This window comes from Panthera tigris, chromosome E3, assembly GCF_018350195.1.
Source record: "Panthera tigris isolate Pti1 chromosome E3, P.tigris_Pti1_mat1.1, whole genome shotgun sequence".
NCBI classification, from domain to species: domain Eukaryota; kingdom Metazoa; phylum Chordata; class Mammalia; order Carnivora; family Felidae; genus Panthera; species Panthera tigris.
The window spans coordinates 6,961,356-7,075,101 of NC_056675.1; the positions used below are offsets into that span (position 1 = coordinate 6,961,356).

General features: G+C 40.1%; 2 protein-coding genes across 2 annotated transcripts; one reads left to right on the forward strand and one right to left on the reverse strand.

The window, feature by feature from the left end:
- Positions 1-25,862: 25,862 nt before the first annotated feature.
- Positions 25,863-88,709, forward strand: LOC102972460 (cytochrome P450 3A12-like). Its single transcript, XM_015537097.2, has 9 exons — positions 25,863-25,969; positions 26,463-26,551; positions 27,566-27,714; positions 35,029-35,156; positions 36,791-36,855; positions 40,498-40,657; positions 42,622-42,848; positions 44,883-45,045; positions 88,671-88,709. The coding sequence occupies exons 1-9, from the start codon at positions 25,877-25,879 to the stop codon at positions 88,707-88,709; spliced, it is 1,113 nt and encodes a 370-aa protein (XP_015392583.1). The 5' UTR covers positions 25,863-25,876.
- Positions 88,710-110,771: 22,062 nt separating this feature from the next.
- LOC102959245 (olfactory receptor 2AE1) lies at positions 110,772-111,731 on the reverse strand. The gene has a single exon (XM_007074029.1). It carries the CDS (start codon positions 111,729-111,731, stop codon positions 110,772-110,774), a length of 960 nt encoding a protein of 319 aa, XP_007074091.1.
- Between the last annotated feature and the right edge of the window lie 2,015 nt (positions 111,732-113,746).

A 113,746-nucleotide genomic window follows, 5' to 3' on the forward strand; every position in this document is an offset into this window, starting at 1 on the left:
TTTTCCCAAATAACACCCTTGTATGTGGTCAAACAACTGGCAGTTTTCATTTTAAAAGCTAAGAGTCATCACAACTAAGCATGGATGGTCTTGAGGGCAGGTCTGCACTGCAGTGACAGGAGGGAAACCTTCCCACTGCATTCAGTGGGCTTTCTCCAGTCCTCCCTTAAGATTGCTTTTCTGGTGCCAGAGTTCCGACCAGTCTGTCTGGTCATGTCCGGGCTGTTCAGTGTCCAGGATGCATGAAAAGCTAGGATGAGATGTGATTATCTCTTCAGGGGTCAAAAATAGGCAGGACCTGGAAATGCCAAGTCAACATTAGCTAATTTAGAGATTTGTTTTCTCTCCTGTGACAGACTGACTTCTGCAGAGTAGGTGAGTGTCCATGGGGCTGGAAAGCCCTGTTGAGTATGTGAACTTCCATATTCACTCCTTTAGGCCAAGAATTTTTTCAATCCAAGTAATCTTGTGTGAAGATGCTAATACATTTTTTGTAAGTGTAGTATTATAAGTCTGTATGTAAGTATATAGGATTCTATCTATCATCTATTTACCCGTTATATCTCTTTATCATCTATCCATATGTACCTATTTATCTGTCATGTGTATCTATCTATTCCATCTATCTATCTATCTATCTATCTATCTATCTATCTAATCTATCTATCCCATCTGTCAATCATATCTATCTATCTATCTACCTATCATCTGTGAATGTATCTATAAAGAAAGAAATGTCTGAGGAGCCTCTGGTATTCAGCCCCCAGCTGTTTGAGTCTCTCCAATGCAGATATGCAGATGTATGAACAGAGCCTTCAGGATGACTTCAGCACCAGTCTGTCTGCAACCACATGAGACCCCGAAACAAGAGCTGCCCACCTGAATCTGGTCAACCCCAGATTCATGGGCAAAATAGATTGTTTAATCCTTTGGGGTGATCTGTCACACTACATTAAATCATTGGAATATCCCTCCTTCACTACAGTGGAAGAGAGATGACTATTGTGGGAATCTAGAGGAAGTCACCATCTTACAGTTCCTATGAATTGTGGAGGCAACTGTGGGGTTGTGGGTGAGCTCAGAGAAAAAAGTGATGAAGTCCAAGCAGGGCTGGCCCTTGGAGTCCCATGGGTCAGGACAAAGGGAAGAAAGGAAAATACTGACTTTACTGAGCCCCTGTCACATGCTGGGCCTCCTGGGCACCAAGGCACCAAGGGCTCCAGCATGCCTCTCAGTAGGGCAACATTGTAGCTGTGGGGGGTAGCCAGCTTTGAAGAGTTCCCCAGTGTCTCCCTCCTACTGGTGTGTAGTCTCTGCCCCGTGAACAGGGCTGGCCTATGAAACCAGGAGGATATTGTGGGGCTGAGGGTGTGTGGCTTCTGGAGCTGAGTCATAAGAGATGAAGATGCTTCCACCTTGCCCCTCTCTCTAGGGAACACCAGCTGCTATGTTGTGAGGATTGTTAAGTGGCCATGTGGCATGGACCTGAGACCTGCCACAATCAGTGCTGACCAGCCAGCCTCACAAGTGAGCTACCTTTGATGTAGGATATCCAGCTCAGTCCAATGTGTAGATGACGGCAGCCCCAGCCAACAGCTTGGCTGTAGCCTCATGAGAGACTCAGGTCAGAAACACTGAGCTAAATCACTTTTGAGTTCCTCACCCACAGATTCCAAGATAATGAGATCATCATTTTATGCCACTGTGTTTTAGGGTAATTTGTTACAGAGCAAAACTAATACAGAGATCGAGGAGCTGGAACATCTTGGATGGTTGCAGCAGGAAACTCTGCAGACTGTCCAGGAGCATGACTGTCAGCTGGGTTTGCTGGGCAGGGAGCAGGTGGTGGTGGTGTGGTAGTGGTGGTGGAAGTATGTCTGTGTCCATATGTGTATGTGTGTGTATACAGGTATGTATACAGGTATGTGTGTGTGTGTGTATGTGTCTGTGTGAATACATATGTAGTGTGTCTATACATATATAAAGAGTCAGGGTCCCAGCAGTTGTTCTCTGGGAGGCTGAAGATTACTGCTGGCATTAGGCTGTGCTGATTGAGGTGCAGACTCTCCTGGATTCATTAGCCATCTCTGCCACCTAAAGTTTGGAGGATCTAGTTATTCAATGCTGGGGAGACTCAGTTTCCCCACCTGTGATGCAGTGATGCATCTACCGTGGGGTTTTTGTAATGATCAAAGATGTTAAGGCAGATGATGCTCTGACATGATACCAGACATGAGGTGAGCCACCTACAGTGCTGGCCAAGGTCACTGAGATTCATACTTGCTGTGCAGGCTCTTTTCAGCTGGAGAAGCGATGGAAACCGCCCAGTTTAGCACAAATCTATTTGCTGAAGAGCCAGCTTGCTGAATGACTCAGTCACTAGATTCCTGAAGATACTGAGTTTCAGTTCTTCCTCTACCCCTAAGCCTATGATATGAAGAAGAGGGTTTTCCTGTAAACACACTTCACTAATTTATATCAGGACTTATGCTGTGCCATGACACCTGCCCATCTCCTGCATTGTCCTTTCTTTGCCCCTCCCCCCACTGCCCCGATTCTGCGGGCACATCGGTGCTGTGGTGGCTTTCCCATAAGCCCACACTAGTGTTCTCTCTATTTTTATTGAACTATGTCTCTGTCTCTGACAGAGAAATGAGAGTGATGGAATATGTGAGGTCTAATATCTTGCTTTTTGGCAAATTGACTTATCTTGAATTAAGAGCAAGAAAGAAGCACTGGACTAAAAGCCAGCTCCTCCAGGTGTCAATGTTGTCATGGCTGTGGCCACATTGGCTAAAGCTTGACCCTTCCTTTTCCAGTGACTTGAAAGGGGTTTACATCATTAAGCCTCATGACCCTTTGTGTTATGCCACAACAACTGGTGCTCATGATTAATTAATTGGTCTATTTACAGAGTAATACGAACTTTGCACTCTCCACCTTACTGAAATTTGAAGGTGTTTGTTCAAAAAGATTATTCCATAATTCTTGTGTTGCTTCAAAATTACACCAGCTATAACCCTCTTAGCCTCCAAAAATATAGAAATAAGGAAGTTATGGCTCCCTTTCAGGAGGATCTCATAATTCCATTGGACATAGAGACAGAAACATAATTACTGTATAATCAGTGTGCCCCAGATTCCTTGTTCAAGCCCAATGAGATTGGATCAGTATTAATTTGCTGGGCTGTTGCAACAAAATACCACAGACTGGGGAGCTTCAACAACAGAAATTTATTCTTCCACAATTCTGGAGGCTGGGAATACAAGATCAAGGGGTCAGCAAGGTTGGTTCCTTCTGCAGCCTCTCTCCATGGATTGCAGATGGTCAACTTCTCCCTGTGTCTTCACATTGTCTTCCCTCTATGGATGTCTGTGTCCTGACTTCCTCTTCTTATAAGGGCACCAGTCATGTTGGATCAAGGCCCATGCTGGTGACCTCATTTAACATTCTTTTCCTTTTTAAAGACATTTCCAACTATGGTCATGTTTTTAATTGCTAGCAGTTACCACTTCAACATACAGAGTTGGAGAGGATACAATTCAGCCTATACCAGGATCTGTGGACAGCCTGTGGGCCTACAGGTGCCTGTCACAGGAGGGCTAGGGGCTGAAAGCAGTGAACATACACTCTCATTAAAGCTGGGTTGAGGGTGGGGCTGGGTCCTAGGTGTCAGTGAGAAGGGCCCAGGTCATCAGGGGCAACTCCCAGGCCTGATAGAAGCATGGACACAGCTGCAGACCATCAAGGACCCTCTGTAGAACCAGGGCAGGGAGCAGGTGTCACCGGTAAGTCCCAGGCAGAGAGAGGGTTTGAGGCCTACTTTCCCAGTCCAGAAGTCACACCCCCAAACATCCTGAGCACATTCTGGGAGGAGCAGAGAAAGGGCTATGGGAAGCAGGGTCAGAAGACTGAACTCAGAAAACTTGTTACTCAAGTGACCAAGAAGTTGTTTTATGGTGGCAAGAAATTCTCCCTCCCCAATCTTACTCCAGGAAGGGTCTCACGGTGTTGATGCTGTCATCTCAGAAAAATTAAAAAGTTACATTTTCTTTGAGCATTGTGTATTTTCAAAAGCACTGTGTCTCTCATATCTGCAGTTGGAACCATAACACAATTTATTGATTAACAAAGATGAAATGGAAAGACTGTCACTGTTGGAGTTCAAGGCTTTAGTTTTACAGATTTCTCATTAATCTTCCTAACATCCCTCTGAGTAAACTGACACACAGAGAGGTTAATGACTTCCTCAAGATGAGAGGGTGGAAAAGGTGGAACCCTATGACCTGTGGCCTCACTCCTTATGCTGTGCTGCATCCAGACAAGCTCATTAGTCTCACTGATAAGATGGAACCCCCAGCCCACAAAAGGCAAAGATGACTGTGAGGATAATGTTGGCCCCATTGCCTTCCTCTCAGGGCCTACACACTGCTGAGCACACAGTAGGCCTTCAGTAAAATATCTTGAGGCTGTTTGGGAAACACGTATTGGAAATAGCACATGGACTCCACCAGTACCTCTCATTTTTTTTTTTTTGTCATTTGGGGATTTCCCAACACCTGCTATCAGGAGGTTCATCTGAACCTCAAACATGCCTAGAAGGTCAGCAGGAAGGACTGGTCCTGGCTTTTCTTTAGATACACAAACATTTCCTAGATACTGCTCTGCATCAGTCCAAGATGTGCCCTATTGGTGGGGAAAAGTTAGACACTTGAGTAGACAGATTTAATGTGGCAGAAGGTCAGTCTCAGTGCTTTAATTCAAGAGAAGGAGCACTTGTCCCCAGTGGTGGTTGGGAGGAGCTGATACTTGATGGAGGCTTCTAAAAATTTATCTTATTCAAAACTCAAATTTATAGATGTACATGCTTTAAAAAGTTGAACAGTACTATGGTAGTTTTAACAAAACTGGTTTTCTCAGCCTGATCTTTCTTGGTTTTCTCCCTCATTTCTGTAGAGACCATCTCCTTGTAGCCTTTAGAAGAATGCTGAAGAGTGAAATTTTTTTAAGAATGCCATGTCTGAATATATCTCTGCTCTACCCTCATGCTTGATGGATGATTTGAGCATAGAATTCTAGGTGGGCTAGATGTTTCTCCATGAACTTGTAGACATAGAGACTTGTCTGTACTATCACTGCTGAGAAGATTCCTGCCCTTCTGGTTTCTGATTCATTGTATGTAACCTATGTCTTGCTCCTCTCACTCTTTCTGCAAGAATTTGGGGTTTTCTTTTTGTCCTTGGTGTACAGAAATGTTATGATGGTGTGCCTTCATGGATCTGCTGTCATCCATTATTCTAGGCAGAGTTGTCCAAGAGACCATTCTGCAATGATGCAAATGTTCTGTATCCGTGTTGTCCAATATGGTTGCCTCCAGTAACATGGGGGTATTGTGCACTGGAAATTTGGCCAGTGTGGCTGAGGAACTGTATTTCTGATTTTATCTTTTTTATTAAATTTATAGTGAAATCTAACTCACCACATTGTGTTCAAAGGCTGTAGTGAGTGGTGCAGTGCATTGGACTTTCAATCTGGAAACTTTTGCTCTTCAGTTGTGGGAAATTTTCTTGAATTATTTCATTGTATGTATTCTCTGTTCTGAAACCTCTATTGGTCAGATGGTAGAATTCCTGACATTATTCTCTGGTTTTCTTATTTTTTTCTCTCCCATTTTTTGGGGACAATTACTTACACAAAATTAACCTAGTGAAAAAAAAGGAGGGAGCACTTGGGTGGCTCAGTTTAGCGTCCAACTTCAGCTCAGTTCATGATCTCCGTTTGTGGGTTCAAGCCCTGCATCAGGCTCTGTGCTGACAGCTCAGAGCCTGGAACCTGCTTTGGATTCTGTGTCTCCCTCTCTCTGCCCCTCCCCTGATCGCACTCTGTCTCTCTCTCTCAAAAATAAATAAACATTAAAAAAATTAACCTAGTGAACATGTCTTTATTTTAAATTATGTTATTTTATCCTTTATTGATTTCTTTGCATTAATATTGATTTTATGTTTTTATTTCACTTATTTAAATTCTAGTTAGTTAACATATAGTATAGTAGTGGTGTCAGGAGTAGAATTTAGTGATTCATCACTTACATATAACACCCAGTGCTCATCACAACAAGTGCCCTCCTTAATGCCACTCAGCCTTTTAGCCCATCCCCTCTGCACTTCCCCTCCAGCAACTCTGTTTGTTCTCTGTATTTAAGAGTATCTTCTGGTTTGCCTCCCTCTCTGTTTTTATCTTATTTTTCCTTCCCTTACTCTATGTTCATGTTTTGATTCCTAATTCCACCTATGAGTGAAATCATATATTTGTCTTTATCTGACTGACTTATTTCACGTAGCATAATACACTCTAGTTACATGCACATTTTGCAATTGACAAGATTTCATTCTTCGTGATCACCAAGTAATATTCTATTGTGTATATATATACCACCTCTTGATTATCCATCCACCAGTGGATGGGTACTTGGGCTTTTTCCATAATTTGGCTATTCTTTGTTTTGTTTTTTCTTTCTTTTTTAAATTATATATTTTTAAATTTACATCCAAATTGGTTACCATATAGTACAACAATGATTTCAGGAGTAGATTCCTTAGTGCCCCTTACCCATTTAGCCCATCCCTCCTCACACACACTCTACAGTAACCCTATGTTTGTTCTCCATATTTATGAGTCTCTTATGCTTTGTCCCCCTCCCTGTTTTATATTATTTTTGTTTCCCTGCTCTTATGTTCATCTGTTTTGTCTCTTAAAGTTCTCATATGAGTGAAGTCATATGACATTTGTCTTTCTCTGACTGACTAATTTCATTTAGCATAATACCCTCCTGTTCCATCCACGTAGTTGCAAATGGCAAGATTTCATTCATTTTTATTGCCGAGTAACACTCCATTGTATATATAGACCACATCTTCTTTATCCATTCATCCATCAATGGACATTTGGGCTCTTTCCATACTTTGGCTATTGTTCATAGTGCTACTATAAACTATGGGGTGTATGTGTCCCTTCAAAACAGCACACCTGTATCCCTTGGATAAATGCCTAGTGTGCAATTACTGGGTCGTAGGGTGGTTCTATTTTAATTTTTTGTGGAACCTCCATACTGTTATCCAGAGTGGCTGAACCAGCTTGCATTCCCACCAACAATGCAAGAGATCCTCTGCTCTGCATCCTCATCAACATCTGTTTTTGCCTGAGTTGTTAATGTTAGCCATTCTGACAGGTGTGAGGCGGTATCTCATTGTGGTCTTGATTTGTATTTCCCTGATGATGAGTGATGTGGAGCATTTTTTCATGTGTCTGTTGGCCATCTGGATGTCTTCTTTGGAGAAGTGTCTATTCATGTCTTTTGCCCATTTCTTCACTGGATTATTTGTTTAAAGGGTGTTGAGATTGATAAGCTCTTTATAGATTTTGGATACTAACCCTTTATCTGATATATCATTTGCAAATATCTACTCCCATTCCATCGGTTGCCTTTTAGTTTTGCCGATTGTTTCCTTCACCATATAAAAACTTTTTATTTTGATGAAGTCCCAATAGTTCATTTTTGCTTTTGTTTCCCTTGCTTCTGGAGACGTGTTGAGTAAGAAGTTGCTGCAGCCAAGGTCAAAGAAGTTTTTGCCTGCTTTCTCATCGAGGATTTTGATGGCTTCCTGTCTTACATTTAGGTCTTTCACCCATTTTGAGTTTATTTTTTGTGTATGGTGTAAGAAAGTGGTTCAGGTTCATTCTTCTGCATGTCACTGTCCAGTTTTCCCAGCACCACTTGCTAAAGAGACTGTCTTTATTCCATTGGATATTCTTTCCTGCTTTGTCAAAGATTAGTTGGCCATACGCTTGTGGGTCCATTTCTGGAGTTTCTATTCTGTTCCATTGATCTGGGTGTCTGTTTTTGTGCCAGTACCATACTGTCCTGATGATTATAGCTTTGTAATACAGCTTGAAGTCTGGGATTGTGATGCCTCCTGCTTTGGTTTTCTTTTTCAAGATTGCTTTGGCTATTTGGGGTCTTTTCTGGTTCCATACAAATTTTAGGATTGTTTTTTTTTTTTAGCTCTGTAAAGAATCCTGGTGTCATTTTGATAGGGATTGCGTTGAATATGTAGATTGCTTTGGGTAGTATTGACATTTTAACAATATTTGTTCTTCCTATCCAGGAGCATGGAATATTTTTCCACTTTTTTGTGTCTTCTTCAATTTCTTTCATAAGCTTTCTATAGTTTTCAGTGTGTGATTTTTCATCTTTTTTTGCTTAGGTTTATTCTTAGGTATTTTATGGTTTTTGGTGCAATTATAAATGAGATCAATTCCTTGATTTCTCTTTCTGTTGCTTCATTGTTGGTGTATAGGAATGCAACCGATTTCTGTGCATTGATCTTATGTTGTACAACTTTTCTGAATTTATGGATCAGCTCTAGCAGGGTTTTGGTGAAGCCTTTTGGGTTTTAGAGTATCACATCATCTGCAAAGAGTGTATGTTTGACTTTCTCCTGGATGCTTTGGGTGCCTTTATTTCTTTGTGTAGTCTTACTGCTTGAGGCTAAGACTTCCAATACTATGTTGAATAACAATGGCGAGAGTGGACATCCCTGTATTGTTCCTGACCTTAGGGGGAGAGCTCTCAGTTTTTCCCCATTGAGGATGATATTAGAGGTGGGACTTTCATATATGGCTTTTATGATCTCCAGGTACGATCCTTCTATTCCTACTTTCTTGCGGGTTTTTAACAAGAAAGGATGCTGGATTTTGTGAAATGCTTTCTCTGCATCTTTTGAGAGGATCATGTGGTTCTTGTCCTTTTTTTAAATTGATGTGATGAATCACATTGATTGTTTTGCAGATTTTGAACCAGCCCTGCATCCCAGGTATAAATCCCACTTGGTCATGGTGAATAAGTCTGTTAATGTATTGTTGGATCCAGTTGGCTAGTATCATCTTGAGGATTTTTTTGCATCCATATTCATCAGGGAAATTGGTCTATAGTTCTCCCTTTTAGTGGGGGCTCTGTGTGGTTTTGGAATCAAGGTAATGCTGGCTTCATAGAAAGAGTTTGGAAGTTTTCCTTCCATTTCTATTTTTTGGAACAGCTTCAAGAGACTAGGTGTTAACTCTTCCTTAAATGTTTGGTAGAATTCCCCTGGAAAGCCATCTATCCCTGGACTCTTGTTTTTTTGGGAGATTTTTGATTACTAATTCTATTTCTTTACTGGTTATGGGTCTGTTCAAATTTTGTATTTCTTCCTGTTTCAGTTTTGGTAGTGTATATGTTTCTAGGAATTTGTTCGTTTCTTCCAAATTGCCCATTTTATTGGCATATAATTGCTCATAATATTCTCTTATTATTGTTCTTATTTCTGCTGTGTTGGTTGTGATCTCTCCTCTTTCATTCTTGATTTTATTTATTTGGGTCCTTTCCTTGTCTTTTTGATCAAACTGGCTAGTGGTTTATCGATTTTGTTAATTCTTTCAAAGAACCAGCTTCTGGTTTCATTGATCTGTTCTGGTTTGTTTGTTTGTTTGCTTGTTTGCTTGTTTGTTTTGGTTTTGATAGCATTAGTTTCTGCTCTAGTCTTTATTATTTCCTGTCTTCTGCTAGTTTTGGGTTTTATTTGCTGTTCTTTTTCCAGCTCTTTAAGGTGTAAGGTTAGGTTGTGTATCTGAGACCTTTCTTACTTCTTTAGGAAGGCCTGGATTGCTATATACTTTCCTCTTATCACCACCTTTGCTGCATCCCAGAGGTTTGGGGCTGTGGTGTTATCATTTTCATTGGCTTCCATGTACTTTTTAATTTCCTTTTTAACTTCTTGGTTAGCCCATTCATTTTTTAGTAGGATGTTCTTTAGTCTCCAAATATTTTTTACCTTTTCAAAATTTCTTGTGGTTGATTTTGAGTTTCATAGCATTGTGGTCTGAAAATATGCATGGCATGATCTCGATTTTTTTGTACTTGTTGAGAGATGATTTGTGTCCCAGTATGTGATCTCTTGTGGAGAACATTCCATGTGCACTGGAGTAGAATGTGTATTCTGCTGCTTTTGGATGAAATGTTCTGAATATATCCGTTAAGTCCATCTGGTCCAGTGTGTCATTCAAAGCCACTGTTTCCTTGTTGATTTTCTGTTTTGATGATCTGTCCATTGTTGTAACTGGGGTGTTGAAGTCCCCTACTATTATGGTATTATTATCAGTGATTTCTTTATGTTTCTGATTAATTGATCTATATATTTGGGTGCTTTCACGTTTGGAGCATACATGTTTACAATTGTTAGGTCTTCTTGGTGAATAGACCCCTTAATTATGATATAATGTCCTTCTTCATCTCTCATTACAGTCTTTATTTTAAAGTCTAGATTGTCTGATGTAAGTATGGCTACTCCAACTTTCTTTTGGCTAGCATTAGCACGATAGATCGTTCTCCATCCCCTTACTTTCTTTTATTTGTTTGTTTGTTTGTTTATCTAATATAATTTATTGTCAAATTGGCTTCCATACAACACCCAGTGCTCATCCCAACAAGTGTCCTCCTCAATGCCCATTCCCTTACTTTCTCTCTGAAGGTGTTTTTAGGTCTAAAGTGAGTCTCTTGTAAACAGCATATAGATGGATATTGTTTTCTTTTACATTCTGGTACCCTGGTACCTTGATTGGAGCATTGAGTCCATTGACATTTATAATGAGTACTAAAAGATATGAGTTTATCTCCATTATGTTGCCTGTAGAGTTGGAGTTTCTGGTGGTGTTCTCTGGTCCTTCCTAGTCTTTCTTGCTTTTGGTCTTTTTTTTTCCATCTCTTCTCCCCTCAGAGAGTCCCCCTTAAAATTTTTTGCAGGGCTGGGTTAGTGGTCCTTTAAGTTTTGTTTGTCTGGGAAACTTTTTATCTCTCCTTCTATTTTGAATGACAGCCTTGCTGGAGAGAGAATTATTGGCTGCATATTTTTCCGATTTAGCACATTGAATATATCCTGCCACTCCTTTCTGGCCTGCCAAGTTTCTGTGGTTAGGTCTGCTGCAAACCTGATCTGTCTTCCCTTGTGGGTTAAGGACTTTTTTTTTCCCTTGCTGCTTTCATGATTCTTTCCTTGCCTGAGTATTGTGTGAATTTGACTATGATATGCCTTGTTGATGGTCAGTTTTTGTTGAATCTAGGGGAAGTCCTCTGTGCTTCCTGGATTTTGATGTCTGTGTATTTCCCCAGGTTATGAAAATTTTCTGCCATGATTTGCTCACATAACTCTTCTCCTTTTTCTCTCTCTTCATCTTCTGGGACCCCTATGATTCTGATGTTGTTCCTTTTTAATGAGTCACTGATTTCCCTAATTCTTAAAACATGCTCTTTTGCCTTAGTTTACCTGTTCTTTTCCTGCCTCATAATTCCCCATAAATTTGTCCTCTATATCGCTGACTCACTGCTCTTCTTCATCCATCTTTGCCACTAGGGCATCCATTCGAGATTGCAGCTCTGTTATAGCATTTTTTATTTCACCCTATCTTTTATATCTTTTCTCTCCAAAGAAAGGGATTCTAATCTAGTTTCAACACCAGTTAGTTTTCTTATTATCGTGAGTCTAAATTCTGGTTCAGGCATCTTGTTGTATCTGTGTTGCATAACTTTGGCTGTCATTTCTTCCTGTTCTTTCTTTTGGAGTGAATTCCTTCACATTGTGATTTTAAAGGAAGGAAAGGAATTAATAAGGTAAAAAACAAAGTTAAAAAATTAAAAACAACACAAAAAAATCAAATGATGCTATGTCCTAGGTGTGTTTTGGTCTGGTGTTGGAAGGAGGTTGAGAGATTAGAGAAAAAGGGGAAAGCTAAGAAAAGAAAAAAAGGAAAACATTTGAAAATTTGAAAAAATGAGTACACTAAAATAGAATAAAATGAAATGATGGAAGCAAAATAGAATTTACAAAGTTTACAAAAAAGTAAAAAATATAGTAGAAAAAATTAAAGGAAATTATTTTTAATAAAAATGGGAAAAAAATTTTCTCTTTCTGTATTCAAGAATGAAAGAAAAGAAAAAAATTGAATAGATGGACCAGTGAACAGACTGAAATACATTTGAAATTACATGGTTTTCGACTTGAAGTCAAACTATGAAGCACTTTATAATCTGTAAACTAAGCAGGCAAAGAGACTTGTAGTTTTCCTGAAGAGCGAGGTTGGCCCAGTGGGTGGGGCTTAGTGTAACATCTCTGTTCTTCACTAGATGGAGCTGCTTAGCTTACTGGGGTGGATTGTTGTGGCACACGTAGGTGTGTATGTGCATGCGCAGGAAGGGTGAAAATGGCGTCACCCAGCTACCCAGTCTCTAGTATCAGAACTCTGTTCTCCCCAATCAGCAATCACACACCCATCCTTTGTCTCCAGCTTCCATCCACTCCATGCTGTTATACTGTCTGTGACCAAGCCATCAGGTTGCCAGGCATCACCTCCCTCCTAAGTTTTATCCCAGATGCGTCTGTGTTTCCCAACTCCTCACTTCTGAGGGACTGTGGCTTTAACCTGTTTTGACCCTCTGGGGGTGGGTCTCACTGAGCAATGGTTGGGTGCCAGCCTGCCCCAGAAAAAGTGCACGCGATCATGTAACAGGACTGTTTCGGGGATTATGGTAAATCACAACACACATCTGGCACCAGGCTTCCCCCTTAACTTCCTTGTCCCAGCACTAGCAAATGTGGTTGTTCTCCAGGGTCCACTGGGACCTTTGCTGGTGGCCACACAGCCTCTACCAGTTGTCCTCCCAGCAGGGAACCACCTCTCACCGTGTGGCCCAAAGACCCTTCAGAACCTTCTTTCTGCTCCCAGGATTCGCCCTTTCCACCAGAGCACCACCAGGTATCAATCTGTGGAGTTTCAGACTCTGCTCTCCCTGTTTATAGAGTCTTAATGGAATTTAAACCTCTTCTTTCTCCTTTCTCCCTTTTTTGTTCAGTCCCTTGCATACTTTCTTTTCTCTCCATTTGCTTTCAGGAACGGTATGTGTGTGGATGCTTTCCTGTACTCTCCCCACTGGCTCTGTCCTCTCTGCAAGCAAAAACAGCTCCCTGCCCTCCACAGCTTCTCTCTTCCCCAGCTCACCTCTTTGCACCACATACCTGCCAAGTTCTGTGGTTCACGTTGTGCAGATTGTTGTGTTAATCCTCAAGTCAGTTTTCTAGGTGTGCAAGATGGTTTAGTGTTGATCTGGCTGCATTTCAGAGCTGAGAGATGCAAAAAAAAATTCCATGCTGTTGCACTGTCTTGGCTCCTCCCAGAGTTTAGCTTTTATTGACCTATCATGCACTCTACTTAGGGAACTGTTTAGAGACAAATTATGCCCACTAGGAGAAAGAAGACAAAAGGGATCCATCCTAGTGGAGCTTTACATCCTGCAAGGATAGAGAAAAGTGAGGTGTGGTAGTCTTGTTCCCCGCTCTGTATTTACACAGCTGAAAGATACTACAGACTCCAATTAGAATCCAGGAAATGAAGTCTCTAAACATTTATGTTCTCAGACTCCTCACAGACCAAGTGATAAAAAGAGCCATTTAAACATAATAGGTAGGAAGATGGTGGTGTAGGAGGGCGCTGGGCTCACCGCGTCCTACTGATTGCCTAGATTCCACCCACATCTGCCTAATTTACCCCCGATAACCACCAGAAGACTAGCAGAACGAACTCTCCGGAGCCAAGTGTAGACGAGAGGCCCACAGAAGAGGGTAGGAAGGGTGGAGAGGCAGTGTGCGCTACATGGACTGGCAGGAGGGAGTCAGGGCGGTGGAGGGGCAGCCAGCCCACCTGGCAAGGCAGAGCCCCCGAGTCTGGCTTGCAAAAGCAGAGGGGCTGGATGGAGTGTGTTCTGACAGCCAGTGGGACTTAACATCTGGAATGTTATAAGTCAACAACTCTGCTCAGAGAGCGGGAGGGGAAGTTGTTGAGCCCCAGAGGACAGAGCTCAGCTTGGCGGGGAACAAAGGTGCTGGGAAGCACCATCTCCCTCGCCCATCCCCCAGCCAAAATCCTAAAGGGAACCAATTCCCGTCACGGAACTTGCTTGCACTGTGCAAACACGCAAAACTGTGCTTCTGTGGATCCATCCCTCCCACGGGTCTGCCTCCCACCCGGTGCCACAGGGCCCCTCCCAAAGCGGACCACCAAAGGCAAAGTGAGCTGAGCCTGCCCCTCCTGCCCCTGTGCACCTTGCGGATCCACCCCTGCTAATACACCAGATCCCATTGAAGCAGTACCACAAGACTGGCAGTGTGCAAGTAGCCCAGACAGAGGCCATACCACTCCACAGTGAGTCCTGCCACTGGAGAGGGGAAGATAAGGTACACACCAGTCTGACTGTGGCCCCAGTGGTGGGCTGGGGCAGACATCAGGTCTGACTGGGGCCCCACCCACCAACACAAGTTACTCCAGACAGCACAGAGGAAGAGCCCTGCAGTTCCCCACCACTCCAGGGACTATCCAAAATGATGAAACTGAAGAATTCTCCTCAAAAGAAACTCCAGGAAGTAGCGACATCTAACAAACCAATCAAAAACGATTTAAGCAATATAGCAGAAAATGAATTTAAAATAATAGTCATAAAATTAACCGCTGGCCTTGAAAAAAGTATAGAGGACAGCAGAGAATATATTACTACAGAGATCAAGGGACTAAGAAATAGTCAGGAGGAGCTAAAAAATGGGATAAACGAGCTGCAAAATAAAATGGAGGCGACCACAGCTCTGATTGAAGAGGCAGAGGAGAGAATAGGTGAATTAGAAGACAAAATTATGGAAAAAGAGGAAGCTGAGAAAAAGAGAAAAAAATCGAGGAGTATGAGGGGAGAATTAGAGAACTAAGTGATGTAATCAAACAGAATCATATCCGTATCATTGGTATTCCAGAAGAAGAAGAAGATGAGAGAGAGAAAAGGGCTGAAGGTGTACTTGAACAAATCATAGCTGAGAACTTCCTGGATCTGGGGAATGAAAAAGGCATTGAAATCCAAGAGGTACAGAGAACTCCCTTCAGGCGTAACTTGAATCGATCTTCTGCACGACATATCATAGTGAAACTGGCAAAATACAAGGATAAAGAGAAAATTCTGAAAGCAGCGAGGGATAAACAGGCTCTAAATGTAGACACATAAGAGTACTGGCAGAACTATCTACTGAAACTTGGAAGGCCAGAAAGGAATGGTGGGAAATCTTCAATGTGATGAACAGAAAAAATATGCAGCCAAGAATCCTTTATCCAGCAAGTCTGTCATTTAGAATAGAAGAAGAGATAAAGGTCTTCCCAAACAAACAAAAACTGAAGGAATTCGTCACCACTAAACCAGCCCTACAAGAGATCCTAAGGGGGATCCTGTGAGACAAAGTACCAGAGACATCACTACAAGCGTGAAACCTACAGACATCACAATGACTCTAAACCCATATCTTTCTATAATAACACTGAATGTAAATGGACTAAATGTGCCAACCAAAAGACATATGGTATCAGAATGGATAAAAAAACAAGACCCATCTATTTGCTGTCTACAAGAGACTCATTTTAGGCCTGAGGACACCTTCAGATTGAAAGTGAGAGGATGGAGAACTACCTATCATGCTACTGGAAGTCAAAAGAAAGCTGGAGTAGCCATACTTATATCAGACAAACTAGACTTTAAATTAAAGGCTATAACAAGAGATGAAGAAGGGCATTACATAATAATTACAGGGTCTATCCATCAGGAAGAGCTAACAATTATAAATGTCTATGTGCCAAATATGGGCGCCCCCAAATATATAAAACAATTAACCACAAACATAAGCAACCTTATTGATAAGAATGTGGTAATTGCAGGGGACTTTAATACTCCACTCACAGCAATGGATAGATCATCTAGACACACGGTCAATAAAGAAACAAGGGCCCTGAATGATACATTGGGTCAGATGGACTTGACAGATATATTTAGAATGCTGCATCCCAAAGCAACAGAATATACTTTCTTCTCGAGTGCACATGGAACATTCTCCAAGATAGATCACATACTGGGTCACAAAACAGCCCTTCATAAGTACACAAAAATTGAGATCATACCATGCACACTTTCAGACCACAATGCTATGAAGCTTGAAATCAACCACAGGAAAAAGTCTGGAAAACCTCCAAAAGCATGGAGGTTAAAGAACACCCTACTAAAGAATGAATGGGTCAACCAAGCAATTAGAGAAGAAATTTTAAAATATATGGAAACAAACGAAAATGAAAATACAACAATCCAAACGCTTTGGGATGCAGTGAAGGCAGTCCTGAGAGGGAAATACATTGCAATCCAGGGCTATCTCAAGAAACAAGAAAAATCCCAAATACAAAATCTAACAGCACACCTAAAGGAAATAGAAGCAGACCAGCAAAGATACCCCAAACCCAGCAGAAAAAGAGAAATAATAAAGATCAGAGCAGAAATAAACAATATAGAATCTAAAAAAACTGTAGAGCAGATCAACGAAACCAAGAGTTGGTTTTTTGAAAACATAAACAAAATTGACAAACCTCTAGCCAGGCTTCTCAAAAAGAAAAGGGAGATGACCCAAATAGATAAAATCATGAATGAGAATGGAATTATTACAACCAATCCCTCAGAAATACAAGCAATTATCAGGGAATACTATGAAAAATTATACACCAACAAACTGGACAACCTGGAAGAAATGGACAAATTCCTAAGCACCCACATGCTTCCAAAACTCAAACAGGAAGAAATAGAAAGCTTGAACAGACCCATAACCAGCGAAGAAATTGAATCAGTTATCAAAAATATCCCAACAAATAAGAGTCCAGGACCAGATGGCTTCCCAGGGGAATTCTACCAGACATTTAACGCAGAGATAATACCTATCCTTCTCAAGCTATTCCAAAAAATAGAAAGGGAAGGAAAACTTCCAGACTCATTCTATGAAGCCAGCGTTACTTTGATTCCTAAACCAGACAGAGACACAGTAAAAAAAAAAAAAAAAAAAGAGAGAACTGCAGGCCAATATCCCTGATGAATATGGAGGCAAAAATTCTCAATAAGATACTAGCAAATCGAATTCAACAGCATATAAAAAGAATTATTCACCATGATCAAGTGGGATTCATTCCTGGGCTGCAGGGGTGGTTCAACATTCACAAATCAATGTGATACATCACATTAATAAAAGAAAAGATAAGAACAATATGATCCTGTGAATTGATGCAGAAGAAGCATTTGACAAAATTTAGCATCCTTTCTTAATAAAAACCCTCGAGAAAGTCAGGATAGAAGGAACATACTTAAACATCATAAAAGCCATTTATGAAAAGCCCACAGCTAATATCATCCTCAATGGGGAAAAACTGAGAGCTTTCCCCCTGACATCAGGAACACGACAGGGATGTCCACTCTCACCGCTGTTGTTTAACATAGTGTTGGAAGTTCTAGCATCAGCAATCAGACAACAAAAGGAAATGAAAGGCATCAAAATTGGCAAAGATGAAGTCAAGCTTTTACTTTTTGCAGGTGACATGATATTATAAATGGAAAACCCAACAGACTCCACCAAAAGTCTGCTAGAACTGATACATGAATTCAGCAAAGTTGCAGGATACAAAATTAATGTACAGAAATCAGTTGCATTCTTATACACTAATAATGAAGCAACAGAAAGACAAATAAAGAAACTGATCCCATTCACAACTGCACCAAGAAGCATAAAATACCTTGGAATAAACCGGACCAAAGATGTAAAAGATCTGTGTGCTTAAAACTATAAAAAGCTTATGAAGGAAATTGAAGAAGATATAAAGAAATGGAAAAATATTCCATGCTAATGGATTGGAAGAATAAATATTGTCAAAATGTCAATACTACCCATGCTATTTACACGTTCAATGCAATCCCAATCAAAATTGCACCAGCATTCTTCTCGAAGCTAGAACACGCAATCCTAAAATTCATATGGAATCACAAAAGGCCCCGAATAGCTAAAGTAATTTTGAAGAAGAAGACCAAAGCAGGAGGCATCACAATCCCAGACTTTAGCCTCTATTACAAAGCTGTCATCATCAAGACAGCATGGTATTGGCACAAAAACAGACACATAGACCAATGGAATAGAATAGAAACCCCAGAACTAGACCCACAAATGTATGACCAACTCATCTTTGACAAAGCAGGAAAGAACATCCAATGGAAAAAAGACAGTCTCTTTAACAAATGGTGCTGGGAGAACTGGACAGCAACATGCAGAAGGTTGAAACTAGACCACTTTCTTACACCATTCACAAAAGCAAACTCAAAATGGATAAAGGACCTGAATGTGAGACAGGAGACCATCAAAACCCTAGAGGAGAAAGCAGGAAAAGACCTCTCTGACCTCAGCCGCAGCAATTTCTTACTTGACACATCCCCAAAGGCAAGGGAATTAAAAGCAAAAATGAACTACTGGGGCCTTATGAAAATAAAAACCTTCTGCACAGCAAAGGAAACAGTCAACAAAAGTAAAAGGCAACCAACGGAATGGGAAAAGATATTTGCAAATGACATATCAGACAAAAGGCTAGTATCCAAAATCTATAAAGAGCTGACCAAACTCCACACCTGAAAAGCAAATAATCCAGTGAAGAAATGGGCAGAAAACGTGAATAGACACTTCTCTAAAAAGACATCCAGATAGCCAACAGGCACATGAAAAGATGCTCAACATCGCTCCTCATCAGGGAAATACAAATCAAAACCACACTCAGATATCACCTCATGCCAGTCAGAGTGGCCAAAATGAACAAACCAGGAGATTATAGATGCTGGTGAGGGTGTGGAGAAATGGGAACCCTCTTGCACTGTTGGTGGGAATGCAAACTGGTGCAGCCGCTCTGGATAACAGTGTGGTGGTTCCTTAAAAAAATTAAAAATAGATTTACCCTATGACCCAGCAATAGCACTGCTAGGAATTTACCCAAGGGATACAGAAGTGCTGATGCATAGGGGTACTTGTACCCCAATGGTTATAGCAGCACTTTCAACAATAGCCAAATTATGGTAAGAGCCTAAATGTCCATTTAGTGATGAATGGATAAAGAAATTGTGGTTTATTCACACAATGGAATACTACGTGGCAATGAGAAATAATGAAATATGGCCTTTTGTAGCAACGTGGATGGAACTGTAGAGTGTTTTGCTAAGTGAAATAAGTCAGGCAGAGAAGGACAGATACTGTATGTTTGCACTCTTATGTGGATCCTGAGAAACTTAACAGAAGTCCATGGGGGAGAGGAAGGAAAAAAAAAGAGGTTAGATAGGGAGGGAGCCAAAGAATAAGAGACTCTTAAAAACTGAGAACAAACTGATGGTTGATGGGAGGTGGGAAGGAGGGGAGGGTGGGTGATGGGTATTGAGGAGGGCATCTTTTGGGATGAGCACTGGGTGTTGTATGGAAACCAATTTGACAATAAATTTCATATTTTTAAAAATAATAATAATAAATAAAAAATAAAATAAATTAAATGTCTTAAATGAGGAAGCACATTTTAGAAAATAGGGCAAAGAAATGATTCATAATCCTACCATCACTTTTTGAACATTCTAAGAATTTTTCAGTTGCAGCTACATCTTACATATCTGTGATCAGCGTGTCTACAATTTTCATCTAATATTCTATCATATGCCTTTCATGTGTTTGATATTTCTTTAAAATTATAATTCTTTATGTCTGAGTGGGTGGACTCTCCCTCATAATCTTTTTGTTCGTAGATAATTTACTTGCCTTCATTATTTACTAGCCTAACTTTCTTTTTGATAATACATAAAAATTATTTGTAATGTCTAAAACACATCAAAAATATTTGAAATATTCTAAACATACAAAGAATTATGGAGGATGGTAGGGGAAATACCCGGATACACATTCCCTAGAGTTAACAAATGTTCTAATGTTATTTCGAATCATGATGTCAGAGTTTGGATTATGTAACACATCAGGATAAAAGTCTGGACTTCCAGGAGGGGCTGCAGCTATAGAACCTGGCATATTAAGTAATCAGTCTTTTTCTGCCACAGGTTTTATGATGGGTGACAGCCGATATTGGCTATCACAGATCCGGACATGATCGAAACAGTACTAGTGAAAGAATGCTATTCTGTCTTCACAAACCGGCGGGTAGGTAGCAGTTTATTTTTAAAGCACTTATTTATTTGCAAAATTTTCATTTTGAAATAATTATAGATTCACTGGAAGTTGTCACAGGAAATCCTATGTCATGTAGCCTTCAAACTATTTCCCCCAAGGAACGTCCTGAAGAACTACAGTACAGTTTCTAAGCACATATTGCCATTGGTTCTAGCTACAGAGCTTATTCACATTTCAGCAGTTTTGTTCACCCCTGAAATGTGTGTGTGTGTGTGTGTGTGTGTGTGTGTGTGTGTGTTGCTGTCTGAACATTTATCTTACATGTAGATTAGTGTATCCACCACCACAATCACGTTACAGAACTGTTCCATCACCAAAAGTCTCCCTCTTGCTATTCTTTGTAGGCACAGTGTGTAGCTTGTCTATTCGTTGTATCACGGTCATCAGCAGACCAAACATGTTTTTATTTTGATAAAGCCAATTTATCCTTTTTTCCTTTTATGGGTTATGACTTTGGCATCAGGTTTGAAAACTCTTCACCTATAGAGAAAGAGAAGACCAAGTGAAGAAAAATGAAAGAAAGAGAATGGGTAAAGCTCTCCTCTTTGAAATTAACAATTTAGAATTTCTTTTAAATTTCTTAATTAAAATGGGTATCTATATACAGATGCTTCTTACTTTGTAAACATATTAGTTTCTTATCAATAAAGTGTTTGTTAGGCCTATTTGTTTTTAAGTTCAAGTCCAGAATATATTTGTGTGAACTAGGTTAGTAAGTGAGTTCTTCAAAGGTTTGCATTTTTGCATATTCCATCCCAATGATGTCTCTCTTGTTAGGGATATTTTTACAGAATCGTTTACTGGTATACATTTTGTTATTAACAGTGGTAATCTGCATACTGTTATCATATTTGAATCCATAATACCAGATAAAAGTTATACTTGTGATGAAAATTTTATCAATGGTATTTTACCTGATTAGCCTTTAATTTTTCAAACTCCTATATTTCTCCTGAATTAAAAGTAGGTTTTTTCATTTAAAAAAAAAAAAAAGAAAACTCTTCACCTAGTCCTAAGTCCCAAGGATTTTCTCCAAGTATTTAATTTTATGTTTTACATTTACATGTATAGTTTTATGTAGTTTTATGTTTTACATATATAATGTAAATCTTACATAATTTTATGTTTTACATCTAATTCTATTACCCATTTTGGTTTGATTTTTTGGTGTTAATTGTAAGATGTAAAGTTCAGGTCAAAGCTCTTTCTTTTTGGTTTTGTTTGTTTTTGACTTATAGATATCTGTTTGCTCCAGCACCACTTGAGAAAAGACTGTAGTTCCTCCATTTAATTGCTTTTGCATTGATTATCATTAAATCATCAAAAATCAGTTTGGCCTACGTGTGTGTGTGTGTGTGTCTATTTCTCATTCTCTGTTCTGTTCATTGCTCTCTGTAACTATCCCTCCACTGGTGTCAGGCTATCTTGATTATTGTAGCCATATAGTACTCCTGGACATCATGTCCAGTGATTCCTCCCATCTTATTTATTTATTTTTTAAGGATTGCATTTTTAAGTAATTTCTACATCCAACATGGGGCTCAAACTCACAACCTTGAGATCAAGAGATGCATACTCCACTGACTGAACCCAGTCAGGCACCCTAAGTTTTATTATTATTATTATTATAAATGTTTATTTATTTTTGAGATAGAGTGAGAGATAGTGCAAGCAGAGGCGGGGGGGGGGGGTGGGCACAGACAGAGGGAGACACAGAATCCGAAGCAGGCTCCAGGCTCTGAGTGGTCAGCACAGAGCCCGATGCGGGGCTCGAACTCACAAACTGTGAGATCATGACCTGAGCTGAAGTCCGATGCTTAACTGACTGAGCCACTCAGGTGCCCCAGGTTTATAATTTTTTTAGAACTACTTTAGGGATTCTAACTCCTTTGCCTTTCCATACAAATTTAGAATCAGCTTATCTATGTTTACAAAAAATTTTCTGAGATTTTGATAAGAATTAATTTAAACCTATAGATCAATTTGTAGAAAATCTATATCTTTACGATATCATATCTCTCAATGCGTGAATGCAGTATTTGTTTATTTGGGTATTCTTTGATTCTTTTCACCAATGTGTAGCTCTCAGCACAAGAAAAATATACATGTTTTGTTAAATATACATCTAAAGTATTTCATCTTCTTTGAGTGATTATAATTATTTTGTATTTTTAATGTGTTTTGACATATTCCTATAATTGTATAGAAATGTGGTTGATTTTTGGGTGTTGATCTTGTTTCCTACAACCTAGCTTGGCCCATTTATTAGATGCAGAAGTGTTCTTTTTTATATTCCTCAAGATTTTCTTTAAAAAAATTTTTTGACGTTTATTTATTTTTGAGAGAGAGAGACACACACACACAGAGCACAAGCAAGGGAGGGGCAGAGAGAGGAGACACAGAATCTGAAGCAGGCTCCAGGCTCTGAGCTGCCAGCACAGAGCCCGATGTGGGATTTGAACTCATGAACTACAAGATCATGACCTGAGCTGAAGTCGGACACTTAACCAACTGAGATATCCTGGTGCCCCAAGTTTTTCTACATTGACGATACATCACCTGAAACAGGGACATTCCTATTTTTATCTTTCCAGCCTGTATGCCTTTTATTTCTTTGTTTTGTTTTATTGCACTAGCTAGGATTTCTACTACAATGTTAAATAAGAGTGGTGAGAGTGAACATTTTTGCCTTGTTCCTGATGTTAGGAGGAAATATTCAGTCTTTCACCATTTAAAAATTTAGATATATATTTTTACAACAAAAACTGTACATATTTAAGTGTGGTATTTTACTTTATATATATATATTTTTTTTGAAGTGATTATGGCAAATAAATTAACATATCTGTCACCATCCAGAGTTGCTTTGTGTGTGTGTGTGTGTGTGTGTGTGTGTGTAGTAAGAACATGTAAGAACTACTTTTTAAGCCAATTTCAAGTATATAGTACAGCAGTAATAATTATGATCACCGTGCAGTATATTTGGTCTCCATCTTTTAACTGAAAGTTTGTGCCATTTGATTAAAATCTGCCCTTTACCCTCCTCCCCAGCCTCTGATAACTACCATTCTACCTTCTGTTATTGAGCTTGACTTTATTTTTCTAGATTCCACTTATAAGTGAGATCATGCTATACCTGTCCTTCTGTGTCTGGCTTAGTTCTCTTGTCATCTTGTCCATGTTGTCCAGGTCCACCCATGCTGTTGGAAATGGCAAGATTTCCTTCCTTTTTAAGGCTTAGTAATTTTCCATTTTCTTTGTCCATTCATCACTCCATTTACATTTAAAGTAATTTTTAACAGGTTAGGATTTACTATTGTCATTTCAGTAATTCAGGTGTTTCATAGATGAATTATTCTTTCTTCCTGTCTTCCTCTGTGATTTCATGGTATTTTTTTTATAGTGGTATGCTTTGAATTTTTTCTCTTTATTTTTTCTGTATCTACTCTAGGTTTTTGCTTTGTAGTTACCAGGAAGCTTACATAAAACATCTTAGAAGGGCGCCCAGGTGGCTCAGTCGGTTAAGTGTCTGACTCTTGATTTCAGCTCAGGTCAAGATCTCACAGTTTATGAGACAGAGCCCCACATTGGGCTCCCTGCTAACAGTGCAGAGCCTGCTTGGAATTCTCTGTCTCCCTCTCTCTCTGTCCCACCCTCACTCACATGTATACTATTTCTCTCTCAAAATAAATAAATAAATTTTAAAAATAACCAGATTTAAGACAAACAAACAAATCTTATTGATATAGCATAGTCCCTTGATCTCTGTAGCAATAGATTCTCTGCTGTCCTCTATGCTTTTTTCAAGCCCAGTGATTAATTTTATGACTATTATTCTAAATTGTTGTTCCATTATGTTGCTTAAATCGTTTTTCATCAATTCATTACCTGTCGCTACTTCCTGGAGTTCCTTTTGGGGGGGGATTCTTCCGTTTCATCATTTTGGGTGATCCCGGTGGTAGCTCCAAACTGCAGGGCACTTCCCCTGTGCTGTCTGGAGTAACTTGTGTTGGTGGGCGGGGCCACAGTCAGACCCGATGTCTGCCCCCAACCCACCACTGGGGCCACAGTCAGACTGGTGTGTACCTTCCCCTCTCCCAGTGGCAGGACTCACTATGGAGTGGTGTGGCCCCTGTCTAGGCTGCTTGCACACTGCCAGGCTTGTGGTGCTGCTTCGATGGGATCTTGCCAAGGGCGTGTTAGCTGGGGTGGATCCGCAAGATGCACAGTGGCAGGAGGGGCAGGCTTAGCTTGCTTTGCCATTGGTGGTCCCCTGCAGGAGGGGCTCTGCAGCACCAGGAGAGAGGCAGGCCCGTCAGAGGGATGGATCCACAGAAGCACAGCACTGGGCATTTGTGCGGTGCAAGCAAGTTCAGTGATGGGAACTAGTTCCTTTGGAATTTTGACTGGGGAATGGGAGAGGGAAATGGCGCTTGCCAGTGCCTTTGTTCCCCCGCCAAGCTGAGCTCTGTCTTCGGGGCTCAACAATTCTCCCTCCTGGCGTCCTCTCACCCTCCCCACTCTCTGAGGGCAGAGCTGTTGACTTTTGGCATTCCAGATGTTAAGTCCCACTGGCTGTCAGAACTCACAGAGTCTGGCCCCTCTGTTTTTGCAAGCCAGACTTCGGGGGCTCTGTGTTGCTGGGCAGGCTGCCCACCACAGCACGGGCTCCCTCCCACCAGTCCGTGTAGCACACACGGCCTCTCCGCCCTTCCTACTCTCTTCTGTGGCCCTCTCATCTACACTTGGCACCAGAGAGTCTGTTCTGCTAGTCTTCTGGTGGTTTTCTGGGTTATTTAGGCAGATGTGGGTGGAATCTAAGTGATCAGCAGGACGAGGTGAGCCCAGCGTCCTCCTACGCTGCCATCTTCCATGATCTCTCCAGCCATTCATCATTGAGATGAGGTTAGGTGTAGAGTTTTTCAATGCTCATTATTATTGAGGATGGTGTCCTCTGTTCCTAGTTTGTGAGTTTTTAATATGAATGGGTGTTAGAGATATCTGTATAAACAAAATACAGTTTTGGAAGATGAAAGAAAGACTCAAGCTCGTTGGCTTGATAGGCCAGTCCCAAACTTAGAAACAGAATTCTCTCTCTTTTTCCTTCTGACCTTTTGGGGAAAGTTCAGGGGAAAGGAGTTCCATGTAACTGCATCATTTCCTCAGAAATGGCAAATAGATTCCTAATCTTTTTAGTGGTAACTACTATTTTTTTAAATGACCTTATGAAGACATCTGTTTGTGATTTTTCTCTTGCTGTAGATATATGTAAGACAGAACTGGTCTGAGGCAACATGCAGCTTGCCAGGGCTATCTGTCTATCTTCTACCAATCCAATTCTATTCTGCATAGATTAGGAGAATGAACTAGGTGTTAATCCTGTGTATTCCCCTGGAGGGGTAGTTTCCCTGCCAAATTTTCCCGTTCCATATTTAGTTAAAAAGGAGATTGGAATATAAAGGGTGGAGAGCACATCAGGTGGCTGGATGTGTCCTTCAGCTTCACAGGAAACTAGGCATTTGAGATGAATATCTATTGAGTATCTGACATTAGGCTTGCTGCTAAGTAGAGAGTCGCTAAATATTTGGTGAGTAATTTATGCCTATTTAACAAATTTTCTAATGTGCGGAGATACCCAAAACTTATGTAGGGAAAAATGTGTTTTGCTTTGACTCTAGTCTTTTGGTCCATTGGGACTTATGAAAAATGCCATTAGTATGTCTGAGGATGAACAATGGAAAAGAATACGAACAGTGCTGTCTCCAGCCTTCAGCAGTGGAAAGCTCAAGGAGGTAAGAAAAGAGCTTTCATTTAGGAAGTTAAAGAATTCACCTGGGAACAGATAGAAACTAAGATCATAGTCCATCTCTTAAGGACTATCTCAGTCTGCTAAATTTGGGTTTCCCAAAAATGGTCTTTTAGCTTCATGTCCTGGAAGAGACATGTAAGATTTGTTATTAGATGTCCCTACTGCTTCATGCTTATGAAAGCTGTGTAATTTTAGGTCTTCATTCTTGGATTTAAATCAGGTGGTGTTGGGGCGCCTGGGTGGCGCAGTCGGTTAAGCGTCCGACTTCAGCCAGGTCACGATCTCGCGGTCTGTGAGTTCAAGCCCCGCGTCAGGCTCTGGGCTGATGGCTCGGAGCCTGGAGCCTGTTTCCGATTCTGTGTCTCCCTCTCTCTCTGACCCTCCCCCGTTCATGCTCTGTCTCTCTCTGTCCCAAAAATAAATAAAAAAACGTTGAAAAAAAAATTTAAATCAGGTGGTGTTGTATTTGTGTGTAGATGTTCCCCATCATTGGCCAGTATGGAGATGTGTTGGTCAGGAACCTGAGGAAGGAGGCAGAGAAAGGCAATCCTGTCACCTTGAAAGAGTAAGTAGAGCTGCACCTGCTGGGCTTCTGGCTCTGTCATGACACTTTCCAGCTGCTGACACAGAGCCAAACTCCCACTGTTGAGTTAGTGCAGTGAATAAACAGAAGTAGGCATATGGTGCTACAAGTCCAGTGGGCCACCCAAGAAGAGGTAGCACCCCTCAAAAGGCAGGGAGGTCAGGAGAGAGAGGGTCTTCTTTTGTGTACATGAAGCAGGATTAATTTATCTGCTTGATTGTCACCTTGGATACTCTGGAAGACAAAAATACAATTAAGGATATATATATAAATTGATACTGTCCTGGGAAAACTAGTGGCATGTGATCACTTAGCTATGGCAACCTATAAATCAATTTTGGAGTGATTTAATATGTATTTTTCAACGAGTTCTTACATTTTCCAAATATGAGTGTGTCCTTAGGGCAAGCTCAGATTGCTAGAGTTGAGGAAGAGAGGGTCTTTCAGGAGCCTTAGCAGGGGGTAGAGAAGAAGGGATAACATTCCTGGCAGCACAGAATATGGTGTTGCTCTTCTGTAAAGTGCTGAAGAGGAATCAGCTCTGAGCATAGATACTGTAGTAAGAGAGGGTCCAGATCAGTTTCACCTTTCTTGACTCCTCTAGGAAGGAAGGTTTAATTATTCCACCATTTACTCTGCCCAGACACAGTGCTTATCTGGCTTCTATTGTCCATGCTCAAAACACACTACTGTAATTTGTCTGACTTTAGGTCTCTATCCCTCCATGACTGAGCTCATGGAGCTCAGAGGTGTGTCTAACTTGCCATAGTGTCACCATCACCCTTAGCACAGGACCAACTGCATCACTGACACTTCATGAGCACTTCATGAGTAGAGTGATTGTATATAGACTCTTCAGATGATCCAGCAGGTGGTTCTGAAAGTGTGGCTCTTCTCTGGACATCAGAATATACATGTACTTCTTGCTGCATGTGTTGGATGAGAATGATAAAGAGGTGCTGATTTTACATACCCATGTCTTTCATCTGTACTCAGTATTTTGGGAGCCTACAGCATGGATGTGATTACTAGCACATCGTTTGGAGTGAATATTGATTACCTCAACAACCCACAAGATCTCTTTGTGGAAAATGCCAAGAAGCTCTTAAAATTTGAATTCCTTGATCCATTTTTATTATCCTTAAGTACGTGCACTATTGTTTTTTTCTTTTTCCCCCTCTCTTACTTTTTCTTCCCTTCATTCCTTCCTCCATCACCTCTTCCCTTCCTACCTTTTTACAATTTTATTGAAATATGACTTCACATAACTTATAAGTCCCCCTTTAAAGTGTACAATTCAATTTTTATGGCCTCATTGTTCACTGACCATGGAATGAATAAAGAAAATATGGTATGTATATTCGATGGAATCTTATTGAGCCACAGAAATGGAAGGAAATCTTGTTTTTAGACAACATGGATGGATCCTGAGGGCATTACTGTAAGTGAAAAGAGTCAGCTAGAGAAAGACAAATACTGAATGAGCTCAATTAAGTGTGTGTGTGTGTGTGTGTGTGTGTGTGTGTGTATATATATATATATATATATATATATATATATATATATATATATATATAACAACAACAACCAAGAACCAGTCAAGGAGATCAGATTTGTGGTTACCAGAGGTAAGGGTGAGGGGGTAGGAATTGAATGAAAGTGAGCAAAGGTATAAACTTTCACTTACAAGGTAGATAAGTACTGGGCTGATAATATACTACATAATGACTATAGCTAACACTGCTGTATGGTTTACAAATAGGCTGTATGCATACAAATATGTATGCAGTATTTGTAAATTGCTAAGAAAGTAGGTTCTGGAAGTTCTCATCATAACAGAAAAAAAAATTTTTGTAACTATATGAGAAAATGGATGTTACTAACCTTACTGTGGTAACCATCTCTTTATATATGTACGTCAAGTAATTATGCAGTATACCTCAACTTACATAGTACCATTATGTTTATTATAACTCAATGAACTGAAAAATGGTTTAGGTGCTTTCAAAGATTTGTGCAAATTTTACTGCAGTCCATGGTTAGAATATCATCCACTCAGAAATCCTGTAGTATTTTAGTATCACATCCCACAATTCTTAACCCTAAGAGACCACTAACCTACTTTCTGTTTTAATAGATTTGCCTCTTCTGGACACTTCATACAGAGAGTTATATAATATGTGATCTTCTGGCTGGCTTTTATTAGCATAATGTTTTCAAGGTTCATCCTTGTTGTATCATACATCATTACTTCTTTTCTCTTTTTAATTTTATTTTAGAGAGAGAGACAGAGAGAACGCATGCCTGGGGGAGAGGAGAGAGGAAGGGAGAGACTTTTAAGGAGGGAGCACAGATCCTGACTCAGGGCTCGATCCTGCGTCCCTGGGATCATGACCTAAGCTGAAATCAAGAGTCAGATGTTTAACTGACTGAGCTACCAGGAGTCCCACTTTCTTTCTTTTTATGGCAGAATAAGATTCCATTGTATGGGCATACTGTATTTTGTTTATCCTTCCATCACTTGATGGACATTTGGGATGTTTACAACTCCTGGGTATTGTGAATAGTGCTGCTGTAAACATTCATATAAGTTTTTGTTTAAATACCTGTTTTGAACCTTTTTTTAATTACTCAGGGGTGGAATTGTTAAGGTATGTAGTAACTTGCTATATGCTAAGGTAAAATAAGTGTGTTTAACTTAATAAGGAACTGCCAAACTGTTTTCCACAATAGCTACACCATTTACATTCTCACCAGAAGGTATGAAGGTTCTAGTTTCTGACCATCCTTGCCAACATGTGGTTTACACTTGTCTACTGTTTTGATGATGGTCACCTTAATGGGTGTGAAAGAGTATCTTATTCTGGTTTTGTTTTGCACTTCTCTAATGGCTAGTGAGGTTGAGTAACTTTTTATATGCTTGTTGGCTATTTTGTAACTTCTTTAGATAAATGTGTATTCAAGTTTTTGCCCATTTATAGCTCAGTTGTTCATCTTTTGTTTTTGAGTTGTAAGAATTCTCTGTATCTTCTAAATAAAAGTCCCTTATCAAATATATGATTTGCAAATTTATCTCTCAAACTGTAGTTGTCTTTTCACTTTCTTCACAGTATTTTCCTGTAGCACAAAATGTTTAATTTTGATGATGTACAGTTTATGTATTTTTCCTTTTATTTCTGTGTTTTTGGTGTCATATCTTAGAATTTACTGCGAAAGCTCAGATCATGAAGGTATATCCCTTGGTTTTCTTCTAAGGGTTATAAAGTTTTTGCTTTTAGGTTTAGATCTTTGATCCATTTTGAATTTCCTTTTATATGTGGTATGAGGTAAGAGTCCGACTTCATTTTTTTTTTTTTTTGCATGTGGCCATCCTCTCTTGTCCCAGCACCATTTATTGAAACACAATTTTTCTCTATTGAGTGATCTTGGAAACCTTGTCAAAATCAATTGACCATAAACACATGGGTATAATTTTGGACTCTAAATTCAATTCCATTGAACTTTATGTCTGTGCTTATGCCTGTACCACATTGCCTTGATCATTATGGTTCATGATAAGTTTTGAAATTGGAAGCCTGAATTCTACAACTTTATTCTTTTTTTTTTTTCAAGATTGTTTCAACTGTTCTGGGTCCCCTACAATTCCATAGGAATTTTAAATTCAGTATGTCATTTTTTTTACAAAGAAGACAGCTAGGATTCTGATATGGAATGCATTCATCTGTAAATCAACTTGAGGAGTATTGCCATCTTGGCACTATTAAGTTCTAATCCATGATCTTTGGATCTTTTCCCACTTAAATCTTCTTTATTTCAGCAATATTTGTGGTTTTCAGAGTATAAGTTTTGCACTTCTTTTGTTAAACCTATCCCTAAGTATTTTGCCCTTCTTGATGTTATTGTAAATGGAGTAAAATTCCTAATTTCATTTTTGGATTTTTTTTGCAGTGTATAGAAATATATAGATTTTTGTATATTGATCTGGTATCCTGAAACCCTGCTAAACCAGTGTATTTTTTAAGTTATTGATTGATTGATTTGTTTGTTTGTTTGTTTGTTTGTTTTGAGAGAGACAGGGACAGCATGAGTTGAGGAGAGGGAAAGAGAGAGGGAGAGAGAAATCCCAAGGAGGCTCCACGCTGTCAGCGCAGAGCCTGATGCAGGGCTTGAACTCATGGACCATGAGGTCATGACCTGAGCCAAAACCAAGGGTCGGAAACTTAACTGACTGAGCCACCCAGACATCCCTAAACCAGTGTATTAATTCCAATAGCTTTTAATGCATTCTTTCAGATTTTCTATGTATGACATCATGTTATGTCTTTTTAATTTAAATCAAGTTAGTTAACATATAGTGTAGTATTGGTTTCAGGAGTAGAATCTAGTGACCCATGACTTACATATAACACCCAGTGCTTATCCCAACAAAGGCCCTCCTAAACCCAATCACCCATTAGACCCATGTCACCACCACCCCCCCACCCCCCGTCCAGAAAACCCCAGTTTGTTCTCTGATTTTAAAAGTCTCTTATGGTTTGCCTCCCTTTCTGCTTTTATCTTATTTTTCCTTCCCTTCCCCTATGTTCATCTGTTGTGTTTCTTAAATTCCACCTAGGAGTGAAATCATATATTTGTCTTTCTCTGACTGACTTATTTCACTTAGCCTAATACACTCCAGTGATATGCAGAAGAATGAATTTGGACCATTTTCTTACACTATACACAAAAATAAATTCAAAATGGATGAAAGACTTAAATGTAAGACAGGAAACCATCAAGATCCTGGAGGAGAAAACCAGCAGCAACCTCTTTGACCTCAGCCATGGCAACTTCTCATTAGACATGTCTCTGAAAGCAAAGGAAACGAAAGCAAAAATGAACTATTGGGACTTCATCAAGATAAAAAGCTTCTGCACTGTGAAGGAAATAATCAGCAAAACTAAAAGGCAACCAATGGAATAGGAGAAAATATTTGTAAATGACATACCGGATAAATGGGTTAGTATCCAAAATCTATGAAGAACTTTTCAGACTCAACACCCCAAAGGCAAATAATCCAGTGAAGAAATGATCAGAAGACATGAATAGACACTTTTCTGAGGAAGACATCCAGATGGCTAACAGACACATGAAAAGATGCTTAACATCACTCATTATCAGGAAGATACAAATCCAAACCACAATGAGATATCATCTCACATCTCTCAGAATGGCTAAAATTAACACCTCAGGAAACAACAGGTGTTGGCAAAGATGTGGAAAAAGGGGAACCCTCTTGCACTGTTGGGAATGAAAACTGGTACAGCCACTCTGGAGAACAGTATGGAGGTTCCTCAAAAAGTTAAAAATAGAACTACCTTCTGACCCAGCATTTGCACTACTAGGTATTTATCCAAAGAATACAAAAATGCTGACACAGGGGTACAGGCAACCCAATGTTTATAGCAATGCTATCAAAAATAGCCAAATCATGGAATCATGGAAAGAACCCAAATGCCCATTAACTGATGAATGGATAAAGAAGAGGTAGTACACACACACATACACACACACACACACACACACACACACACACACACACACACGAATATTATTCAGTGATCAAAAAGAATGAAATCCTGCTTTTTGCAACAATGTGGATGTAACAACATCATTTTATCTTTTTTAAATGTTTACTTACTTTGAGAGAGAGGGTGAGAGTGTGAGCATGGGGAGGGGCAGAGACAAAGGAGAGAGATAATTGCAAGCAGTTTCCATGTTGTCAGCTCAGAGCCCGACGTGGGGCTCAAACCCACAAACTGTGAGATCATGACCTGAGCTGAAATCACAAGTCAGACGCTTAACCGACTGAGCCATCTGGGTGCCCCAACAACATCATGTTATCTAATAATAAAGATGCTTTTACTTCTTTATTTCCTCTATGAACAGTTTTGTTTCTGTTCGTTTGTTGTTTGTTTTGCCTATCTTTCCTGGCTAGAACTTCTAGTACAGTGCTGAATAGAAGAGGCAATAGAAACATCTTTATTTTGTTTAATATTAGGGGAAAGTGTCCCAACTATATCTGTTAAGTATGGTGTTAGCTATGAGCTTTTCATAGGTGCCCTTTATCAGGTTAAGGATATTCCTTTACTATTTCTAGTTTGTTGAGTGTTTTTATTGCTAAATGGTGTTGCATTTTTGTCAAATTCTTTTTCTGCATGTATTGAGATGACCGTGTAGTTTTTAAAAAAGGTTTTGTGGGTCACCTAGGTGGCTCAGTCAGTTAAGTGTCCAACTTTGGCTCAGGTCATGATCTCACAGTTGGGGAGTTCAAGCCCTGCATTGGGCTCTGTGCTGACAGCTCAGAGCCTGGAGCCTGCTTCGGATTCTGTGTCTCCCTCTCTCTCTGTCCCTCCCCTGCTTGTGCTCTGTCTCTCTGTCTGTCTCTGTCTGTCTCTCTCTCTCTCTCAGAAGTAAATAAACACTTAAAATTTTTTTTTAATGTTTTGTTGTTATACTGTATTATGTAACCTTGCATAACCTCTTAGTTATAGTGTATCCTTCTTTTGGTATGTTGCTGGGTTCAGATTGCTAATATTTCAATGAGGATATGTGTATCCATGTCATAAGATATGCTGGTTTGTAGTTTTCTTCCTCTGTGATATCTTTCTCTGGTTTTAGTATCAGAGTAATACTGGCCTCATAGAATGAGTTTGGAAATGTTCCTACCTCTTCCGTTTTTTGAAGAATTTGTGCAAAATTGGTGTTGATTCTACTTTAAATATTTGCTAGAACTCACCTGGAGCTGAGATTCATTTTGTGCATAGTTTATTCACTACCAGTTCAATCTTTTTATTTTTCTTTCAGGTTGCCTGTTTTTTTTTATTTGTCACTTTCTAGTTTGTGTTTTTCTAGAAATTTTTTCATTTCATCTGAGTCATCTAATTATTGGCATACAGTTGTTCATGGTATTCCTTTTTAGTCCTTTTTATTTTTGTAATTTCTGCAGTAATCTCTCTCTCATTTATGATAATAGTAATTTGAATCTTCTCTCCTTTTTGCTCACCTGTCTAGCTAAGTGTCTTTGAAATAATGAGCTTTGGCTTCATTGATTTTTCTATTGTTTTTTTATTCTCCATTTCATAAGTTTCTGCTCTTGTCTCTATTAAGTGCTTTCTTCTACTTGCTTTGGGTTTAGTTTGCTCTTGTTTTGGGGGCATGTTTATGATAGAAAGTTGAATCATTGATTTGAGATCTTGGTTCCTTTTTTTTTTTTTTTTTTTTTGTTTTTTTTTACATTTTTTTTTATTTTTAAGTAATCACTATACCCAACATGGGGTTCAAACTCACAGCCCCAAGGTCAAGTGTTGCAAGCTCTACCAACTGAGCCAGTCTGGCACCCTGAGGTATTGGTTGTTTTTATTTATTTTGTTTTTTGTTTTTTGTGGGTTTTTTTTTTAATATATGAAATTTATTGTCAAATTGGTTTCCATACAACACCCAGTGCTCATCCCAAAAGGTGCCCTCCTCAATACCCATCGCCCACCCTCCCCTCCCTCCCACCCCCCATCAGCCCTCAGTTTGTTCTCAGTTTTTAACAGTCTCTTATGCTTTGGCTCTCTCCCACTCTAACCTCTTTTTTTTTTTTCCTTCCCCTCCCCCATGGGTTTCTGTTAAGTTTCTCAGGATCCACATAAGAGTGAAACCATATGGTGTCTGTCTTTCTCTGTATGGCTTATTTCACTTAGCATCACACTCTCCAGTTCCATCCACGTTGCTACGAAATTGTGGTTTATATACACAATGAAATACTATGTGGCAATGAGAAAGAATGAAATATGGCCTTTTGTAGCAATGTGGAGATATTGGTTATTTTTAAATGTAGTCATATATAACAGTAAACTTCTTCCTGGTCACTGCTATTGCTACATCACATGAGTTTCGGTATATCATGTCTTCATTTTTGTAATCTCCAAGTAATTCCTTAGTGCCCTTTTTATTTCTTCTATGACCCACTGGCTATATAGTAATGTAATGTTTAAGGTCCACATATTTGTGGGTTTACCAATGTTGTTTGCATTCTCAATTTATAATTTTATTCCATTGTGATTGAACTGAATGCTATGTATTATTTGCAACATGACAACACTTGCTTAAAAGGCATGATTAAAGTATCATATTATAGTTTGTTTGTCCAGAGACTCCGGTCCAAAAATAAAAATCTAACAGATCCAAGAATGTCATCCTGTTCCTCTAGTTACCCAGAGATAAGGAAGAGGGCACTGATCTCACTGCTGTAGTGGTGGTTCCTGTGTGTGATTTGTCCTGGCTCAGCGATTGGCTTGAGGTCATAGAGGGAATGACTCCTGGTTTCAATGACTCCTGGTGTCTTTTACTCTTCTGATTGAAGGGAAAGTTATAATTATTCCAGGTAAATTTTGCATTTTCACTGTGCTTTCCATTGTTCTTTTTCCTTACAGTACTCTTCCCATTCCTTACCCCAATTTTTGAACTATTAAATATCTGGCTATGTCCAAAAAGGGTTACTGATTTTTTCACAAAATCTGTAAAAAAGATGAAGGAAAGTCGCCTCAAAAATAAACAAAAGGTAAATCCAGTAGTGGTTACACGCGGGTGTTCGCTCTTGATTTTTTATTGAGTTGTGTACATCTCACGTGTGCACTTCTATGTATGTTTTATGGTAGGTAGAGAACCGTAGGGTTTAGAACAGGAGAGTTCTAACATTTTAGAAAGAATGAAAAAGGTGGAGATTAAGGAAGGAGATAAGAAAATGAGCCACAGAAAGAATTTTTATTTTTTTTAAATACAATTTATTGTCAAATTGGTTTCCATACAACACCCAGTGCTCATCCCAACAGGTGCCCTCCTCCATGCCCATCACCGACTTTCCCCTCTCCCCCACCCCCCATCAACCCTCAGTTTGTTCTCATTCCTTAAGAGTCTCTTATGGTTTCCCTCCTTCCCTGCCTGTAACTTTTCCCCCTTCCCCTCCCCCATGGTCTTCTGTTAAGTTTCTCAAGATCCATATATAAGTGAAAGCATATGGTATCTGTCTTTCTCTGCCTGACTTATTTCATTTAGCATAATACCCTCCAGTTCCATCAAAAGTTGCTGCAAATTGCCAAGAGAAAGAATGTTTAAAATTTAATAATAAGCATGGCAATTAGTGTGTCACTGCCTAAAATTTGGTGAGAGAAAAACTACCATTTCCCTTCAACTATTTGTCAAAGGGTAAAAATTACTGTGTAAAATCATTTTCCTCATAGTAAATTTCCCAGATCTTATGCTGCAAAGAATCCCTTCAATTCCAAGCCCCTTATTTTAGACATTCTTCAGTGGAAGGTACCATCAGCCACCTACCTGGTGGAGTATAGTCTCTGTTAAAATTGAGCTTGCCATTGTCTGGAGTGGGCAGGAGTCTTCTCTGGGCACTGAGGCTATAAGCTGGATAAGTCAGCTCTGCCTTCATGAGGCCTGGTGGCTCACACAAGGATGTGTGTACAATAGGGAGACAGGGCTGGGTACCCCAGGATGTCACTGAAGATTGTGCAGAGTTTTGGGAGGGTGAGACATTGGAAGATGCTGACACAGTAGCTCCCCATGGACTCTGCGGAGGTCAGAGGATTGGTCTATGTGGCCAAACATTAAAATAAGGCTGATTTAAAAAGGACTGGCATCAGAGACTTTCTCCTGAGCAAGCAGGAATGAGAGGAGAGGGAGCAGACAATTCTTTGGCCAGGAAGCTGTGTTCAAAAGCCAGAGAAGCTGAGGATCAGAGGGAGCAAGAACCAAGAAGCAGTGGGACACAATGGCTGCATTCCTGTCAGGGAAACATCTTGCTCTCGTAGATTTGTAGCTGAAAGTTTTGTTTTGTTTTGTTTTGTTTTGTTTTGTTTTGTTTTGTTTTGAGAGAGAGAGCGCGAGTAGGGGACAGGTGAAGGGAAAGGAAGAGAGTAGGCTCCACACTCGGGGTGGGGGAGCCTGAGGACCCTGAGATTATGACCTGAACTGAGATCAAGAGTCAGCCCTTTAACTGACTGAGCCACCCAGGCACCCCAGTAGCTGAATGTTTTTGTTCACTGATGACTCAGACAACACAGGTCAGACTTCTGGAAGTAAAGAGGCCATATTTTCAAGAAAGAGGTTAAGTGCTGCACCTCTGATTTATTTCTGACTTCCCAAGTAACTTTTTGTCATTGAAACTTCTCTTTCTGCTTCCAGCACCAAGTAGATTTGCTTCAGCTGATGATTAACTCCCAGAATTCCAAAAAAAAAAAAAAAAAAAAGACACCCATAAAGGTAAGCAAGGAGAGAGTCAGAAGGTGAGTGATGAGGTGACTCAGAGGCAAGGGGTGGCTCTGAGATGTGCAGGAAGGTTTTTACCAGATTTAATTTCTGCAAATCAAAGAATGACACATGTTCAGTTACAAACAGTAGCAGAAGCACTTTCCAGAAATACGCAGACACAACTTTGTTCAAAGTTTAAAGGGTAACCATAGACAAGAAAGTCAGTTCTCTGTAGATCACCTAATTCAGAACCTTTGGGGAGCTTGTTTCCAATGTCAATCCTCTGGCTTAATCAAGACCCACTGAATTTGAACCTCAATCTGGAAATTCACATCAAGACTCCATCACACAGGAGACACATGGCCCCAGAGTTGGTGACCTTAACTTGGAACACTTGGTTAAGGTTGTGTTCACTGGCTTAATATACTGTAAAGTTTTTATTTTATTTTATTTTATTTTATTTTATTTTATTTTATTTTATTTTATTTTATTTCACGTTTATTTATTTTTGAGAGAGAGAGAGAGAGAGAGAGAGAGAGAGAGAGAGAGAGTGTGTGTGTGTAAGTGAGGGAGGGGCAGAGAGCGAAGGAGACACAAAATCCGAAACAGTCTCCAGAGTCTGAGCTGTCACACAAAGCCTGACGTTGGGCTTAAACTCACGATCTGTGAGATCATGACCTAAGCCAGTCAGCCGCCCAACCAACTGAGCCACCCAGGCACCCCTGTAAAGTTTTATTTTTTATTTTTTGTAATTAATAAGTAACTTGTTCAGGATGCCTTTCTGACTGTGTAAATACTGTGATTCTCTTCAAATTTTCACATACTGCTTTTATTGTCCATGGATGATATTTGACTGAAACCATCATTACCATGATGGTTCTAGAATGGTGACTTTCTAATTCCATCATTTCTTCTATGTTTATGAGTTAATGTTTCATTGTTAATAAGCTTTTCATTCTCTCTCAATTAATTTATTTATATATGTCAGTATGATCTCATGTATTACTAATTTAGTCTCCTACGTCATTTTTTATTTAGCTCCTCAGTTCTCTCAGATTTGTCCTCTGGAAGACTTTTCAAGTCATCTCCTGTGTATTCTTTTTTTTCTTTCTTCTTTTTTTTTAGGTTTTTAATAGACTTTATTTTTTATAGCAGTTTTAGGTTCACTGCAAAATTGAGTGAAAGGCACACAGCTTTCCCATATTTCCCGCTGCTGCCACCTACAGACAGCATCCCCCATTAACAAAATCCCTTACTATGTGGCACATTTGTTACAATCAATGTCCCTACAGTTACCCATTATTACCACCCAAAATCCATAGTTTCCATTATAGTTCACTCTTGGTGTTGTGCATTCTATGGATTTTAAAATACATATAATGATGTCTATCCACGATTACAGTACATGGGGTATTCTGTATCCTTTTCCCATATCTTTTTTTGAGCATTCTGATGTGAGACATTACAGGTTCTTTTCTGTTTCCCCTGATGGAGCCCTGGAATCAGCCATTTCTTCAAGAAGCCCTGTTTCCTTTTAGTGAGAATAGTATTTAGAAACCAAAATCTGGGATCTAGGAGTGCTCCTTGCCACTATATTTATTTGCTTCTATTTCCTCCCAGTGGACCAATATAAGAACATCAAATGTATTTACACAGGACTGATAAATATAATCATTTCCATATCTATCCATAACCAGTAATGTAATGATGGTCTCTGTGTCTGAAAGAAAAAATAGCCTTCAGGGAATTTGTTTCTATGACAGAAATATTCCCATCATGGTTAATTTCAGGCTATCTATGGTTTGACAACCATCTCATAAAACTCTTGAATATTTAATAGTTGATTCTAGCGAATAAGGATGGGATTATGCCATCACACCACTAAAATATATCTCTACCTATATATACATCTCCTTCTATCCGTCTATCTCTTTCATTCTACCACTTTCTGTGATGAAGAAAATATTCTATATATACCTATTTCAATACAGAACCACTAAACACAAGTGGTTAAATGAGCCCTTGACATGTGACTACTGTCACTGAAGAACTAAGTCTGTTATTTAATTTAATTACTTAAAATTTAAATATGAATAGGCACATCTGGCAAGTGGTTACCATACTAGACAGCAGAACTATAAAATTTGATTATCATGGAGTTCATGGCAATCAGGGGAAAGAGTCTGATAGTTGAGTTTATCCACAGAAGTATCACGGAAAGTAAGTCTAGGAAATCAGAACTCTGTATACCTTTCTTACACTCATTTTTTATTATTTTGAATTGTAAATTACATGTCTGTGGCAGATGCCATGTTAACTTCAGTGCTCTAAATATCTAAAGGTCCTACTACAGTTCTGATCAAATAGATTAGAGCCTAACCATGCTTAGTTTCTGCCAGGAGATATCCAAAGGAAGGCCAACTTGTATTCAGGGTGGGACCATTCACTAAGGAAGGTGACATTCAGGCCATGTTTGAATAAGCACTGCTAATTCCACTCACTGATTCTGTTTGTCTATATTTCAGGCTGGCCAATGTCCTTCTATTGATCATTTTTTCTCCTACTGTTTTTGTTTTAAATTTTTTATTTATTTTTGAGAGAGAGACAGAGACAGGGTGTGAGTGGGGGAGGGGCAGAGAGAGAGAGGGAGACACAGAATCCAAAGCAGGTTCCAGGCTCTGAGCTGTCAGCACAAAGCTTGATGTGGGGCTTGAACTTGCATGTGAGATCATTACCTGAGCCAAAGACAAATGCTTAACTAACAGAGCTGCCCAGACATCCCTCTCTTAATGTTTTAATGTAGTTGATTAGACTAGGATCAGACACCACTCTTTTAGCTTTTTGTCTGTGTTGTAGTTTCTGTACATATCTGAGATCATCCATTGGAAGAGTTGTGCCCCAGATCTATTAGCTGAGACCTCCGGAAGGTATAATCTGGGCCTCTCAAGCTAGGTTGTGCACACAAATCCTCACATCTCATGAAACTCAGATTTTGATTTGATACTTCTAGGGTGAGGTTTAAGATTCTGCATTTCTAATAAGCTCCCAGATGCAGTAGATGCTGCTGGTCCATGGGCCACACTTTGAATAGCAAGAGTTTATCTGTAGCCCAATATTGTTCTCTTAAGTTCATGCAATGTTCCCACATAAGTTTCCTTATGTTTAGGTGAAAGATCATTTAATTTTCCTGACAATTAAGCCTTAGCATTGTAAACTCTCTCTCTCTCAAAAAAAAAAAGCTGTATTTTAGGTAGAAGAGTGTAATTTTTTCCTGGGGAAGAATGCTACTTATTGGTAAATATTTTAAGACATTACGAGGATACGCTAAACACAGTGTGCATTGGACAGAAATGCCATTTCTGAATGAAATTACCCACATCTGTTGGTGGGGGTGTGGCATAAGCAGGAACCGTTGGCCAAGAATAGTATAGGCCTTGGGAATTACCAGATCAAGACAACCTTTGCCTCTTTCTGACTCTGTAAGATAGACATCAGAGTACAAACCTCTCCCAGTTTGATTCCCAGTTGCTTTTACAATTTTATCCCTGAGGGATTTGGGCATTTCAAATGGATTTCTCATCATCTAAACTGTGATGTTTTCCATTCACCAGCTTTGGCTAAAATGTCTTTGCTCTCCTTTTAGCTCTGTCTGATCTTGAACTAGTAGCTCAATCTGTTATCTTTATTTTTGCTGGCTATGAGACTACCAGTACTTTCCTCTCCTTCCTTGTGTATGAATTGGCTACTCACCCTGATGTCCAGCAGAAACTGCAGGAGATTGATGTGACTTTCCCCAACAAGGTGAGTGGGTCACTCCTTTAGAGGGAGTCAGGGTAAGGTCAGTTATGCCTCAGTGACAGATTAGTCCTCAAATCTAGTGGGTTTTGATAACAAAGCTTTATTTCTAACTCACATTCATACATCCAACATGGGTGTTAGTGGAGGATGGGAGTCTTTGCTCAGGGATACAGGATAAAGAGGCTCTACTTTCTTATCCCTGCATTATCTGGATCTTGGGGAACAAGAACTAGAGTGTTGTTCATTTTCTTTTCAAAGTGATTTCTCCTAAGTTCATATAGGATGGGAAATATGGGGATCTATGTGGATATTGGATGAAGTGTCATCTCTAATTATCTCAATGTAACAAGACAGGAAACTGGGCTACAGAGAACAACATAATTTTCTTTTTTTATAAATTTTGTAAATGTTTGTTTATTTTTGAGAGAGACAGAGCATGAGCCAGGAATAGATAGAGGGAGACACAGAATCTGAAGCTAGCTCCAGGCTCTGAGCTGTTAGCACAGAGACTGATGTGGGGCTCGAACTGTGAACCATGAGATCATGACCTGAGCTGAAGTCAGACACTTAACCAACTGAGCCACCCAGTTGCCCAGAAAAACAACATAATTTTCTTACACTATCACATAACTAGTGGTGAAGAAGCTAAGCTAGGAGACAGGGACCCTGGATCCTGATCAACCTTTAACCTCTACAGTGTTGGCTCTTAAATATAACAGCAAGCAAGCAATGACATACTGACCACATTGTTTTCAGATCTCTGCCCAAAGTTGAATTCCCTGCTTATGAAGAGACCTGGCCTCTGGGGTAGAGTGACTCATTTTGTGTGCAGTGAAACCCCAACATGACAACTATGAGATCCTTCCAGCAACTGTGGCTGAGACTAGGGTTCTGATCCCCTTTACAACTTTCCCTAGAACTGAAATTGTGTGCCCACAATTGGTAGGATCCAATCCTACCCTTCTCTTGCCATATTTGGGTTGAAATAAACTAGTGTCTCTCCAAATTATTTATAGTTTTTACATAATATGGTGTTTTTCTCCAAATATTATATATATAACTGAAGATCTAGGAAGCAGGATATTTCAACTAAAAGAGTTTATGTGGATAGGGGATATTCTCTGTTACATGTTCTCCTTTCTTGGTACAGATGTGTGGCCCCAGTTTTAAAAAGAAACAATGCAGTCAACATATTTCACTTAAGAGTAAGGGTTATAGGGGCACCTGGGTAGCTCAGTTGGTTAAGTATCTGACTCCTGATTTTGGCTCAGGTCATGATCCCACAGCTGTGGGATTGAGCACCACAGTGGGCTCTGTGCTGACAACATGGAGCCTGCTTGGAATTCTCTCTCTCCCTCTTTCTCTCTCCCTTACTCTCTCTTTCTCTCTCTCAAAATAAATAAATAAACATTTTTTTTAAAAAAGAATAAGGGTTGGGGCGACTTGGTGGCTCAGTTAATTGCGTGTCTGACTTTGGCTCAGGTCATGATCTCCCATTTTGTGAGTTTGAGCCCTGCATTGGGTTCTGGGCTGACAGCTCAGAGCCTGGAGTCTGCTTCAGATTCTGTGTCTCCCCCTCTCTCTGTCCCTCCCATGCTCATGCTCTGTCTCTATCTGTCTCTCGATAATAAATAGACATTAAAAAAAAATTTTAAAAGAGTAAGGGTCACAGAATATTAGTGATTACTGTTCATATGAGGAAGAAAAACCACTACATGATAGTGGGAATGATTTCAGGCCCTACTTAGGTTATTATCCCATTGGTTTTCCCTAGTCATTACTATTGCACACATATCAGTGGGCCGTTGAACAGACCAAAAGACATGGTAGATACTAAAATGTTCATAAATGCCCTTTACCAAAACAAATGATTTGTAAGTGTTTCTAACACTTCAGTAGTACTGCGTACACTGAGTTGAACATTGTTCCCAAATCTCAATTTATCAAAGTATGTTTCTTTCTTCCAGGAACGTCCCAGTTACGATGCTCTTGTACAGATGGAGTATCTTGACATGGTGTTGAATGAAGCTCTCAGATTATACCCAGTCACTGGTAGCCTTGAGAGGGTCTGTAAGAAAGATGTGGAAATCAATGGCGTGTTCATTCCCCAAGGGACAGCGGTGACGGTGCCAACCTTTATTCTTCACCAAGACCTGGGTCTCTGGCCAGAGCCTGAGGAGTTCCATCCTGAAAGGTAGAGGGATCCCTGGAAAAGGGAACCCACCCTTCTACTGGAGGATATTCCACTATTGCATGGTATAGATGACAAACATGTGATTGTACAATTATTTATTTATTACAGTATGTCAAAATTTTACATACTATAGACTAGATAAAAGAATATTAAAGTCGTCCTCAGTACCAATATGTCAGGATTATTAATAATGGTATGTAATGTCCTTGTGGACATTTATCTAGGCATATATAGATTACTAAAATTAGGATGGCATTATATATTTTTTAAACAACTTACCTAATGTAACAGTAAACTAATAACTTACTGTATTTGTGTTTATCTGATTACATGAATATGCCATAATTTACTTACCACTATGTTATTGAAGGAAATAGAACTTTTTTTATCCTTTAAGTTTTTCCTGTCCTCTCTACCTCTCTGGATATACCCCCACCATATGGCCCCATGTTTGTAAACCTTGGCTGGCATTTCCACCAGCCCTAGTGGGAGAGCAGAGGCTGTGGAGCTGAGAATCATCTCCCTGGCAGGAGGAGAAACCTCATGAGATGGGGGCACACACAGGTCCTGTGCTGTCTGTGGCTGCAGTCCTGTGCCAGCTCCCACCTCTCTTGGTATCTGGGGTTAGTCCAAAGCAAAATCATCTGCTCTCTAGCCATCTGAGACATCCTCCTTGGAGAGGTCTTGAGTTTTCTCTCTGGGAATCCAGAGCAGAGTCTGACTTTGGGCACAGCTTGAATTCTGCAAAGAGTTGGTGTTTTCCTGTTTATTGTATTGGTGAGAAAAAATTGGAGTGAACTTTGTAGGGATCCAGACTTTTAGTCCTGATTCTAAGCTCCCTGATGGCAGGGCCCTTGTCTTGTTGCATGGTGCCCCTAGTGCTAGCATCGTGCCTGCATATAGTACTTGCTAAAAGAAGTCAGAATTGACCAAGTCACCTGTTTTCTGGAGCAGAAGACCTGGTGGTTCCCACAAGCTCAGCAGTCCCTGCTCCTGTAGCTTCTCAGACAGAAACCAGAGACTCCTGGTACTTCTCTGTGATTCACTCAGTCATGACATGAAGTACTTACCTATGTGTGTCAGGGACTGTGCCAGACAGTGCCAAATCCATATATTAAAAATGTCTATTATGGAGAATTTTTGACACATACAAGCATATCCTATAGACACAAGTCTGTGAAATACTTTTAATGCATCTATATGTGTCCATCGTCTGTTCAACAACCACTAACCCATATCAGCTGCCCCATCCACACACCATTACAAAACCTTGCCTGATTCCCATATTACTTTAAGGCACATCATCTGTAATCATTCCAGAATATTCTCCATAACCTAAGGACTTTATAAAATTAGCTACTGACAATGTCATTATCACTTTCCCCATATCTGCATTTTTTCTTATACAAATATTGAGGGATGCATTTTGAAGAAAATATAAGTCTAAATTTCAGGATAGCCTGATGGAACAGACAAGAATTAAGTGATTATACTGGTGATACACATCAGTGAGTATGATTACAGTGGAGCAGAATTGTGTGCCCGTGTAAATCTTCTGACAGGCTCCTCTGGGGAAGTTCTTGGGGGTATACAAGCAGGGAGGGGAGGGAAAAGAAGAGAAAAATCACAGTGTAAATCATGGGAGACATTTCTCCTGCTTCCTTCTTGAGCATTTGGCCACTGTAAGTCAGTGGAGGTAGGAACCTACCTTTCCTTCAGTCAAGCCCATTTCCTCCTTGTCTTTCAGACTGTGAACATCTCCCCCCACCCCCCACCTGTAATTCTAGTGTTTAAGATAACTCTTTCTTTTAACAACATTCATCTCATCACCTCAACAAGTCTGACCACTCCCACAGGGTAAGGGGAAGGCAGAGGATCTGTAGCTTACAGTTTTCACTGCAGAATAAGCCAGGCAAGATTTCAGTGACCAGCCCCCAAGAATGTCTTGTGCAGTCCTGTTGAGAACCCCACACATGTGGCTCTTGTGTTTTTTATGTTTCACCAATATTTTTACAACTTCTTTTATGGAACCAGGTTCAGCAGGAGGAACAAGGACAGCATAAATCCTTATGTATACCTGCCTTTTGGAACTGGACCCCGAAACTGCATTGGCATGAGGTTTGCAATCATGAACATGAAACTTGCTGTAGTCAGAGTCCTGCAGAACTTCTCCTTCAAGCCTTGTAAAGAAACACAGGTCAGACAGAGAACTTTCTGCATAAAGAATGTGGTTTTTTTAGATGAAAAGATACAGAATAGATGTGTGTGTGTGTGTGTGTGTGTGTGAGAGAGAGAGAGAGAGAGAGAGAGAGAGAGAGAGAGAGAGAGAGAGAGAGAATGGGCTCATTTATCCTTAATAACTTGTTCTATTGGCCAGAGATCTATTTGGAGCCATCTGTGAACTTTTAAGTTTCCTTCAGCTCTGAGTGCAATGTCTGTAAATTATGAAAACCCAATTATAAGTGTCATTAGAGTCAGTGCAGTTAGCGTGACATGATTATGCAGACCTTTGAACTTGAGCAATGCTTTTTTCTTTCAAGTCCACTGAAAGGAAAGGAACGTATTATGCACAGTCGTGATTTGCAGTGATTACCACAACGTGACTTTTGAATGATGCTGTTCTCTACCACAACATACAGATAGTCTCATGACCATGGTTCTCAACCCCTGCTTGTACAGTGGAATCTGTGAGTTCTGTAAAAATCCTGATGCTCAAGTCATCTCATAAATTCTAATATAGTATGTAAACCAATTTGACAATAAATTATATTTAAAAAAAAGAAATTCTAATATAATTCACCCACAGTGTGGCTTAAACATGCACCCATTGATTCTCAAGTGAAAGCAAGGTTGAGAATCACTGGTGTGAAGCATGTCTGCCAGATGTGAAGGACTCCCATAGTCCAGGACATCCTGACTACTTGGCTCCACCTTCTGCGAGCGCTGCTCCAGTCAAATTGTGCTTTCTTTCCATCCCAATCTGCCATCATGAATGGATGTTTCCACTGGGAGAGGTGACAGAATGTTTAGCCATGAGGGTGGCCATACAATAAAATGTGTAATACCCACTCAGGGTGACTTTGCATATACAAAATTCACTTCAACATATACAAAATTAACTCTGTATCATTTTTCAAATGGTTGCCATAATGGCTAAGAATCTGTTTTCAATTTTAAAGACTCATCCTTTTTACTTAAAATTTCAATCAAAAAAGGACACAAACCAACATGAGTTTGTGTCCAGCCTGGTACAGAGAAGGCACTCAATAGATAGTCTGTTCAATGAGTGATGGGTGAATGTTTCCACAGTGCAGTCTTGAAAGATTACAGAGTAAGTTTAAAGAATCAGAGATATATGATGCTAAAAGTAATATTTATATCTTTGTAGTGCATTATTGTCCTTCATGTATCTTGCCTGCTTTTCTTCTTTTGTTTGTCAGGGCTTCATTCCTGGTTCTCATATACTTGTTTAACTGTTACAGATCCCCCTGAAATTAAGTGCTCAAGAGTTTATTCTACCAGAAAAAAACCATTATTCTCAAGGTTGAGCCAAGAGATGGGAGTGTGAGTAGAGACTGACTTTCCCTAAGGACTTCCCCTTTGTTCTTCAAGAAGCTGTGTCCCAGAATACCAAAGACTTCAATTTACTTTGTGAGTAAAACCCAGAAATAAAGGTGGGTTTCATGGACCACCCATGACGGATGACTAGAGATTCTGTAGCTTTCTCAGTGTCTGTATGGAGCATTATATCTTGTGGAGAGTAAAGGAGGTGACTAATAAGTACCAGACATGTAGACTCAGCCTATCTGGTTCCCATAGACCATCCCCTGTTATACCATCTACTCCCCTGAGCACTGATCAAGAATAAAAATTTCTCAACAATTTTATCAACAAACTTTCATGAAACAAGAATTTTTGTGGTGACTGTAGTAGTGACATTTATATCACACATCTTATTTTGAATATTACACATTAACTACTACACTGTGTCAATCAACATCTCTTTACAAAACTATTAACTGATAGGGGGCGCCTGGGTGGCTCAGTTGGTTGAGCGTCCAACTTCAGCTCAGGTCATGATCTCACACTCTGTGAGCTCGAGCCCCACTCGGGCTCTGTGCTGACAGCTCAGAGCCTGGAGCTCGCTTCAGATTCTGTGTCTCCCCCTCTCTCTGACCCTCCCCTGCTCATGCCCTGTCTCTCTCTCTCTCAAAAATAAATAAAAACATGTAAAAAATTTTTAAGTATTAACTGATGCTTCCTGCACATTAAGGTGGAATCTGTAGAACTGATGAGTGAGGGACAGTGACTGCATGTTTTTGACCATCATAGTCACTGGGTGGGTGGGGTTTGTTCAGAATTCCAACATGATATGTTAAGATAGGTGAGAGTCAATCCACTGTGAATTTGCCCACCGTTCAGAAAGTATATTCATAATTTAATTCTACTGGTTTTGGGGCACATGTTTTTTATAACCCTCGACTGAGGCAGTTAGTATTATATTATTAGTTTTGATATAATGTTTTCATCTCATCTGCCCTGCTGTTTTGGTAGTTAGGGAACATGCTTTCTCTTTGTGTTCCATCCTCAGCTTTCTACTATCCTGACACAGTGAACATTGAATAAGAGATGGTTGATTGGTCAGTAGCTTGGTAAGAAGAGCTAAAAGCATTTGTCAATTTCAAGTTGGTATCAGAAGCTGAACAGGATATATCATTTTTCTCCTCTCTGATCCCTACCCCTTCTTTTCCTTCTCCTCTCTTCTCTTCCATTGCTTTTCCTCCTGGGATAACTCAGTTCTGGCAACACAGCCAGATTTGCAGCCTCACATTGGGGTTCAGTAGCAGAGAATGGAGGCACAGTGACTCTAAAGTAGAGACAGAGTAGTGTGGGAAGGGTGTCCACATGGAGGAGCAGCCTGGCAAGGGTGTGGGAGCCCAAGCTGAGTGAGAGAGCTGTGCACACAGAGGGGTGATCTGGCAAGATCCAGAGCCTAAATATTATCTGGTAAGAGCCAAGTCATATGAGGAGGGCATCCATGAGTGTTAAGGGGTGGTGTTGGGATTAGTTACATAAAGGAGGATTGATCAAATAATAAATATAATAAGAATAATGGAAGCCAGGTTTCACACTGTCAGGATGGGACTCACTGATTTGGAAATGGAGAAAGCCAAATGAAGCCTATGTATTCAGAGATTGAATCTGATTGTCAATGTAAAGTCATGCTTTTCTATAGATAAATGATAGATTGATAGAAAGAGATAGAAATGTGTGTGTGTGTGTGCACGCACACGCACACATGTGTATGTGCAAAGACACATACACCCTACCTCTCTCCACAGACAGCTCTTAGAAACAGTGACACTGTAAGACCAATTAGCACACCTTATGCCCAGAACTTGGCCTATAAACATCATTTTCCACTGAAAGGACCTAGGGCTTTTCAGAGAAAAGGCTGATTCCAACCTGGGGGAGCACATGATGAGCCTGGAACATCTTGTCCTGCACAGAGATTGGGCCATGTCCACAAAACAAGGAGCCAGCCTGAGGGGCTTCACCGACCCATCAGGCATGATTTGGACATCAGGAAAGCTAATGATAAGAAGGGATTAAGACCCAGTGAATAAAACAGGAAAACACGAGTACCCACAGGTGTAATAAATACAGGATTGATTACAATTGATGAGGACACCGACACGGTTTCAAAGTACTACCACTCAAATACTCATGAGTTGCCAGGAAGAGAGAACAGTTCACAGAGCAGAGACCTGGCAGATGAATGAGCATCATCAGGAACAGGAGTAAGTGATGGTGTATCACCCAGTAGGACTCAGCCAAAAGAATCAAGCATCACCTCTGGGATATTCTTGCCAAGGAGGCAAACCTGAAAGAAATCCTGAAAAAAGACAAACCCAAACTGAGGAATATCTACTCCTAATCTGTAACTGGTGTGAAATCTTCAACAAAGTCAAGGTCATGAAAGTTATTTAAAAAAAGAAAAAACAAGTCCAGATTGGAGTCACTTGCCCACCAATCCCACTTCAGAGCAAACCAAGACTAATGATGCTTTCAACCTATCCCAGAAAGGTGATCTTTTGAAAGTCTGGCTGAAATTTCCTGACGGGCACTAGTGAGTCATCTTCAGGATAGAAACCCTGTGGGTTCTTCCCCAGAGAAGGTGTCCTGGCCTGAAACAATCATTGCTTTTCCTTCTAAGCACTTCCTGCCCCACCCTTCTTCCTCTAAAACCCTGCATCTTGTACACCGCCTGGGATCATCTGTCTCCCTGTCAGATGGGATGCTCCCAATTCATGAATTGCTTAATAAAGCCAATGAGATCTTCAACTTGACTTGCTGAAATTTTATTTTCCAACAAAAGTCAGAGACAGACTAAGGAAGTGTTCCAGACTGAACTAAAGAGACTAAAGAGTGGTGGCATGGAAAATCAGTGCATGGATAGGGTCCTTCAGCTATAAAGGACATTGTGGGACAGTTGGGGGAATTGAGGGCCCTGATGGATACATGGCAGTAATGTGTTAGCGTCCATGCCCTGACTTCGATGGAGAATGTCTTCTTAGGTATTACAGGGGATTATGAAATATCAGGTCAGCATTTACTCTGAGATGGGTCAGGAATGTAGTTCTTGGAACAGACTCTTCTGGAAGCTTGTGATTATTTTCAGGAGAAGTGGATCGCAAAAGGAGCTTGGGCCTACACAGCTCTTCCCCTCCCTTGCCTTAGGCTCGCTTGTATGATTTAATACAAGAGGTATCACCACAGTGATTGAGAGATAGGGAGCTATGAAGCTGAGATCCTGAGGTTCGAATCCCAGCTTAGTCCAGGACTGAGTCTAGACTGACTGGTGGCTTTGGGTAAATGAGTAAAAGATGCCCCTTTGCACGGCTGCTCTCATAGTGCTTGGGCTGCATTTTGGAACCTGTATGTCCTTCAGCTGAATGCTACTGTTCACAATTAGCTCAGGCTTGATCATTTCCTCAGGTTGGGTTCCCTCAAAGCAGAGCATGAGATGGGGGTTCTGGAGGAAATGGTTTACTCAGGGAGAGGATTGACAGGAGCTGGGTAGAGCAGGAATAAAAGCTGAGTAAAGTTGTGGTCTTGGGGGATCCTGATCTCATGAGGAGCCTTGGAACCAGAATTGTATTACAGAGTGGATGTCACTTTGAGGCAGGGGGATGGCATCTTGTACCCCATCGGTGGGTCATGGACTGGCATCCCAACCCCAAGAGGCACAAACTCCCAGGTGAAATGGCTTCAGTTTGGACAAGGGTGATTCTTTTGAGAATAGAGCAATGGTAAGAGCCAGTATTCCCAGCAACTGGGGAATGCGTATGCTGCCCAGTGACAGGAATCTAGTACCTTCCTCCTCTATAGACACTTATACCTGGTGCCTTGAACTAATTACTTAACACCTTACTGCCTTGGTACTTTGTGCCTCAGAGTCTGTAAAATAAGGGGTAATGCCAATGCTTATCTGAAGCGATGGTGGAATCAGATGATGCAGGGCACAGTCCATGGGGCATGCAGTGAGCAATAATCAATGTCAGCTATTACCTTCATAGCTGTATTATCCTCAGTCCTCAGGAGGACATGTCAGTTTTTGATGTTTGGGCTCCAGCCTTGTCAACTCCATCTTCAATATGCCATTTTAGAAAGTAATCACATATATTCTTCACAGAGCTTTAACTATGAAGATAGTGGTGTGTCAGCTCTTGTTGCTTAGGAATTTTCCACAGAACAGTACCAACATCCCCATTCTAGAAGTGCCTTTGTCATGTGAACTGACCCCCACTGAAATAGAGTAGGGAGGTTTGCAGGAGATGCTCTCATGCCCTACCACTCAGACCCAACAGGAAGAGATGGACTGACCTCACAGGGACTTGATCTTTCACTACTTTACTATCCCAGCTGCAGGAAGAAGGGCTTTCCTTGTCACAGCTCAGCACCCCTTCTCCCCAACAAAAGCTCTGCCAATGAGAAGCCATAACACTTCAAAATCCCAGGTTATTTCATGGACTTTAGTTTATAACCCCCTTCCAAGCCTCCCCTTTTCTTCTGAAAAAGGTGTACCTCCCCTTCATTCTTCGAACTTGGCCCAGGTTTTGCTACAGCCTTTTTGTCCTGGATTGCAATTCTCTTTTTTACTTAATAACTCTCTTGTGTCTGGTAAAACAACTGATAGTTTTCATTTTAAAGGCTAAGAGTCATCACAACTAAGTGTGGATAGTCTTGGGGGCAGGGCTGCACTGCAATGACAGAAGGAAAACCCTCCCACTGCATTCATGTGAACTCTCTCCAGCCCTCTCTTAAGATTGCTTTTCTGGTGCTAGAGTTATGACCAGTCTTTCTAGTCACCTCCAGGTTGTTCAGTGTCCAGGATGCTTGAAAAGCTAGAATGAGACATATTTATCTCTTCAGGGGTCAAAGATAGGCAGGAACCAAGAAATGTGGAGTAAACATTAGCTAATTCAGGAATTTGCTTCCTATCTTGTGACAGATTGGTTTTTGTGGAATAGGTGAGTATCCAGGGGGCTGGAAGTCCCTGTTGAGTGTGTGAACTTCATATTCAGTCCTTTAGGCCAAGAATTGCCCTCTCCCAGGTATTTTGTTTGAAGATGTAAATACATTTTTGTAAGTGTAGTATTGTAAGTCTGTGTGTAAGTATATAGGATTCTATCATCTATTTACCTGTTATATCTCTTTATTATCTATCCATATTTACCTACTTATTTGCCATCTGTATCTATCTATCATATCTATCTATCTATCTATCTATCTACTATCTATCTACTATCTATCTATCTACCTACCTACCATCTGTGAATGTATCTATAAAGATAGAAATGTCTGAGGAGCCCCGGACATTCCAGCCCCCAGATGTTTGAGTCTCTCCAGCCCAGACATATGAATAGAGCCTTCAGGATGATCCCAGCCCCAGCCTCTCTGCAACCACATGAGATCCCAAGCAAGAGCTGCCCAACTGTGCCTAGTCAACTCCATATTCATGGGCAAAATAAAAGATTGTCCATCCTTTGAAGTGACCTGTAACCACATCCAATCGTTGAAATATCCCTCCTTTACTTCAGTGGAATCAGATGAATAGGATCCTTAAACAGATGACAATTGCAGGGAACTGAAGGAAACCATCACTTTCAGTTCCTGTGACTCACGGAGGCAGCAGTGAGGTTGTGGGTGAGCTCAGAGAAAGGAATTCTGATGCCTAATCAGGGGTGGTCCTTGAAGTCCCATGGATCAGAAAAAAGGGAAGAAGGGAAAGTACTGACTTTATTTAGCCCCTGTCACATGCTGGGCCTCCTGGACATCAAGGCTTTGTACCCCAGAATGCCTCTCAGTAGGGCAACATTGTGGCTGCAAGGGGTAGCCAGCTTTGAAGAGTTCACCAATATCTCCCTCCTACTGGTGTGTAGTCTTCACCCCATGAAGGGCCAGCCTATGAAGCAAGGCAAGGAGGATATTGTGGACCTGACTGGTATGTGTCTTCTGCAGCTGAGTCATAAGAGACAAAGATTCTCCTACCTTAACCTTCTTGGTTACTAGCTCTGGGGAGTGCCAGCTGCTAGGACAACCAAGCGGCCATGTGGCATGCACCTAGGACCTCTGGCCACAATTGATGCTAACCTATCAGGCCCATGAGTGAGCTACCTTTGATGTAGGATATCCAGCTCAGTCCAGTGTGCAGACGACGGCAGCCCCAGCCAACAGCGTGGCTGCAGCCTCATGAGAGACTCAGGTTGGAAACACTGAGCTAGTCACTTCTGAATTCCTCACCCACAGATTCTGAGATAACGAGATCATCATTTTATGTCACTATGTTTTAGGGTAATTTGTTACAGAGCAGAAACTAATACAGAGGATGAGGCACTAGAACATCTTGGATGACCATAGCAGAGAACTCTGAAGACTGTCCAGGGGCATGACTGCCATCTGGGCTTGTTGGGCAGGAAAGGAGGTGGTGGTGGTAGTGGTAGTGGTATGTGTGTGTATCCAGATGCATGTGTGTGTGTGTGTGTGTGTGTGTGTGTATGAGGGTGTGTGTGTGTGTGTGTGTGTGTGTGTGTGTGTGTGTATACTGGTATATGTACAGGTGTGTATGTGAGTATAGGTATGGAGTATGTGTACACATATTAAAGGGGCAAGATCCCAGCAATTGGTCTATGAGAGGCTGATAATTACTGCTACCAGTGGGCTGTGCTGGTTGTGGGGCAGACTCTCCCTGGATTCAGTAGCCAGTTCTGTCACCTAAAAGTTGGGACATCTAGTTATTCAATGCTTGGGAGCCTCAATTTCCCCATGTGTGACGCAGGGATACACCTACCGTGGGGTTTTTGTGAGGTTTAAGGATATTAAAGTTTATGATGCTCTGACGTGATACTAGGCACCAGACAAGTCACTGACAGCGCTGGCCATGGTCACTGAGATTCATACTTGTTGATCAGATTGTTGTTGGCTGCAGAAGAGGTGGAAGTTGGCCAGTTTAGCATGGATCAATTTGCTGAAGAGCCAATTTACTGAATGACTCAGTCGCTGGATTCCTGAAGATACTTTCTGAGGTTTCAGTTCTTCCCAACTCCCAAACTCTGTGATATGAAGAAGTGGGTTTTCCTGTATACACACTCTACTATTTTTATATCAGGACTTAGGTCCTTTCATGACACCTGCCCATTCCCTGCTTTGTCCTTTCCTTGCCCCACTCAGTGCCTCCATTCTTGGGCACTTTGGTGCTTTGGTATGATTTCCCTTGAGTCCACTTTATGTTCTCTCTATTTTTGCGTAGTTATGTCTCTGTCTCTGACAGAGAAATGAGAGTGATGGAATGTGCTGGGTCTAATGTGTTGCAATTATGGCAAATTGACTTATCTTGAGTTAAGAGCAATAAGGAAGCACTGGCTTAAAGCCAGCTCCTCCAGGTGTCAATGTTGTCATGGCTGCAGCCACATTGGCTAAAGCTTGGCCCTCCCTTTTCCAGTGACTCTCAAAGGGCTTGCATCATTAAGCCTCATGACCCTTTTTGTTATGCCACAAGAACTGGTATTAATGATTAATTAATTGGTCTATTTACAGAGAAATTTGACCTTTGCACCATCTTACTGAAATTTGAAGATGCATTTTCAAAAAGGAGATTATTCCATCATTCTTGTACTGCTTCAAATCACCACACCAACTATAGCTCTCTTAGCACCCTAGAATATAGAAATGATAAGGTTATGGCTTCTATCCAAGAGGATCTCCTAATTGAATTGGATGGAGAGACAGAAACATAATTACTATACAATCAGTGTGCCCCACATCCCCTGCTCCAGCCCATGAGAGAAGAACAGATCAATATTAATTTGCTGGGATCCATAACAAAGTACCACAGACTAAGAAGCTTCAACAACAATAATTTATTCTCTCACAATTCTGGAGGCCAGAAGTCCAAAATCAAGGAGTCAGCAAGGTTGGTTCCCTCAGAGGCCTCCCTCCATGGCTTGTAGATAGTCAACTTCTTCTTGTGTATTCACATAGTCTTCCCTCTGTGCATGTCTGTGTCCTGATCTCCTCTTCTTAGAAGGGCACCAGTCATGTTGGATTAGGGCCCATGCTAGTGACTTCATCTAACATTCTTTTCCTTCTTAAAAGCAACATCTCCAACTGTGGTCATGTTTTGAATTGCTGGCAGTTAGAACATCAGCATGCAGATTTGGAGGGGACACAATTCAGCCTGTACCAGGATCTATGGAGAGACTCCATGGACCTGCACATACCTGTCACAGGAGGGCTAGGGGACCTGCACTCATCAACACTGGGTGGAGGGTGGAACTGGATCTTGGGTGCCAGTGAGAAGGACCCAGGTCATCAGGGGCAACTCCCAGTCCTGATAAAAGCATGGACACTACCACAGACCATCAAGGACCCTCTGTAGAACCAGGGCAGGGAGCAGGTGTCACCTGTAAGGCCCACGGCAGAGAGGGGGTCTGAGGCCCACTTTTCCAGTTCAGAAGTCACACTGCCAACATTCTGAGCTCATTCTGGGAGGAGCAACAGGTTATGAAGGGTATGATGAAAAAGACTGACGTCAGAAAAGCACATTACCCAAGTAAGACCAAGAAGTTGTTTTATGGTAACAAGAAAGTTTCCCTCCCCATTCTCATCCCAGGAAGGGTCTCATGGGAATGATGATGTCATCTGTGAAAAGTTGAAAAGTCACATTTTCTTGGAGCATCTATACATTTTAAAAAGCACTGTCTTTCATGTCTGCATTTGGAACCATAACACAGTTGATTGATTAACAAAGATGAAATGGCAGAATCAGAGAGCTGGAAAGAGTGTCACTGTTGGTATCCAAGGCTTTAATTTTATAGATTTCTCATTAATCCTTCTAATAGCTCTAAGAGGAAACTGAGGAACAGGGAGGTTAATGACTTCCTCAAGGTGAGAGAGTAGAGAATGTGGAGACCTCCGACTTGTGGCCTCATTCACTATGCTGTGCTGCTTCCAGACAAGCTCATTAGTCCCACTGATGAGATGGAGCCCACAGGCCCACAAAGGGCAGGGATGGCTTTGAGGATAACGTTGGCTCCACTGCTGTATTCTCAGGGCCTACACACTGCTGAGCACACAGTAGGCCTTCAGTAAAATATCTTGTGGCTGTTTCAGAAACACATATTGGAAACAGCACATGGACTACACCAGTACCTCTCATTGTTTTGTCATTTGGGGATTTCCCAACACCTGCTATCCAGAGGTTCATCTGAACTTCAAATATGCCTAGAAGGTCAGCAGGAAGGTTCTTGTCCTGGCCTTTGTTTAGATCCACAAACATTTCCTAGGTACTGCTCTGGATAAGGTCCAAATGTGTCCTGTTGGTGGGGAAAAGTGAGAATCTTGATCATAGATCTTCTTTCATCCATTATTCTAGGCAGAGCTGTCCAAGAAACCTTTCTGTAATGATGCAAATGTTCTGTATCTATGTTGTCCAATATAGTTGCCTCCAGCCACATAAGGGTATGGTGCTCTTGAAATGTGGGGAGTGTGGCTGAGGATCTGCATTTCTGATTTTATTGATTTTTAATAAATTTATATTTAAATGCAACTTGCCACATGTGTCCAAGGATGGTGTACTTCAGAGTGCATTGTATTGGCCTTTCATTTTGAAGACTGTTGCTCTTCATTTCTGAGAAATTTTCCTGAACCATTTCTTTCATTTTTTCTATTGTTTGGAAACCCCTATTGATTAGATGATGGAACTCTTGGGTTTATTTTCTAGTTTCCTTATTTTTCCCCTCCCATTTTTTAGAGTGAATTACTTACATAAAGCTAACCTAGAGAACATGTCTTTATTTAAAACTTTGTGGGGCGCAGAGTGGCTCAATCAGTTAAGCGTCCAACTTCGGCTCAGGTCATGATCTCATGGTTCATGAGTTCGAGCCCCACATCAGGCTCTGTGCTGACAGCTCAGAGCCTGGAGTCTGCTTCAGATTCTGTGTCTCCCTCTCTCTCTGCCCCTCCCCCAGTCATGGTCTGTCTTTCAAATGAATAAACGTTAAAAAAATAAAATTTTGATGTACATTCCTTATTGATTTCTTTACATTAGTATTGATTTCTTTAAAAATATTATTTTCCAATAAAGTGTGTAATTTGTATGATTACTGAGACTGTTGGCAATTTTGATCTCATGTGGAATGCCTCACTCTTTGCTCTTGTCCCGGCTCTGCCCAGAAGTCCCAACTGAATTTTATAAAAACACTGTGTTGGTAAGGAGGGAATGAACTCTCCTTACTCCTTTGTTTTTGCTTTTTGGAGGTTTAACTTTTATTGATCTACAAGGCACTCTGCTTAGGTAACTGTTTAGAGACAAATTCTGTGAACTAGGAGGAAGACAAGAAAGTTCTCATCCTGGTGGATCTTTAGATGGTACAGGAGTGTGGAAAAGTTGTGGTGGTCTTGCTCCCTGACCTGTGTTTACACAGCTGGACAGATACTGCAGGCTCAAATTAGAACCCAGGAATTGAAGTCTTTAACATTTATGACCTCAGTGGCTTCTCACACATTTGCACATAATTGATAAGAAGGAAAAGAATAAACAGTCCACATCCACCAAACTGCCAACCTTTTAATTATGTTTCACCTAAAACTTGAAATCAAGTCTCCTCCTCTTGCTAAAAGAAAACACATTGCATAATTGATGTTACTCTATAACTCTTGTCCTCTCTGAGCCTCGAGTTAAACTATTTTAAGAGTTCATATGGAGTGAAAATTTCTAAAGGGCTTGCCAAAGGCCAGATATCTGGCTCAGCAAAGTTACCAGATATATCAAATACCATTACTTTATAGCAGGTGTCTTGATTTATAGCTCAATATTTGTTTGGTTACTGGTTTAGTGTCTCTCTCCCCATTGGAGTGTCAGGTTCATAAGGCAAGGATTTTGACTATTTTCTATTTAGACTTGACTCGGGAACTGAATAAATCTGATGTAGAGCCCACCCAACATCTAATGACAATGGGAGAGGTGACCACCTCCTCCAAAGCCAGGATGTCCAAGACCTGTCACTTTTCTCACCACTCCCACACCAACCACTGGGCTACCAAAACTTAGATACCACCTGGTTACCTGGAGTGTCAATATCAAGTTTGGCCTCACTAAGAATAATGGGAACCTGACACTTAGGAACAGAACTTAACATTTCTTTCCTTTTTGCACACTTGACATTGAGACTCATGAGATTTGAATGTGATGCACAAATCATTCCAGAGCAACCTCCCACCACCCCACATAGTGAGCAGTTCAGTTGGCCAGTGAAAATCAGGCCCAGCTTTTTGTTGTTGTTGTTGTTGTTGTTTTGCATTTTTGGAAAGTTCTTTTTATTACTGGCATAACATCAATTTTCTATCTTTTCTGACTTTCTTGTAGAAAACCTCTGTAATTTAAATATTACATAATAAGGCTGGAGGGGCCAAGATGGTGGAACAGCATGGAAAGTTTTTTTTTAAGTCTCTCATCTCTGAAATGCAGCTAGATCAACACTAAACCATCTTGCACACCTAGAGGATTAACACAAAAATCTGCACAGCCTGAAACACAGAACTCAGCAGGTACACAGTGCAGAGAGGTGAACAGGGGAAAAAGAAGCTGTGGAGGGAAGGGAGCTGTTTTTGCTGGTGGAGAGAGGATGAAGATGGGGGGAGAGTATGGGAAAGCATTTCCCCCACACAACGAAAGCAGCTGGAGAGAAAAGAAAGAGTATGCAAGGGACTGAACACAAAAGGGAGAAAGCAAAAGGAGAGGTTTAAATTCCATTAAAACTCTATAAACAGGGGGAGCACAGAGTCTGAAACTCCACAGATCGATACCTGGCGGTGATCTGGTGAGAAGGGTGAATCCAAGGAGGAGAGAGCAAGGTCCAAGTGGTCCTCGTGCCACACGGGAAGAGGTGGTTCCCCTTCTGGGAAGCTGTGGAGCCACCCCACAGGCAAAGGTCCCTGCAGACCCTGGAGAACAATCACATTCATTGGTGCTGGAACAAGGAACTTAAGGGGGAAGCCTGGTTCCAGATGTATGTTGTAATTTACCATACTCCCTGAAAATCGGCTGTTACATGATTGCGTGAACTTTTTCTAGGGCGGGCTGAAACCCAGCCACGGTCTCTAGGCAGCAGCAGCAGTACAGTCTCACGAATGTTACTGGGGGCAAACCGACACCTGGCCATTGCTTGGTGAGACCTTTCCCCAGAGGGTCAGAACAGATCAAAGCCGCGGTCCCTCAGAAGTGAGGGGTTGGAAAACACAGTCGCATCTGAGATAAAACTCAGGAGGGAAGTGCTACCTGGCAAACTGATGGCTTGGTCGTGGCTAGTGTAAAAGCAGGGAGTGGACTGAAGCCAGAGACAAAGGAGGGGTATGCAATTGCTGGTTGGGAGAGCACAGAGTTCTGATACTAGAGACTGGGTAACTGGGTGACGCCATTTTTACCCCTACCATGCAGGCACATACACTCCTACATGCACCATAACAATCCACCCCAGTAAGCTAAGCATCACCATCTAGTGGAGAATGGAGCCATTACACTAAACCCTACCCAACTGGGCCAACCTCGCTCTTCAGGAACACTACAAATCTCTCTGCCTGTTTAGTTTACAGATTATAAAGTGCTTCATAGTTTGACTTTAAGGGGAAAACTATGTAATTTCAATTGTATTTCAGTCCGTTCACTGGCCCATCTATTCAATTTTTTATTTTTCTTTTATTTTCTTATTCTTGAGTACAGAAAGAGAAAATTTTTATTTTTGTTCATTTTTATTAAAAGTGTTTTTTAAATTTTTTCTACTATATTTTTTAACTTTTTGGAAAATTTTCATATTCTATTTTACTTCCATCATTTCATTTTACTCTATTTCATTGTATTCATTTTTTCAAATTTTCAAACATTTTCCTTTTTTTTCTTTTCTTATCTTTCCCTTTTTAACCTAATCTATCAAGCTCCTTTCAGCAACCAGACCAAAACACACCTAGAATCTAGCATCCTTTATTTGATTTTTTGTGTTGTTTTTGATTTTTTTAATTTTAATTCTTTTACCTTATTAATTCCTTTTCTTCCTTCAAAAGGGCAAAATCAAAGATTTCACGCCAAAAGAAAGAACAGGAAGAAATAACAGCAGGGACTTAATCAACAAAGATCCAAGCAAGATATCTGAACCAGAATTTAGAATCACATTAATAAGAATACTAGCTGGGGTTGGGGCACCTGGGTGGCTCAGTCAGTTAAGTGTCTGACTTCGGTTCAGGTCATAATCTCACAGTTCGTGGGCTCAACCCCATGTCAGACTCCGCACTAACAGCTCTGAGGCTGGAGCCTGCTTCAGATTCTGTCTCCCTCTCTCTCTGACTCTCCCATACTCATGCTCTATCTCTCTCTGTCTCTCAAAAATGAATAAACGTTAAAAAAAAATTTTAATAAAGGACTCTTCTATTAAAAAAAAGAATACTAGCTGGGGTGGAAAATAGATTAGAATCTCTTCTGCAGAGATAAAAGAAGTAAAAGCTAGTCAGGATGAAATAAAAAATGTTGTAACGGAGCTGCAATCTTGAATGGATGCCACAGCGGCAAAGATGGATGAAGCAGAGCAGCGAATCAGCGATATAGAGGACAAACTTATGGAGAACAATGAGGCAGAAAAAAAGAGGGAAACTAAAGCAAAAGAGCACGATTTAAAAATTAAAGAAACCAGTGACTCATTAAAGAGGAATAACATCAGAATCATAGGGGTCCCATAAGATGAAGAGAGAGAAAAAGGGGTAGAAGGTTTATGTGAGCAAATCCTTGTGGAAAACTTTCATAACCTGGGGAAAGACACAGACATCAAAATCCAGGAAGCACAGAGGACTCCCCTTAGATTCAACAACTGACCATCAACAAGGCATATCATAGTCAAATTCACAAAATACTCAGTCAAGAGAGGAATATGAAAGCAGCAAGAGAAAAAAAAAAGTCCTTAACCTACAAGGGAAGACAGATCAGGTTCACAGCAGAACTATCCACAGAAACTTGGCAGGCCAGAAAGGAGTGGCATCATATATTCATATGTGGCACCATATGAATATACTAAATTGGAAAAATATGCAGCCAAGAATTCTCTATCCAGCAAGGCTGTCATTCAAAATAGAAGGAGAAGTAAAAAGTTTCTCAAACAAACGAAACTTAAAGGAGTTTGTGACCACTAACCCAGCCCTGCAAGACATTTTAAGGGGGACTCTCGGGGGTGGGGGTGGGGAGACAAAACAAAACACAGAGACCAAAAGTGAAAAAGGCTAGAAAGGACCAGAGAACACCACCTAGAATCTCCAACTTCATAGCCAACATAATGACAATAAATTCATATCTTTCAGTAGTCACTCCAAATGTCAATGTATTAAAGGCTCCAATCAAAAGACATAGGGTAACAGAATGGATAACAAAACAAGAGTCATCTATATGCTGTCAACAAGATACCCATTTTCAACCTAAAGACACCTTCAGATTGAAAGTATAGGGATGGAGATACATCTATCATGCTAACACTCACCAAAAGAAAGCCTGAGTAGCCATACTTACATCAGACAATCTAGACTTTAAAATAAAGATTGTAACAAGAGATGAAGAAAGGCATTATATCATAATTTAGGGGTCTATCCACCAAGAAGATCTAACAAGTGTAAACATTTATGCTCCAAATGTGAAAACACCCAAATATATAACTCAATTAATCACAAACATAAAGAAACACATTGATAATACTATAATAGTAGGGGACTTCAACACTCAACTTACAGCAATGGACAGATCATTAAAACAGAAAATCAACAAGGAAAAAATGACTTTGAATGACACACTAGACCGGATGGACTTAACAGATATATTCAGAACATTTCATCCTAAAGCAGCAGAATACACAGTATTCTCCAGTGCACATGGAACGTTCTCCACAATAGGTCACATGATGGGACACAAAGCAGCCTTCAACAAGTACAAAATGATGGAGATTTTACCATGCGTATTTTCAGACCACAACGCTATGAAACTCGAAATCAACCACCAGAAAAAATGTGGAAAAATAACAAATACTTGGAGACTAAAGAACATGCTACGAAAGAATGAATGGGCTAACCAAGAAGTTAAAAAGGAAATTAAAAAGTACATGAAAGCCAATGAAAATGATAACACTGCTGCCCAAAACCTCTGGGATTCAGCAAAGGTATATAGGAAAGTATAGCAAAGGTAAAAGGAAAGTATATAGCAATCCAGGCCTTCCTAAAGAAGGAAGAAAGGTCTCAGATACACAACCTGACCTTACACCTTAAGCAGCTGGAAAAAGAACAGCAAATAAAACCCCAAACCAGCAGAAGAATGGAAATAATAAAGATTAGAGCAGAAATCAGTGCTATCGAAACCAAAACAAAAAACAAAACAGAACAAGACAAAAAAAAAAAAAAAAAAAACCTAGTAGAACAGATCAATGAAACCAGAAGCTTGTTCTTTGAAAGAATTAACAAAATTGATAAACTGCTACCAGTTTGATCAAAAAGAAAAAGAAAAGGACCCAAATAAATAAAATCAAGAATGAAAGATGAGAGATCACAACCAGCACAGCAGAAATACAAACAATAATATTATGAACAATTATACACCAATAAAATGGTCAACCTGGAAGAAATGGAAAAATTCCTAGAAACATATAAACTACCAAAACTAAAACAGGAGGAAATAGAAAATTTGAACAGACCCATAACCAGTAAATAAATCAAACTAGTGAGAGGGAAGATGGAGGCGTAGGAGGACGCTGGGCTCACCACGTCCTGCTGATCACTTAGATTCCACCTACACCGGCCTAAATAACCCAGAAACCCACCAGAAGACTAGCAGAACGGAGTCTCCGGAGCCAAGCACAGACAAGAGGCCCATGGAAGAGGGTAGGAAGGGTGGCGAGGCCGTGCGCACTACACAGAAAGGCTGGAGGGAGCCGGGGTTGAGGGGCGGCCTGCCAGCCAAGCAGAGCCCCCGAGTCTGGCTCGCAAAAGCAGAGGGGCCGGACAGAGTGTGTTCAGACAGCAAACGGGACTTAACATCTGGGAGGTTATAAGTTAACAGCTCTGCTCGGAGAGCGGGAAGGCTGGAGGACAACGGGAGGGAGAGTTGCTGAGCCCCAGGACAACAGAGCTCAGTTTGGAGAGGAACAAAGGCGCTCGCCAGTGCCATCTCCCTCGCCCATCCCCCAGCCAAAATCCCAGATGGAACCGGTTCCCGCCAGGGAACTTGTTTGCACCGCGCAAACACCCAATGCTGTGCTTCTGTGGAGCCACCCCTCTGGCAGCGGGTCTGACTCCCTCCCGCTGCCACAGGGCCCCTCCTGAAGAGGATCACCAAAGGAGAAGGGAGCTAAGCCTGCCCCTCCCACCCCCGTGCACCTTGCCTATCCACCCCAGCTAATACACCAGATCCCCAGCACCACAAGCCTGGCAGTGTGCAAGTAGCCCAGATGGGCCATGCCACCCCACAGTGAATCCTGCCCCTAGGAGAGGGGAAGAGAAGGTACACACCAGTCTGACTGTGGCCCCAGCGGTGGCAGGGGCAGACATCAGGTCTGCCTGTGGCCCTGCCCACCAACTCCAGTTATTCAAGACAGCACAGGGGAAGTGCCCTGCAGGTCCTCACCACTCCAGGGACTATCCAAAATGACCAAACGGAAGAATTCCCCTCAAAAGAATCTCCAGGAAATAACAACAGCTAATGAACTGATCAAAAAGGATTTAAACAATATAATAGAAAGTGAATTTAGAATAATAGTCATAAAATTAATCGCTGGGCTTGAAAACAGTATAGAGGACAGCAGAGAATCTCTTGCTACAGAGATCAAGGGACTAAGGAACAGTCAGGAGGAGCTAAAAAACTCTATAAACTAGCTGCAAAATAAAATGGAAACGATCACGGCTCAGATTGAAGAGGCAGAGAGAGAATAGGTGAACTAGAAGATAAAATTATGGAAAAAGAGGAAGCTGAGAAAAAGAGAGATAAAAAAATCCAGGAGTATGAGGAGAAAATTAGAGAACTAAGTGATGCACTAAAGAGAAATAATATACGCATAATTGGTATTCCAGAGGAGGAAGAGAGAGGGAAAGGGGCTGAAGGTGTACTTAAAGAAGTAATAGCTCAGAACTTCGCTGAACTGGGGAAGGAAAAAGGCAATGAAATCCAAGAGGCACAGAGAACTCCCTTCAGATGTAACTTGAATGGATCTTCTGCACGACATATCATAGTGAAACTGGCAAAATACAAGGATAAAGAGAAAATTCTGAAAGCAGCGAGGGATAAACGTGCCCTAACATATAAAGGGAGACCTATAAGACTCGTGACTGATCTCTCTTCTGAAACTTGGCAGGCCAGAAAGGAATGGCAGGAGATCTTCAATGTGATGAACAGAAAAAATATGCAGCCGAGAATCCTTTATCCCTCAAGTCTGTCATTTAGAATAGAAGGAGAGATAAAGGTCTTCCCAAACAAACAAAAGCTGAAGGAATTTGTCACCACTAAACCAGCCCTACAAGAGATCCTAAGGGGGATCCTGTGAGACAAAGTACCAGAGACATCACTACAAGCATGAAACCTACAGACATCACAATGACTCTAAACCCATATCTTTCTATAATAACACTGAATGTAAATGGACTGAATGTGCCAACCAAAAGACATAGGGTATCAGAATGGATAAAAAAACAAGACCCATCTATTTGCTGTCTACAAGAGACTCATTTTAGATCTGAGGACACCTTTAGATTGAGAGTGAGGGGATGGAGAACTATTTATCATGCTACTGGAAGCCAAAAGAAAGCTGGAGTAGCCATACTTATATCAGACAAACTAGACTTTAAATTAAAGGCTGTAACAAGAGGCGAAGAAGGGCATTATATAATAATTACAGGGTCTATCCATCAGGAAGAGCTAACAATTATAAATGTATATGTGCCGTATACAGGAGCCCCCAAATATATAAAACAATTACTCACAAACATAAGCAACCTTATTGACAAGAATGTGGTAATTGCAGGGGACTTTAACACTCCACTTACAGAAATGGATAGATCATCTAGACACACGGTCAATAAAGAAACAAGGGCCCTGAATGATACATTGGATCAGGTGGACTTGACAGATAAATTTAGAACTCTGCATCCCAAAGCAACAGAATATACTTTCTTCTCGAGTGCACATGGAACATTCTCCAAGATAGATCATATACTGGGTCACAAAACAGCCCTTCATAAGTATACAAGAATTGAAATCATACCATGCATACTTTCAGACCACAATGCTATGAAGCTTGAAATCAACCACAGGAAAAGTCTGGAAAAACTCCAATAACATGGAGGTTAAAGAATACCCTACTAAAGAATGAGTGGGTCAACCAGGCAATTAGAGAAGACATTAAGAAATATATGGAAACAAACGAAAATGAAAATACAACAATACAAACTCTTTGGGATGCAGTGAAGGCAGTCCTGAGAGGAAAATACATCGCAATCCAGGCCTATCTCAAGAAACAAGAAAAATCCCAAATACAAAATCTAACAGCACACCTAAAGGAAATAGAAGCAGAACAGCAAAGGCAGCCTAAACCCAGCAGAAGAAGAGAAATAATAAAGATCAGAGCAGAAATAAACAATATAGAATCTAAAAAAACGGTAGAGCAGATCAATGAAACCAAGAGTTGGTTTTTTGAAAAAAATAAACAAAATTGATAAACCTCTAGCCAGGCTTCTCAAAAAGAAAAGGGAGATGACCCAAATAGATAAAATCATGAATGAGAATGGAATTATTACAACCAATCCCTCAGAAATACAAGCAATTATCAGGGAATACTATGAAAAATTATATGCCAACAAACTGGACAACCTGGAAGAAATGGACAAATTCCTAAGCACCCACACTCTTCCAAAACTCAATCAGGAGGAAATAGAAAGCTTGAACAGACCCACAACCAGCGAAGAAATTGAATCAGTTATCAAAAATCTCCCAACAAATAAGAGTCCAGGACCAGATGGCTTCCCAGGGGAGTTCTACCAGACGTTTAAAGCAGAGATAATACCTATCCTTCTCAAACTATTCCAAAACATAGAAAGGGAAGGAAAACTTCCAGACTCATTCTATGAAGCCAGTATTACTTTGATTCCTAAACCAGACAGAGACCCAGTAAAAAAAGAGAACTACAGGCCAATATCCCTGATGAATATGGAGACAAAAATTCTCAATAAGATACTAGCAAATCGAATTCAACAGCATATAAAAAGAATTGTTCACCATGATCAAGTGGGATTCATTCCTGGGATGCAGGGCTGGTTCAACATTCACAAATCAATCAACGTGATACATCACATTAATAAAAGAAAAGATAAGAACCATATGATCCTGTCAATCAATGCAGAAAAGGCATTTGACAAAATTCAGCAACGTTTCTTAATAAAAACCCTTGAGAAAGTTGGGATAGAAGGAACATACTTACACATCATAACAGCCATTTATGAAAAGCCCACAGCTAACATCATCCTCAATGGGGAAAAACTGAGAGCTTTTTCCCTGAGATCAGGAACACGACAGGGATGCCCACTCTCACCGCTGTTGTTTAACATAGTGCTGGAAGTTCTAGCATCAGCAATCAGACAACAAAAGGAAATCAAAGGCACCAAAATTGGCAAAGATGAAGTCAAGCTTTCACTTTTTGCAGATGACATGATACTATACATGGAAAATCCAATAGACTCCACCAAAAGTCTGCTAGAACTGATACATGAATTCAGCAAAGTTGCAGGATACAAAATCAATGTACAGAAATCAGTTGCATTCTTATACACTAACAATGAAGCAACAGAAAGACAAATAAAGAAACTGATCCCATTCACAATTGCACCAAGAAGCATAAAATACCTAAGGATAAATCTAACCAAAGATGTAAAAGATCTGTATGCTGAAAGCTATAGAGAGCTTATGAAGGAAATTAAAGATATAAAGAAATGGAAAAACATTCCCTGCTCATGGATTGGAAGAATAAATATTGTCAAAATGTCAATATTACCCAAAGCTATCTACACATTCAATGCAATCCCAATCAAAATTGCACCAGCATTCTTCTCGAAGCCAGAACAAGCAATCCTAAAATTCATATGGAACCACAAAAGGCCCCGAATAGCCAAAATAATTTTGAAGAAGAAGGCCAAAGCAGGAGGCATCACAATCCCAGACTTTAGCCTCTACTACAAAGCTGTCATCATCAAGACAGCATGGTATTGGCACAAAAACAGACACATAGACCAATGGAATAGAATAGAAACCCCAGAACTAGACCCACAAACGTATGGCCAACTCATCTTTGACAAAGCAGGAAAGAACATCCAATGGAAAAAAGACAGTCTCTTTAACAAATGGTGCTGGGAGAACTGGACAGCAACATGCAGAAGACTGAAACTAGACCACTTTCTCACACCATTCACAAAAATAAACTCAAAATGGATAAAGGACCTGAATGTGAGACAGGAAACCATCAAAACCCTAGAGGAGAAAGCAGGAAAAGACCTTTCTGACCTCAGCCGTAGCAATCTCTTACTTGACACATCCCCAAAGGCAAGGGAATTAAAAGCAAAAATGAACTACTGGGACCTTATGAAGATAAAAAGCTTCTGCACAGCAAAGGAAACAACCAACAAAACTAGAAGGCAACCAACGGAATGGGAAAAGATATTTGCAAGTGACATATTGGACAAAGGGCTAGTATCCAAAATCTATAAAGAGCTCACCAAACTCCACAAATAAGCCAGTGAAGAAATGGGCAGAAAACATGAATAGACACTTCTCTAAAGAAGACATCCGGATGGCCAACAGACACATGAAAAGATGCTCAACGTCGCTCCTCATCAGGGAAATACAAATCAAAACCACACTCAGATATCACCTCACGCCAGTCAGAGTGGCCAAAATGAACAAATCAGGAGACTATAGATGCTGGAGAGGATGTGGAGAAATGGGAACCTCTTGCACTGTTGGTGGGAATGCAAACTGGTGCAGCCACCCTAGAAAACAGTGTGGAGGTTCCTCAAAAAATTAAAAATAGATTTCCCCTATGACCCAGCAATATCACCGCTAGGAATTTACCCAAGGGATACAGGAGTACTGATGCATAGGGGCCCTTGTACCCCAATATTTATAGCAGCACTCTCAACAATAGCCAAATTATGGAAAGAGCCTAAATGTCCATCAACTGATGAATGGATAAAGAAATTGTGGTTTATATACACAATGAGGTACTACAGGGCAATGAGAAAGAACGAAATATGGCCCTTTGTAGCAACGTGGATGGAACTGGAGAGTGTGATGCTAAGTGAAATAAGCCATACAGAGAAAGACAGATACCATATGTTTTCACTCTTATGTGGATCCTGAGAAACTTAACAGAAACCCATGGGGGAGGTGAAGGGAAAAAAAAAAAAGAGGTTAGAGTGGGAGAGAGCCAAACCATAAGAGACTCTTAAAAACTGAGAACAAACTGAGGGTTGATGGGGGGTGGGAGGGAGGGGAGGATGGGTGATGGGTATTGAGGAGGGCACCTTTTGGGATGAGCACTGAGTGTTGTATGGAAACCAATTTGACAATAAATTTCATATATTGAAAAAAAAAAGAGAAAAAAAAGAAATCAAACTGGTAATCAAAACTCTCCCCAAAAACAGAGTCCAGGGCCAAATGGCTTTCTATGGGAATTCTACCAAACATTTATTTATTTATTTTTAACTTGTTTTATTTTTTATTTTTTAAATTTACATCCAAATTGGTTAGCATACAGTGCAACAATGATTTCAGGAGTAGATTCCTTAGTGTCCCTTACCCATTTAGCCCATCCCCCTCCCACACCCCCTCCAGTAACCCTCAGTTTGTTCTCCATATTTATGAGTCTCTTCTGTTTTGTCCCCCTCCCTGTTTTTATATTATTTTTTCCCTTCCCTTATGTTCATCTGTTTTGTCTCTTAATGTTCTCATATGAGTGATGTCATATGATATTTGTCTTTCTCTGACTAATTTCATTTAGCATAATACCCTCCATTTCCATCCACGTAGTTGCAAATGGCAAGATTTCATTCTTTTTGATTGCCAAGTAATACTCCGTTGTGTATATATACCACATCTTCTTTACCCATTCATCCATCAGTGGACATTTGGGCTCTTTCCATCCTTTGGCTATTGTTGATAGTGCTGCTATAAACATGGGGGTGCATGTGTTCCTTCGAATCAACACACCTGTATCTCTTGGATAAATGCCTAGTAGTGCAATTGCTGGGTTGTAGGGTAGTTCTACTTTCAGTTTTTTGATGAACCTCCATACTGTTTTCCAAAGTGGCTGTACCAGCTTGCATTCCCATCTACCAAACATGTAAAGAAGAGTTGACATGTATTATCTTGAAGCTGATTCAAAAAATATAAGTGGAAGGAAAACTTCCAAACTCTTTCTATGAAGCCAGCATTACCATGATTTCAAAACTAGACAAAGACCCCACTAAAAAGGAGAACTACAGACCAATTTCCCTGATGAACATGGATACAAAAATCCTCAACAAGTTACTAGCCAAGTGGATCCAACAATATATTAACAGACTTATTCACCACGACCAAATGGGATTTATACCTGGGATGCAGGGCTGGCTCAATATCCGCAAAACAATCAATGTGATTAATCATATCAATAAAAGAAAGGAGAACCACATGATCCTCTCAACAGATGCAGAGAAAGCACTTGACAAAATATAGCAACTTTCTTGATAAAAACCCGCAGAAAGTAGGGATGCAAGGATCATACCTCAAGATCATAAAAGCCGTATATGAAAGACCCACCTCTAATATCATCCTCAATGGGGAAAAACTGAGAGCTTTCCCCCTAAAGTCAGGAACAAGACAGGGATGTCTACTCTCACCACTGTTATTCAACATAGTATTGGAAATCTTAGCCTCAGCAGTAAGACTACACAAAAGGATAAAAGGCATCCAAATTGGCCAGGAGGAAGTCAAACTTTCACTCTTCCCAGATGACATGATACTCTATATGGATAACCCTAAAGATTCCACACAAAAAAACCTGCTAGAATTTATTCATGAATTCAGCAAAGTTGCAGGATATAAAATCAATGCACAGAAATCAGTTGCATTCCTATACACCAACAATGAAGCAACAGAAAGAGAAATCAAGGAATCGATCCCATTTATAGTGGCACCAAAAACCATAAAATACCTAGAAATAAATCTAACCAAAGAGGTGAAAAATCTATACACTGAAAACTATAGAAAGCTTATGAAAGAAATTGAAGAAGACACCAAAAAATGGAAAAATATTCCATGCCCCTGGATAGGAAGAACAAATATTGTTAAAATGTCAATACTGCCCAAAGCAATCTACATAGTCAATGCAATCCCTATCAAAATAATGCTACCATTCTTCCCAGAGCTAGATAAAACAATCCTAAAATTTGTATGGAACCAGAAAAGACCCTGAATAGCCAAAGCAATCTTGAAAAAGAAAACCAAAACAGGAGGCATCACAATCCTAGACTTCAAGCTATATTACAAAGCTGTAATCATCAAAACAGTATGGTACTAGCACAAAAACGGACACTCAGATCAATGGAACAGAATAGAGAACCCAGAAATGGACCCACAAACGTATGGCCCACTCATCTTTGACAAAGCAGGAAAGAATATCCAATGGAATAAAGACAATCTCTTCAGCAAATGGTGCTAGGAAAATGGACAGCGACATGCAGAAGAATGAACCTGTACTGATTTCTTACACAAAAGTGGACCACTTTCTTACACAAAGGTAAACTCAAAATGGATGAAAGACCTAAACGTAAGACAGGAAACCATCAAAGTCCTAGAGGAGAAAGCAGGCAAAAACCTCTTTGACCTCAGCCGCAGCAACTTCTTACTCAATACGTGTCTGGAGGCAAAGGAAACAAAAGCAAAAATCAACTATTGCGACCTCATCAAAATAAAATGCTTCCTCATGGTGAAGGAAACAATCAGCAAAACTAAAAGGCAACCAACGGAATGGGAGAAGATATTTGCAGACGACATATCAGATATAGGGTCAGTTCCAAAATCTGTAAAGAACTTATCAAACTCAACACCCCAAAAAACAAATAACCCAGTGAAGTAATGGGCAAAAGACATGAATAGGCACCTCTCCAAAGGAGACATCCAGATGGCCAATTGACACTTGAAAAAATGCTCAACATCACTTATCATCAGGGAAATACAAATCAAAACCACAATGAGATACTACCTCACACCTGTCAGAATGGCTAACGTTGACATCTCAGGCAACAAAAGTTGTTGCTGAGGATATGGAGAAGGAGGATTTCTTTTGCACTGCTGGTGGGAATTCAAACTGGTGCAACCACTCTGGAAAACAGTATGGAGGTTCCTTGAAAAATTAAAAATAGAACTACCCTATGACGCAGTAATTACACTACTAGGTATTTATCCAAGAGATACAGGTGGTTTGTTTCAAAGGGGCACATGCATGCCAATGTTTACAGCAACACTATCGACAATGGCCATAGTATGGAAAGAGCCCAAATGTCCATCAACAGATGAATAGATAAAGAAGATGTGGTCTATATATACAATGGAGTATTACTCAGCAATCAAAAAGAATGAAATCTTGCTATTTGCATTTGTGTGGATGCAACTAGAGAATATTATGCTAAGCAAAATTAATCAGAGAAAGACAAATATCATATTACTTCACTCATATAAGGAATTTAAGATACAAAACAGATGAACATAAGAGACAAGAAGCAAAAATAATATAAAAACAGGAAAGGGGCAAAACATAAGAGACTCTCAAATATAGCGAACAAACAGGGTTGCTGGAGGGGTTGTGGGAGGTGGGATAGTCTAAATGGGTAAGGGGCATTAAGGAATCTACTCCTGAAATCATTGTTGCACCATATGCTAACTAACTTGAATGTAAATTAAACAATAATTTAAAAAAAATAAATTAAAAAAAAAAGAATTAAGGCTGAGTTAAAAGGACTAAAGTCAAGAACTTTCTCCTGAGCTAGGAGGCATGACACAAGAGCGAGAAGGCAATTTTTTGCCCAGGAAGCTGTGTTGAAAAGCCAGAGAACCTGAGGATCAGAGTGGGCAAAAACCAAAAATCAGTTTAACATTATGGCTGAATTCCTGTCAGTGAAACATCCTGTTCTCCCACATTTGTAGCTGGATGTTTTTGTTCACTGATGACTGAGACAACACTAGTCAGACTTCTGGATGTAAAAGAGCCATATTCTCAAAAAAGAAGTTATGTGCTGTACCCCTGATATATTTCTGACTTCACAAGTGGTGTTTTGTCATTGAAATTTCTCTTTCTACTTCCAGCACCAAGTGGATTTGCTTCAGCTCATGATTAACTTCCGGAATTCCAAAGAAATGGACACCCATAAAGGTAAGCAAGGAGATACTCAGAGGGCCAGTGATGGGGAAGCTCAAAGACATGCAGTGGTTTTGAAATGTGCAGAAAGATTTCCAATGGATGGAATTTCTGCACATGGAAGAAAGACACATGTTCAGATACAAGTGGTAGCAGAAGCACTCTCCGGAAGCCCACAGCCTCAGGTTTGTTCAAAGCTTGAAAGGCATCGATAGATGCCTAAGCTGTCAGTGGTCTCCCACAAGGGAGCTTGTTTCCAATGTGAATCCTCTGGCCTACTCCAGATCCACTGAATCAGAACCTCTGTCTGGAAATTCACATCAAGGCTTCATCACACCAGGAGGCACATGGTGCCCATGTTGGTGACCTGCACTTGGAACACCTGATTAAAGTTGTGATAACTAGCCTTGGGTACTGTAAAGTTTTTTATTCCTTTTGTAAATAAGAAGTAACTGGTGCTGGCCACCTTTGTGACTATATAAATACTGTGTTTTTCTTCAAACTTTCACTTACTACTTATATCGTCCATGGATGGTACTTGACTGAAACCATTATTAGTATGATGGCTTCAAAATAGTGACTTTCCAAATCCGTCATTTCTTCTATGTTTACGAGTTAATGTTCCATTATTAGGGTGAGCTCTGCATTCTTAATTATTATTTTATTTATTTACACATGTCAGTATGATCTCATATATTACTAACTTAGTCTCTTACATTGTTTTTTATTGAGATCCTCAATTCTCTCAGTTTGTCCTCTGGAAGCCCTTTCTAGTGGGCTACTCTGTGTTCTTTTTTTTCTTTATTCTTCTTTATTTAGGCTTTTAATAGACTTTATTTTTTATAGAAGTTTGGGGTTCACTGCAAAACTGAGTGAAATACAAAGAGATCCCATATTCTCCCTGCTTCCACCTACAGTCAGCATCCCCTATTATCAAAATCCCTCACCATATGGTACATTTGTTACAATAAATATACCTAAAATGACACAGTATTACTGCCCAAAATCCATAGTTTACATTACAGTTCACCCTTGGTGTTATACAGTTTATGGGTTTTCAAATACGTATAATGTCTATCCACCATTACAGTACATAGAGTATTCTGTATCCTTTTCCCATATCATTTTGTGAACATTTTCTTGCATTCTGGTATGAGACATTCCAGGTTTCTCCTCTGTTTCCCCTAATGAAGCCCTGGAATCAGCCATTTCTCCAAGAAGCCCTGTTTCCTTTTAGTGAGAATGGTATTTAGAAACCAAAATCTGGGGTCTAGGAGTGCTCCTTGCCACTCCTAGTAACCAGAGGGTTTCTTTGCCTCTGTTTCCTCTCAGTGGACCAAGATAAGAACATCAAATATATTTACACAGGACTGATAAATGTAATCATTTCATTCTATCCATAACCAGTAATGTAATTATGGTCTCTGTGTCTGAAAGAAAAAAAAAGAGCCTGGATGTAGTTTGTTTCTACGACAGAAATAATACCTTTATGGTTAAAGGATGGGCTTACTCCATCACACCACTATATATCTATCTGTTTCATTCTACCACTTTCTGTCACTGAAGAACCAAATCTTATATTTAATTTAAGTAATTAAAGTTTAAATATAAATAGGCACATCTGGCAAGTGGCTAACATACTGTACAGCAGAACTATAAAATTCGATTATCATGGAGTTCATGGCAATCAGGGGAAAGAATCTAATAGTTGAATCTATCCACAGCAGTATCACAGAAAGTATGCCTGGGAAATCAGAACTCTGTAGACCTTTCTTACCCTCCTTTTGTATTATTTTTAGTTGTGAATTTCATGTCTTTGGCAGATGCCATGTTAATTTCAGTGCTCTAAATATCTAAAGGTCCTAATATAATACAGTTCTGATCAAATAGATTAGAGCCTAACCATGCTTACTGCCAGGAGATATCCAAAGGGAGGCCAACTCGTATTCAGAGCGGGACCATTCGCTAAGGAAGGTGACATTCAGGCCATGTTTGAATAAGCATTGCTAATTCCACTCACTGTATTCTGTTTGTCTATATTTCATGCTGGCCAATGTCCTTCTATTGATCATTGTTTCTCTTACTGTTTTAATGTGGTTGATTAGACTAGCACCAGACACTACTCTTCTAGCTTTTTGTCTGTGTTGTAGTTTCTGTACATATCTGAGATCACCTGTTGGAAGAGTTGTGCCTCAGGTCTCCTATTAGCTGAGACCTCTGGAAGGTATAATCTGTGCTTCTCAAGCTAGATTGTGCACACAGATCATCAGATATTGTAAAGCACATATTTTTCTAATAGTTCTAGGGTGAGGTTTGAGATTCTGCATTTCTAACAAACTCCCGGATGTAATAGATGCTGCTGGTCCATGGGCCACACTTTGAGTAGTAAGAGTTTATCTTAGCCCAATATTGGGCTTAAGTTCTTGAAGATATGTTTAGGTGAAAGATCATTTATTTTCAGGACAATTAAGCCTTATTATTGTAAACTCTCTCAAAAAAATCAAACTGTATGTTAGGTAGAAGAATGTAAAATTATTCCTCAGGGATAGTGCTACTAAGGGGTAAAGTAATTTTAGACTCTCTGGGAACAGACTGATAACACTATGCACGTTAGACAGAAATGCCATCTCCTGAAATTACCCACTTTGTTGGTGGGGATGGTGGCATAACCAGAAACAGTTGGCCAAGAATAGTATAGGCCTTGGGAATTACCAGATCAAGACAACTTTTGCCTCTTTCTAACTCTGTAAGATAGACATCAGAGTACAAACCACTCCCGGTTTGATTCCCAGTTGCTTTTACATTTATTCCCTGAGGGATTTTGGCATTTCAAATGGATTTCTCATCATCTAAACTGATGTTTTACACTCACCAGTTTTGGCTAAAATGTCTTTCCTCTCCTTTTAGCTCTGTCTGATCTGGAACTTATGGCTCAATCTATTACCTTTATTTTTGCTGCCTGTGAGACCACAAGCACATCTCTTTCCTTCCTTGTGTATGAATTGGCCACTCACCCTGATGTCCAGCAGAAACTGCAGGAGAAGATTGATGCGACTTTCCCCAATAGGGTGAGCAGGTCACACCTGCGGAGGGAGTGAGGATAGGTTCAGTTTATGCCTCAGTAACAGATTAGCTCTCAAATCTAGTGGGTTTTCATAACAAAGTTTTACTTCTAACTCACATTTACATGTCCAACATGGATGTTAGTGGAGGGTGGGAGTGAGTCTGCTGCATATATTTACTTTGGGATACAGGACAAGAGGTTCCACTTTTTTATACATGCATTATCTGGAACTTGAGGACTCCATGTTGCCTGAGGAATAAAGAACTAGGGTGTTGCTCACTTGCTTTTCAAATGTTTAGCCCTAACCTGACATACATCTCCTCACTTCACAGCCCATTTGCAAAGTTGTTTCCCAAAAGTTCATGTGGGATGGGAAATATGGGGGTCTACATGGATATTGATAAGTAGTGTCTCTACCATACACCTATGAAGTGTCAACTCTAATTATCTCCATATAATGAGGCAAGAATCTGAGCTACAGAGAGACAACATAACTTTCTTATACTATCACATAACTAGTGCTAAAGAAGCCAGGCTAGGAGCCTGGGTCCTGATTGAACTCTTCACCACTACAATGTTGGCTATTAAATATAATACCAAGATGTATGCACATATTGCCCATACTGTTTTAGATCTCTTCCCAAACTGGAATTCTTCCTTATGAAGAGACTTGGCCTGTGGGGCTGGAGTGGCTTATTTGACAATGAAACCCTGAAGCAACAACTAGGAGACCCTTCCAGCAACAGAGGGTTGGGCTGAGAGTAGGATTACAATTCCCTTTACAATGTCCCCTAGAACTGAACTTGTGTGCCCACAATTAGAAGCTTCCAATCCTCCCTTCTTTTGCTTTATTTGGTTTGAAAGGAACTAGTGTCTCCCCAACTTATTTACAGTTTTTATATAATATAGTGTTTCTCTCCTAATATTGTATATATAATTGAAGAACTACAAAGCAGGATATTTCCACTAAGAGTTTATATGGGTAGGGAATATTTTTCTGTTGCACATTCTCCTTTTAATGGTACAGGTGTGTGGCCTCTCTTTTGAAAAGAAACAGTGACTTTGACATATTTCACTTGAGTAAAGTGGGTGGGGGATGGGCTAAATGGATGATGGGCATTAAGGAGAGCACTTGTTGGGAGGAACACTGGATATTGTATGTAAGTGATGAATCACTGGGTTCTACTCCTGAAACCAATGCTACACTTTATGTTAACTACCTTTTATTTAAATAAATAATGTGCTCTTAAAAAAAGAGTAAGGATCATTGTGTATTAGTCACACTTGCTCACATGAAGCAGAAAAACCACTACATGGTTGTGGAAAGGATTTCAGGTTCTTTTTAGGGAAATGTCCCAGCTGTCTCCCCTAGTCGTTACTATTGGACACTTGTCAGGGGGGCATTGAGCAGGTCAAAAAAACATGGTAGACATTAAAATGCTCATAAATGCCCTTTACCAAAACAAATGATTCTTAGGGGTTCCTAACACTTCAGTAGTACTGTGTACACTGAGTTGAACGTTGATCCCAAATTTCAGTTTATCAAAATCTGTTTCTTTTCTTCCAGGCACCTCCCACTTATGATGCCCTTGTACAGATGGAGTGCTGAATGAAACTCTCAGATTATACCCACTTTCTGGTAGACTTGAGAGGATCTGTAAGAGAGATGTGGAAATCAATGGCATGTTCATTCCCCAAGGGACAGTGGTGGTGGTGCCAACATTTATTCTTCACTGAGACCTGGAACTCTGGTCAGAGCCTGAGGAGTTCCATCCTACAAGGTACAAGGAACCCTGGAAAAGGGAGCCCACCCTCATATTGGAGGAGATTCTGATATCTCAGTATAGATGACAAATGTGTGACTGTACAGTTATTTATTTGTACATTTTTTTGCTCTTAGTTTTTTTTATTATTCAATGATCATTCTTTGTTGTCTGTATTTATAAACTGTAGACTAGACAAAAGAAACTAGACTCATCCTCAGTCCCAATATGTCAAAATTATTAATATGTCATGTGTGTCCTTGTGGACATTTATCTAGCATATAAGGATTGCTAAAAATAAGGATGGCATATTTTTATGAACAACTTACTTACTGTAACAGCAAACAATAACAGCATACTACAATTGTGTGTGTCTGATTATATGCATATACCATAACTTACTTACCCACTATTTCATTTAAAGAAATAGGCCTTCCTTTAAGTGTTTCTGTCCTCTATAGCTCTCTGAATTATCTCCCTACTCCCCTACAATTCCATGTTGTAAACTTTGGCCACCCTTTCCACTAGCCCTAGTGGGAGAGCAGAGACTGTGGAACTGAGAGTCATCTTCCCTGGCAGGGGGAGAAACCTCATGAGATGGGGGCACACACAGGTCCTGTGCTGTCTGTGGCTGCAGTCCTGTGCCATCTCCCACCTCTCTTGGTATCTGGGGTTAGTCCAAAGCAAAGTCATCTGCTCTCTAGCCATCTGAGACATCCTCCTTGGAGGAGGGGTCTTGAGCTTTCTCTCTGGGAATCCAGAGGAGAGTCTGGCTTTGGGCATAGCTTGAATTCTGCAAAGAGTTGGTGTTTTCCTGTTTATTGTATTGGTGAGAAAAAATTGGAGTGAACTTTGTAGGGATCCAGACTTTTAGTCCTGATTCTAAGCTCCCTGATGGCAGGGCCCTTGTCTTGTTGCATGGTGCCCCTATTGCTAGCATCGTGCCTACATATAGTACTTGCTAAAAGAAGTCAGAATTGACCAAGTCACCTGTTTTCTGGACCAGAAGACCTGGTGGTTCTCACAAGCTCAGCAGTCCCTGCTCCTGTAGCTTCTCAAACAGAAACCAGAGATTCCTGGTACTTCTCTGTGATTCATTCAGTCATGACATGAAGTGTTTACCTACGTGTGTCAGGGATGGGGCAAGGAAGTGAGAAATCCACATGTTAAAAATGTACATTATAGAGAATTTTTGATACATGCACAAGCATATCCTATAGGCACATGACTATGAAATACTTTTTTAAAACAATTTTTTAAGTTCTTATATTTATTTTGAGAGAGAGAGAAACAGTGTGAGCAGGGCAGGGGCAGAGAAAGAGGGAGAGAGAATCTTAAGCAGGATCCACACTATCAGTGAAGAGCCAACCTGGGGCTTGAACCCACGAACCATGAGATCATGACCTGAGCTGAAATCAAGAGTTGGACACTTAACCTACTGAGACACCCAGGCACCCCTATGAAATACCTTTAATGTATCTATATGTGCCCATCATCTGCTTAACAACCGCTAACCTATGTCAGCTGCCCCATCCACACACCATGGTAATTCATCTGATTTCCATATTACCTTAAGTACATCATCTGTAATCATTCCAGAATGTTGTCTGTAATATAAGGACTTTATAAAAATACCTCACCACAATGTCATTATCACTTTCCCCAAATCCACATTTTCCCTTAATATAATCAAATATTGTAGAATCAGTTTTGAATAAAACATAGGGCTAACCTTCAGGGACTTTTAGCCTCATGAAACAGGTGGCCAAGAATTCAGTGATTATACTGATTATACACATCAGTGAGTATGACTACAGTGAAGCAGCATCATGTGCCCATATAAATATTCTGACAGGTGGCTCTGTCAAAGTGGTTGGGGGGATTCAAGGTGGGAGGGAGGGAAGAGAAGGGAAAAATTACAATCTAAATCATGGGAGGCATTTCTCCTGCTTCCTTCTTCCATGGGCACATGACCAATGTAAGTCAGTGGAGGCAGGAACCGAACCTACCTTTCCTTCAGTCAGGCTCATTGCCTGCTTGCCTTTCAGAGTGTGAACATCTCCCCATCCTGACTGTAATTCTAGTGTTTAAGATAACCCTTCCTTTTAACAACATTCATCTCATCTCCTCAACAAGACTGACTGCTCCCACAGGGTAAGGGTAATGCAGAGGATCTGTAACTTACAGTTGTCACTGCAGAACAAGCATGGAAGGATTTCAGGGATCAGACCCCCCGAGTGTTCTGTGTAGTCCTGGTTGAAAACCCCAAACATGTAGCTCTTGTGGTTTTTATGTTTCACTAACTTGTTTACAACTTCTTTTATGGAACCAGGTTCAGCAAGAAGATCAAGGACAGCATAAATCCTTATATATACCTACCTTTTGGAACTGGACCCAAAAGTTGCATTGGCATGAGGTTCACGATCATGAACATGAAACTTGCCCTCATCAGAGTCCTGCAGAACTTCTCCTTCAAGCCTTTTAAAGAAACACAGGTCAGAGAAATAACTTTCTGCATAAAGAATGTTTTTCTGGTGTTTTTTTAAATTAAGGGATATGGAATGGGTGTGGGTGTGGAGGTTCACTTACCCTTAATAACGTGTTCCTTTGGGCAGAGATTCTATTTGGAACTGCAACCTAAGGGTCCTTCAGACTTGAGTGCCACACTGTGGCTTATGAACAACCAACCATAAGGGTTACCTAGAGTCAGTCCAGTTAGCATCACATGATTATGCACAGACCTTTGAACTTGAGCAATATTTTAAATTTCTTTCAAGTCCACTGAAGGGATGGGAAAATGTTGTGCACAGTCATGAGGTACAGTGATTACCACAGGAATTTTGAGCAATGCTCTTCTCCACAACTTACACTCACATGACTGTGGTTCTCAACCCCTGGTTGTATATTGACATCAGTGGCATTCTTTTAAAAATCCTGATGCCCAGGCCATCTCAGACACTCTAACACAATTCACCCAGAGTGTGGCTTTAAAAGTGCCCCCATTGATTCTCATGTACAAGCAAGGTTGAGAATCACTGGTGTGAAGCATGTCTGCCAGATGTGAAGGACTCCCATAGTCCAAGCCATCCTGCCTACTTGGCTCCACCTTCCATGAGCCCCACTCCAGTCAGGCTGTGCTCCCTTTTCATCCCAGTCTGAGCTCTGTGAGTGCTCTGCCCACTCTCCTCTCATCTATTCTCATCCTTCCAGTTCTAGTCAGTCCCCAGACTCCTCCCTGATACCTCCCCATGCACCAGAGCCCATTCCCTCCTCTGTTATGTTGTCAGTTACTACAGGCTGCTGTCAAGGGTTGTGGCACTGAACTGAACACTTTGTCATTAATTCATCCAGTCAGTTCTATGTTTTCTTTGTACCCAAGGGTGTCTTTAGCGCTTCATTTTATTCCTTTCTTAAACTCCCACTTGTCACTTGCAGTCATCCAGGAAAATTAACAAGTGATTTGCAGTTGATTTAGAGCTCTGGGATGCAAATTGTAAACAATTTTAATTTTAAAAACTTTGCAAGTAACAATTGTGTAGCTGTTTGGTGTGTGTGTGTGTGTGTGTGTGTGTGTGTGTGTGTGTGTTTCTGCAGGAGATATATATATACATGCCACGTAAAATTTAAAAAATAACAAGGATCTGGAATCTCCTCTGAAGAGCATAAAGAATAGTTGCCACTGGGGGCGCCTGGGTGGCTCAGTCAGTTAAGCGTTCTATTTCTGCTCAGGTCATGATCTCGCGGTCTGTGAGTTCAAGCCCCGCGTTGGGCACTGTGCTGACAGCTCGGAGCCTGGAGCCTCCTTCAGATTCTGTGTCTCCCTCTCTCTCTGACCCTCCCCCGTTCATTCTCTGTCTCGCTCTGTCTCAAAAATAAATAAACGTAAAAAATAATTAAAAAAAAAAAAAAAAGAACAGTTGCCACTGATTCATAGCCAGCAAGGCTGTACAATAAGGCTTAATTCTAGGACTCCTGCATTTAATATACAGCCCCTGTCTTTAAGTAGGCTTTCTGAGGGAAGAAGAGGAGGATAGAGATGGTCTCCATCTTATTTGTGGCTTTAGGGCACCTGTGTAGCAGACCTGTAAGTGTGTAAAAACAGCAACTCTCCCTGAGAGAAAGCAGGGGCCTGGCTGGGACAGACACTTCCTGAAAGCTCCTGGCCCTCACAGGCTGGCACTTCTCACCTTCCCGAACAATTTGCTTGCCCTTCAGTCAACTGAGATTAAAAGGTGACTCTGCTGGTGGCTCCCCCAAATTTTAGGAGTCACTGGATGAGAATGGGGCTAAAAGTTCAGTCAAAATAGTATTGCTCTTCGGGGTACCTGGGTGGCTTAGTCGGTTGAGCGTCCGACTTCAGCTCAGGTCATGATCTCTCAGTTTGTGAGTTCCAGCCCCGCGTTGGGCTCTGTGCTGACAGCTCAGAGCCTGGAGCCTGCTTCAGATTCTGTGTCTCCCTCTCTCTCTGACCCTCCCCTGCTCATACTCTGTCTCTCTCTGTCTCTCAAAAGTGAATAAACATTAAAAAAATTAAAAAATAATAATAATATTGATCTTGAGAAACTCACCATTTGCACTACACTTGTGAACCAGAAGATGCTAGAGAACAGGCATCATGCTTCATAAAGACTTCCTGCCACCATGAATGAATGGTTCCACTGAGAGAGGTAACAGGATCTTTAGCAGTGAGGTTGGCCATACAATAAAATGTGTAATACCCACTCATGATGACCCCACAAGCTCCAACATATACAAAATTAACTGTGTATCACTTTTCAAGTGGTATGATTTGATGACTAAGAATCTGTTTTAAATTTTAAACACTCATCAATTTTACCTAAAATTTAAATCAAAAAAGAACAAAAGCCAACATGATTTGGTCCAGCCTGGTACAGAGTAGGTGCTCAATAGATATTCTGCTGAATGAGTGATGGATAAATACTTCCATGCTCCAGTCTTGACAGCTTATAGAGTAAGAGTAAAGAATCCAAAGAGTGGTGGGATTGTAGGAAGATGGTCAAAAGGTACAAATTTCAGTTGTAGTTGAAAGATGTTAAGAGAGTGGATGCTAAGCATTCTCATCACAACACAAAATATTTTTTAGGTAACTAAACTTATTGTGGTAATAATTCCATGATATATGTAAGTCAAATCATTATGCTGTATACCTCAAATTTATATACTGTTGTGTGTCAATTATATGTCCCACTAAAACTGGAAAAAAATAACTTAGAAAAAGGATAATAAGGAAACATTACAAAAAAACTTTATATATTTTTTTCTTTTTTTTTAATGTAAAGTGACGATTTATTTTTTTTTCAATATATGAAATTTATTGTCAAATTGGTTTCCATACAACACCCAGTGCTCATCCCAAAAGGTGCCCTCCTCAATACCCATGACCCACCTTCCCCTCCCTCCCACCCCCCATCAACCCTCAGTTTGTTCTCAGTTTTTAACAGTCTCTTATGCTTTGGCTCTCTCCCACTCTAACCTCTTTTTTTTTTTTCTTCCCCTCCCCCATGGGTTTCTGTTACGTTTCTCAGGATCCACATAAGAGTGAAACCATATGGTATCTGTCTTTCTCTGTATGGCTTATTTCACTTAGCATCACACTCTCCAGTTCCATCCACGTTGCTACAAAGGGCCATATTTCGTTCTATCTCATTGCCATGTAGTACTCCATTGTGTATATAAACCACAATTTCTTTATCCATTCATCAGTTGATGGACATTTAGGCTCTTTCCATAATTTGGCTATTGTTGAGAGTGCTGCTATAAACATTGGGGTACAAGTGCCCCTATGCATCAGTACTCCTGTATCCCTTGGGTAAATTCCTAGCAGTGCTATTGCTGGGTCATAGGGTAGGTCTATTTTTAATTTTCTGAGGAACCTCCACACTGCTTTCCAGAGCGGCTGCACCAATTTGCATTCCCACCAACAGTGCAAGAGGGTTCCCGTTTCTCCACATCCTCTCCAGCATCTATAGTCTCCTGATTTGTTCATTTTGGCCACTCTGACTGGCGTGAGGTGATATCTGAGTGTGGTTTTGATTTGTATTTCCCTGATGAGGAGCGACGTTGAGCATCTTTTCATGTGCCTGTTGGCCATCCGGATGTCTTCTTTAGAGAAGTGTCTATTCATGTTTTCTGCCCATTTCTTCACTGGGTTATTTGTTTTTCGGGTGTGGAGTTTGGTGAGTTCTTTATAGATTTTGGATACTAGCCCTTTGTCCTATATGTCATTTGCAAATATCTTTTCCCATTCCGTTGGTTGCCTTCTAGTTTTGTTGGTTGTTTCCTTTGCTGTGCAGAAGCTTTTTATCTTCATAAGGTCCCAGTAGTTCATTTTTGCTTTTAATTCCCTTGCCTTTGGGGATGTGTCTAGTAAGAGATTGCGACGGCTGAGGTCAGAGAGGTCTTTTCCTGCTTTCTCCTCTAGGGTTTTGATGGTTTCCTGTCTCACATTCAGGTCCTTTATCCATTTGGAGTTTATTTTTGTGAATGGTGTGAGAAAGTGGTCTAGTTTCAACCTTCTGCATGTTGCTGTCCAGTTCTCCCAGCACCATTTGTTAAAGAGACTGTCTTTTTTCCATTGGATGTTCTTTCCTGCTTTGTCAAAGATGAGTTGGCCATACGTTTGTGGGTCTAGTTCTGGGGTTTCTATTCTATTCCATTGGTCTATGTGTCTGTTTTTGTGCCAATACCATGCTGTCTTGATGATGACAGCTTTGTAGTAGAGCCTAAGTCTGGGATTGTGATGCCTCCTGCTTTGGTCTTCTTCAAAATTACTTTGGCTCTTCGGGGACTTTTGTGGTTCCATATGAATTTTAGGATTGCTTGTTCTAGTTTAGAGAAGAGTGCTGGTGCAATTTTGATTGGGATTGCATTGAATGTGTAGATAGCTTTGGGTAGTATTGACATTTTGACAATATTTATTCTTCCAATCCATGAGCAGGGAATGTCTTTCCATTTCTTTAAATCTTCTTCAATTACCTTCATAAGCTTTCTATAGTTTTAAGCATACAGATCTTTTACATCTTTGGTTAGATTTATTCCTAGGTATTTTATGCTTCTTGGTGCAATTGTGAATGGGATCAGTTTCTTTATTTGTCTTTCTGTTGCTTCGTTGTTAGTGTATAAGAATGCAACTGATTTCTGTACATTGATTTTGTATCCTGCAACTTTGCTGAATTCATGTATCAGTTCTAGCAGACTTTTGGTGGAGTCTATCGGATTTTCCATGTATAATATCATGTCATCTACAAAAAGCGAAAGCTTGACTTCATCTTTGCAAATTTTGATGCCTTTGATTTCCTTTTGTTGTCTGATTGCTGATGCTAGCACTTCCAACGCTATGTTAAACAACAGCGGTGAGAGTGGGCATCCCTGTCATGTTCCTGATCTCAGGGAAAAAGCTCTCAGTTTTTCCCCATTGAGGATGATGTTAGCTGTGGGCTTTTCATAAATGGCTTTTATGATGTTTAAGTATGTTCCTTCTATCCTGACTTTCTCAAGGGTTTTTATTAAGAAAGGGTGCTGGATTTTGTCAAAGGCCTTTTCTGCATCGATTGACAGGATCATATGGTTCTTCTCTCTTTTTTTTTTTTTTGTTAATGTGATGTATCACGTTGATTGATTTGCAAATGTTTAACCAGCCCTGCATCCCAGGAATGAATCCCACTTGATCATGGTGAATAATTCTTTTTATATGCCGTTGAATTCGATTTGCTATTATCTTATTGAGAATTTTTGCCTCCATATTCATCAGGGATATTGGCCTGTAGTTCTCCTTTTTTACTGGGTCTCTGTCTGGTTTAGGAATCAAAGTAATACTGGCTTCATAGAATGAGTCTGGAAGTTTTCCTTCCCTTTCTATTTCTTGGAATAGCTTGAGAAGGATAGGTATTATCTCTGCTTTAAACGTCTGGTAGAACTCCCCTGGGAAGCCATCTGGTCCTGGACTCTTATTTGTTGGGAGATTTTTGATAACTGATTCAATTTCTTCGCTGGTTATGGGTCTGTTCAAGCTTTCTATTTCCTCCTGATTGAGTTTTGGAAGAGTGTGGGTGTTTAGGAATTTGTCCATTTCTTCCAGGTTGTCGAATTTGCTGGCATTTTATTGTTCATAGTATTCCCTGATAATTGCTTGTATCTCTGAGGGATTGGTTGTAATAATTCCATTCTCATTCATGATTTTATCTATTTGGGTCATCTCCCTTTTCTTTTTGAGAAGCCTGGCTAGAGGTTTATCAATTTTGTTTATTTTTTCAAAAAACCAACTCTTGGTTTCATTGATCTGCTCTACCGTTTTTTTAGATTCTATATTGTTTATTTCTGCTCTGGTCTTTATTATTTCTCTTCTTCTGCTGGGTTTAGGCTGCCTTTGCTGTTCTCCTTCTATTTCCTTTAGGTGTGCTGTTAGATTTTGTATTTGGGATTTTTCTTGTTTCTTGAGATAGGCCTGGATTGCCATGTATTTTCCTCTCAGGACTGCCTTCGCTGCATCCCAAAACGTTTGGATTATTGTATTTTCGTTTTCGTTTGTTTCCATATATTTTTTAATGTCTTCTCTAATTGCCTGGTTGACCCACTCATTCTTTTTTTTTTTTTAATGTTTATTCATTTTTGAAAGACAGAGAGAGACAGAGTACAGCAGGGGTGGTGCGGAGAGAGAGGGGAAGCAGAGAATCAGAAGCAGGCTCCAGGCTCTGAGCTGTCAGCACAGAGCCCGACGCGGGGCTCGAACTCACAGACCGCAAGATCATGACCTGAGCCGAAGTCGGACGCTCAACCGACTGAGCCACCCAGGCGCCCCAGACCCACTCATTCTTTAGTAGGGTGTTCTTTAACCTCCATGCTTTTGGAGGTTTTCCAGACTTTTTCCTGTGGTTGATTTCAAGCTTCATAGCATTGTGGTCTGAAAGTATGCATGGTATGATTTCAATTCTTGTATATTATGAAGGACTGTTTTGTGACCCAGTATATGATCTATCTTGGAGAATGTTCCATGTGCACTCGAGAAGAAAGTATATTCTGTTGCTTTGGGATGCAGAGTTCTAAATATATCTGTCAAGTCCATCTGATCCAATGTATCATTCAGGGCCCTTGTTTCTTTATTGACCGTGTGTCTAGATGATCTATCCATTTCTGTAAGTGGAGTGTTAAAGTCCCCTGCAATTACCACATTCTTGTCAATAAGGTTGCTTATGTTTATGAGTAATTGTTTTATATATTTGGGGGCTCCGGTATTCGGCGCATAGACATTTATAATTGTTAGCTCTTCCTGATGGATAGGCCCTGTAATTATTATATAATGCCCTTCTTTTTCTCTTGTTATAGCCTTTAATTTAAAGTCTAGTTTGTCTGATATAAGTATGGCTACTCCAGCTTTCTTTTGGCTCCAGTAGCATGATAAATAGTTCTCCATCCCCTCACTCTCAATCTAAAGGTGTCCTCAGGCCTAAAATGAGTCTCTTGTAGACAGCAAATAGATGGGTCTTGTTTTTTTATCCATTCTGATACCCTATGTCTTTTGGTTGGCGCATTTAATCCATTTACATTCAGTGTTATTATAGAAAGATATGGGTTTAGAGTCATTGTGATGTCTGTAGGTTTCATGCTTGTAGTGATGTCTCTGGTACTTTGTCTCACAGGATCCCCCTTAGGATCTCTTGTAGGGCTGGTTTAGTGGTGACAAATTCCTTCAGCTTTTGTTTGTTTGGGAAGACCTTTATCTCTCCTTCTATTCTAAATGACAGACTTGCTGGATAAAGGATTCTCGGCTGCCTATTTTTTCTGTTCAGCACACTGAAGATCTTGTGCCAATCCTTTCTGGCCTGCCAAGTTTCAAAAGAGAGATCAGTCAGGAGTCTTATAGATCTCCCTTTATATGTTAGGGCACATTTATCCCTCGCTGCTTTCAGAATTTTCTCTTTATCCTTGTATTTTGCCAGTTTCACTATGATATGTCGTGCAGAAGATCGATTCAAGTTACGTCTGAAGGGAGTTCTCTGTGCCTCTTGGATTTCAATGCCTTTTTCCTTCCCCAGTTCAGGGAAGTTCTCAGCTATTATTTCTTCAAGTACCCCTTCAGCACCTTTCCCTCTCTCTTCCTCCTCTGGGATACCAATTATGCGTATATTATTTCGTTTTAGTGTATCACTTAGTTCTCTAATTTTCCCCTCATACTCCTGGCTTTTTTATCTCTCTTTTTCTCAGCTTCCTCTTTTTCCATAACTTTATCTTCTAGTTCACCTATTCTCTCCTCTGCCTCTTCAATCCGAGCCATCAGTGTTTCCATTTTGTTTTGCATTTTGTTTAAAGCGTTTTTCAGCTCCTCCTGACTGTTCCTTAGTCCCTTGATCTCTGTAGCAAGAGATTCTCTGCTGTCCTCTATACTGTTTTCAAGACCAGCGATTAATTTTATGACTATTATTCTAAATTCACTTTCTGTTATATTATTTAAATCCTTTTTGATCAGTTCATTAGCTGTTGTTATTTCCTGGAGATTCCTATGAGGGGAATTCTTACGTTTGGTCATTTTGGATAGTCCCTGGATTGGTGAGGATCTGCAGGGCACTTCCCCTGTGCTGTGGTGTATAACTGGAGTTGGTGGGTGGGCCGCAGTCCGACCTGATGTCTGCCCCCAGCCCACCGCTGGGGCCACAGTCAGACTGGTGTGTGCCTTTCTTCCCCTCTCCTAGGGGCGGGATTCACTGTGGGGTGGTGTGGCCCATCTGGGCTACTTGCTCACTGCCAGGCTTGTGGTGCTGGGGATCTGGTGTATTAGCTGGGGTGGGTAGGCAAGGTGCACGGGGGCAGGAGGGGCAGGCTTAGCTCGCTTCTCCTTAGGTGATCCACTTCAGAAGGGGCCCTGTGGCAGCGGGAGGGAGTCAGATCCGCTGCCGGAGGTTTGGCTCCACAGAAGCACAGCGTTGGGTGTTTGCGCGGAGCGAGCAAGTTCCCTGGCAGGAACTGGTTCCCTTTGGGATTTTGGCTGGGGGATGGGCGAGGGAGATGGCACTGGCGAGCGCCTTTGTTCCCCACCAAACTGAACTCTGTTGTCTGGGGGCTCAGCAGTTCTCCCTCCCTTTGTCCTCCAGCCTTCCCATTTTCTGAGCAGAGCTGTTAACTTATGACCTCCCAGACGCTAAGTCGCGCTTGCTGTCGGAACACACTCCATCCGGCCCCTCTGCTTTTGCCAGCCAGACTCGGGGGCTCTGCTTGGCCAGCAGGCCGCCCATCTGCCCCGGCTCCCTCCTGCCAGTCCGTGGAACACGCACCGCCTCGCCGCCCTTCCTACCCTCTTCCGTGGACCTCTCGTCTGTGCTTGGCTCCGGAGACTCCATTCTGCTCATCCTCTGGCGGTTTTCTGGGTTATTTAGGCAGGTGTAGGTGGAATCTAAGTGATCAGCAGGACGCGCGGTGAGCCCAGCGTCCTCCTACGCCGCCATCTTCCCTCCCTCCTCTCAAAACTTTATATATTTTTGACTGAAATTAAATAGACCACTTCTCTGAAAGACACATGCTATTAAAATTTGCTCAAGAGAAAATAGATAACATGACTGTTCCTACTTCTATTAAAGATGTTAACTGGGGGGCACCTGGGTGGCTCAGTCAGTTGAGCGGCTGACTTCGGCTCGGGTCATGATCTCGCGGTCCGTGAGTTCGAGCCCCACGTCGGACTCTGTGCTGACAGCTCAGAGCCTGGAGCCTGTTTCAGATTCTGTGTCTCCCTCTCTCTGACCCTCCCCCATTCATGCTCTGTCTCTCTCTGTCTCAAAAATAAATAAATGTTAAAAAAATTTTTAAAAAAAGATGTTAACTGATAGTTAAGAAAAAGAATCACAGACATACGATGCTGAAAGTAGTATTCATATGTTTGTAATACATTCGTGTCCATTGTGTATCTTGTCTATTTTGCTTCTGTTGTTAGCAGGGCTTCCTTTATTGGTTATCTTTGCACATTTAACTTTTGCAGATTCCCCTGAAATATAGCAGTCAAGGGTTAATTCAATGAGAAAAACCCATTGTTCTCAAGCTTGAGCTGAGAGATGGGAGCGTGAGTGGAGCCTGACTTTCCCTAAGAACTTCCCCTTTGTTCTTCAAGAAGCTGTGTCCCAGAACACCAGAGACTTCAATTTACTTTGTGAGTACAACCCAGAAATGAAGATGGGCTTCGTGTATTGCCTGTGATGGATGACTAGGGATTCCATAGCTTTTGCAGTATCTCTGTGGAGCATTATATAATGTGGAGAGTAAAGAAGGTGACTAATAAATGCCAGACATGTAGACTCAGCCTATATTGTTCACATGACTATCCCCAGTAGTACCATCTACTCCCCTGAGCACTTATCAAGAATAAAAATTTCTCAACAATTTTATCAACAAACTTTAATGAAAATAAGAATTATTGTAGTGACCATGGTAATAACATATCATGTGTCTTATTTTGAATATTATGTATTAAATATTACACTGAGTGAGTCAATCAACATCCCTTTAGAAAAATATTAACTAATTGGGGTACCTGGATTTTTCAGTGGATTAGGTGACTGACTCTTGATTTCAGCTCAGGTCACAATCTCATAGTTCATGAGATTGAGCCCCATGTTGGACTCCCTGCTGACAGTGCAGATCCTGCTTGGGATTCTCTCTCTCCCTCTCTCTCTCTGACCCTCCCCTGCTCACTTGCTATTTCTCTTGCTCTATTTATTTATTTATTTATTTATTTATTTATTTAGTATTAACTGATTGGCTTCATGCATATTAAGGGGGACTCTGTAGAAATGAGAAATGATGAGTGAGAGGCAGCGACTGAATGTTTCTGACTATCACAGTCACTGAGTGGGTGGGGCTTGTTCAGAACTCCAACAGTGATAAAATAGGTGAGAGTTAATCCACAGTGACTTTGCCCATTGTTCAGAAAATATATTCATAGTTTAATTCTACTGATTTGGGACCACATTTTTTATAACACTCGATAGGGCAATTACTATCGTATTACTAGTTTTGATTTAATATTTTCATCTCATCTGCCCTGACGTTCAGATAGGTAGGGAACATGCTTTCTCTTTGTGTTCCAGTCTCAGCTCACCATTGTCCTGACACCATGAACATCGAATAAGAGATGACTGATTGGTCAGTAAATTGGGCAAAAAAAGCTAAAAGCTTTTCCATTTCAGTTAGTATCAGGAGCTGTACAGAATTTGTCATTTTCCTCCTCTTCCCTCCCTGCCCCTTCTTTCCCTTCTCCTTTCTTCTCTTCCATTGCCTTTCCTCCCTGGATAACTCAGTCCTAAAGCCAGTAGGTGAGGCACAGCCAGGTTGGCAGCCCCACATGGGCTCCAGGGACAGATAAAGGAGGCAGAGTAGAGTGCTGACGGTGTCCACATGGAGAACATCCTGGCATGGGTGTGGGAGTACAAGCTAGGTGAGAAGGGTATCCACACAGAGGGGTGGCCTAGTCAGAAGCCAGAGCCTAATATGGTGTGATCAACCCACATAATATGAAGGGGGTATCTGTGAGGGTTAAGGAATGGAGTGGGGATTAGTTACATAAAGGGGGATTGATGGAATAATAAATATAATAAGGATAATGGAAGTCAGGTTTCACAGTGATGGAAAGGGAGAAAACTAGAATGAATTCTGGAGCCAGAATTACATAGTTGTATTACAAAGTTTATTCCACTTTGAGGCAGGGGTCAGCCATTTGTAACCCATCAGTTGGTCATAGACTGTGCTCCCACCCCAGGATGCATAAACTACTAGGTAAGTAGCTTTAGTTTGGCCAAGGGCAATTCTTCAGAGAAATGGAGTAGCTGTGAGCTCATAGCAGACAACACTGTCAGAAACTGGGAGATGAGTGTGTGGCCCAGTGATACCCATCTGATGCCATCCTTCACCACAGACACTTACAAGTATGGCTTGAACATGTTACTTAATACCTCCATACCTTAGTATGTAGTGCCTCAGATTCCACATCTGCAACCACCATTCTGCTTTCGTCTCTATAAATTTGAATACTCTAAGTACCTCATAGAACTAGAGTCATATACTATTGGTCCTTTTGTGACTAGCTTATTTCTCTTAGCGTAATATCCTCAAGGTTTATCTATTTTGTAACATGTGTCAGAATCCCCTTCCTTTGTCAGGCTGAATAATATTCACCTGACTGCCATTTTCTCAAGTAGGGGTACATGGTCTTGCTGGTGATTGTAAAGTATATGGAACATTAGGTACCCTTTGGAGGCCTCACAGGGCACAGTCATGACTGCTGTGGGCCTTGGACGTATGAGGATTACAAGCCCCGGAAAGGTCCTTCTACCTTGAGTTTTGGGGAGCATGATGTTGGGACTAACTTAGATGATCCCCAACACTGAAATTAGAGCTCTTTCAATCTTGTGTGGGCTTGGCATATTGACACAGCTACTTCAGAAGGGGATGGTCCCTGTGATGTTCTCCAGGGCCTTTGATGAAATCATAGGGCCTAAGGCTGAAATGGGTGACATACAAACATATTTTTTTTCCTGGCATTTTTCACATGAGCACAGAGGGTCAGATGTGCAGCCTCAGGATACAGATGGTCCCCAAATCCTAAGGGGCTGAGAGAGACTCGATGTCTCTCTAATTCACAACAAGGCCACCGAAGGTGTCTCCTAGAAATGTCTATATATACTTTGTGCCGCCATGTTTTCCCTGGCCTTAGATATGGACCCAAGACACTGAGTTCACTGTATTTCCTCAAGAAATGGAAAGCTTACCATCAGCTTTATTTTCCTAGGCAGAGGTCCAAGGATGCTGACTTCCTCCCAGCTCTGCCTTTTCCCTCAACACAGACTTAGGATTTCAGTTGTAATTTATGGAGATGTTTTTGTAATGATCTCTCTGATTTTTGTCTTTCTGGTCCTTTATGGCTGTGTAGTTGTTTTTTGTTTAATTTTTTTTTTTTTATATCCAAGTTAGTTAGCATATAGTGCAACAATGATTTCAAGAGTAGGTTCCTTAATGCCCCTTACCAATTTAACTTATCCCCCCTCCCTCAACCCCTCCAACAACCCTCTGTTCTCTATATTTAACAGTCTCTTATGTTTTCTCCCCCTCCATGTTTTTATATTATTTTTGCATCCCTTCCCTTATGTTCATCTGTTTTGTATCTTAAATTCCTCATATGAGTGAAGTCATATAATATTTGTCTTTCTCTGACTAATTTCACTTAGCATGATACCCCCTAGTTGCATCCACATAGATGCAAATAGCAAGATCTCATTCTTTTTGATTGCTAAGTAATACTCCATTGTGTATATATACCACATCTTCTTTTTCTCAAATATAATTTATTGTCAAGTTGGCTAACATACAGTGTGTACAATGTGCTCTCGGTTTTGGGAGTAGATTCCCGTCATTCATCGCTTATATACAACACCCAGTGCTCACCCCAACAAGTGCCCTCCTCAATGCTCATCACCCATTTTCCCCTCTCCCCCAACCCCCTATCCACCCTGTTTGTTCTCTGTATTTAAGAGTCTCTTATGGTTTGCCTCCCTCCCTCTCTGTAATTATTTGTCCCCCGTCCCTTCCCCCATGGCCTTCTGTTAAGTTTCTCAAGATCCACATATGAATGAAAACATATGACATCTGTCTTTCTCTGACTTGTTTCACTCAGCCTAATACCTTCCAGTTCCATCCATGTTGCTACAAATGGCATGATTTCATTATTTCCCATTGCCAAGTAGTATCCCATTGTATATATAAACCACATCTTCTTTACTGATCCATCTGTCAATGGACATTTAGGCTCTTTCCATACTTTGGCTATTGTCACTAGCATTGTTATAAACATTGGGGTGCGTGTGCCCCTTCAAAACAGCACACCTGTATCCCTTGGATAAATACCTAGTAATATAATTGCTGAGTCATAGGGTAGTTCTACTTTTTAATTTTTTGAGGAACCATCACACTGTTTTCCAGAGTGGCTGCACCAGTTTGCATTCCTACCAACAATGCAAAAGAGATCCTCTTTCTCTGCATCCTTGCCAACATCTGTTGATGCCTGACTTGCCAATGTTAGCCACTCTGACAGGTGTGAGGTGGTATTTCATTGTGGTTTTGATTGTATTTCCCTGATGATGAGTGATGTGGAGCATTTTTCCATGTGCCAGTTGGCCATCTGGATGTCTTCTTTGGAGAAGGGTCTATTCATGTCTTCTGCCTATTTCTTCACTGGATTATTTGTTTTTTGGGTGTTGAGTTTGATAAGTTCTTTATAGATTTTGGATACTAACCCTTTATCTGATATGTCATTTGCAAATATCTTCTCCCATTCCATCAGTTGCTTTTTGGTTTTGCTGATTGTTTCCTTCACCATACAGAAGCTTTTTATTTTGATGAGGTCCCAAATAGTTCATTTTTGCTTTTGTTTCCCTTGCCTCCGGAGACGTGTTGAGTAAGAAGTTGCTGTGACTGAGGACGAATAGGTTTTTGCCTGCTTTCTCCTGGAGGATTTTGATGGCTTCCTGTCCTACATTTAAGTCTTTCATCCATTTTGAGTTTATTTTTGTGTACAGTGTAAGAAAGTGGTCCAGGTTCATTCTTATTCATGTCACTGTCCAGTTTTCCCAGCACCATTTGCTGAAGAGACTGTCTTTATTCCATTGGATATTCTTTCCTGCTTTGTCAAAAATGAGTTGGCCATACATTTGTGGGTCCATTTCTGGGTTTTCTACACTGTTCCATTGATCTGAGTGTCTGTTCTTGTGCCAGTACCCTACTGTCTTCATGATTACAGCTTTGTAGTATAGCTTGAAGTCCGGGATTGTGATGCCTCCTGCTTTGGTTTTCTTTTTCAAGATTGCTTTGGCTATTTGGGGTCTTTTCTGGTTCCATACAAATTTTAGGATTGTTTGTTCTAGCTCTGTGAAGAATTCTGGTGTTATTCTGATAGAGATTGCATTGAATAGATAGATTGCTTTGGGTAGTATTGACATTTTAACAATATTTGTTCTTCCTATCCAGGAGCATGGAATGTGTTTCTTTTTTGTGTTTGTCTTCTTCAATTTCTTTCATAAGCTTTCTATAGTTTTCAGTGTATAGATTTTTCAGCTCTTTGGTTAGATTTATTCCTAGGTATTTTATGGCTTTTGATGCAATTGTAAATGGGATAAATTCCTTGATTTATCTTTCTGTTGCTTCATTTATTGGTGTATAGGAATGCAACCGATTTCTGTGCATTGATTTTATGTCCTACAACTTTGCTGAATTCATGGATCAGTTCTAGAAGTTTTTTTGTGGGATCTTTTGGGTTTTCCATATAGAGTATCATGTCATATGTGAAAAGTGAAATTTTTACTTCCTCCTGGACTATGTGGATGCCTTTGATTCCTTTGTGTTGTCTGATTTTTGAGGCTAAAACTTCCAATACTATCTTGAATAACAGTGGCAAGAGTGAATATCCCTGCCCTGTCCCTGATCTTAGAGGGAAAGCTTTCAGTTTTTCTCCATTAAGGATAGTATTAACATTGGATTTTTCATATATGGCTTTTATGATCTTGAAGTATGATCCTACTATCCCTATCTTCTTGAGGGTTTTTATCAAGAAAGGCGGCTGTATTTTGTCAAATGCTTTCTCTGCATCTATTGAGAGGATCATATGGTTCTTGTCCTTTCTTTTATTGATGTGATGTATCACACTGATTGTTTTCTGGATCTTAAACCAACCCTGAATCCCAGGTATAAATCCCACTTGGTCATGGTGAATAATTCCTTTAATGTATTGTTGGATCCCATTGGCTAGTATCTTGTTGAGGATTTTTGCATCCATGTTCGTCAAGGAAATTGGTGTATAGTTCTCCTTTTTAGTGGGGTCTTTGTCTGGTTTTGGAATCAAGGTAATGCTGGCTTCACAGAATGAGTTTGGAAGTTTTCCTTCCGTTTCTGTTTTTTGGAACAGCTTCAAAAGTAGGTGTTAACTGTTTTTTAAATATTTGGTAGAATTCCCCTACAAAGCCATCTGGTCCTGGACTCTTGTTTTTTGGAGATTTTTGATTATTAATTCAATTCCTTTACCGGTTATGGGTCTGTTCAACTTTTCTATTTCTTCTTGTTTCAGTTTTGATAGTTTATATGTTTCTAGGAATTTGTCCATTTCTTCCAGAATGCCCATTTTATTGGTGCATAACTGTTCATAATATTGTCTTATTATTGTTTGTATTTCTGCTGTGTTGGTTGTGATCTCTCCTCTTTCATTCCTGATTTTGTTTGGGTCTTTTCCTTTTTCTTTTTGATCAAACTGGCTATGGGGTTATCAATTTTGTTAATTCTTTCAAAGAACCAGCTTCTGGTTTCATTGATCTGTTCTGATTTTTGTTTTGTTTTGTTTTGTTTTGATAACATTGATTTCTGCTCTAATCTTTATTATTTCCCATCTTCTGTTGGTTTTGGGTTTTATTTGCTGTCTTTTTCCAGCTTTTTAAGGTGTAAGGTTAGGCATAAGGTTGTAAGGTGTAAGGTTTAAGGTGTAGGTTGCATATCTGAGAACTTTCTTCCTTCTTTAGAAAGGCCTGGATTGCTATATACTTCCCTCTTATGACCGCCTTTACTGTGACCCAGAGGTTTGGGGCTGTGGTGTTATCATTTTCATTGGCTTCCATGTACTTTTTAATTTCCTTTTTAACTTCTTGGTTAGCCCATTTATTCTTTAGTAGGATGTTCTTTAGTATCCAAGTATTTGTTATCTTTCCATATTTTTTTCTTGTGGTTGATTTTGAGTTTCATAGTGTTGTGGTCTGAAAATATGCACAGTATGATCTCGATCATTTTGAACTTGTTGAAGGCTGATTTGTGTACCAATATGTGATCTATTCTGGAAAATGTTCCATGTGCCCTGAGAAGAATGTGTATTCTGCTGCTTTAGGATAAAAATGTTCTGAATATATCTGTTAGGTCCATCGGGTCCAGTGTGTCATTCAAAGCCATTGTTTCCTTGTTGATTTTCTGTTTAGATGTCCATTGCTCTAAGTGAGTTGTTGAAGTCCCCTACTATTATAGTATTATTATCAATGAGTTTCTTTACATTTGTGATTAATTGATTTATATATTTGGGGGTCTTCCATGTGGGGCCATAAATGTTTACAATTATTAGATCTTCTTAGTGGATAGACCCCTTAATTATAATATAATGCCCTTATTCATCTCTTGCTACAGTTTTTATTTTAAAATCTAGATTGTCTTGGGTACCTGCGTGGCTCAGCCATTTCATTGTCCAACTTCAGCTCAGGTCATGATCTCACAGTTCATGGGCTCGAGCCCCTCATCAGGCTCTTTGCTGACAGCTCAGAGCCTGGAGCCTGCTTTGGATTCTGTGTCTCCCACTCTCTCTACCCATCCTCCACTCATGCTCTGTCTCTCTCTGTCTCTCAAAAATAAATAAACATTTAAAAAAATTAAATATAGATTGTTTGATATAAGTATAGCTTCTCTGGCTTTCTTTTGGTGACCATTAGCATGATAGGTGGTTCTCCATCCCCTTACTTTTGATCTGAAGGTGTCTTTAGGTCTAAAATGGGTTCTTGTAAACAGCATATGTAGATGGATTTTGTTTTCTTATCCATTCTGTTACCCTATGTCTTTTGATTGGAGCGTTTAGTTCATTGACATTTAGAGAAAGTACTGAAAGATATTAATTTATTGCCATTGTGTTGCCTGTAGAGTTGGAGTTTCTGGTGTTCTTTAGTCCTTTCTAGTCTTTGCTGCTTTTGGTCTTTTTTTGTTTTGTTTCATGTTTTCTCCCCTCAGAGAGCCCCGTTAAAATTTCTTGCAGGACTGGTTTAGTGGTCACGAACTCCTTTAGTTTTTGTTTTTTGGGAAATTCTTTATCTCTCTTTCTATTTTGAATGACAGTCTTGATGGATAAAGAATTCTTGGCTGCATATTTTTCTGATTCAGCATGTTGAATATATCCTGCCTCTCTTTTTGGCCTGCCAAGTTTCTGTGAATAGGTCTGCTAAGAACCTGATTTGTCCTCCCTTATAGGTTAAGGACTTTTTTTTCCCTTGCTGCTTTCATAATTCTTTCCTTGTCTGTGTATTTTCTGAATTTGACTATTATATGCCTTGTTGATGGTTTTTGTTGAATATAATGGGAGTTCTCTGTGCTTCTTAGATTTTGATGTCTGTGTCTTTCCCCAGGTTAGGAAAGTTTTCCACTGTGATTTGCTCACATAAAACTTCTACCCCTTTTTCTCTCTTCTTCTTCCTCTGGGACTCCTATGATTTGGATGTTATTCCTTTGTAGTGAGTCACTGAGTGCTCTGATTCTTATATTTTGCTCTTTTGCCTTAGTTTCCCTCTTTTTTTCTGCTTCACTATGCTCCATAATTCTGTCTTCTGTATCACTGATTCCCTTCTCTGCTTCATCTATCCTTGCCACTGTGGCATCCATTTAAGATTGCATCTCTGTTATAGCGTTTTTAATTTCATTCTGACTAGATTTTACTTCTTGTTTCTCTGCAGAAAGGGATTCTATGCTTTTTTAAACCCCAGTTACTATTCCTATTACTGTGATCCTAAATTCTGGTTCAGACATTTTGCTTATATCTGTGTTGATTAAGTTCCTGTCATTCCTGTTTTCTTTTGGGCTGAATTCCTTCATTTTGCCATTTTAGAGGAAGAAAATGCATTAATAAAATTAAAAATTAAAATCAAAAAGATTAAAAACAACACAAAAAATCAAATAAAGTAAGCTAGATCCTAGGTATGTTTTGGTCTGGTTGTTGAAAGAAGCTTGATTGAATAGAGGGGAAAAAAGGAAAGAAGAGAAAAGAAAAAAAAAAAGTAAGAAAGCATTAAAAAAATTTTAATGTATACAGTGAAATAGAATAAAATGAATCAAAGAAGGTAAAATAGAATAAAAAATCCGTTCACAAAAAAAGTAAAAAATATAGTAAAAAAATTTTTAATGTATATAAAATCAGAAAATAAAAAATAAATGTCTTCTCTTTCTATACCAAAAATAAGAAAAGAAACAAATAAAGAAACAAATAGATGGACCAGAGAACAGTATGAAATCTGGATGAAATTACATCCAGTTTCCCCTAGAAGTCAAACTATGAAGTACTTTATAATCCATATACTAACCAGATGAAGAGCCTTGTAGTGGTCCTGTAAGGCTTCATTGGTACAGTTGGACAGGGCTTGGTGTAATGGCTCCATTCTCCAATAGGTGGTGCTGCTTACCTTACTGGAGTGGATAGGTGTGGCATGCGTGGTCACGTGTGCACATGAATGGGAAAGCTGAAAATGGCATCACTCAGCTTCCCAGTCTCCAGCTCCAGAACTCTGTGCTCTCACCTACTGGCAATCAAGCACCCCTCCTTTTTCCGTGCCTTCCACCCACTCCTAGCTTCCTCACTGTTTGCATCCTAGCCATCAACCTGCCAGGCAGCACCTCCCTTCTGAATTTTATCTCAGATGGGGCTGTGTTTCCAAACCCCTCACTTCGGAGGGTCCTGTGGCTGGAACATGCTCTTGGCCCTCTGGAGCACAGTCTCATAGACCAATGGCTGGGTGCCAACTTACCCCAGGAATGTTCCTGAGATCGTGCTGCTGCAGAGGTTCAGAAGTTGTGGCTGGGTGTTAGCTTGCTCCAGAATAAGTTCATGTGATCTTCTAGCAGTAGTGGTTCAGGTAAATCACAACACACAACCAGCACCAGGTTTCACCGCACCCTGGCGTCTTTGTTCCAATACCAGCAATCATGTTCTATAGGGGCGTCTTTGTTCCAATACCAGCAATCATGTTCTATAGGGTCCGCCGGGACCTTTGCCTGTGGGAAGGCCATATGGCCTCTACCACATGCCCTGATAACAGGGGAACTGCTTCTCCCCGTGTGGCCCATGGACCTCTTGGATCTTGCTGCCTGCTCCTGGAGATTTGCCCTTCCCACCAGAGCACTACCAGGTAATGAGCTGTGAAATTTCCGACGCTGCTCTCCCCTGTTTATAGAGTCCTAATGGTATTGAAACCCTCTCCTTTCTCCGTTCTCCCTTTCTTATTAAAGTCACTTGTGGGTGTTTCCACTCTCTCTTTCTCTCCAGCTACTTTCAGGGGGAGTGTTTTTCCTGTACTCTCCCCCCTTTCTCTGTCCTCTCTACACAAATACAGCTCCTTACCCTCTGCAGCTTCTCTCTCCCCCAGTTCACTCTCTGCACCCTGTACCTGTCAAGTTTGTGTCTCAAGTTATGCAGTCTGTTGTGTTAACACTCAGATCAATTTTCTACGTGTTCAAAATGGTCTGATGCTGATCTAGCTGCACTTCAGGGTTGAGAGAAGAGAGAACTTCCATGCTGCTCTGCCATCTTGGCCCATCCTCCTCTAGGACTCTTGTTTAAATTTTTTTTAATGTTTATTTATTTTTGAGAGAGAGGCAGAGCACGAATAGGAAGGGGCAGAGAGAGAGGAAGCCACAGAATCCAAAGCAGCCTCCAGGCTCTGAGCTGTCAGCACAGAGCCCAAAGTGGGGCTCGAACCCAAAAACCTTGAGATCATGACCTGAGCTGAAGTCAGATGCCCAACCAACTGAGCCACCCAGGTGCCCTTCTAACACTCTTATTTAAAAACAAGGAGTTTGGTGAGCTCTTTATAGATTTTGGATACTAGCCCTTTGTCCGATATGTCATTTACAAATATCTTTTCCCATACCGTTGGTTGCCTTTTAGTTTTGTTGGTTGTTTCCTTTGCTGTGCAGAAGCTTTTTATCTTCATAAGGTCACAGTAATTCACTTTTGCTTTTAATTCCCTTGCCTTTGGGGATGTGTCGAGTAAGAGATTGCTATGGCTGAGGTCAGAGAGGTCTTTTCCTGCTTTCTCCTCTAAGGTTTTGATGGTTTCCTGTCTCACATTCAGGTCCTTTATCCATTTGGAGTTTATTTTTGTGAATGGTGTGAGAAAGTGGTCTAGTTTCAACCTTCTGCATGTTGCTGTCCAGTTCTCCCAGCACCATTTGTTAAAGAGACTGTCTTTTTTCCATTGGATGTTCTTTCCTGCTTTATCAAAGATGAGTTGGCCATACGTTTGTGGGTCTAGTTCTGGGGTACCCTATGACCCAGCAATAGCACTGCTAGGAATTTATCCAAGGGATACAGGAGTACTGATGCATAGGGGCACTTGTACCCCAATGTTTATAGCAGCACTCTCAACAATAGCCAAATTATGGAAAGAGCCTAAATGTCCATCAACTGATGAATGGATAAATAAATTGTGGTTTATATACACAATGGAATACTATGTGGCAATGAGAAAAAATGAAATATGGCCTTTTGTAGCAACGTGGATGGAACTGGAGAGTGTGATGCTAAGTGAAATAAGCCATACAGAGAAAGACAGATACCATATGGTTTCACTCTTATGTGGATCCTGAGAAACGTAACAGAAGCCCATGGGGGAGGGGAAGGAAAAAAAACAAAAGAGGTTAGAGTGGGAGAGAGCCAAACCATTAGAGACTCTTAAAAACTGAGAACAAACTGAGGGTTGATGGGGGGTGGGAGGGAGGGGAGGGTGGGTGATGGGTATTGAGGAGGGCACCTTTTGGGATGAGCACTGGGTGTTGTATGGAAACCAATTTGACAATAAATTTCATATATTAAAAAAAAAAAAAGGAGGGGGCACCTTGGTGGCTCAGTCAATTGAACATCTGACTTTGGCTTGGGTCATGATATTGCAGTTCATGAGTTTGAGCCCCACATCAGGCTCACTGACGTCAGTGCAGAGCCCACTTTGAATCTTCTGCCCCCTCTCTCTCTGCCCCTCCCCCATTCGTGCTCTCTCTCTGTCTCTCTCAAAAATAAACATTTTTAATAAAATAAAAAATAATAATAAAAACAAGAACAAGACAAAAATGATCATTTTGCCACAATTTGGTAAGGTCAATCTCCAAATAAGTATATGAAATAGTTTTTCAATGCATAAGTAATAACCATATTAAATATATAGCATTAAAAATATTCTAATAACATAACAACACATTTAAAATATTTATTAATAGCCCACAAGAAATGTGCAAGTCTAATATAAAGAAAAATTCTGATTTAATTATGAATATAAAATAGTTTTTGAATAAACAAAGGGCTTAGATTATTTACTGATAAGAAAACTCAGAAATGGAAAGATACCAAAACTAACTAAGTTAATTTGTAAGTTGAATACATTTCACATTGAAATTTCATTGAGGGGCTCCTGGGTGGCTCAGTCAGTTAAGCATCCAACTTTGGCTCAGGTCATGATCTCACAGTTCTTGGGTTCAAGCCCCACGTTGGGCTCTGTGCTGACAGCTCAGAGCCTGGAGTCTATTCACATTCCATGTCTCCCTCTCTCTCTCTGCCCTCCCCTGCTTATGTGCTTGCTCTCTCTCTCTCTCTCTCTCTCTCTCTCTTTCTCTCTCTGTAATAAATAAATAAATAAATAAACATTAAAAAAAAAGAAACTTCATTGAAAATGAAGACCTTTACATAATATAAGGTTGACATACAGAATAATTTAGAGAAAATATTGAAAGATAATTTTAACAGATGGGAGACTTTTATTGCCAGATATTAAAATGTATTTTTAAACTTTAACAATAAAGAAATGAGATACTACACAAAAATACACATTTATATATGGAACAGAACATATAGTTGAGAATTATGTCTAATAACAAATCAATAGGCAAAATGACTAATAATATCAAACATTTGTATCATATTTATTAGGTGCTAGGCACAGTTCCAAATGCTTTCATACTCATTCTTTTTTTCATTTAAAAAAAAAAACCCTACGGGGGTTAGTGTTATCATCATTACCATTACTTAGAGTTTACTGTGAGTATAAGTTTTTAAAAGTTAAACCCATGACTCAAAAATATAGAGTAAACACATCAAAGATTTTATTCAGCTAATTAATTAATGTGGGATCAATGAGAGGAAATGACTTCCAAGAGCTTTTGTAAAACAGGTTTATATAATTAATCAGTAAAAGCATTTTTGACAACACAACATCAATGAAAGAATGTTAGAATAAGATTTCTAAGTCAGATAGAAAAATGGATAGAAAAATGTCCTACAGGACAATAAAACCATAATCTTTGGGTTTGTCTTTCTCCCAGACAGAAATCAGGCTAACAGGTAACTTCACAGTGAGTTCTAATCAATAGTAACTCGCAAAGTCAAACAGATACATTCTGTTAGATAAATAAATAAGCCATGTGTTGTCTTGTTAAACAATGCTGCAATATGCCATTGAATGGGCATTCAGCCATCCCTTTAGGTTATTTCCACGTTTTGAATCATGTTTTATTAACAAAATTAATTAGTAAGATCAAACTCCTAGTAAATAGACAAGCCTGAATTTGAATATTGTTCTAAATCCAAATCTGGTTCTCTTCTAAATAAGCCACACTGCCATTGAACATCTCCAGCCTAGTGATATAAGCAGGCAAGTAAAGAAAACATGTAATAGAGTGTAAAAAGTAATTATAGAAATATAAATAGGATGTTTTGGGGAAATATGTAGTATATAATCCTTAAATGGGCAAGGCATGCTTCTCAGCTGAAATAATTCAAGCTCAGTTCGAGACAGGTGTTTATAATTAGTCAGTCAGGTATAGAAGGGAAGAAATGGTGTCCCAAGAAGAAGAGAAAGTATGTGTTATACACCCAGGTATGAGGATAATGGAGCATTTTGAAATTTAAAGATAGATTTCTTTGAAGATTTTGATATAATGTTGAAAGAAACAGACTCTTAACTATAGAGAGCAAACTGATGGTTACCAGAGGGAAGGGAGTGGGAGGATGGGTAAAAATAGGTGATGGGGATTAAGGAGTGCATTTGTTGTGATGAGCACTGAATAATGTACAGAAGTGTTGAATCACTGTATTGTAAACCTGAAAGTAATATAACACTGTATGTTAACTATACTGGAATCAAAATTTTAAAAACTTAATAAAAACTAAAGATATCGAAGGGCTACCCACCCCCAAAATGCAGAAGTTCCAGGCAGGTTTACATGGGAATTCTATCAAGCCTCCAGGAAACTGGTAAGTTTCACTCAATTTGAACTCTACCGTAAAATTAAAGAGAAAGAAAGGTTCAGGAATTTTGTTGTTTTTATTTATTATAATTCAATATAAAATTGATGCCAGGGTACCTGGCTGGCTCAGTCTGAAGAGCATGTGACTCTTGATCTTGGAGTCGTGAGTTCGAACTCCACGTTAGGTGTAGAAAGTACTAATAAAAAATAAACTTCATTTTTAAAAACCCTCCATTTTCTAAATAAATAAATAAATAATAAAACCGATGTTAATATTTGAACTACTTTGAACTCACTTCTTCCTGACTCTAAGTTAAATGTTCTTTCAAGTTCTTGCGTTTGAAAACATTGAAAAACTCCCAGTTGACTGTGGTGTGCTGTTTCTTTAATATACTTGATGATATTTTCTAATATTTAAAATTAACTTATTAGCACTTTATAAGTGAGGTTGGCCTGCAGTTTTCTTTTTAATGATAAATTTATGATATTAAATCTTGAGAAATTCCTCTTCAGAAAAAAAATACAGAGACTTCTCTAAGTCCTATAATTCTAAGAATCACAGCTTTGTCAGAGAAAAGGCTGTAGTGAATATTAAAATTCGCAATAGATGTGTAATGAAAAATCCCAGGCTTTGGAGTTGGACAGTCCTGAGTAGGGCCAGGACTAGGGCAAGGTGAGATGCCTGGGGTACAAAATTTAAGTAGGCACTCACTCTCCAGGTCCTGCAAGGGCACAAGTGACACCTGAAAGTGAGTACTTCCTTAAATCTTGCCCCTCTGGCGTCTCATTTGCTTTACCCTGGTCAGACCCCCTGGATCTTAGCCCTGCCTTCACTACCTCCACGATCTTAGGTGAGTTACTTGAGCTCTTCAAGCCTCAATTATTTTGTTCTGCAAAATGGGTTTGATACTATCTACCTACCTCACAATACTGTGTGAGAATTAAGTGAGATATATGATATATCAAGCAGACTGCCTGGAATATTACAGGTGCACGTCCAATTTAGTTTCTTTATCCTCTCCACCTTACCATCTCAAAAATGGTGTTACAGGGGAAGCAGGTAGAACCCAAATAACAATGAACCTGTTATGCATTGTTAGGAGTTTAGACTCTCTCTAGAACAGTGGTTCTCAAACCTATAGCGACAGCATCAGCATCATTTTGGGATTTACTATTAGAACTGTAAATTCCGAGTTTCTGAATCAGAAACTCCTGTGGTAGGATCCAGCAAACTGCTTTAACAAGCCCTCCAGATGATTCTAATACTCATTAATGTTTGAGAGTTGCTGCTCTAGCTGAACATGGGAATGATTGTGGGATTTTTAAGCAAGAAAGTAATATGAAAGAAACATCAGTAGGTGTTGATTGAATGGATGAGAGATGAGAAATAGTTAAGACAAGATAGGGAGACTCATCAGGGAGTTGTTTTGTTAAAATAGAAACTATTCAAATTAGTGGAAGTGATAATGGGAGGTAGGTTTTCAATTACTTGGATAGCAGAAATAATGTAAATTTGAAGCTTCATAAGTGAGAATTTTTGTCTTGTCATCTCTATATCTACAGAACTTGGGATATTCACCGTGTCACTGTAGGTTATCAATAAATGCTTGTTTCTGAGTGACTGAATCCAGGATATGTCCTACTCTACCTATATTTAAGTGATATAGTTGGGTGTGATTTTTCTTTGTAAGAAAAAAACTTGTTTCCTTGCATATGGGAGATGAACAAAAGAGGAGATTTAGGGCTGCTTGGTCCTTGATATAGCAAGAAAAAATAGACATCGTTAACCTGGAGTTTTTCTTTCTGAAACACTCCTTATTTGGTGTATAATTGTAACAGTTTGGCCAAATACGAATATGTGGGAAGCTCATGAGATTCACTGAATCCAAGATTATGGCACGTTGTTTTTATTGGCAGATATGAAGCAATATATAGTGTCCAAACAATCAATACCCAAATAGTGGTCGAGATCATTGCGTCTCAGAGATTGTGACTTTCTTGTGCTATGAAGATCTTATGGGGATGATACTTGCCTGTGCAGCCCTTTGTCTGTCTGTCCTTACAGCTGTGGTTCTTGGGATTTTTATGAAATATAGAGAAACTCTCATAGTCAAAGCTAATAACTGAGCTCTTAGCTACATCCTATTCATCTCCCTCATCTTGTGCTTCTCTGCTCCTTACTCTTCATTGGCCATCCCAACACTGCCAGCTGCATCCTCCAACAGATAACATTTGGAGTCAAATTCACTGTGGCTATTTCCACCATTTTGGTAAACCATCACTGTAGTTCTGGCTTTCAAGATCACAACACCAGGGAGAAATGTGAGGCAGTAGTTACTATCTGGGGCACCTGATTCTATCATCCCCATCTGCTTGGTGATTCAAGTGACTTTCTGTGTAGTCTGGTTGGGAACCTCTCCCCCTTTCGTTGACCTAGGTGCACAGTCGAAGCCTACCTTCCCTATTGTGTGCACTAGGGCTCTATCATTATGTTCTACTTTTCCTTAGGTTATTTGGGTTCCTTGGCCCTTGCAAGCTTCACCTTGATTTTCCTGGCCAGGAGGCTGCCTGACATTTTCAATGAAGCCAACTTCCTGACATTCAGCATGTTGGTGTTCTGTAGTGTCTGGATCACATTCCGCCCTGTGTATAATAGCACCAAAGGGAAGGTGATGGCAGCCATGGAGATCTTTTCTATCTTGGCTCCCATTGCTGGGTTACTAGGATGCATCTTTGCCCCAAAATGCCATAATATTCTTCTAAAACTAGATAGGAATACCTTGCCAGAATTAAGGGGTAAAAACAAACTCTAGGGGAACACAAATTTTCTAAGGCTCTACTTCATGGACTTCATAAAACATTTAGAAAGGTCGAAAATTAAGCAATACTATAGAGTCCTCTCCCCACACCTTGCCATGGATACATAAATGTTCTAACATCATTTTCCCCTGATTTGAGACACTGTGGTTGTTACAAACTAAATTTCTGTATATAAATCTGTGTGTTTTGGGTTCACTATTCTTTCACTGATTCTTTCCCTGAATGAATACCACACTAATTTCTGGATTTCATAGCATGTTCTGACAGCTGATAGCACCTGCTCTTCATTGTTGCTCTTTTTTAGTTATTTTGTGCTTATTCTTGCAGATTTTCTCTTTGACCTAACTTTTTGATTTGTCTTGCCAAATTTCACAATGCATACTAAGAAATTTAGATTATAATAATTTTTAATTTAAAGATTACTTTGTAAAGAACTGACCCCTTTGCAATAAAGTTTCCCACGTAGGAATGTGCTTTATCTCCATTTTCATTTTCATTTTATTTATTAATGTTTTGTTATATTTTTTGACCTGTTCTTTGAGCTAAGTAATGTATTGTTTTTTGTACATTTCTTGAGCTTACTTGTTGGTTCCAATTAATTGTAAGTTGATTCTCTTGGATGTCTGTGGTATGAAAATTAATATAATAAAATGTTTCTGCTCGTTTTATTATTTCTTATTATATTGGCAAGATTATATAATGCTTAATAGTAGTAGCAGTTATGGGCTTTGTATTGTTCTTGGCTTTAGTGGGAATGTTTCTGATATTTTTTAGATTAAAATTTACATTGTGGTAGGTTTTAGAATCATACTTTTTAAAATCCAAATAAATATTTCATTAATGATGAAAGTGCTCTGTATTCAACCTAACCTATTTTTTTACATAATTTTTAAAAATTATATGGAAATGCACATAACAGAATTTACTACCTTAACCATTTTTAAATGTTCAGTTCAATGGTGTTAAGTATTTTCATATTGTGTGCCATGTATCTCCATAATTAATGGACATAATGCCGGCCAGGTCCAACCATGTTGCTGCAAATGGCAGGGTTTCCTTCTTTTTATGGCTGAATACTATTCCATTGTGTGTGTGTGTGTGTGTGTGTGTGTGTGTGTGTGTACGTGTGTACATTTTCTTGATCCATTAATCCATAGATGGACTTTTAGGTTTTTTCTATGTCTTGGCTATTATAAATAATCTGCAATGAACATGGGGATACAGATATCTTTTTGTGATAGTGATTTCACTTCCTTTGGATATATACCCAGAAGTGGAATTGCTGGATTATATTGTAGTTCTATTTTTAAGTTTTTTAGGAACCTCCATACTGTTTTCAATTGTAGCTATACCACTTTACGTTCCCACCAACAGTGCACAAGTGTTCCCTTTTCTCATTTTCTCCACATCCTCACCAGCACTTATCTCTTGTCTTTTTGGTAACAGCCGTTGTAACAGTATGAGAGAGTATCTCATTGTGGTTTTGATTTGTGTTTACCTGATGCTTAAGGATGTTGAGTACCTTTTCATGTACCTGTTGGTCATTCATATATCTTCTTTGGAAACTGTTTAGTTCTTCTGCCCATTTTTATTTTTATTTATTTTTTTAACTTACATCCAAGTTAGTTAGCATATAGTGCAACAATGATTTCAGGAGTAGATTCACTAATGCCCCGTACCCATTTAGCCCATCCCCCCTCCCACAACCCTCCTCTGCCCATTTTTAAATCAGATTGTTTTCTTGCTATTGACTTACATGAGTTCCTTACAAATTTTGGATGTTAACCTCTTATCAGATATATGATTTCCAAATATTTCCTCCCACTCTGTAGGTTGCCTTTTCATTTTGTTGATAATTTTCCTTGCTGTGCAGAAGTTTTCTGCTTTAATATAGTCCCACTTGTTTGTTTTGCTTCTGTTGCCTTTACTTTGTTACCAAATCCAAAAACCCATTACCAAAACTGATGTCAAGGAGACCACCCCCTATGTTTTCTTCTAATAGTTTTATGGTTTCAGGTCTGACTTCCAAGTCTTTAATCCAATTTGTGTTGATTTTTTTCCTAATCATATCCCTAATGATTAGTGATGTTGAGCATCTTTTCATGTGCTTATTGTCTATTTGCATAACTTGCTTGGAGAAATGTCTATCCAAGTCCTTTACTCATTTTTTAATCTGGTTATTTTGTTGTTGTTGTTGTTGTTGTTGTTGTTGTTGTTGTTGTTGAGTTGTAGTCATTCTTTATACATTCTGAATATTAACTCCCTTCAGATGTATGGTTTATAAATATTTTCTCTTATTTCATAGGTTGACTTTTCACTCTGTTGATTGTGTCCTTAGGTGAATAGAAGTTTTAAATTTTGGTGTAGTCCCATTTACCTATGTTTACTTTTGTTGTTTGTGCTTCTTGTGTCATATCCAAAATATCATTGGTAAATCCAATGCCATGAAGCTTTCCCCCTATGTCTATTCTACGAGTTTTATAATTTTAACTCTTAGATTAGGTTTTTGATACATTTTTAGTTAATTTTTGTATATGGTGTAACTTAAAGGTCCAACTTCATTCTGATTACAATAGCAATCAAAAATAATACTTCAGAATGGACTTAAACAAGAAAATGAAAGATTTGTACACTGAAAAATATAAACCACTCCTGAAAGAAATTAAAAAGACAAATAAATAAAAAGATACCTTGTGTTCATGAATTTGAAGACTTGATATTTTAAGACATCCATATTACCCAAAGTGATCTACAGAGTCAATGCCATCGCTATCAAAATCCTAATGACATTTTTTTTCAGAAATAGAAAAATCTATCCTAAAATTCATATGGAATCAAGGGACCCCAAATAGCCAAAACAATCCTGAAAAGGAATAAAACTGGAGAAATCACACTTCCTGATTTCAAAAGTTACTACAAAGTTATAGTTATCACAAAAGTGTGATACTGGCATAAAGATAGACATATAGACCAATGGGACAGAATACAGAGCACAAGAAGCAACCCTCAGATACATGGCCAAATGATTTTCAACAAGGATGCCAAGATCCTTCAATGGTGAAAAGACAGTCTTTTCAATAAGTGATGCCAGGAAAACTGGATATTCACATGCAAAAGAATGAAGTTGAACCTTTACCTTACACCATATACAAAATTTAACTGAAAATGTATCAAAATTCTAATGTAAGACTTAAGACAATAAACATAAGGGGAAAGCTTCATGATATTTGCCAATAATTTCTTGGATATGACACCCAAAGCACATGCAACAAAGGTAAAAATAGGTAAGTTGGAATACCTCAAAATTTAAAACTTCTGTTCATCAAAGGACACAATTAACAGAGTGAAAATGCAACCTATGGAATGAGAGAAAATATTTATAAGCCACATATCTGAAAAGGGGTTAATATCTGGAATATATAAAGTGATGATAATAATGTAGTGTTAAATCTCTTCTCAAGGGGAGCCTATATAAAACTATGTTATTTACTTTTGACAGGTGCTAGCATTGCATGAATACCCTCCATAGAGTTGGCCTAAATTGTTTCATTCCCAAATAATCTTATAGCATCCCTGACAAGGCCATAGTTGTATGTGTAGAAAGAGAGGTAGCAGAACAACCACCTCTATCTAATTGGGATTGTGAACTCACTGTTTGTGCAAAACACTTGAGCCTTCAGAAACAACCCAGGCACAGTTTCTATAAAAATCAATTCCACTTGGGGTGCCTGGGTGGCTCAGTCGGTTAAGCATCCAACTCTTGGTTTCAGCTCAGGTCATGATCTCATGGATCGTGAGTTCGAGCCCCATGTCAGGCTCTGCACTGACAGTACAGAAACTGCTTGAGATCCTCTCTCTCTCTCTCTCTCTCTCTCTCTCTCTCTCTCTCTCTCTGCCTCTTCCCTGCTCTTTCTTTCTCTCAAAATAAATAAACTTAAAAAAATCATTTCCACTTGATACTGGAATGTTACAAGGTAAATCCAGTCTTAGGGCTAGATGGATAAGAAGGCACCCAACTGGTGGCTCATCTTATAGAATGCCAAAAAGCTGTTTCTGAAAAGGAAAATACTTTCTTGTGAAAAAAAGGCATAACTTTGCTCTCAAAGTGTTATTCTTCTTGAAGATGGTCCCAGGGCTTCACGACTTTTTTCAACTAATAAGGAAGTAAGATATAGAAATTTTCCTCACTTTGGAATCCCTCAGATCATTAGATCTCAGAAAAATTCACTGAGATGTCAGATCTCTTTGCATTTGCATGGGATTAACATCTGGCTGTCTGAAACAAATGAGTCTTGCCAAGCCATCTACTGTATTATTCATTTTTATAATCTCTTCCCCTTTCTGAGTTAAATATCATTAATGTCATGTGAGATAGTTAAAACAATCTACATTCTTTTCATTTATTAATTTATGCAACAAATAGCTGTTGCACACTTACTTCATGTCAGGCTCTTTTCTTGGCTCTACTGAGACAATAGTAAACAAAGTAAAGTCCTTGCCCTCGGTTTCTCATGTTCTAGTAAGACAAACAATAAGTATAATATAATATAATATGCAAAATTATGCAAAATAGTATTATAAAGTTGAAGCAGGGGACAGAGGATGCAGACTGCTGTTTTAGATATGGTAGTCAGGGAAGCACATTTTGGCAAGGCTACATTTTTAAAGAAATCAAAAGGAAATGAGGGAGCGTCTAGTAATTTCAAGAGTTGATCTTGGATTTCTTAGCCTCCAGAACAATGAGAAAATAAAATGCTTGTTGTCTAAGCTGCCTAGTGTATGATATTTTTGTTATAGCAGCCCAAATGGGCCAACATAGTGCTCTACAGTGCTTAGGTGCCTGAGACCACAAGAATACTGGAATTATATGCTAACCACTTGATTTTGGCAATAGTCATCAGGTATCTGGAGCCTTGAAAAGTCTTAGAGGTTTACACAGATCGGCTAAGGAGTTTATCCCATTCCACTCTCTTTTTTTTTTAACATTTTATTTATATTTTAAAGCTTATTTATTTATTTTGAGAGAAAGTGTGAGAAAGAGCAAGAAGGGAAAAGGATAGAAAGAATCCCAAGCAGGGTCTGTGCTCTCTGCCCCAACACAGGGCTCAATCTCATGAACCGTGAGTTCATGACCTGAACTGAAATCAAGAGTCAGAGGCTTAACTGACTGAGCCTTCCAGCACCCCCCATTCCACTCTTATACTCAGGATAACTGCAATTGCCATCTCTGAGTGAGAATCTCCCTCCCCATCACTCCTCTCAGAGCCTTGGCTACATCCTTATTCCGGAGAGTATAAATCAAAGGATTCAGGGTAGGAGTAATGATGCTATAGAACACAGAACCAACTTTGTCTTGCAGTGGAGTTCTCTGGGACCTGGGCCTCATATATGAGAAGACGCAGGCACCAAACCAAAAGGAAACCACAATGAGGTGAGAGCTACAAGTGGCAAAAGCATTTCTCTTACTCCCAGCTGAACGCATCTGAATGACACTGTGGAGAATGAAGGCATACGATGTAGAAATGAAGAGGGTGGGGAGGAGGAGAAGTACAATGCTGATGATGTACACTATGGTCTCATATACAGTGATGTCTCCACACACCAACTTCAAAATAGCTGGAAACTCACAATAGAAGTGGTGGATTTTTCGAGACCCACAGAAAGGTAAGTGCATCGAGATCACTGTGTGAATTAGAGAGTTTATGGATGCTCCCAACCACGACATGACCACCATCATCAGTCCCACCTTTCTGTTCATGAGAACAGTATAGCGAAGTGGATGACAGATGGCAACATAGCGGTCATAAGACATGAGAGCTAAGAGAAGACACTCAGCACCACCCAGAGACAAATACAGGAAGTGCTGGGTTGCACAGCCCACAAAGGAGATGGTCTTCTTGCCAGATAGGTAGTTGGTAGCCATCTTGGGGATGGTTGTGGAGACATGCATCAGATCCATGAGGGAGAGCTGGCTGAGTAGGAAGTACATGGGTGTATGAAGCCGAGCATCAGCACAGATGAGGAGAATAGTGAGCATGTTGCCACTCACCGCAATAAGGAAGACCACTATGGTTAAAGAGAAAAGGAAAAGATGGGTGAGAGAGTCATCAAAGAGCCCTTCAAGGATGAAGTCTGCCAGAGAGGTCTGATTCCTCTGCCACATGTCCCCTTTCTCAATCCTGGGGAAAGAGGAAAGAGATGAGTGTGATATCAGAAATACCGGGGTTCAGCACACCTGACAGTAAGCACCTTTTAATCTAGCAAAGAATTTGAGAAGAGAATTTTTTTCTATTTCTGATTATTCAACAGCTCTAATTATTGAAATAAACTTTTAGAAAAAGAACTCAAATCTCTCTTCACAAACGTGATTAACTCTGAAAATCCAGAATATCTACATTCTGTTAAGTGCCATTCTTCAAAACAGAGTCTCTCCTCATTAAGGAAGAAGTGTGTGTATGTGTGTGTGTGTGTGTGTGTGTGTATACACATAAGGAAGAAATATATATATATACACATACATGTGTATATACACATATATTTTTATACACATATATGATGTATATTTTATATATTTTATATACCTCATATACGTGTATTTTTATACACATTATATATGTGTATATCTTTACACACATATGCTTTTATATGTGTATATATACTTTATGTGCACTAAATTTTATATACTTTATATAGATACTTATGAGCATGTGTACTTTTTTATAAGTATAAATATAAACATATACATTTAGTGGATTGTACAAAAATTTGGCCTTACACAGTTGTGAAAGCTGGTTAAGCTGTCTATATAAGGTTGTCACCTTTGTGTCTGATCGTGGAACTTGAGGTCTGTAGGGCAAGTGGTAAGGAAGGGAAAATGGATGTAAAGGGTGGTAGATCAAGGGCAGACTGGAATATACAAGCCTGAGCTACAACCGCACAAGGGCAGACTGAAACCCATGTCCGTTCTTGTTGTCTCTGGAATTGGGGGATGTGGTTAATTGGAAGAAGCAGGGGCTCTTCCTAATGAGGCTAAACATGCACACCTGGCCCAGAAATCAGAGAGGATAAGTTAGGAGGATCCAGGGAAACATAGAGCAATCACGGGCCCAACAGCTGCTTTCACACCAATGAGATTAAGTCAGCAGATCAGCAACCACATATGTAAACTACAAAATGGCTACTTCCTTTATGCCCTCTAAATCTCCCTTAGAATCTCTCCTATGGCCCATCTTCACCAGAAAAGCACAAAAATGGGAATTCTGGGAAGTATAATTCACCCTAGCAAAGAGGACATATTACAAAACCACCAGAGCCCACCCTCTGTTGGCTGGACATTCATACACATTTCCTTAAAGCCAATGAACACAACAAAGTCATTCTTCTTCCTAACATAACTATCCTGCATACAACTAAAAATGTGCAAAATATTTGTATAAAAATAGGGAAGAAATACCCATTACTATCGTCCACAAAATAAGTCATCCTATCCAAGCACCAATGCATTCTGTGGACCACAGTTAGCACTTTCAGTCACTCCTGTTCATGTCAATGGACTCACAAGCAAAGTAGCCATGGCAACAGGGATGGTGGTTATGCATGGGCTCAGCAACATGGACCTCTACTCACCGAAGCTGGTCTAGCTACAACCACTGCTGGGTGCCCAGTCGGCCAACAGCAGAGACCAACACGGAGTCTCTGATAAGGCAGCATTCACCAAAGGAATCAGCCAGCTACCTGGTGGCACACTGATTATGTTGGGCTGCTTCCAATGCAGAAGGGACAATACTGTGTTCTTACTGGAATAGACACTTACTCTGGATATGGTTTCACCTTTCTTGCCTATAGTGCTACCGGCACAACTACCACCTGCAGACTTATAGAATACTTTATTCAACATGATGGTATTCCAAGAAGCATGGCTTCTGAATAAGAAATTCATTTCACAATAAATGAAGTGTGGGATTGGGGCCATGCTCATGGAATCTACTGGACTTACCACAGTTTCCACCATCCTCAAACAACTGGCTTGATAGAATGGTAGAACAACAGCCTTTTGAAAATTCAGTAACAACACAATGGAGCGATGTCCTCCAGAATGTGGTATGTGCTCTAAGTCTGCATCCAGCTTAGAGTGCTGTTTCTCCTATTGCAAGGGTTCACTGGACCAGGAATCAAGAG

Coding starts and splice junctions, on each gene's coding strand:
- LOC102972460 (XM_015537097.2), top strand. CDS start 25,877: ATGAAAAATGCCATTAGTATGTCTGAGGATGAACAATGGAAAAGAATA. Junction 36,856..40,497: donor AAAAAAAAAAAAAAAAAAAA/GACACCCATAAA, acceptor TGCTCTCCTTTT/AGCTCTGTCTGATCTTGAAC. Junction 42,849..44,882: donor GAGGAGTTCCATCCTGAAAG/GTAGAGGGATCC, acceptor TTATGGAACCAG/GTTCAGCAGGAGGAACAAGG.
- LOC102959245 (XM_007074029.1), bottom strand. CDS start 111,731: ATGTGGCAGAGGAATCAGACCTCTCTGGCAGACTTCATCCTTGAAGGG.